Consider the following 144179-nt stretch of genomic DNA (forward strand, 5'->3'; position numbering starts at 1 on the left):
CGCAAGCAAATGATTGAAACAAATTAAAACCATATATAAGTTCCAAAATGACCTCTCTTTCTTAAAAGCAGTGGTATATAAGGTTCATTTTGGAAACATATATGCCCCTACTTGTAGGACCCAGACAAGAGTATAAAATTTATCTAATATTTATTTTTATATTTCAGGCGAATGGCAATGTTGGAGAAGTAAGAGCATCCCGGACAAATCGCTGTATACATTGGGTTAACGATCATCTACATTTTTTACCTGTATTCACCGTTATCTTCTTTATACTATCACTCTTCTTATCGTAAGTTGATTTCAATCATTTACCTGTATTTACCGTTACCTTCTATATACCTGTATTTACCGCTACCTTCTTTATACTGTCACTCTTCTTATCATAAGTTTACCTATATTTACCGTTACCTTCTATATACTATCTCTCTTCTTATCGTTAGTTTACCTGTATTTACCGTTACCTTCTATATACCTGTATTAACCGTTACCTTCGATATACTATCACTCTTCTTATCGTTTTAAGGGGAGCTGCAGTGGCTCAGTGAGACATTTTGCTTAGCAATTTGGGGAGTTCTATGACCGAATGGTTAGCACGTTCGCGTTGTATCATAAGGTCTGTCATTGAGTCAGCTGCCATGGTTTCGATTCCCCTGTTGTATGTGACAAGGAGTAGGATCAATTGTCCAACCTCGTAGGTTTTCCCCGGGCCCTCCGGTTTCCTCCCACTCCTAAAGACCCCTACACACAAGCTAATTATTGAAATAAAATGGAACCACATGTTATTCCCGAAATGACCTAGTTTGTGTCAAGTGGAAGTTAAACCCCATCTCTCTCTCTCTCTCTCTCTCTCTCTCTCCCTCTCTCTCTCTCCTAGCAATTTCAATTACTATTCAGCAAATTCCAACTTTAAAGGAAGACTTTTTATGTGCATGACAACATGTACATAGAACCTTGTTTTTTCATACCATACGAAGTACTAGACATTGTCATTCATCCATGTGTCATTACCAAACTACTATACAGAACCTGCTTAATTCAATGTTCTGCTATTTACTGGTAAAACTGAAACCCCATAATACCAAATAGTATCTGTACTACTTTAGATGTGCCATATGCTTGTGTGTTTTTTTATGTCTATCTAGATTGTATTTGAGGGCGCCACATTGGCTCAGTGAGTAAAATGCTGGTTCGCTAGCCTGGAGGCCTCGGATCGTTTTTTTTTTTTCAGTGATACAGGTCTACATGCCTGACATAGACGGTTGTTTAGTTGTTCGGATGGTACGAAAAATCAATTTCCTGAGTATCCATTGGTGTGCTCACGAAAGATCCCTTGGCAGTTTGAATTTTGATATAAGAGTATGCAATTTCGCCTCCTTAGCACACTGTTTGCTCGTCTTCAATTAATCCAGTTAGAGCACAACATTAGGTCACTCAACCCCTTTTGATTTCATTTTATTTACCCCCCTGGGCCCTGATTCACGAAATTTTAACTTAAGATAAAATCCAAATTTTAGAAGATACCTCAATTTTGATTGGCTAAGCACTAAAATCAATCTAATATTATCCAATCAAATTACTAAAATTTGGATTTTATCTCAGTTAAGTTTTCGTGAATAAGGGCCCCGTATTGTATAAATATTGTGTTGTCATCCTGTAAATATCAACACATGTTATTGTGTGTTGTGTTGTCTACCTGTGTATATTAACACCTGTTTTTCTCTGTTCAGGTATGGTGTAGCTGTAAGTTACAAACATGTGGAACCAAACTTCCCCTACATCAGGTAAATTATTTTATATTAAATTTGATTTCTGTAATTTTCCTTCAAAATTCTGTATGAACCTGCAATTTGAAAGGTCATCCTAATTTAAAAAAGGGCCATTTCCTGATCTCAAATCAAATTTTATAATGTGGTCGTATATTGTTGCTGTCCCCGTCTGTATGGCCGGCGGTAATGGGCCTTCTACAGGCTAAAGTTAATATCCGATTGACATTAAATTTATACATAGTGTTTAAGGTCATGAGGCAAAGAAGCCTATTGGTTTTCAAAAATTTCTGATAATTACTGCCAGAGTTATGGCCCTTGATCACTTTGAAAAATCTTGTGGATACTCTAGAGGCGAAAGTTAATATCCTAGTGACTTTAAATTGATACACAGTGTTTGACATCAAGAGACAAAGAAGCCTATTGATTTTCAAAGATATCTAATAATTACTACCAGAGTTATGGCCCTTGATCACTCTGAAAAATCTTGTGGATGCTCTGGAGGCTCAAGTTAATATCTGATTGACTTTAAATTTATACAAAGTGTTTAAGGTCATGAGACGAAGAAGACTATTGATTTTCAATGATTTCCAATGATTATAGCAATTGATATATAATGTTTTTGTATGCTAAATGTTAGAATAGGGCCGAACTAGAAGCCAAATGGGTTGATACTCTTAATCATATTTTAGTGTGTTGTAAATGGTTCATTTCTGACTAAAGAAAAAATATGCGACAACTCTTGTTGACTCCCCGGACAACTTAGCTGCTGTGGGCGTATGTTTCGTTGCCTGACAACCTATTTTATTAATCTTTGTCTGAGAGAAATAATGATGTTGTCTGATATTTTCATACATCGCATTCAAAACATTCCAGAATTTCTGTTACATGTATTGTAGACAATGGAGACAGCCACGACACGCCGAATCAGTATTTAAACATGGTTACAATCAACGTCGGCCATGTGACGGCCGGTACAGAATATTGCACGCGTATAGAATCCACATTATCTCATGATTGGTGTTATAGAGTTGTATACATAGTCGTCAGCAGAGCATTATATTTTAATTATACAGCTGTGTACGAGACTAATGTTATTGTTAATCTTTGATATTTTAGCTATACAGCTGCATATTTGATTAAAAATGATATTGTTAATAATTGATATTTTAGTTATACAGCCATGTATTTGATTAAAAATGATATTGTTAATAATTGATATTTTAGCTATACAGTCGTGTATTTCACTAATGTTATTGTTAATAATTGATATTTTAGCTATACAGCAATATATCCACCAGAACGTGGACTATTTTCACAGCTTATCAACATGGCTTCAGTTATGAGTAAGTAAAAATTAAATTTAACATTAGCCAGACGAATCTGTCCGCCATTAAACTAGCGGCATTGGAATTACATTAAACTGTAGGCACTGTATCTGTATCTTTAGTTTGCTGCCAATATGCCCGACCTCTCCATACCATTATGAAATGGGGTTTAACGTCCTACTGTTCTGTTCGGACTGGGTTAATGAAGACAGACATACACCATACAGTGTGCTATGAGGGATATTTTACCTGGCCTACTCTTTTATCGAATTCCAACAGTGAAGGGATCTTTTACATACATGTAGGGGTCTTTAGCAGTGGGAGGAAACTGGAGAAAACCCACGAGGTTGGACAGGCGACTCTACTCCTTGCCACGTACAACCGGGGATTCGAAACCATGCCAGTTGACTCAATGACAGACTTTATGGTACAGCGTGCACGTGCTAACCATTCGGTCATCAACCCTCCGAATGTTTTAAGATGTGTGCCTTAGATCATAAGGTCTGTCATTGAGACAAGTGACATGGTTTCAATTCCCGTTTGTACGTGACGAGGAGTATTGTTTTCTCCAGAAAACTGGAGGATCCGGTGGCTAGGTGGGTGAGGCGCTGGCTCGCTAGCCTGGGGGTCGGGTGTTCGATCCCTGCATTGGCCAAGAAAGTTCATCCCGATTTTCCGACGTGGTTTCCCCTTGTCAGTGATGCAGGACGGAGGGCCTGACAAGGACAGCTGTCTAGTCCTTCAGATGAGACCAAAAACCGAGGTCCCGTGTAAACATTGGCGTGCACGTAAAAGATCCCTTGACAGTTTGAATTCAATATAAGAGTAGGCGATAGTGTTGCTGCCTGGGCAAAATTTCCCTCATAGCACACTGTATGGCGTATGCCCGTCTTCATTAGCCCAGGTTAGGAGCAGAACAGTAGGACGTTAAAGCTCATTTTATTTCATTTCCAGCAGCTAAAGACCCTTATGTGCAAGCCTAGGTTGTGATCAGTTGATATTTACACCCCCCCTCTCTCTCTCTCTCTCTCTCTCTCTCTCTCTCTCGCTCTCGCTCTCTCTCTAGGCATTACAATTATTAAATGATTAAAAATTATATTTTCTTTCTAGTGGCGTTGAATGTTTTTATCAAGTTTCTGATAACCCTGGATGTGATACGAAGACGAACAGAAAGTGTGGGAAATCGATCCGGTGTTAATAAACTAAATATAGTGACTCTCATCTGTGGTCTTCTGTCAGCCTTCGGTTTATCTATGGTCGCTAATTTTCAGGTACGTTTATTAAATTGTTATTAAAGTATTTAAGGAGCATTAGAAAAAGAGCTGACAGTTCTCACTATAATAGTTAAAAAATAGATAATGAAAACAAGATATTAAAGATACATTATGGGAGATTTGATAACGAGTTGGCAGTTCTCACTATAATAGTTAAAAACTAGATAATGTAAACACGATATTAAAGATACATTATGGGAGATTTGATAACGAGTTGGTAGTTCTCACTATAATAGTTAAAAACTAGATAATGTAAAGGCAGTTTGCTGAAAATATCCGTCAAATTGATCCACTATGAACCGAGAACTAAGCGCTTGAAATTTCATTACTAAAGTCAGTATGATAAACAGCATAGTCTCGATTATCCATTTAATCATTAAATCATGGAGGAAAGTTATGCAGTAAATCGGATTATAATCCACTAAAGATTGCAGGCTAGCGATGCCATCTAGAGTTGATTATGGTCTGGATAGGTTAATTAATATCTAATTAATAATTTAGATAACATTTCAGGTCTAAAGAAAGACCAGCAATAGACAGATTTAGCTCTTGCATGAGGTATGTTTAATGAAGATATTAACGATTCAATTTTAGGCTAACCTCAATCATCATTGCTAACGTTGGTTCTGTAATAAACAAGGTCTCGATTATCCATTTTTACGTTAAATTATCCATCACAAAATGTATTCAAATCCAGTAAATATTTCAAGCTAGCGATGACATCGAGAGTTAATTATGGCCTGGATCAGTTAATTAATGTCTAATTAATAATTTAGATAACATTTAAGGCCTAAAGAAAGACCTGCAATAGGCAGATTTAGCGCTTGCATAATGTATGTTTAATCTTTTAGAGGTATATATTAACTGGATAGAGTAATAAACTATAATACATTCTTATGGAAAAACAGCTATTTATTACGGACATCTTGCCGGAGTACCCTACCACTGAAAATGTCTGGGAGTGGTCATTTTTGATACATACGCCACAAGCTTTATGCGGTTAGTACTTTGATTTTTCACCCAAATAAATAAGTAGCTGTTTTGCCATTAGAATGTGGTGTGTTTCTCAGCATATTCGGTGTTCTATCTGGGGTTTATATCGAATGACTATTTAAATTTAACTAACAACTCGTCAGTAAAACCATCAAATGTGTAATCCAATTATTATTGAACGGATTATCAAAACTACCGTTAAACGTGCTAATGACCCAGATTCTGACTAAGGTATGGTGACTATCATCGTATCGTATTCGTAGCCACAAGTTATAATAATTAACCTGTTCTACGATTCATTGTTTTATAAGTAGGATTTTTTCAAACATGGACCGACTGAAGCCGGCAATAATGAGCCGATTAAGATCGAATGATTGAAATACATTGCATTGTTGTCAATGACTTTCGGTGTTTAACACGAATCAAATTCTAGTTCACAAGGGGAGGTAATTAAAATCACATGATACAAAAATGGAGGTTCTTTCGATATCAATAAAAAAGACCCGTAAATGAGCGTTTACATCTGAATCAGTTTAATACATTTGAATGGATATTCACGAATGGGGCATGTAGATACATGCGGCATATTTTTTTTATGACTTGCTTATCGATGTTCGGGCGGGCGTTACATATTTTTTATTTTTCATCAAGACTAATAAATAGGCCGCACGCGCAACCAATTTTGCGTGCGAGCGGTGCCCGAGAAACAACTTATTTTATTTATGTTGCCTAGTGTATATGAATTTTAGGTACTATTTTTTTTTGCGGATGAATACAGCTGTTCTGTATTGTATTCTGTTGTAGACTGTGAAAATTTTGGATCCATGTGTCGACGCTTTAAATCACATGGATCCATTAAACCTTCTAACTGTTTAATTCCATTTTTTCATTGAAGATTCTTATATTACAAATCTTTCCTTACACTAGAAACGTAATCACTGGGTTCCATTCTGGTCAAGAAAGTTCCCCCGGAATGATCTCCCCTGGCAAGGAAAGTGTCTAGTCATTTGGATTGGACAAAAAAACAAAGTCGCATGTTCATCTTGGCATGCACATGATAGTTGGAATTTGGTTGCTGTCCAGGGCTCTATAAAAGTTGAAAATGTGCCTGCAGGGTCATACTCAAAAGGGGAGTATTCAATTGCCAGGGATACTTATATAGTATGATTGTGGGGGGGGGGCTTATGAAGGCTTCTTGGGTTGGACTCGGCAGAAGAAGAAATTATAAATAATTTTTAGTACCTTTTTATTATGGTTTCTAAATTGTATTAATGTATTATAGATTACTTTAATAATAAAGATTATGTTTGATGTGCATATTGTTGTTGTTTGGGGTTGATATAAACATAGAATAGATGCCTACCAGATACAAACAAGTTCATTAAATCCCTTTGCGCAGCCAGGTTGTCGTTCGTTAAACTTAACTTCCGGTATAATTCGGATACTAACAAGAGTTGTTTCCCTTGACGATGACAAGATATTGATGCACCGTAACTAAAATAACTGTTGTTCTGATGAGGCCTAAATTATTTTCCAATATTCCACTTACAGTGTATTTAAATTAAAAACAAATATCTAATTTACCATTTATTTTAATGCAAAATCAAAACGACAAACTTAACATTTATTTTAATGCAAAATCAAAATGGACTTGTCTGTTTTTGACCGTAGGTCATTGTAGTCTACGGCGGGTTGATTTCTCTGTATATGCACTTTATAATTTTGAAATAAAATAACATCACCACAAACTCGGCAAGAGAATTTGTTCTTTTTTCCACTTGATACTCGATAGGAAGCCATCGTTATAGAATTATCAGGTGTAAGTGTGATTACTACACGGTACTGGTGTTTAGGGGTCGCCGAAGTCACAGGTGATAGTTCATACGTCGCGTGCTATTCTTTTAATCATCGACTGGCATTCTACTAGAATTGTCACTAAATTAAGCAGAGGTCACAAGTGATAGGTCATAAGTCACAGGTGGAATCGCTAACGTCGCATGCTGATGTTTTTATCACCGACTAGCTTATTCTAGTAATTATTATACGGTAATCAAAGTAAACAAAAACAAACAATAGAACAACAACAATAAAAATAAATAGTATTCTTTATTTTACATGATTTACGTGACAGTAATAATTTTTAAAAATGTGCCTGCAAAAAAAGTTTTTTAAAGCAAATCTGCCTGCGCATGTGTGCGGAAATATCGATGCCTGTTGCTGTCCGGGCAAAATTTTCCTATAGCACCTTGTATGGTGTATGCCTGTTTTCATTAGCCCAGTCGGAGCAGAACAATAGGACATTAAACCCCATTTTATTTCATTTTCATTGCTCTTGGCATCTGTTTTATTGACAGGCAACCTATTTTTTTTTAATGTATTCAGATTTATTTTTTTAATTTATTTTTCAGACAGTTGTGATGAGACCTGGACATTATATAGGTGCTGGTCTGGCGTTCCTGTGTGGAACTATATATTGTTGGTTACAGTCTGTGTTGTCATGGAAACTGAAACAAGTAGAAGAATGTCCATATAATCGTAAAATCAGTTTGATCCAGTTTATCATGAGTTTTATTTTAACGTCGTTCTTTATCACATGTATCCTTTACTAAAACAACGACGTGGTTTCTCCTTGTCAGTGGTGCAGAACGGAGGGCCTGACAGGGACAGCTGTGTAGTCCTTTGGATGATACGAAAAACCGATATACGAGAAGGCGATAGTGCTGCTGCCCCGGCAAAATTTCCCTCATAGCACACTGTATGGCGTATGCCCGTTTTCGTTAGCCCAGTATAGGAGGAGAACAGTAGGACGTTAAACCCCATTTCATTTCATTTCATTTACTAAAACAAATATTCTGATGACAGAGTCCCAATCCGTTTTACAGAGGTATTACATAAGTCTTCTAATAACTCTTAGTTCCCCCTTGTCAGTAATGCCGGAAGGAGGGCCTGACAAGGACAGCTGTCTAGTCCTTCGGATGAGAAGAAAAACTGAGGTCCTGTGTACACATTGGCGTGCACGTAAAAGATCACTTGACAGTTGGAATTTGCTATAAAAGTAGGCCGTAGTGCCGCTGTCCTGGCAAAATTTCCCTCCTAGCACACTGTTCGGCGTATGCCCATATTCATTAGCCCAGTTTAGGTGTAGAACAGTAGGATGTTAAACCCCATTTCATTTCATTTCATTGCATTTCTAGAAATAATTATTCATGACATTAAATAAATTACCGTCTTCATTAGACCAGTTTAGGAGTAGAACAGTAGGACGTTAAACCCCATTTCATATCATTTCATTTCTAATAACTCTGTAAAAGATAACTGCTTTCATGCTGCGTCAATCATTGGCTCAATGATGTGTGCATTGTTTACTTAAGACGTTACTGGTCCAGGCAGAATGGTGACTTTTACATACCCATTAGACTAAATACAATCTGTTTAAAACACAGATCCTATTTTGTTTCGTTCTTTTTTTTGTTTAGTTCAAAATTTTGTTTTACTTGTCTTTACTACACTAGGATCTGGAAGAGTTGTTATATTACCGGCGTTTTGGCTGAAGTGAGGGATTAGCCAATGAAACAGTCTGTTACGGCGTCTTCTTGGTGTGTCATGCACGGGACTGTGGGTAAACCACTAGAAACATCAACGCTGATTGATTAATCAATGTCTGACGTCATAGGGTAAAAAAACCGCTTGTACGACCCTTGACACGACCTTACAGTACAACTTGTCAGATCTTTATGTAGTGTAGGCCATCGAAAGTATAAAAAAACAAAACAAAATATAGATCTGTATTATAATCAGATTGGACTAAATAGGAAATATTGTTTACCTACAAACACTTCAAACGCCTTTATTTATTCTAGAATTTAATTTGTAATAGGAAAAAAGTGAATACAGCGTTTGTAGCGACCAAACGAATTATTCACTGCTAATCAGAGAGAGAGAGGTTGGGTTTAACGTCCACTCGACACAAACTAGGTCATTTCGGGACTAACATATGGTTTTAATTTTATTTCAATAATTTGCTTGCGCGTAGGGGTCTTTAGCAGTGGGAGGAAAACGGAGGACCCAGAGAAAACCCTACTCCTTGTCACGTACAACCAGGGATTTGAAACCACGTCAGTTGACTCAATGACAGGCCTTATGATACAACGCGCATGCTAACCATTCGGCCATCCCCCCCCCCCCCCTGCTAATTAGTGTGACATGGTCCACGTGTACGTCTGCTCTACGTCCTCTCTCAATTCTTGGAGGGTTGGGTGGCTGAATGGCTTAAAATTCTGATACTCAGTCAAGTGGCGTGGTTTCGATTCCGCGCTTGTAGGAGTAGGGTCACCTGTCCAACCTCTGGGTCATCCGGTTTCCTCCCACTGCTAAAGACCCCTACATGTAAGTGAAATATTGAAATAAAAATTGAACCATATGTTAGTCCCAAAATGACCTAGTTTGTGTCGGGTAGACATTAAACCCTCTTTTCTTTCCTTCTTGTTAAAAAGGGTTTGATTACATGTGGTTTTCTCATAGTCTGATTAAAATACAGCAACCTTTCTCTCCGTCGGTATCACCCTCATCCTCGAAATGAGACTAAACTGTAACACCGCTACCCGGGTGAAACGTCCCTCATAGCACACTGTTTGGCATTGCCCGCTTAATGCAGAAAATTAAAACGTTATTACCAAATTGGATTTAATCTGACTTTAAACTGATTATTTGCAGTCTGATTAAAAAACAGATCTATCTTTCGTTTCGATTGTTTATACTTTCGATGGCCTACACTACATGAAGTGCTCACTGGTTGTAGTAAAAGGTAGCGTCAAAGGTGGTACGAGCGGCTTCTGACCCTATGACCTCAGCCATTGATTAAGCAATCAGCATTGGCTTTTCTAGTGGTTTAGCCACAGTTCTGTGCATGGAACGCCAAAAAGTCACCGTAACAGACTGTTTCATTGGCTTATCCCTCACTTAAACCAAAACACTGGTAATATAACAACTCTTCCAGATCCTAGTGTAGTAAAGACAAGTAAAACGAAATTTTGAACTATACAAACGAAACGAAATAGTATCTATGTTTTAATCAGATTGGTTTTGTCATGATCATCTCAGAATGTAACATCACTCATCATAAGATCAGATAGTCTCGGAATTGTGTTGGTTCAGTGATTTTATAAAACTTGAATTTTTCCTCAACTAGAGATCAGTTTCTGTCACTAAAATTGTGTATAAAATCAGTAAGGAACAAAAACTTGGAACAAAATGGGTAAAATTTTATACAATACAAGAATAACTATTATGATCTGGCTTAAGTTGAGAATTTACTCAAAATTGTTCGCCATATTTTAACTAAAATATAGCCATTATAAAACTGTTAATTAGTTTTTTTTATCCGTTTGTATAAAACCCTCTGTAACATGTTTGATTGTATAATTGCTTGTTAACGGTGAGAGTATCCTCATTGAAACGTTGTTGTTAATAAACCCCAGTGAATGTTATACATAAAACTGTTTATTATAAAACTTTTGTTGTTTTCATGTATCAAATACATTAATAAGAAACTATGTGAAAAGTTTTATGTTTCTGAATCAAAGATATTTCTCATAAACAGGGTTTAAAAGTAAAGTAAATTCTTAACTTAAGTCTGAGAATGCTTTGTTAACTCGGGGCCTGGTTATCCCAGGTGTCAGTGACAAGTTTTGTCCGTATTGAACTTTTCAGACTGATTGGATTCAACTTTATTTATACTATTCCTATACCCTGGCTGGGTTACCATGGTCACCAGGGTTCGCCTCTTAGCGAGGTTTGCTAATTTATTACTGGGATCTCTTACCAGGGTTGTACAGAAATGGTAACTGATTGTTAAGATTGATGTGCTAGTATCCATATTTGTGGTAACTAGGATGCGATGTGTTGGATTGTGACACAACAGTAAAATTTTATAGTTATTAGTTTTTATGAACAGCTTCCGCAAATCCACCCGTACAAATTTGACATGTTTACATTCATAAATCATCTAGCTATAAAATGATGAGTAAAGGTCACAAGCGTTTCTTCACTCAAGTCACTATATATCTGCCCTTAAGTCATGGTGGCTCACTGAGTATAAAGTCTCAGGCTCGTTACAGCCTGGCTCACGTTTTGACAAGCACAGGTCGTAGGAATTGGTAGCTGGCCAACCAGCTGCAAAAAACCCAATCTGATTAAAAACAGATCTATATTTCGTTTCATTTTTTATGCTTTCGATGGCGTCTACTATATGAAAAACTGACCAGTTGTAGTGGGAGGTCGCGTCAGAGGTCATACGAGTGACTTTTGACCCTATGGCGTCAAACATTTGATTGATCAATCAGTGTTGATGTTTCTAGTAAGATACCCACAGTTCCGTGAATCGCATGCCAAGAACTCGCCGTAACAGCCTCTTTCATTGACTGATCCCTCACATCAACGAGAACAGGGGTTATATAACAACTCTTCCAGATCCTAGTGTAGTAAAGACAAGTAAAACGAGATTTTGAACTATAAAAAACAAAATGAAATAGGATCTGTGTTTTAATCAGATTGCAAGAAACCAAACCGGGTAAAAATTTAGAATGTGCAGGGCCAAAAGTCTGTACGGCCAGTCTACGATCTTCTGCGGTACCGAATACAAGCAAGTGACGTGTAATTCTCATGTACAGGTTTCCTAAATTGTCCCCCATAGACTGCCTGGTGTTGCTTCGATTCCCCGGTTGTACATCTTCTGCGGTACCGAATACAAGCAAGTGACGTGTAATTCTCATGTACAGGTTTCCTAAAATGTTCCCCATAGACTGCCTGGTGTTGCTTCGATTCCCCGGTTGTACATGACAAGGAGTAGTGTCACCTGTCCATCCTCGTGGGTTTTCTCTGGGTCCTCCGGTTTCCTCCCACTGCTAAGGACCCCTACGCGCAAGCAAATTATTTAAATAAAATTTAACCATATGTTAGTCCCAAAATTACCTAGTTTGTGTGAGTGGATGTTAAACCCCATTTCTCTCTCTCTCTTTCTCTCTCAGAACCAGAATATTTGTTTTGTTTGACCTAATATTTTGTCTATTTTTACAGGATACGTTACGGGTTCCATATTTATTCTCCACGGTAACAGAATGGCTGACAGTCATAACTTTAATCTGTTTCTGTTTGACCTAATATTTTGTCTATTTTTACAGGATACGTTACGGGTTCCATATTTATTCTCCACGGTAACAGAATGGCTGACAGTCATAACTTTAATCTGTTTCTGTCTGACTTTTTATCCTGATTTTAGACGATTCAGTTTCCGTGGTCCAACTGTACTGGTTAAACAAGGCAATAATGTAAGTGTAAATGACAGCACTAACAACCAGGCCCAGAGTTCGTTAAGCATTCTCGGACTTCAGCTCGGGACGTGACCTGATAAATAAAATATGGCCGTATCTGTCCCCTGTTGTATCCTCTGTTCGTCTTCGTCAACAATTGCTTGCAGACGCCCTAGAGGATAAAGTTATCACCTGATAAGTCTTGAAATTTATACACATTGTTTGCAGTCATGAAACAAAGCAGCCTATCATGTTCATTGTAATAAACAACTAAATGAATGTCATATTTATTGTAATATTCAACCATTATTAATTGATTCTCGTGGGGGGTTCGATGGCCGAATGGTTAATTCGTGCACGCTTTATCATAAGGTCTGTAATTGAGTCAACTGGCATGGTTTCGAATCCCCAGGGGGGGTTGGATGGCTGAATGGTTAGCGTGCGCGCGCTGTATCATAAAGTCTGTCATTGAGTTGACTGGCGTGGTTTCGAATCCCCGGTTGTACGTGACAAGGAGTAGGGTCGCCTGTCCAACCTCGTGGGTTTTCTCCGGGTCCTCCGGTATCCTCCCACTGCTAAAGACCCCTATGCGCAAGCGAATTATTGAAATAAAATTAAACCATATGTTAGTCCCGAAATGACCTAGTTTGTGTCGAGTGGACGTTAAACCCCATCTCTCTCTCTCGAATCTGCAGTTGAACCATGTGTTAGTCCCGAATTGACCTAGTTTGTGTCATGTGGACTTGAACCCCATTTCTCTCTCTCTCTTTGAATCTTATATTTATTGTATTTCGTCTGTTTTCTAGGAAAATGGTAATTTGGAATCTCAGGTTTTTATTCCAAATAATGACCAGGTCAGCTCACCACCCACGGAAAATGGTGACATGATGTAAAATGGTATAAAAAAATTATTTTTTATGATAATGGACCAGAACGGTGAAACCAGTACTGAAGTTAATAGTGGAGTCAGACTTAACAACCAAAACAGCAACTGTCAAAGTTATGTATAAACTATATATATATGTTCTTTAGGAGACTCTCTTAAAAAAAAAAAATAACGAAACGACTCGCCCATTCGATTGACTTACTTCAAGTGTTTGATATCACGGCGGTGATGATATCGTCGTCTGTTCTTGGTTCATCCAGCCATATAGTACTTTGATAAAGTATGCAGCTGGTAGGGGACCAACCCCTTCTTATTGACAACTTACACTGGTAAGCTGATATCGTTGACTTGTGAACCTGGGCCTTTTAGTAATGGCAATTTTTTGTCATTAATGTTTAGTATGTACAGAAAGTGGTTAGAAATTATACAGTTGTTATTAATTAGCAGGTGTGTAACTAGCTGTAAAAGATGTCACTACTAGTGTAAAAATGTGACTATTTATAACACCCATGACTATTGAATACACAAACCTGAACAATAGTTGAGTATATCATTCAATAGTCACGGTTTTAACACCTACTTAATGACTACTGCCTGATTACTAACAATTTTAATGATGTATATAAACTGACGTCTTTGATCTGCTAGTGTCTTGTAGATTCATTTATAAAAGTTATTTGTTGCTTAGTCAACGATATCAATTTTACAGTGTTATGACTGCCACCAATCCAAACAGGGACTGCCGATGTCATGTATAAATTATATATTTATTTTTGATTATCTTCCTCTTCATGTTCTCTCGGCGCGCACTTATCATAAAGGCTTAAAGTTGCGTCAATTCAAGTACAATCAAAATGCTTGTCATCCCCAGAATCATGACTCAACATAAATGTTATTGAATAGTTAAGTCTTTCTGTACTCCACTGCTGAAAGTTATAAAATGTTTTATTTTTTACGAATAATATGTTATGATATATATTTTACAAGTTATATAATAATACAATAATCTCAGCACTTGATGTATTGGTGGGGGGGGGGGGGGAGTGCCGCTTCTCTATGCAACTCTTGCTTGGTTATATAACTATATTAAATAATAAAACCAGTTATATATTTATCAAAGTTTCATGCTTTGAGGAACGAGACAGCAATCTCAGCGTAAATCTTGCCCGAATAAAATATATATTTTCATATGTACAAAAAACCTGGTCAAATTAAATTCATTCAATTGCATTTACACATGAAATACTCAAGTCACAGTTCTATGGAATACAATTACTGCTTATTACTGAGCAATGTTTCGACTAGGCTTTTCTAGTCTTTATCTTTAGGTGGTCGAAGAATGGTTAACCTGTGCGCATTGCATCATAAGGTCTGTTATTGAGTCAAGTGGGGTGGTTTTGATTTCCCACGTGTGCTTGACAAGGAGTAGGGTCCAACCTCATGAGTTTTCTCCGGGTTCCTCCCACTTCTAAAGACCCCCTACACACAAGTGAATTAATGAAATAAAATTGAACCATGTTACTCCCGAAATGACCTGGTTTGTGTCCAGTGGACAAACCACATCTCTCTCTCAAACCACATCTCTCTCTCTCTCTCTCCCTCCCTCTCTCTCTCTCTCCCTCCTTCTCTCTCTCTCTCTCTCTCTCCCTCTCATGTATTGATCAAGCTTGATAATGATTTTAAAATCCTAGTCAAAACATTGCTCCATTATAAACAGTCAATAAAACTAGAGAGGCCTAGTCGAAACATCGCTCCGTAATAAACAGTCATTACTTGTTAAAGGCTAATAATTACTTGATTTAGCCTTGTAATAAACAATAATTATTTGTTGTAGCTTTGTAATAAACAGTAGCAATAATTTATTCTATGAATTATGTCCTGTGTATTTCCAATCTGATTAATCATTGTTTAACCTTCTTCAATATCAGGGCTCTAATCATTGTTTACCTACATCAATATCAGGGCTCTAATCATTGTTTACCTACATCAATATCAGGGCTCTAATCATTGTTTACCTACATCAATATCAGGGCTCTAACCATTGTTTACCTACATCAATATCAGGGCTCTAATCATTGTTTACCTACATCAATATCAGGGCTCTAACTACAATCCTATTTGTCAATCATGACTCACTGGATATATAAATGTCTAGTAACAAGCGTACCAGTCAGTCAATTTACATGTTATAAATAATTCAGTTTTATAAGAGAGGTTTAGCGACATAACAGTAACACTTACATTTTTACAAACCACAATAAGTGCAGTTAAACTTACATTTACATTTAGATAAGTTAACTGGAAACTGTACATTATGACATTTCGCTAAATTCACATTTAAAGTTACACTTAGTAGGTGGCGACACAAACTTGGTCCACAATATCGATAGGTCTTCATCACGCTTCACAATATACGTCACAAAAACCGATGACATTTAACTATCTTAGTGTAAATGTAAAGTTGCAAAACCTCTCTATAAACCAAGTGTAAAGCCTCGTAAAAATTTAACATTTGAAAGAAAATCCTGGCTAATCTTAGGCCAACAGAAATGTATAAAAATTTTACTGGATGGCACAGTTTTGAAGTTAGGGCCTTGATGAATACCAATCAAAAAACACAAAAAACACGATACAATTTATATGGTTTATAATCACTGGTTTATACACATATAGCACAATGTTTTGTCAAGTATTCCCTTATTGATTTCAAGTACAAAATACCAATCAAAACATGTTCTGAATATATATTTCCATAGTTTTATGTAAAAATTGTTTTATTTTTATCTTTATTGTGTATTGTTACCTATACTCAGCAGGTGCCTTTATTTAGAAGTTTATATTATATGTGTTCATATTTTTATCTTTGTTGTGTATATTGTTGACGTTGATGTTAAAGATGCATAATGTAAGATATATATAGAGAGCTGGTCGTTCTTGTTATAATAGTTCAAAGATGCTATAATAGTTATATTAAAGATACATTATGTAAGATTTAGATAAAGAGCTGGACGTTCTTGCTATAATAGTTATATTAAAGATACATTATGTAAGATTTAGATAAAGAACTGTCTGTTCTTGCTCCAATAGTTCAAAAATAGATAATGTAAAATGAATATATTGAAAATTTCATTTAAAGTATCTTATCACTGTTTGAAGTTTTGACAAGATGTGGCATAGATTGCTACTTGTTAATCAAGACTTAGCCTTTAATCGCCATTTTTGAATTAAATCATTAAATGTCGATCAAGTTTCAATCCGTTAAAATCTCTGCCATCCGATGACCTAGAGAGTTGATTATAGATTGTCATGTGAATAAATGTCTAAATAATAATCTATGTAACATTTGAATGTCTAATTAATAATCTTGCTAGCCTGGAGGTCGGGTGTTCGATACCTGAATTGGCCGAGAAAGTTCATTCAGATTTTCCGGCGTGGTTTCCCCTTGTCAGTGATACAGGATGGAGGGCCTGACAAGGACAGCTGTCTAGTCGTTCGGATGGGACGAAAAACCGAGGTCCTGTGTACATATTGGCGTGCATGTAAAAGATCCCTTGGTAGTTGGAATTCGAAATAAGAGTAGGCCGTAGCGCCGCTGCCCGGGCAAAATTTCCCTCATAGCACGCTGTATGGCGTATGCCCGTCTTCATTAGCCCAGGTTAGGAGCAGAACAGTAGGACGTTAAACCCCATTTCATTTCATTTCTAATTAATAATTTATATAACATTTGAAACCAGAAATAAGACCTGCAAATGGCTGATTTAGCTCTTACATTAATGCATCTTTAAATTTATTCATGTTTTAGAATTTTAAGAAAATTTTAACAATATTTATGGTATATTTCAGAAGTTTTATAAAAGTCAGAAACAATTTGTATGGTTTAAGAGATTTTGAAATTAGTCATAGACATAATAGCATGTCTTAAAGTTACAATTTCATATTTTCTAAGAAAGTCAAAACATAATTATTTCTATGTCTTTTGCTCAATAGGTTGTCAACTCATTATTATACGATCATAGGTGTCATTCTCACACTTAAAACACAATTACCTCCCAATTACCTTCCTTGTTTTCTATTCTCCACCATGGAGTAGCTATCTTCAAACGTTGGAATTTGAAGATGAAAATGAAATTTTTGCCAATTACGCAACTGGCAATAGTGAATTATAGGATTAATAGGATTATTCTTTAACAAGGTAGGACTGTTTATAGATACCATCTATTTTAAGGCTTTATTTTAATAAATTTTAAAAATATAACTTAAAAATATGAAATTGCAACTTTAAGTTAAATGAGATCAATTTATTTAAATTAGATCAAAACAAAGTATTGAATTATATTGGGGACAGGCAGAATGAGGATGGGAGGAAAATCGGCTGATACAAGAGCCCTCTCGTTTCAGTCAGTGATCTTGACCATAAGCTCAATTAACTATAAAATTAGAATTTCAAAGTATTTATCCTTAAAGATACATTATGGGAGATTAAATAAAGAGCTGGCAGTTCTCACTATAATAGTTAAAAAATAGATAATATAAAGGCAATTTGCTGAAAATTTCAATCAAATTGATCAACTATGAACCAAGATTTTAGCGATTGAATTTTCGGCCTAGCCTCTGTCGTCATTACTAAAGTCAGTAGGATAAAAAACATAGTCTCGATTATCCATTTCGTGATTTAATTATGAATGAAAGTCGAACAGCAAATTGGAACCTAACCCAATAAACATCGCAGGCTAGCGATGCCATCGAGAGTTGATTATGGTCTGGATAAGTTAATTAATGTCTAATTAATAAGTTTGATAAAGAAAGACCTGAAATAGGCAGATTTAGCTCTTACATAATGTATGTTTAAAAGACAATAAATACAATTAAATTTTTGTGTAAAAACCATCAGGATATGAATAATTGGTGTAACGCTAATAATTGTTACATTCTTCAACACTGAGAAATATTTCTAATTCAAATACATTTGTTGTAAATGATAAAATATGAAATTGTTTTTATTAATAATGTGTATTAATAATGTGTATTATATATTATTTTAGTATATTGAGACCTGGGGGGTTGGATGGCCGAATGGTTAGCACCCGCGCGCTGTATCATACGGTCTGTCATTGAGTCAACTGGCAAGGTTTCGATACCCGGGTTGTACATGACAAGGAGTAGGGTTGCCTGTCCAACCTCGTGAGTTTTCTCCGGGTCCTCCGGTTTCCTCCCACTGCTAAAGACCCTTACGTGCATGCGAATTATTGAAATAAAATTGAACCATGTGTTAGTCCCGAAATGACCTAGTTTGTGTCGAGTGGACATTAATATCATGTAGTCAGAATGAAATAGGCATTTATTCTTGATACTTTAACATCGTTTAGTCAGAATGTAAGCATTTTTGCTTGATACCTAAATATCATTTAGTCAAAATATTGTCAGTTTTATACTTAAATATCTTTTAGTCAAAATGTAGTCAGTTTTATACTTAAATATCTTTTAGTCAGAATGTAAGCATTTTTACTTGATATCAAAATATGTTGTAGTCAAAATATGTTAAAGAAAAGCATTTATTATTTTGTATTAATTGATATCCAGTACACAGGGGTTCGTTTCAGTTTAGATTTACATACAGAGGGACCTGTTAAACACAAATTCAAAAAAGTAAAATGTTTAATAATACTTGTGGTTTGTGAAACAGGGTCCAGATTATAATATTGTTTTTGCATTTATAAAGCATTTAATATTTTTACAGTGTAGTGCCCTAGCTGTTTGATCAGGTATATATTTATTATAATTTATGTACAGGTATCTGTTCGACATAGTAAAATGTTAGGAATTTGTAATTTAGTAGGACACAATTAAAACACAGCAAACATTTGTATGACACACAGTCATTAGTTTGTTATAAATGTATCAAAAGTGTACTGTTAGGTCTGTTTTCCATGAACGTGATTCCGCACTCGTTTTCGTAACAGTCTCATTATATTTGCATCAGACCAATTTTTTGGCCGGCGAAAATGCGTGTGGAAACACTTCAAACAAATGGGTACTTGGAATTCCGACCTTAACGTTTTTAACCACAAATTAATGATGTCAATTTTTTTTTGGTTAAAATATATGTATGAGTAATACTAGTAGTCACATAATGTATGTGGAGAACAGCCAGCCATATTTATTCCATTAATTATGGTAGCTGATAGGTTACCATTAAAATGTATAGAAATGATACGAAATATTTAGTCAATAGTCAATATCACTTTATCGGTGCTTTTTACGCTTGTTAGCATTTATTGTATGTTATTTTTAAATGTGTACATTATTAATATCTGAAGACGCCCATAAAAGGCAGACAGCTAGCTTATATGATTTAATGTATGTCAGAATGAAGTAAAGTGAAGAATTTTTTATCTAGACAGATTTTTTATTTATTTATGCATTTATCTACCGTAAACAAAGAAGTACTTGTACTTTATCTACTTTAATATATATGTTATGTCAGCATTGTCAGCTCGGTTAGCATTTGTAAGCATTTATTATATTTCATGTGTCCAGATGCATTACATAAGATTTAGATAAAGAGCTGACCATTCTTGCTGTCATAGTTCAAAAATAGATAATGAAAAATGAATATATTGACAAATTTTGGTCAAATTACTTTATTATGTGTTTTTGAAGTTTTGTAGAGTAGATTGGTTCTTTTTGTAGCTACGGACCTTGACATTCAAGATTAAGTCTCAATTTAAATTGATTTTATCGTTAAAGAATTTAATAGCCGTTGTGTTCTAATCTACTTAAAATCGGAGCTTGTCATGTTAATAAATGTTTAAAAAATAATTTATATCACATATAAAGCAAGAAAGGTCCGCAGTGAATATTCGCTAGGCTGCAACAGTCACTGATAAGGATGACATAGATGCGACTTAATGAGCCACAAATATTATCTTTTTTCCTCCGACAAATTAAATTCTAAAGCATTTTTTTTTATGTATACTATTCAAAAAAAGTAGGGGATATTTGATTTTTAAGTGTTATTAAAGTCACCTAATGAAACTGACGAAGAAACAAATGACAAAATGAAATGAAGTTCACATTCATCGATTTATTCCAAATGATCGTTAGACTAAGTAAGGCACAGACTGACCATTATAAGGGTAAAATGATACCCGGGGTCAAACAGCAAAGTTACCACAGCATCACAACCAAGTCAGTAACGGGTAAATCCTCCTCTGTTTGCCAAACAAGCATTGATCCGACGTGGCATACTCCTAATGAGACGTCTAAGGTCATTTTGGTCCAGATTGTCCCATTCCTGTTGCAACGCAGCAGCAAGTTCTTGGACATTGGCAGGACGTTGTTGACGTTGACGTAACCTCTGTGCAAGCATGTCCCAGACATGCTCGATGGGGGAGAGGTCGGGACTCAGTGCTGGCCAAGGTAATGTGGTGATGTTCTGTTGTTGGAGGTAACCTGTAACGATCCTGGCCCTGTGACATCTTGCGTTGTCATCCTGGAAGATGAAACGACTGCCAAGATGTTGTCCCGATAGTACTGGCCTGTAACACGCCCTGCAACAACATGTAAAGCCGTTCTTCCAGCAACAGTGATGCCTCCCCACACCATAACAGAACCACCCCCAAATCGATCATGTCTGATGACGTTAACGTCTTGGAAGCGCTCGTTTCGACGACGCCACACCCTCCTACGTCTGTCAAAAAAATCAACAGTGAACCTTGACTCATCTGAAAACATCACATTGCTCCAGCGTCGATTATCCCAGTGTTGACGATCCCTACACCAACGACGCCTTGCCTGAATGTGATGATCTCTCAAACAAGGGATCACGCGAGGACGTCGAGCGCGAAGGTGACCCCTATGCAGTCGATTCCGAATCGTCTGGCCACTCACTCTCACACCAGTGTCTGTTTGAAGACGAGCGCTGATCTGATTTGCTGTGATGACACGATTTCTCAAGGCCAAGGTACGGATAAATCGATCCTGGGCTTAAGTTGTCGCCCTTGGTCGACCTGAGCGTGGTCTGTCCTGTACAGATTGTGTATCACGGTATCTGGACCATAGCCTGCTTATGACAGACTGAGAAACATTCATCGTCCGCGCCACAACCGCCTGTGTTGTGCCAATCTGTAGCATGCCAAGGGCACGTAACCTTTCATTTTGGGTAAGCCGACGCATATCAAAATTTGTTTTCTGGTCACTAAAACAATTAAACTGATGTTTCCACCCTGGAATTCAAAATGCCACAATGACTGTAACATTCAAAGTCAGAGTCGTGCAAATCTTGGGTTGGACCCCCATGATGATCCCAAGCATCACCTGCATTCCATGCGGTAGCTATTGGTGCGTTTGGGCGTCACATGTAACTGGAAATGTTTCTTCTGTTAGGTTCTATAGTGACTTTTTTCGTAGTCATTTGCATATTTTAGTATTATGCCCCCAAAATCAAATATCCCCTACTTTTTTTGAATAGTATATTAGAAAAATAAAGACTTTTGAAGTATTTGTAGGTGAAAATTATTTCCTGTTTTAGTGTAAATGCGTATTATAATGAGTAAAAGGCGCCATTCTGCTTGAATCAGTAACATCTTACGTAAACAATGCACGCGCCATTGAGCCAATGATTGACGCCGCGTGATATGACGTCATGTGTTGAAAGCAGTCATCTTTTACAGAGATATTAGAAGACTTTCGTAATACTCTGTGAAACAGATTGATATAAAGCCAGAAAGATCTGCAGTAAGAAGCTTTAACTCTTACATAATGCATCTTGAAATGTAATTTTTTTTTTTATGCGCATCTTGTCAGAATGGGGCACATCTCCAACCTTAGTTAGCATTTATTGTTTAAATATATAATTGTATAAGTCTGGTCTGTACCGGGGGAGGGGGTTGAGGGGAGGGGGGAACATCTTCACTATAAATGTTTTATTTTATGGAATCTGGATTTTTTTTTTTCAATAATCAAAATATAAAATCTGGTTGCTTTTTAAGGAAGCATGGATGATTCGGTCAATGAGGTCCAATTGGTGCTTAATTGGTTAGTGATTTAAAAACATTGGTGGTGCATGATGGAGGTCATGGCATGGAACAATGTCTGAAATGAAATGGGGTTTAACATCCTACTGTTCTGCTCCAATTGAACTAATGAAGATGGACATACACCATACAGTGAGCTATAAGGCAAATTTTGCTCAGGCACTACAGCCTACTCTTATATTGATTTCCAACTTCCCAGGGTTCTTTTTCATGCACGCCTATATGTACACAGGACCTCAGTTTTTCGTCCCATCCTAACGACTATGCCCTGCCCCATGCCAAGCACTCTGTCCTGCATCATCAACAAAGGGTAACCACGCTGGAAAATTAACTCGGCCAAGACCAGGATCGAACACGGGACCTCCAGGTAGCACAGCCTCTAATCATTTGTCAACCTGAGATTTTTTTAGTATGTCAAATTTATTTATATTTCTTTATATGACAAGCTTCCGGATAAGCAACTTTAAAATGTTAATAAACCAGTACTGCTGAAACCAGATCGTATCACGGTACCTTTTATCTTTTCATCGTTTACCGTGGAACAAAGTAGTGCTACTTTACGGTTGTGCTAATATTTTTGACAGATATATATATATATGTATATGTTTCTCATACAGGTGTTGCCACTTGTCTTTGTACCTTAGATGTTTTTGTAAGTGAAATAGAAGGCATGCATATTATAGAATACAGCTAGACCCTTGGTAATGACACATAAAATATTTAATCTAATAAATGAAATGCTTCAGGTTTTATATGTGAATCTCTGCCTCTTCCACAATCACAAGTTGTGCTTTAAGCTGATGTGAATTTACCTCAAATCCAAATGATTTCTATAGAATATATAATATCGTTTGTAGATAAACTCTTCTTGAATTTCCACATTTATAAAATATATTTGATGTTTTTGTTTCGGATATAAAATAAGATATGTTATTGTTTAACCGAGTTGTTTTTATTTGTGCTCACAATTCAAGCCTGTGTCTCTTGTGTGAGACTGGTAAATAAAGTTTGTTTAGTCACGAACCTCACTCGGTTGTGTCGGCCGTTCACTATGAGGGGAGAAGCCCCACTGTCAGTGACACCATAGCGCCCGAGATGAGCTTTGGTGTATTCACGCCAACTGGGAGACTGGTAACTCGCTCGTCTTGCATTAGCCTGGTATCCAGTTTCGCTTTCATTTTAAAAAAATAATTTTTTTGCGATTTTCTCTTGAAATTTGTCTTTCTTTCATTTACATGAAGGCTGCTTCATTTCGATGTAGGCCGGTTCGCCGTTGATATGGCCCAAAGGCAAAGGTGTGGATGGGAGTAGAGAGAACAGAAAAAACATGAAGCTGAAATGCTGAAAAAAGCGGCAAACTAAGCGGTCTTAGTTTTACTACGGCAAACCAGTTCCGCAAAGGGCCCAGCTGGTCAAGCTGCCTAGGGCCCATCAGTCTTGATCCGCCTCTTAGGCCAGCTCAATTTTTGTCAAAGCCGCTGAGATGTACATATATACGGTTAGGGCAGATGATTGCAGGTTAGCAAATGTATCATAAAGCCTGTTATTGAGTCAACTGGCGTTGTTTCGAATCCCCGGTTGTACGTGACAAGGAGTAGGGTCGCCTGTCCAACCTCATGGGTTTTCTCCGGTTTCCTCCCACTGCTAAAGACCCCTATGCGCAAGCGAATTATTGAAATAAAATTAAACCATATGTTAGTCCCGAAATGACCTAGTTTGTGTAGAGTGGACGTTAAACATCATTTCTCTCTCTCTCTCTCTCATGGGTTTTTTTCGGGTCATCCAGTTTCCTCCCACTGCTAAATAACCCTATGCACAAGTGAATTATTGAAATAAAATTGAACCATGTTATTCCCGAAATGACCTAGTTCCTGTTGACTGGACGTTAAACCCCATTTCTCTTTGTACAATTCTACTAGAATTGAACCTATCTGAGATGTTTGGGATATAAACATATATGTGAAATTTCGTCAAAATCGGATAAAAATTGTGATCTGTAGAATTAGAATGGAGGTCGGACAGCAGGAAGACAAAATACCTTCACGTGAAAATGTATGCGTATAAAAATAACCGCATGTTAGTCTCAAGATGTCTCAAGTAAACTGTTGAGTTGATGTTAAAGCGAGAATTTCATATTTTCTAAGAAAGTCAAAACATTATTTATGTCTTTTGCTCAATAGGTTGTCAACTCACTATTATACGATCATAGGTATCATTCTCACACTTAAAAATCATTCACACTCTAAATAACACAATTACCTCCCTTGTTTTTCTATAACCCCCCCCCCCCCATGGAATAGCTATCTTCAAACGTTTGAATTTGAAGTTGAAAATGATATTTTTGCCAATTTCTCAACTGGCAATAGTGAATTATAGGATTAATAGGATTATTCTTTAACAAGGTAGGATTGTTTATAGATACCATCTATTTTAAGGCTTTATTTTAATACATTTTAAAAATATAATTTAAGAATATGAAATTGCAGCTTTAAACCCTGTCCCCTACACTGTCACGTGATTGTGTCGTCACTTGTCCGTCGTTACACAGTTTTTGTCAACATGCTAGGGGATTGAACATACGTCACAAGGCAGAACCTAGTCAAAATTCAAAAGGAGGGGCTAGAAATGTTCGAGAAAAACAGATCCACAACCCGCGCCCTTACGACAGCTTTACAAATGAAAATGTAATTGTGATCTTTTAACCTCGTATCCAACCACTTTTTGACAAACTCACCGAGAACTCCTTCGAGCATTGGGTCTAGGACTATAAAACTTTTAAGTGGAGGTCATCGAAAAGATGACCTGGGGCCTGTTTCAGAAATTTAAACTAAGATAAAATCTAAATTTTAGTAATTTGATTGGATAATATTAGATTGATTTTAGTGCTTAGCCAAACAAAATTGAAGTATCTACTAAAATTTGGATTTTATCTTTAGCTAAGATTTCGAGAAACAGGGCCCAGGTCGTCAATCACAAGGTTATCTCCCTGTTTATGCCCAAAAGAACAAAATGTTAGGAATACGATACAGGTATGGGCGTCACACATCGGGGGGTCCGACCCACCCCCCCAATTGTTTTTCCGGGGGGGGGGGCTGAATATACTTGAATATACCCCTGAATATACTTTGTGAGAAAAGTGTCATAATTGCTTTATCCTTTGTCCTCAGATGTGGGACAGGATGGGCCCTCAAAGAGCGAGATAATGATATAGACATATGTGATATCACATACAAATCTGGAATGATGATGATTAATACCAGAAAAGGAGTTATACAGAAAAATATCGTGCCCAAATTTCATTATGCTTCATTCATCCATCCATCTATCCATTTTATTTTATTCATTCCGTCATCTCTTTTCAGGGGGCGGGGGTGGATGGCTGAATGGTTAGCGTGTGTGCGCTGCGTCATAAAGTCTGTCATTGAGTCAACTGGCGTGGTTTCGAATCCCCGGTTGTGCGTGACAAGGAGTAGGGTCGCCTGTCCAACCTCGTGCGTTTTCTCCGGGCCCTCCGGTTTCCTCCCCCTACTAAAGACCCATGCGCGCAAGCGAATTATTGAAATAAAATTAAACCATATATTAGTCCCCAAATGACCTAGTTTGTGTCGAGTGGACGTTAAACTCCCTCTCTCCCCCTCTCTCTCATCTCTTTTCAAACCTCATGACATTCAATAAGTGGACTGGTCGGTGACTCATCTCTATAATAAGATAGTTATAACCAACAGAGTTACTTCATAATAACACAACTTTTTAGATTTATTACTTATGGGTTTATTACATACAACGATTCAATACTTTTACAGGTATCTCTATCAAGAAGTTTCAACCTTGTGGGTTTTTCCCGGGTCCACCGATGCCCCCCCCCCCCCCACTGTTAAAGAAATGAAATGAAATGGGGTTTAATGTCATACTGTTCTGCTCAGAACTGGGCTAATGAAGACGGGCATACGCCATACAGTGTGCTATGATGAAAATTTTGCCAGGACAGCGGCACTAGGGCCTACTCTTATATCGAATTCCAACTGCCAAGGGATCTTTTACGTACACGCCAATGTGTACACGGGACCGCGTTTTTGTCCCATCCGAACGACTAGATATGAGGTACAAGTGAATTATTGAAAAGAGGTCACTATATGTTAGTCGCTAAATGACTTAGTCTGTGTTGAGTTGATGTTAACCCTCTCCCTCTCTCTCTCTGGGAAAGTGCGTAGACATATTGACAGGATTACCCAATCTCTTCCAGTTAATTAGATCAATACAACATTTTGAGCAACTACCAGGTATAACAGCCCCATTACATTGTTTAACTACAGATTGTCTTTCATCTGTTTTATTTATAACTTTATATGTGACGTCAACTTTACATGACGTAATACTTCTATCTTCTACGTCATCCAGGATTAATCTAACTTGACCTAATGATGATAATGTTTTATACAGGGGCGTGCTGGCAGGGAGTTTAGGAGGACGGTGTCCTCCCAGGCCCCCATCAAACAATAAGTCCACCCGTATAAGCTCTAATTTTCACGCGGAATCCCCTCAAAAAATTGAGAGTGCGCACGCGAAAAATCATACATACACAACGATTAGTAAAATATATTATGCTGACGTGCAAATGTCTGCCACCTTAATGGTCTTTGATTAAAACAATCGGTGGTGCTGATAGCATAATTGCATTTGCTGCATTTTTGTGTTAGGATTATGTCTCATAGAGACTAAAGATTCATACATGTATTCATGCCTCGATATGTATAAGATGCAATTTATTAATTGGATAGAAATAGATTGTATTAGTATTATATTAAGCAGACCTGTCATGAGTGTCCTGTGTAGTACAGTAGTATGTCTTATAGTCAAAATAGCAGCATAAATTTGGAAAATATGATACCTAGATTTCTCCCAGAAGTGCTTGCAAAACGCGTTTCCCGTTTTCAAATTTCAAAAAAATTTCTTGCGGGAGAACCCCCGCCCCCCGCGACCCCTACTAGCGGCAAGGGTCACATTCGGCAATCGACGGACCCAGAACCCGTCACACACACCATTATTCGGATGACAGCATACAATTTTACCAAGTTGATTAGTTAACAAAGTTTTATCTATCTCTGCTACTTGAAATGTTGAACATCTTACATCAGGTATATCCAATGTTCTACAACAACTTTCATCTTTCTCCCGTCTAACATTGGGTAATCTTTGTAAAACTTGAACAATGGATGAATCTTCTAAAACATTCACTGAATATTTAACACTTGCTTTTAAATCTTCAGTTTGTCTTTTAATATCCTCCATTAATTTTCCGAGTTTTCTATCAACATCATCATCTTCACCACAGGATGTTTTCATTTGTTGTTTCATCTGCTCTCCAAGTTTTCTCACCTCTCTACAAATTCTATCGACCTGTTCATCTATCTTGTCATATTCCGTCTTCACCGAATCATTCACTTCACTGTACTTCAGGTTTAAACTTTCACTGAAGTTTTCAAGTTGATCAATGTGGGTTTTTATTTCTTCATTTAATGTTTTTAATTCTCCTTTGATTTCTTCTCTTACACTGTCATCTTTTAAATTTAAGAATTGGTGTCCATTATGATCAATGACATAGCAATAGCAACAGACGGCCATTGAACAATCTTGACAGTAAAATGTTACACTCGATTGTTGATGATTTGAACAGACATCACGTGGACTGGATTCAGATGTCGTCACGTCTTCTGTCAAGGAGTTGTGTACCCTTGATTCGGTGCTGGATGTCAGCAATGCCTCGTATCTAACGACAATATGATCTTTACAGACTTTTAATTTACCATGGGTCGTTTTACAAGAGTCACATAAATATTGTTGACAATCTTTACAACTAAATTTAGATAAACTATTTATACATACGTCACATTGTGGAATGTTATTGTTTACTTTCGGTTTCAGTTCCTTCACTCCACCCTCTGGTAATGAAGATTCGGCACGACACAAAGGGCACGGGAAGTGGTCATTAGTGGCGATTCTGTTTACATAATCTTCTAAACAGATGAAACAGAACGAATGTTTACAATTGAGCATTACCGCTTGGTGAAAACCATTTAAGCAAATACTACACACTCCCTGTTCAGCCATGTTGAATAATATGACAAGTTACCAGCAAATGTTTTAAATGTATCAAAAGCTAACTATTTTAATCGTCCAATATTACGAATATTCTGTTTTGTTCACTTAGTTGAAATCTCTAGAGCCACTCAATATACTAACTGTCCTCGTTGGTAATGGCCACGGTTCTTATCTAACAACCTTTGAACAAATAGATATAGTGTAACAATGATGTCAGCTATATAAACCGCTAGTCGTTTGTACCTGTTTTTTCGGGGGGGGGGGGGGGGCTGAATATACTTGGAGCCCGCAAAAAAAAATTTTTGTGAGAAAAGTGTCATAATTGCTTTATCCTTTGTCCTCAGATGTGGGACAGGATGGGCCCTCAAAGAGCGAGATAATGATATAGACATATGTGATATCACATACAAATCTGAAATGATGATGATTAAGAGCGTGTCCGCGAGAAAACCATGCAGAAGGTGCTAAGGCTTCAATCACAGATTTTGACCAAATTTGGTTTATAAGTTGGGATAGTCCCAAAACACATAAATGTGCAATATTAGATAAATCTTTCAATTCCTGTATGAGAAAATTGAAAAAAAACATTTTTCATATGGTGAAATTGCCAAAATCTGTCTTTTCTTAAATACCAACTTTGGCAAGTCCTTACACCTTTACTATACGTAGCAGAAAGACCAAACTCACACAGTTTATCGATGACTCAGTGCTGTTACCACAATATTAACTTCAGACGATTCTTGCGAACGAGATCTGTATACGGACTGGATATCAAAGCCCGTCTAAATTCCCCATTTTTCGTCACCCAAAGTTTGACGCCCTATAGCTACTTCTGTCATGGGGTGGGTTTAAAATTTATGCTCACGTGAACAAGCAACCTCCCAACATTTGATACAAAAAATAAAAATGACCGGAATCGACTTGACAAAAACTAGGTAAAGGAAACAATAACCCAAGAAATTAACATGTAATTTCCCTATTTTGGAGATAATTAACCGTAGTAGATAAAAAAAACTAACAATTTATTTTCCTTTCCATTCATATGGTGCTTACTACCAGCCCTAAAATACATTAGTATCTGTTTTATAAAAATATCTTGAAAAAAAATACTTTCAAAGGCCTGTAATCTTTCATGGCTCATCTGGCGTCAACGGGAATTGACTTCTGCAGTTGTCCACGACCTTCCATTGGAGTTTCGACGTGCTCAATCGTAACAAACATATCTATTACTCTCAAATAGACATTATTTTAAATAAAATAATCCAACGAAAATGAAAAATTCACCTAAAAGTGAGATTCGAACCACCAACCGCATGACTTCCCCCTACCCAACCTCTCACCGAGTTGCTTGTCCCAGGGCCCCAAGGTCCATGTCGTGGGCCCTGTTCAGGGGGTTTGCCTAGGGTCTCTCTTTTTCTAAATCCGGCCCTGAAGGTGCAGCTGACGGTGCCCGAGAGCTGTAGCTACCATACTACACTGTTCAATGTCACCCACTTCGACGCAATTAGGCTTCGTTGCCGTTAATATTTAAGCTTCCACATTTCTGTATTGTAGAAATTAGTGGATGTGTCCCAAAATGAATAGTGGAAACATGCTCTGAAATTAAACATTATGTAGCCATTTTCGGTAACTTGTTTGAAAATGAAATCTTAAAGAGACAATACAACAAATATGTTAAAGGGACAATACGACAATACCAAATATACAATAAATACAAATACTCACTTATATAGAGTACAACATGGTACAATAGAGTACAATAATGGCTATGGATATGATGAAAACGTATAAAAGTCAAAATTTTTATTTCTCTAATTAAATTCGCAAAAAAATGTATCACAAAAGCTTTTTTTTTTAGCACTTTTCAATAAGCTGTATATTTTAAGTATGTTGCATTCCGGTCATTTTTTTTACACCTATGGATACTATGTGCTTAGCACTTCAAAACCATCCAAAGAAATTCTACTTGCGACCATGAAAGAAAAAGTTACAAAATAAGTATGTACTGATTTTTTTTTTCAAATAAGTGCTGGGATATAAGTTGACCACCCGCTTTATCAGACAGGGTCAAAATTAGAAGGTTGCTATTCCACCATAGAATGCAGTCTGTGCTTAAAAAAGGTGATAAATACACATGTGAAAACCGCAATTTTACCCATAAAATGAATACTTCCTGTACAGTCCTTTAGAGCGACATCAGACTGTAACCACTTCAGCATGTTACCTCTTGCCCCTAGGGGGTGTCATACCATAAGTTTGATCAAAAACTTTCGACCCCCCCATCTTAGCACTTTTTGCGATTTTTGCATGGTCTTCTCGCGGATACACTCTTAATACCAGAAAAGGAGTTATACAGAAAAATATCGTGCCCAAATTTCATTATGCTTCATTCATCCATCCATCTATCCATTTTATTTTATTCATTCCGTCATCTCTTTTCAGGGGTCGTGGGGGGGATGGCTGAATGGTTAGCGTGTGTGCGCTGCGTCATAAAGTCTGTCATTGAGTCAACTGGCGTGGTTTCGAATCCCCGGTTGTACGTGACAAGGAGTAGGGTCGCCTGTCCAACCTCGTGCGTTTTCTCCGGGCCCTCCGGTTTCCTCCCCCTACTAAAGACCCCTGCGCGCAAGCGAATTATTGAAATAAAATTAAACCATATATTAGTCCCCAAATGACCTAGTTTGTGTCGAGTGGACGTTAAACTCCCTCTCTCCCCCTCTCTCTCATCTCTTTTCAAACCTCATGACATTCAATAAGTGGACTGGTCGGTGACTCATCACTATAATAAGATAGTTATAACCAACAGAGTTACTTCATAATAACGCAACTTTATAGATTTATTACTTCTGGGTTTATTACATACAACGATTCAATACTTTTACAGTTATCTCTATCAAGAAGTTTCAACCTTGTGGGTTTTTCCCGGGTCCACCGATGCCCCCCCCCCCCCCCCACTGTTAAAGAAATGAAATGAAATGGGGTTTAATGTCATACTGTTCTGCTCAGAACTGGGCTAATGAAGACGGGCATACGCCATACAGTGTGCTATGATGAAAATTTTGCCAGGACAGCGGCACTAGGGCCTACTCTTATATCGAATTCCAACTGTCAAGGGATCTTTTACATACACGCCAATGTGTACACGGGACCGCGGTTTTTGTCCCATCCGAACGACTAGATATGAGGTACAAGTGAATTATTGAAAAGGGGTCACTATATGTTAGTCGCTAAATGACTTAGTTTGTGTTGAGTTGACCTTAACCCTCTCCCTCTCTCTCTCTCTCTGTGAAAGTGCGTAGACGTATTCGTCAACATGCACAATGAGCCATATGATTAAGGGTCATAACATTGATTATCAGAAATCGTTCTGTCGTATCAACAAGGAATGACGGACAGTTAGTATTACTGAAATATAATCAGTCAATACGATCAATAAAACACATTCCTCAACAACCAGGTTCAACATTCGTTATAAGGTGCAATAAAAATTGAAAACATTCATATCATGGGTATTAAGTAACGTTTAAAAATGTTAAGTTCGGAAGAAAATAGGTTATCTCCCTTGCATCATAATAATTAGATTATTTAAAAATAATTCAGACATCAGTTCAATTATTGGTTTTAATCAAAATTCCAGTAGTCTAATGATTTACTTTTCATGTCTGTTATTTTATTAATTGTTACTTGAATTGTAAAGTTTGTATGATCATCAATAAATCCATTGACAGGATTACCCAATCTCTTCCAGTTAATTAGATCAGTACGACATTCTGACCAACTACCACGTTTAACAGTCCCATTACATTGTTTAACTACAGATTGTCTATCATCTGTTTTATTTATAACTTTATATGTGACGTCAACTTTACATGACTTAATACTTCTATCTTCTACGTCATCCAGGATTAATCTAACTTGACCTAATGATGATAATGTTTTATACACACGTGTCCACCATGTAAAACCTGAAACTACATGTTTTTTACCATCACTCAAACCATTATTCCTCAAAGTATCCAAATTAAAAATATCTTCAATCATATTCGGGTGACAGCTTACAATTTTACCAAGTTGATTAGTTAACAAAGTTTTATCTATCTCTGCTACTTGAAATGTTGAATATCTTACATCAGGTATATCCAATGTTCTACAACAACTTTCATCTTTCTCCCGTCTAACATTAGGTAATCTTTGTAAAACTTGAACAATGGATGAATCTTCTAAAACATTCACTGAATATTTAACACTTGCTTTTAAATCTTCAGTTTGTCTTTTAATATCCTCCATCAATTTTTTGAGTTTTTGATCAACATCATCATCTTCACCACAGGATGTTTTCATTTGTTGTTTCATATGCTCTCCAAGTTTTCTCAACTCTCTACAAATTCTATCGACCTGTTCATCTATCTTGTCATATTCCGTCTTCACCGAATCATTCACTTCACTGTACTTCAGGTTTAAACTTTCACTGAAGTTTTCAAGTTGATCAATGTGGGTTTTTATTTCTTCATTTAATGTTTTTAATTCTCCTTTGATTTCTTCTCTTACACTGTCATCTTTTAAATTTAAGAATTGGTGTCCATTATGATCAATGACATAGCAATAGCAACAGACGGCCATTGAACAATCTTGACAGTAAAATGTTACACTCGATTGTTGATGATTTGAACAGACATCACGTGGACTGGATTCAGATGTCGTCACGTCTTCTGTCAAGGAGTTGTGTACCCTTGATTCGGTGCTGGATGTCAGCAATGCCTCGTATCTAACGACAATATGATCTTTACAGACTTTTAATTTACCATGGGTCGTTTTACAAGAGTCACATAAATATTGTTGACAATCTTTACAACTAAATTTAGATAAACTATTTATACATACGTCACATTGTGGAATGTTATTGTTTACTTTCGGTTTCAGTTCCTTCACTCCACCCTCTGGTAATGAAGATTCGGCACGACACAAAGGGCACGGGAAGTGGTCATTAGTGGCGATTCTGTTTACATAATCTTCTAAACAGATGAAACAGAACGAATGTTTACAATTGAGCATTACCGCTTGGTGAAAACCATTTAAGCAAATACTACACACTCCCTGTTCAGCCATGTTGAATAATATGACAAGTTACCAGCAAATGTTTTAAATGTATCAAAAGCTAACTATTTTAATCGTCCAATATTACGAATATTCTGTTTTGTTCACTTAGTTGAAATCTCTAGAGCCACTCAATATACTAACTGTCCTCGTTGGTAATGGCCACAGTTCTTATCTAACAACCTTTGAACAAATAGATATAGTGTAACAATGATGTCAGCTATATAAACCGCTAGTCGTTTGTACCTGTTTTTTCGGGGGGGGGGGGGGGGGCTGAATATACTTGGAGCCCGCAAAAAAAATTTTTTGTGAGAAAAGTGTCATAATTGCTTTATCCTTTGTCCTCAGATGTGGGACAGGATGGGCCCTCAAAGAGCGAGATAATGATATAGACATATGTGATATCACATACAAATCTGAAATGATGATGATTAAGAGCGTGTCCGCGAGAAAACCATGCAGAAGGTGCTAAGGCTTCAATCACAGATTTTGACCAAATTTGGTTTATAAGTTGGGATAGTCCCAAAACACATAAATGTGCAATATTAGATAAATCTTTCAATTCCTGTATGAGAAAATTGAAAAAAAACATTTTTCATATGGTGAAATTGCCAAAATCTGTCTTTTCTCAAATACCAACTTTGGCAAGTCCTTACACCTTTACTATACGTAGCAGAAAGACCAAACTCACACAGTTTATCGATGACTCAGTGCTGTTACCACAATATTAACTTCAGACGATTCTTGCGAACGAGATCTGTATACGGACTGGATATCAAAGCCCGTCTAAATTCCCCATTTTTCGTCACCCAAAGTTTGACGCCCTATAGCTACTTCTTTCATGGGGTGGGTTTAAAAAATTTATGCTCACGTGAACAAGCAACCTCCCAACATTTGATACAAAAAATAAAAATGACCGGAATCGACTTGACAAAAACTAGGTAAAGGAAACAATAACCCATGAAATTAACATGTAATTTCCCTATTTTGGAGATAATTAACCGTAGTAGATAAAAAAAACTAACAATTTATTTTCCTTTTCATTCATATGGTGCTTACTACCAGCCCTAAAATACATTAGTATCTGTTTTATAAAAATATCTTGAAAAAAAATACTTTCAAAGGCCTGTAATCTTTCATGGCTCATCTGGCGTCAACGGGAATTGACTTCTGCAGTTGTCCACGACCTTCCATTGGAGTTTCGACGTGCTCAATCGTAACAAACATATATATTACTCTCAAATAGACATTATTTTAAATAAAATAATCCAACGAAAATGAAAAATTCACCTAAAAGTGAGATTCGAACCACCAACCGCATGACTTCCCCCTACCCAACCTCTCACCGAGTTGCTTGTCCCAGGGCCCCAAGGTCCATGTCGTGGGCCCTGTTCAGGGGGTTTGCCTAGGGTCTCTCTTTTTCTAAATCCGGCCCTGAAGGTGCAGCTGACGGTGCCCGAGAGCTGTAGCTACCATACTACACTGTTCAATGTCACCCACTTCGACGCAATTAGGCTTCGTTGCCGTTAATATTTAAGCTTCCACATTTCTGTATTGTAGAAATTAGTGGATGTGTCCCAAAATGAATAGTGGAAACATGCTCTGAAATTAAACATTATGTAGCCATTTTCGGTAACTTGTTTGAAAATGAAATCTTAAAGAGACAATACAACAAATATGTTAAAGGGACAATACGACAATACCAAATATACAATAAATACAAATACTCACTTATATAGAGTACAACATGGTACAATAGAGTACAATAATGGCTATGGATATGATGAAAACGTATAAAAGTCAAAATTTTTATTTCTCTAATTAAATTCGCAAAAAAATGTTTCACAAAAGCTTTTTTTTTTAGCACTTTTCAATAAGCTGTATATTTTAAGTATGTTGCATTCCGGTCATTTTTTTTACACCTATGGATACTATGTGCTTAGCACTTCAAAACCATCCAAAGAAATTCTACTTGCGACCATGAAAGAAAAAGTTACAAAATTAGTATGTACTGATTTTTTTTTTCAAATAAGTGCTGGGATATAAGTTGACCACCCGCTTTATCAGACAGGGTCAAAATTAGAAGGTTGCTATTCCACCATAGAATGCAGTCTGTGCTTAAAAAAGGTGATAAATACACATGTGAAAACCGCAATTTTACCCATAAAATGAATACTTCCTGTACAGTCCTTTAGAGCGACATCAGACTGTAACCACTTCAGCATGTTACCTCTTGCCCCTAGGGGGTGTCATACCATAAGTTTGATCAAAAACTTCCGACCCCCCCATCTTAGCACTTTTTGCGATTTTTGCATGGTCTTCTCGCGGATACACTCTTAATACCAGAAAAGGAGTTATACAGAAAAATATCGTGCCCAAATTTCATTATGCTTCATTCATCCATCCATCTATCCATTTTATTTTATTCAATCCGTCATCTCTTTTCAGGGGTCGTGGGGGGGATGGCTGAATGGTTAGCGTGTGTGCGCTGCGTCATAAAGTCTGTCATTGAGTCAACTGGCGTGGTTTCGAATCCCCGGTTGTACGTGACAAGGAGTAGGGTCGCCTGTCCAACCTCGTGCGTTTTCTCCGGGCCCTCCGGTTTCCTCCCCCTGCTAAAGACCCCTGCGCGCAAGCGAATTATTGAAATAAAATTAAACCATATATTAGTCCCCAAATGACCTAGTTTGTGTCGAGTGGACGTTAAACCCCATTTCTCTCTCTCTCTCTCTCTCATCTCTTTTCAAATCTCATGACATTCAATAAGTCGACTGGTCGGTGACTCATCTCTATAATAAGATAGTTATAACCAACAGAGTTACTTCATAATAACACAACTTTTTAGATTTATTACTTATGGGTTTATTACATACAACGATTCAATACTTTTACAGGTATCTCTATCAAGAAGTTTCAACCATGTGGGTTTTCCCCGGGTCCACCGATGCCCCCCCTCCCCACTGTTAAAGAAATGAAATGAAATGGGGTTTAATGTCATACTGTTCTGCTCAGAATTGGGCTAATGAAGACGGGCATACGCCATACAGTGTGCTATGAGGAAAATTTTGCCAGGACAGCGGCACTAGGGCCTACTCTTATATCGAATTCCAACTGCCAAGGGATCTTTTACGTACACGCCAATGTGTACACGGGACCGCGTTTTTGTCCCATCCGAACGACTAGATATGAGGTACAAGTGAATTATTGAAAAGAGGTCACTATATGTTAGTCGCTAAATGACTTAGTCTGTGTTGAGTTGATGTTAACCCTCTCCCTCTCTCTCTCTGTGAAAGTGCGTAGACATATTGACAGGATTACCCAATCTCTTCCAGTTAATTAGATCAATACAACATTTTGAGCAACTACCAGGTATAACAGCCCCATTACATTGTTTAACTACAGATTGTCTTTCATCTGTTTTATTTATAACTTTATATGTGACGTCAACTTTACATGACGTAATACTTCTATCTTCTACGTCATCCAGGATTAATCTAACTTGACCTAATGATGATAATGTTTTATACAGGGGCGTGCTGGCAGGGAGTTTAGGAGGACGGTGTCCTCCCAGGCCCCCATCAAACAATAAGTCCACCCGTATAAGCTCTAATTTTCACGCGGAATCCCCTCAAAAAATTGAGAGTGCGCACGCGAAAAATCATACATACACAACGATTAGTAAAATATATTATGCTGACGTGCAAATGTCTGCCACCTTAATGGTCTTTGATTAAAACAATCGGTGGTGCTGATAGCATAATTGCATTTGCTGCATTTTTGTGTTAGGATTATGTCTCATAGAGACTAAAGATTCATACATGTATTCATGCCTCGATATGTATAAGATGCAATTTATTAATTGGATAGAAATAGATTGTATTAGTATTATATTAAGCAGACCTGTCATGAGTGTCCTGTGTAGTACAGTAGTATGTCTTATAGTCAAAATAGCAGCATAAATTTGGAAAATATGATACCTAGATTTCTCCCAGAAGTGCTTGCAAAACGCGTTTCCCGTTTTCAAATTTCAAAAAAATTTCTTGCGGGAGAACCCCCGCCCCCCGCGACCCCTACTAGCGGCAAGGGTCACATTCGGCAATCGACGGACCCAGAACCCGTCACACACACCATTATTCGGATGACAGCATACAATTTTACCAAGTTGATTAGTTAACAAAGTTTTATCTATCTCTGCTACTTGAAATGTTGAACATCTTACATCAGGTATATCCAATGTTCTACAACAACTTTCATCTTTCTCCCGTCTAACATTGGGTAATCTTTGTAAAACTTGAACAATGGATGAATCTTCTAAAACATTCACTGAATATTTAACACTTGCTTTTAAATCTTCAGTTTGTCTTTTAATATCCTCCATTAATTTTCCGAGTTTTCTATCAACATCATCATCTTCACCACAGGATGTTTTCATTTGTTTTTTCATCTGCTCTCCAAGTTTTCTCACCTCTCTACAAATTCTATCGACCTGTTCATCTATCTTGTCATATTCCGTCTTCACCGAATCATTCACTTCACTGTACTTCAGGTTTAAACTTTCACTGAAGTTTTCAAGTTGATCAATGTGGGTTTTTATTTCTTCATTTAATGTTTTTAATTCTCCTTTGATTTCTTCTCTTACACTGTCATCTTTTAAATTTAAGAATTGGTGTCCATTATGATCAATGACATAGCAATAGCAACAGACGGCCATAGAACAATCTTGACAGTAAAATGTTACACTCGATTGTTGATGATTTGAACAGACATCACGTGGACTGGATTCAGATGTCGTCACGTCTTCTGTCACAGAGTTATTTGCCCCTGATTCAGTTCTAGAAGTCATCGATGCCTCGAATCTAACGACAATATGATCTTTACAGACTTTTAATTTACCATGGGTCGTTTTACAAGAGTCACATAAATATTGTTGACAATCTTTACAACTAAATTTAGATAAACTATTTATACATACGTCACATTGTGGAATGTTATTGTTTACTTTCGGTTTCAGTTCCTTCACTCCACCCTCTGGTAATGAAGATTCGGCACGACACAAAGGGCACGGGAAGTGGTCATTAGTGGCGATTCTGTTTACATAATCTTCTAAACAGATGAAACAGAACGTATGTTTACAATTGAGCATTACCGCTTGGTGAAAATCATTTAAGCAAATATTACACACTCCCTGTTCAGCCATGTTGAATAATATGACAAGTTACCAGTAAATGTTTTAAATGTATCAAAAGCTAACTATTTTAATCGTCCAATATTACGAATATTCTGTTTTGTTCACTTAGTTGAAATCTCTAGAGCCACTCAATATACTAACTGTCCTCGTTGGTAATGGCAACGGTTCTTATCTAACAACCTTTGAACAAATAGATATAGTGCAACAATGATGTCAGCTATATAAACCGCTAGTCGTCTGTACCTTATATGAATATAGGGTATATGTATAGAGTATATAGTATGTTGGTAATAGCGACCGTTCTTATCTAACAATATATAGTCGTATGTACCTGCTAGTCGTCTGTACCTGATATGAATACAGGGTATATGTATTACATGTACATAGTGTATTATACATAGTAATGCACATACGCACATGGTTGAAATTAATTCAGTTATCTTCACTCAAAGTCGTAAAAACGACTTTGCCAATTATCGAAAACACTCTTAATCCCCTCAGACGCCAGTGACGTCACAGTTACCGAATGCATATTCGGATTGTTTATTCCTTAATTACCTATATACAGCCGGCGTGTGTATTCTTTACCGCCTGAAGGATTCCTTAATCCCCCTAATTAAATAAAACAATTGACTACGGAATAATTTGTTTTGTAATTCATTTTAATTTAAGATCCGATTTAGAGTGCCTACAAATTTCAAACTTTGAAGTCTTGAACTCTTAATTAATCTTTTACAATATGGAACTCATTGGACGAATACTTTTAATATGTAAATAATATACGGGTCCAGCTATGTGTTTTTTACTGCGAGCACTTCGCTTTTCCACATAAAGTGTAGTGTCGTTAATATCAATCAATAATTAATCAATCCGACTATAAAAGTTATACAGGCATGGGTTATAAATTAATTTACAGTTAGCAGTGAGTGTTAGTTGGATTAAGAATGTTGATTAGGTAATTATCTTTTTTTACGCCGGCCAGATCAAAGACATCACTCTAAGTGGAACGTGTGCGTAATACCTCACGAACGAACTAATGGTAGAATCATACACACACACATTAATTGTATAAAATAATTACGTTTTACTAATAAGTTGTTTAAAATTACTATATACCCAATAATTATTGCTCACCGGTGTTTTTGTAATCAAGTAGACTCGTATTATTTGTTCATTGACGTTTAAACGACATTTAATTGATGGATGGATGGATTAACGTTTTTGATACGATTAGGTTATAATGTCTAACATCGGTTATCTTCTTTATAATAAACGTATTTTACAATTGCATTGACAGTTTAATCACTCACCAAACGGCACCAGGAACTCCACGAATGATCCCGTGCAATTTTCGCGGCGACGTTTAACCTCATTTACTACACCCGTAGTACATGGAACGGTACATGATAATAAGATACCAAGCGTTGATTGGCAGAGAAATGAGTGCGATCTATTGTGCATGTTATGCAGAGTCATCGGAAAATTCCATATTCACTGTAGTTGTTCTTTATGTATAGAAATGGTTATTATTATTATATATAACTAATAATGAATATACCGACAAATGACTGGCACCATTTGTATTTCTGTACTTAAGTTTGGGATATCAAGTATTACGGGTTTATCCAAATTACCGGTAAATGCGCTAATTTCTTGAGTCATCTTCATTTGACACGTGGCCGATTTAAACAATGGCAGCTTAAATTGATCTACGGTATGATACGGCATTTTAAATTTACTCTAAAATATTCCAATCACAAATGTCTAAACTATACCAATGAAAGACGATAATTCGGTGATTATGATTAGGCCAGTCACGTGGTAATTAGACCGTCAATAGACGCTTGTCCAGTTGCCGTGTGTATTGATAGTGCTATATTGTACAGACAGTGAGATATTGTATAGATAATATTCATTTGACACGTGGCCGATTTAAACAATGGCAGCTTAAATTGATCTACGGTATGATACGGCATTTTAAATTTACTCTAAAATATTCCAATCACAAATGTCTAAACTATACCAATGAAAGACGATAATTCGGTGATTATGATTAGGCCAGTCACGTGGTAATTAGACCGTCAATAGACGCTTGTCCAGTTGCCGTGTGTATTGATAGTGCTATATTGTACAGACAGTGAGATATTGTATAGATAATGTATATATTCATGTGTAGTGCCTGTGACGTCACCAGCCAATCAACCGGATTAAGGTCGGATTAAGGTCGTAATTGAAAAATCGAAAAGCGTTTTGGCGTGTCGGATACTTAAACGTTAACAGCGGACTTAATTTTAATCAGATTGGTGTGAACTTGCCGTAAAGTTGATATAGTAACCATGGGCTATACATACATGCAATTTAGATTTTTGATCTTACGTGGTCTTTATGAGACGTGGCCTATATAAAACGCTAGTCGTCTCTACCTGAGGGGGGTTGGGATGGCCTAGTGGTCTAGAGTGTCACGCTTCGACCTCTAGCTGGCCGGTCACCTCGGGTTACGGCTGTGGTTTCGATAACTGGTGTGAGCGTATGTGGCATGGAGATAGGGGCGCCTTCTCAACCTCGTGGGTTTACTCCGGGTACTCCGGTTTCCTCCCACACGAAAGACCCCTGCGCGTGCGCTAAGATCATGAAAATAAAAAAAAAAAACCAACTTGTCTGCGATATCACCTTCAGTGGAAGCGGACGTTAAACACTAACAACAACATCTACCTGAAGCGGAAGCGGACGTAAAATACAACTAACTAACAACAACAATCTACCTGATAGAGTGTATGTATAGGATATGAAACTACCCGAGGTTGATATGGTAGAGAATGCGCGGGCGAAGCCCAAGCTTTCTCTACCATATCAATCCGAGAGAGGGTAGGTTTATATCCGACATATACAACGACATTTTACCCTTAAAATTAATGGGCTCTTCCATTAAAAGGCAACAACGATTGGATAATTGCTCGATAGTTTCCGCCAAATAGCGAAAATTACCGAAGTAATCACGTGCAATTACGTGCATGTTTTTGTTTATACGTCTCCATTTTGGACTATTGAATTGAAAGCAAAAACAAAATGGATAGTAATACGAAGTCAGACGAATAATCAATCCTTTTTAGCCAACATATTGACGATGGAATATATGTGAATGCAAATATCGACGAATATCTATCCAAAGCCTGCAGAAAATTTGGACCAAAAGGCATTCTTTTCCAAGAATTCTGACAGTGAACCATGATTGAAGGTTTTCGGTATGTTCAGAGAAGAATTTGACCGACTGTTTTAAGTGGACTGTACCCAAAAATAATTTACAAAGGAACTCTTGGGCGATAAATACTTTCAAGTTTTGTAGTGTGTGGAGAAATAATCGCAATGTGGACGAAAAGAAAATTCTGAAAGATATCTTAGACATAACCGATCTAAATACATGTATGTCGATAAGTACGCCGTCTATTTCGGTCCTGAATGTTAGAAACTGTACCATAACAAATTTTAATTGTCAAAAGAATAAAATTTTATTTCGTTTTTTTTTTTGTATTATTTCGATCATCTACGTCATCAGCGGTTGATATGAGCCGAATATATTGACCTAAGATGACGTCATTAGCGGTTGATATTTCATATCAACCTGTCATGACGTCATCAGCGGTTGATATGAACGAATATATCAACCTATGATGATGCCATGACAGGTTGTTATGAGATATAACTGCTATGGACATCAAAGTAAAAACTACCGCCAGTTGTATATTATAATATACAGTGGGGCGAAGTGACCTATATAAGGTATGGAAGCCTATTGCGGCTATTTCATAATCTCGACTGCGAGAAGTCGAGGGCGAGAACACGAGGGAACGAGAAGTCAAAGACGAAAGTGCGAGAACGCGAGGAAACATGGTGAAAATGCAAGGATCTCAGCCCGAGAACATGAGATTATTTTTACCTCGACTTCTCGCTCCCTCGTCTCTCGACTTTTCGCCCTCGACTTCTTACTTCTTGCTTCCTCGCGTTCTCGCCTTTGCAAATCCCAAACTCCTATTTATTTACAACAATTATTAGGATTAGTTAAGATTCTATCTGTATAAAACCTGTACATATCCCAATATGGTTGATACTGCTAAAATAAAACACAGAGATAATCATCCTGGAAACATGTGTGAAGTGAAAAGTACCTGTGTTCCATAAAATTGTGTCTAGTTAGCCTGTCAGTAATATTTTGTTAATTTTTTTCTGCCACTTATCAGAGAGAATTGCATGTAGGTACCCAAAAACATAACCGCCCAAACCAAATATTTATCGCCCGCTCAGCCAGCAACGTAACCATAATGCTTTTGCACGCGGTGTCTTGGTCGACAGCATGGCCACATGGTGTTTGTTTATATTTTTTAGGGGGTTTAAAAAATGGGTTAGGGTTAGGGGTTAGGGTTGCGGACCCCCCCCCCCAATATATATTTCACGGCTACGCCTCTTGATACAGGACAGATTTATCAATTCATTAGAGAAAGAAAAGAAAACGTCTAAAAATAAAACGGAAAGAATGCGCCCTTTCCTAAGAGAAAACGTGAAATGGAGGGACAGCGAGTCCGCGAAGTGGGTCCCAGACTAAGGCAAAAATGTCCCTCACTGCACACTGATGGGATGTGCATAGCGCATGCCCGTCTTCATTAAATGGTTGGTAAATTAAAGTAGCACGTTAAACCCAATTTCATTTCGTCCATTATACTGACAATCTGTATGATTGATATTTCGTTTCGTTTTTTTTTATACTTTCGATGGCCTGCACGCAGTAGTTAAGGGAAATCGCTAGATCGGAGACGGTCCTGAACATGACGTCGTGTGGATTTTGAGTTAAGTGTTATATAAGCTTGGGCTAAGTGAGAAGGACTCGGTGGCGAGCTTTGCGTCATGGTTTTGAGTTTTTGTGCCCCCCTCGCAAATGGCAAAAAATCACGCGGTTTGAATGCGGTTTAACAGTTCTCACTATAATAGTTAAAAACTAGATAATGTAAAGGCAATTTGCTGAAAATTTCATTCAAATTGATCCACTATGAACCGAGAACTAAGCGATTGAAATTTCCGCCTAGCCTCGATCATCATTAGTAAAGTCGGTACGATAAACAGCATAGTCTCGATTATCCACTTAATCGTTAAATCGTGAAAGAACGTTATGCAGTAAATCGGCTCACAATCCACTAAAGATCGCAGACTAGCGATGCTATCTAGAGTTGATTATGGTCTGGATAGGTTAATTAATGTCTACATGTAATTAATAATTCAGATAACATTTCAGGCCTAAAGAAAGACCTGCAATAGACAGATTTAGCTCTTGCATAATGTATGTTTAACCAGTGTCAAACATATACCGTGGGTCAGATATGCTACAGATCGACTCTAGCATACTGGGTAGTCCAATATTACCCAGAGCACACGCATATAAATATTGTTTTTTGGGGGCCCCGGAAGGGATCTTGTTCATCATACAAAATCGTGGGTCACCACGCCCCTGGGTTGCCTTCGGTCGGATATCGGTTGGATTGTTCATTTGGGCAAAAGGAAGAACCCTATCAATCTTCAGAATATTTGGATAGTAAATTTTCAAAACCCCGGCCCTGTTTCTCGAAATCATAACTAAATATACAATCCAAATTTTAGTAGATTACTTCAATTTTGACTGGCTAAGCACTAAAATCAAACTAATATTATCCAATCAAATTACTAAAATTTGGATTTTATCTTAATTAAAATTTCTGAAACAGTCCCCAGGTCTTCTTTCCGATGACCTCCACTTAAAAGTTTTATAGTCCTAGACTCAACGCTCGAAGGAGTTCCGGTGGGTTTGTCAAAAAGTGGTTGGGTACGAGGTTAAAAGATCACAATTATATTTTCATTTGTAAAGCTGTCGTAAGGGTGCGGGAAGTGGATCTGTGTTTTTCTCGAACATTTCTAGCCCCTTCTTTTTAAAAAATGCAGATTAATGTGTCTTTTTTTTTTTAAATGTGAACAAATTATTGAAGCCGTCTATATCTGAAAACTTTATTTAACGATATATAACCAATATATTTACAGGTGTAGGTATAACCAATATTTACAGTAGTGGGTATAACCAATATTTACAGGTGTAGGTATAACCAATATTTACAGGTGTAGGTATAACCAATATTTACATGATACACGCATAACCAATATTTACATGATACAGGTGTGAACAATATTAACAGGTGTAGGTATAACCAATATTTACATGTTACACGTATAACCAATATTTACATGATACAGGTGTAAACAATATTTACAGGTGTAGGTATAACCAATATTTACATGTGTAGGTATAACTAATATTTACATGGTAATATCTGCTTCATAATAAATGTTTATATGTACAATGACACGTGACATTCTCTATCACACGTCACAACATAAAGTAACGTCTGTCGTTCGTTATTTATTGCACCTGGCTCCATTCATATTTCTTCAGTTTCAATATACCGACTTCATCCAGTTTTTAAAACATCCCTTTTCTTATTGTTAATAAAACAAAGGATAGATCATATTGGAGACTTGTCCTTCCCAGTTTTTTCTATACAGTGTCATGTTACACCTTGCCCTGCTCCTGTATACCAAATTATCTGATTCACATATCACAGATCTATCTCGTGGACGGGTAACTGGTTAATTGACTTTGCTAGGAATCTTGAGAAGTTGATAGGCCTATAGCTAGCAAATACTTTATCAGCCCTGTTGTTTAAACCACTGCATTGCTAAATATGTGTTAACGTCATTGTTTTGAGATATAAACGTCATCGTTTTGGATGTATACGTCTCTAGATCCGCCCCAAGGATAGTCGTACACCCGCCTGACGTCATTGAGAAAACGAGTGGGGGTATTGGGTTTACGAATTACAAGGTGAGCTCTACGAACAAAAACACGACAACCACTGGAAACCACAGATTTCACCTGGTGTGACACGTCATCGTCAAATAAAACATTAAACCAATTCTCAGGAACCTCGGAAAAATTTTTCACGCTAAAATACACAACGTGACGTTTGTGACCCGGTTTCGTTTGAACCGCGACTTCGTAAAAGGTTGGTCGCGTTCGTCTGCTCCCTCGGAATAACACTGTACGTCTGAGTTGGTTGTTGACGGTTTTCCATCCGGGAGATGGTTGCTTGGTAACAGGGCGTGGTTGTATTGCCAATTTCCAAGTTGACCAATGTAGATTGTTGTATAGGAAATTGTTCACGGTAACTCTTTCTCGGAGTAATTTTCGTTGAGGTTGATTGTATTCCGGCTTCTTGCATTTAGCTGCTGATGGTTTCTATAATATACAAAATATACAAAATACAAACTATGAGATACAAAACTTCTTATCGAGACCGGGAGTAGGCGTTATGCAAAATAAGCGTGGCACTGAAGGAAGATGGTACCACAAGGTTATTTTCTTCCCAGTGACCCACATGGTTTCATAGCAGGAACTCAGATTTTTAAGTAATATGGGTTCAAAGCACGAACTCCCCTAGTTAAAGTAATATATCAAATGGGTTTATAGCGGGAACTCGTTAGTTAAAGTAATATATCAAATTTTTAAGTAATACGCGTTCATAGATATGGGGTCATAGCGAAAATTCTTAGTTAAAGGCATATCAAATCAATTATTGAAATAGAAAACTAACCATTTTCTTTGGGTATCTTATGTGCTTTGTGATTTTGGGTTTGATAAACGGCATCGACGTAGTTTCGTCTCCTCGAATGTTTGTTGTGGCAACTTTACGAGCTTTTACTTTCTGAAACAAATTTTAAAAATCAAACCAAAATCCAAACAATTTCACCAAAGCAAAGTCCATGAGAATGGGAAACCTGTAAGCCCACTTCTCTGCAAACATAATTTGTTTTGGGGCCTTAGCCTACTTTTTCTGAACGTCTTTTCCTTTGAAGAATACAAAACAAAAAAGTTTCCTTTTACAGAGAAAAAAACGACTACTCAACTTCTTGATGGGTCCAATATAACTTTACGGAATAATCTTTAATTATAAATTTCTCCGGACAAACTTCATTTTGCATTAGTTTAAAATTAAATAATAGGTCGATATTATCTGGTGTTAACATCTAACTGTATCGAGAACCACAAATATCACAAAAATAAACTTACTGTTTTTAACTTGGGGAGCCTGTTCAGTGGATCGTGTGGTATGGATGAAATCTTTCTGATGTTTGTCTCTGACGTAGACGGTTCGGATGACGTCATACTGCTAAGCGGGGACAAGGGTGGTGGCAGTGTTGTATTACTAGCTTTTGAATCGGCTCTTTTTAAAGCTCCAAAAACATCTTCTAAACCATCGTCCATTGGTTTCTTTCCGAATCTGGATCTCACTTCAGCTTCATATCCCTACAAATAACAAAATACTAGAATAATGCTTTGTCCAGACTACAAAAAGGGTAATAAGGATTAAGGGTTAGGTCTGGGGTTAGGGTTAGCGCTTGCCCTGTTTACGTCTTATGACCTTGACGAAATCTGCAGGTGGCCTTAATATTTTGATGTAAAACACTATGTATACTTCGAGAATTTTGAGAAGTGTTTATTCTGCTTCCATCTAATAAAATCGAACAATGTAAAACATGTTAGAAACACGTCACAAAATAGTAGACCTATACTAATTTTTGAATATGGCGGCCATTCAAGACAGAGATCTACACTCAAAGTAGATAGTCCTCTGTGTGCAGAATGAATTTTATGTAGTCTAGATTTTAACAAAGTTAAGATCAACCGTTGTCTTACCTCTAAAAAGTCCGCCCCTCTTTCTCGATAACAAATAGCCATGATGACATCACAGACGTGATTAAAGTCCGCCATCTTGATGTATTCTCCACTGGTTTGTTCGGATATGGTTTTCATAAAACTAGCCGACTGTTCATCTTCAAAAACATGGACGCCGTAAATATGTACTCCCTGAATAATAGAAACAATGACATGACATGACGAAACGATCAAAGACAGCTTACATTAATTACAGAGACTGAAGGTCGGGTGTTCGATCCCTGCATGGCCGAGAAAGTTCATCCAGATTTTCCGGCGTGGTTCCCCCTTGTCAGTGATGCAGGACGGAGGTCCTGACAAGGACAGCTGTCTAGTCCTTCAGATGAGACGAAAAACCGTAAAAGATCCCTTGGCAGTTGGAATTCGATATAAGAGTAGGCGATAGTGCCGCTGCCCGGGCGAAATTTCCCTCATAGCACACTGTATGGCGTATGCCCGTCTTCATTAGCCCAGTTCGGAGCAGAACAGTAGGACGTTAAACCCCATTTCATTTCATTTAATTACAGAGAAGTGGGTTTAATATTAGGCTAATTAGGATATTCAGAATTTTATTTTTTTTTTTGATCATACTAATTCATACTTACAGCATGAGTATAAAAGTGTAATTCTTCTCGCCAGTCGATTTTATCAACGTTTAATGGATAATCAGCTTCGTGTGGATAGGCGTCCCCAACCATAATTAAAATCTGCTGAGAGTAAGGCGTCCATGATAATTTGTCCCTCACCAATCTCAGAACAAGTTCATAACACTCACTGACGTCACCTCCGCCAGTTCCACCGACGTCATTCATAAAGTTACATAATGTGGGTAAATCGTCAGTAAAATCAACGTGCTTCGTCACGTAAAAATGTTCGGCGTCACAATAATCACCATGGGCAACAACAGCGAATCTAATGCCAGGAATATCTGCTTGAAGACGTGTGATCATATCTTGAAGGCGATGTCGAACTTCATCGAGGATCGATGACATGGATCCAGTGGTATCCAGAGAGAAGACGACTTCGATGGGTCCATTTGGTGGCAATGCCATTGTAATAAATGATTCTACTTTTTTTTTCGAATGGGCACGATCACACAATAAATAAATAGACTACAGTTTATTTAATTTCCAGCCTTAAGTGGAAGATCTTAATTTCTCTAAAATTAATACTTTTATTTCTATCATCAGCTCCTTGATTCATACACCCGTTTCTTGCCAAGAAAAATCGTTTGAATGAAGACAAAGTTGCATTGCTTGTTATATATAGTAAACATTATGCTTCGCGGAGTCGATATGTTTCAACACGTGCTGTGACGTCAATCAGTGGCCTTCACATTGCTGATATGATTTGACAACAGATTTGTAAGACTGGATGATCAAGATAAAACCTGTTACTATTTTAAGATATGACTGTGGGGAATACCCTGTGTAGTCTTCTTTTACGGGTCCTTTTACGGTTCGATAAACCAACCATAACACGTCCAGAGAAATAAATCTGATTATGGCCGATATTTTTATATCATTAATTATAGGCCAATAGACGGCATCCCAATACAACTAGCTGTCAGCAATGGATGGCGCCGCTACGCTACGGAGAAAGAGAGGATATCGGTACGGGTTTATTAGCTCGTAATATTAGCTTTTTTTTTCTTCTCCAAGTTCAATCATCAGGTCTGTCTTTGAGTCAACTGGCATGGTTTCGATTCCCCAGTTGTGCGTGACAAGGAGTAGGATTGCCTGTCCAACCTCGTGGGATTTCTCCGGGTTCTCCGGTTTCCTCCCACTGCTAAGATCCCTACGCGCAAGCGAATTATTGAAATAAAATTGAATCATATCGCAATCCCGAAATAACCTAGTTTGTGTCGAGTGGACGTATGAATTCTGACGAATCTTACTGGTCAGATCTTCATGTAGCCTAGTGTAGGCCATCGAAAGTATAAAAAAACCGAAACGATATATAGATTTGTATTTTGATCAGATTGGTCTTTACCAAACGCCATTGTGGCTTTATTTAAAGGGACAATAACACTCTTGCTGACTTGACAGCTCCAGTAAATAAATATTAGCCTTATTCTAAGTATTAGATGTTTAAGTGTCCTACCTGTTGTGTAAATTATCCATTACATCCTATTTTACTTGTCCAGAGGGTTCGAAAATATTTTTAAACTCAAGTCACATTTGAAAAGGTTTACGTTAGGCTTTTCAAATCATTTAGTTGAATTTTTCCAATTTTTTAAATTAGGTGTGATAAGATGAAATTTGTATCATCAATTAATTGGAATATTGAAAAATAGTACAATTTGTTGACCAGAATATATATTGGGAGATATTATTCAGTTACAACAAGAGTGGTATTCAGCCTTTAAGGAAACGAGTTGGAATAGACCTACTAATCAGTCTCACGTCTCCGATCCCAAGTGCCATATACTTTGTCTGACAAGTTTCTTGGCAACACGTGCCTGCCACAGTGGTGGAAGCGGACGTATACCATGCTAACAACTTACAAAAGTACAGAGTTCTAAGAAGTTTTTCACAATATACCCCAGTGAAACAGATTGTGTGAGATAATGACAAGCGATATATTTGTTCTGGGAGAATTAAAAAACAAATATACTGATATTATATTACTGACAGTAAATTTAATAACATTTAAACAGTGATGTATTTTTTTTTATTTGTTCTGGGAGAATTAAAACAATACTGATATTAAAGGCTCAATACCACTCTTGTTGTAACAGAATAATATGCCCCAATCTTTATTCTGGTCAACAAATTGTACTATTTTAAAGTATTCCAATTAATTGATGATACAAATTTCATCTTAACACACCTAATTTGAAAAATTGGAAAAATTCAACTAAATGATTTGAAAAGCCTAACGAAAACCTTTCCAAATGTGACTTGGATTTAAAAATATTTTTGAACCCTCTGGACAAGTAAAATAGGATTTAATGGATAATGTATACAACAGGTAGGACATTTAATCATCTAATACTTAGAATAAGGCTAATATTTATTTACTGGAGCTGTCAAGCCAGCACGAGTGTTATTGTCCCTTTTATATCAGTAAATTCAATAACATTTAAACAATGATGTATTTTATTATTATTATTATTCTGTGAAATTATCAATTGATGAAGAATAATGACTCACCTGGTGAGTAATAGAAGGTTATAGCGCCCACTCGACACAAACTAGGTCATTTCGGGTCTAACATATGATTCAATTTTAGATCAATAATTCGCTTGCGCCTAGAGGTCTTTAGCAGTGGGAGGAAACCGGAGGGCCCTTAGAAAACCCACGAGGTTGGACAGGCGACCCTACTCCTTGTCAAGTACAACTGGGGAATCGAAACCCCACCAGTTGACTCAATGACAGAGCTTATGATACAATGCGCACGCGCTAACCATTCGCCCCCCTCCCCCCATGTACCAACCGAGAACATTAAGACAGTCATTCCCCATCCAAGGACAGTTTGCCACGACAGTGGAGTTTTCAACTACTTTTCATCGAATACCAACAGCCAATGTTTCTTTTACGTGCACGTCACCTTTTATACGAGATCTTGGTTATTAGACCCGTGCGAGTGTTTATTGCTGTAACAGATTCAAACGATGAATATGTTGATTAAAACAATCTATACCAATATCTATGACTATTCTTTGTCCGTTTGTCTGTCTGATCAGGGTTGAGGTAACATCAGGGAAGTCCCGAGGCCAAAATTTGGTGTATATGGGTAGCCCCAATGACGTCATTGGGTAATCCGGGCATGGATAAGTAACATAGGCCAGGTGGCGTTGGACTACCGCTTTCGGCTTCGGAGTTATCGGCACAACCTGTGCAGTGCCGGTCATCCGCTAGTTGTAAAATAAGATCAGCTTGTCAGTCATGGCTGCCACGTCAATCAAACTGCGAATATTAAACTTTTAATTAAAATTAAACAGCCCATCCCGTGCTTTATTTGTTTCTAGAATAGTTTGGGTGGGAAATCAATAGTCAAACATACGACAGATTTATTAAATAGGTCATATATATCATTTTTATAAACCGATTGTGTTTCATTGTAAATGTAGTTTTATAGTGGGTAATATGGATTTATTAAACCATAAACACATTACTTGAAATGAAATGAAATGGGGTTTAACGTCCTACTGTTCTGCTCCGACTGGGCTAATGAAGACGGGCATACGCCATGTAGAGTGCTATTAGGATATTTTGCCCGAATATCAGCACTACGGCATACTCTTATATCGAATTCCAACTGCCAAAGGATCATTTACTAACATGTGGTTCAATTTTATTTAATTAATTCGCTTGAGCGTAGGGGCCGAGGTCGTTAGCAGTGGGAGGAAACCAGAGGACCCGGAGAAAACTCAGGAGGTTGGACAGGCGACCATACTCCTTGTCACGCACAAGCGAGGAATCGATACCACGTCACTTGATTCAATAACTGACCATCTCATCCAACGCATGCGCGTTAACCATTCGGCCACGAAGGTGATAATTATCTTCTCTAACCGGTATGTCCCATGTTCGATCCCGGTGCTGGCCGAGAAAGTTCATCGGGTTTCTCCAACATAGTTTTCCCTTGTTAGTGGCGTTAGTGGGACAAAATACTGAGATCTTATCTACACCTTGTCGTGCACTTAAAAAGAAACCTTGGCAGTTGGAATACGAAATAAGAGTAGGCGTAGTGCCACTGTGCGGACAAAATTTCCCTCATAGCACACTGTATGGCGTATGCCCGTCTTCGTTAACCCAGTTCGAAGCGGAACAGTAGGACGTTAAACCCCATTTCATTTTAATTCTGTTGTTTTTTACAGTGTATGTAGTACTATCGATTGTGGTGTCAGGGGCGGATCCAGAGGGGGGGGGGGTTGTGGGGTCGAACCCCCCCCCCCCCCACCTGCTCAGCTACATAATTTTTTTTGTAAATCAACACTTTTTATGAGAAAAATTTCTCGGCTGTGTGCTTTATCCTTTATCGTCAGATGTGGGACAGGATGGCCACTTAAAGCACGAGATAATGATATAGACATTATGTGATATCACAATTAATGCTTTGCATTCATGAAATTGAATCACAATGTCATTGTATAATTCATAATAAAATTGACGAGGTGTTGAATTTCTCTGTTTAAAAAGCTTAATGTGTATGTATATACGCCAAAATGACGATAGACGCAATGCGGGAGGGGGGGGGGGGGGTTGTCTCAGGAACCTGGCACCCCCCCCCCATGCAAAAATTCCTGGATCCGCCCATGGGTGTTGCTTGTATAATTCGTTTGATGTCACATGATGTATATATAGTATATATAGATCTGTCAGATATTTTCAGTAGTTAGAAGTTACATAGTTTAATTAAAGAGAAAGGTGATATTTGTTATAGAGCGAGGATGACCCAGGCAGCTATTACCCTCGTTCTTCTATCAATTTGTATTATGGGTATACAGAGTGAAGGTAAGGGGACATATTAAACTTTTTGGAGCCACAGTTGCTAAGTGGGTAAGACGCTGGCTCGCTAGTCTGGAGGTCGGGTGTTCAATTCCTGCATTGGCCGAGAAAGTTCATCGGGATGTTCCGACGTGGTTTCCCCTTTGTCAGTGGTGCAGGACGGAGGGCCTGACAAGGACAGCTGTCTAGTCGTTCGGATGGGAAGAAAAACCGAGGTCCCATGTATACATTGGCATGCACGTAAAAGATCCCTTGGCAGTTGGAAATCGATATAAGAGTAGGCCATAGTGCCACTGCCAGGGCAACATTTCCCTCATAGCACACTGTATGGCGCATGCCCGTCTTCATTATATCCCAGTTGGAACAGAACAGTAGGACGTTAAACTCCATTTCATTTCATTTCATACTAAACTTATGCTGTCTGTCTACAGTTAGCTCTGCTTGAGAACAGACACTAAGCTAGTTGACCGACATTATGAGTCCTAAATCGACGATTTTAGTCGAAAACACGAAGTATACTTCAAGAAATTTGTTAAGTATTTATTATGCTACCATTTAATGTAATTGAACAAGTTTATTTAGTCTTTGTGTGTATAACAGATGTGAAACGGAGTAGAAACGCATTACTAAACAGTATACTAATTTTTTGACATGGCGGCCATTTAGGGCAGAGATCTATTCTCGAGGAATGAAGTAGATGGACTCCTATGTGCAGGATATGTAAGAGGCTATTGGGCTGTGGTTTCACACAAAATATATCCTAATTATTTGTATATTGTAATTTATTTCAAACTGAATTTTCGTTTGCAGTATTTCAATTTATTAATTAATTAAAACACTTATAGGGATATACTACTTCTGAATTTATTAACATGCTACGTTTCGATACACATACAGATATCGTTATCAAGCAAATCATGATATTTAACAAAAATGTGGTGCAATATAAAGATAACAATTGGAAACCATATAACAGATTAATCATTAATTAAGAACATGAGAGAAGTAATAATATGGATAAACAATTACAAAGGATTAACAAGATGAAAGACTGTAATGTATTGAAAACAATTAGAAACGAGTTGAATTTAGCAGATTATATAGATAACAATTAAACGCTAATTAGCAGATGAAACCACTAACTACAAGATGAAAAGGGGGTTAACCGCATAGAAAAGAAATCGAAAAGTTAGGGAAGGAAACCATACACTGATAAAAAAACCACATATTAATTAGGGATTAAATTAATCCACCCAAAGATTTAGGAGAAAATGTCCCGAGTCCCTGTTTAATTTTGGCTTATGTTTTTGAATTTCTAGCGCTTCTCGTACAATTCTATTTTTCCATGTTGATAAATTTCTGGCTAGTATTTCTGTATTATCCCATTTGATTTTATGCTTTGGGTTTTGGTAGATGTGTTGTAATGTTCTTGTTTTGTAACTTCCGTGTGATGCTCTTTTGTTCTCACTGAAATCGGTCGGGATGTTTCGCCAATATACGCCCATTACTTTCTCGGCCATCACCGGGGGCGAGTGTGACAAAGTACTCTATAACTTTCATCAAATTGAACGGTCATTTAGGTGCTTAGAACTGTATGACATCAGCTGGTTTTTTTTTGATAATATATATGATATTGACTTTTCAACTCTGTATAAACTTCTGTTAAGGCATGAACTGGCTATGATCTAATAAAACATGTAATTAATCCCATATGTCATTTACAAACTACATATGATCTGTGCACACGCTCCGCATTTCTGCAAAGGAATACGCACAGGTCAGTAAGCATGCCATGACGAGATAAAATCAGACAATTGCTTGTATGACAATGTGTCTTATCTATTGCCCGAGAAGGTATATAACGAGGAGTTTGCTGACAGTTAGACAGACGTCTAGGGAGAGGAGAGACGCACAGACCGACGTATGGACTCTCCCGAGTTCAGCCGCTGCCTTGGCAGAGGGACGGAATGCTGGATTTAATATAGTAATGTAGCGTCTAGTTCCCGATGTAGTTTAGTTCCTTATATTGTTGTTGTATGTATGTAACTGTAGCTGTTTTATATACCTGTTGTAAATAAATCCTATATTTACTAAACTCATCTCTGGTATAACTAAGATAGTGTTACACGAGCCCGAGGCCTTCAGGTTAGCAAGTCGGCCTTTTACTCATCGAGTCACCGTGACTCCCAACAGTAATAATTGTATTACATTCTCTTATTAAAAAACATATAATGTCATATCTGATTTTTTTCGGATGTATACACCCTTTGATGAACAATAGAATATACTGATATCAAACAATCACTGAGTCAGTCTGAATAGTACCAAATAAAATTATATTTAAATAATGGGCGAATGTATTGATTTATTCATAGGTTTGGATGTAAATTAAAATTTAAAACCAATAGAGTTTAAATAAAATTACATTTTAATAATGAGTGAAATGATTGATTTATTCATAGGTTTGGAAGTAAATTACAAATTTTAATTGATATAATTAAAATAAAAATCAACCGCGTGACTAAATTGAATTGGGTTACCTGGTTTATTATTTAAATGTCTTAATCCTCATGTCTATATACATCTATTAGAGATGACGCATATTTGCGTTTAAGTATTCGTTCTAGGGTTTATCTATGGTTATATCCCACCCCTGGGTTTATCTATGGTTATATCATATCCCTGGGTTTATCTATGGTTATATCACATCCCTGGGTTTATGGTCATATCACACTCCTGGGTTTATCTATGGTTATATCACATCCCAGGGTTTATCTATGGTTATATCCCACTCCTGGGTTTATCTATGGCTATATCACACCCCTGGGTTTATCTATAGTTATATCACACCCCTGGGTTTATCTATAGTTATATCACACCCCTGGGTTTATCTATGGTTATATCACATCCCAGGGTTTATCTATGGTTATATCACATCCCTGGGTTTATGGTTATATCACACTCCTGGGTTTATCTATTGTTATATCAAACCCTGGGTTTATCTGTGTAGGATAAAGCACGAGACCGAGGTTATGTTGGGGAAAGAAAGACTGAAGAAAATAACCCGAGAAAAAGAAAAACTGAGGCCGGTAGGCCGAGGTTTTTCTGTCGAGGGTTTTTTCTGAAGTCTTTCTTCCCCAGCATAACCGAAGTCGAGGACTTTATCTTGCTTATAAACCGTCTATCTTTTCATGCACGCTAGATGAGAATATCCCAGAATTCCCGTAACCCCAAATTTCCCTGTATATATCCAAAGCCGCCCCGCCTTTCAGACCACAAGTTATTCCGGGCATAGCATATACCCCAAAGATCAAAGAGATTTACCGTTACAGGTTTATAAATGCTTATATCACATCCCCGAGTTTATCTATGGTTATATCACAGCCCTGGGTTTATTTATTCGGACTCACAAATATGCGTCTTGTAACGTGTTCAATAGAATTTGGGTTTAATTAACTAAATGTTAAATAATCAATATGAGAATATTTTAGCGCAGATATCGCTTGGATAAATTAGATATTGTCAAAACATGCAAATGACAATCAGTATTTTAAAAGAGAGAGAGAGAGAGATCGAGAGACTCAATAACAGACCCTCTGATCTAACACGCACGTTTGCTCCCCTCCCCCAACCCCCCTCCCTCCCCTCACACCGAATAATTGTAAACGCACCCGTTACTGTAGTTAACGTTGCGTTCGTTCCAATATCGGATAGATATAATATTTTAATATTGCTTAAGGTTTTATTTCAAGCCTGACTGGGTCTTTTCAGATATAATTTAATTAATTCAATAAATTGTCACGTCAAAGTATTTTTTTTTTTAATCATTTAATAGTATGTTTACAAATTTCGCATCAGCTGGCGTAAAGCGGTTGAAATTCAATAAAGTTAAAAACATGTTACACACTTCTAATATACGAGGGCTGGCTGGAAAGTTCTAAGCCTATATGTGGAAGACCTGTACAAAGTCGCTCAGCACGAAAATGGGTTATACTCATACATTCGAGGTACATCTCATTGTGTACGAAATTGTCCATATCAGACCATTGTGGCCATGGAACGGCCCAAAGTGATATCCTAAATATCGACCACCGGGCTTAAAAAAATGGTTATATTCATACATTCGAGATACCAGTTGAAACTAATTTCAAATGAAAGTGTACACCCCCTGAATACAAAATGGCGCATAACAGATGATTATGGTCCTGGGATGGTCCAAACTGAAACCCTAAATATTGCCCCCTTAGGTGTGAAACTTGAATGTGAATGTAAGTTCAATGTACGGCCTTTGAAAGACCTGTACAAAGTCGATGGAGACCATGTCGGCATGTATCTGGGTTGATAACTGCTCTTTAGCTAGTTCAGTCTATTTCTGGTGATTTCAATGGGTGGGTTCACAAGATGGTCTGGAAAAATGAAATGAAATGAAATGGGGTTTAACGTCCTACTGTTCTGCTCCTAACCTGGGCTAATGAAGACGGGCATACGCCATACAGTGTGCTATGAGGGAAATTTTGCCCGGACAGCGGCACTACGGCCTACTCTTATATCGAATTCCAACTGCCAAGGGATCTTTTACGTGCACGCCAATGTGTACACGGGACCTCGGTTTTTCGGCCCATCCGAACGACTAGACAGCTTTCCTTGTCAGCCCCTCCGTCCTGCATCACTGACAAGGGAGAACCACGCCGGAAAATCTGGATGAACTTTCTCGGCCAATGCAGGGATCGAACACCCGACCTCCAGGCTAGCGAGCTAGCGTCTTACCCACTTAGCCACGTGATCCCCACAAGATGGTCTGGTACAAAGACAATAATAACTCTACACTTGCGGTTTTAATGTCAACGATTGCACATGTTGGTGGCAAAAGTTTGTTTCAGCCCAATTGATGTATCTGATCAGCTTCAGAACTTTTCAGCCAGTCCTTTTAAGTTAAATACTACTACGTTACTCATTACAGGCAACGTGAAGCTGGCACGTTATTCTCGATTCGAGTAACGAATAACAAACCAGCTCGTAATTCGGGATTCGCGAATGACGAACAACGAGCCAACACTAACTTAGGCCGGTCTACCTTGCATCCGACCATTTCCTCGCTACCCCCGACCGTAGTGGTAAGTGAACGTCGGAGACGACAGTTTGTCAAGTTATATTTATAGCACGGCTTTCATGAGTTAACAGGTTTAACCAGAGGCCGAAGACCGAGGCGTTAAACCTGTTAACGAATGTGTTAACGAATGAAGCGTGCTATAAATGACTTGTAACATTGACAACTGCTCAACATGTTTATTGTTATTGCACAGATAAACCACCATACTGCACGCAGCGACCCATCTACGTCATACTTCCCAGAATGTGACACTGTCCCGATTAACCGCCATTTAAAACGCCCACGTGATCATTTTGGGGCGGGACTTATCGACTAAACACCGATTTGTTTAGACAACAGAGTAAAAATAACCCACGCACGTGTGTTTTATGTAAACACGCCATGTCGCTGACACTCGCGTAAAAGCGATATATAATATGTGCTATGGGTAATATTGCAATAAATTCTTTACCATTGTAAACTGTCTTTAGAGTTTCAATCTGCTTATCTTTCAAAACAAGGTTAGATCCTCCTAAATTTGTTTTCGCAAACAAAACCGCCTCTGTGAAATTATGTTTCATGGGCGCCGCCATATTGAATAATTAGAGGACTATTTTGTGATTCGGCTTTGATTAGTTTGACATCTTTCATACACACAGCGGCTAAATAAACATATTTAATTTCATTCAATATGACAATAGAAGAGAAATAAATACTAAAATCGTCGATGTAGGAATTAAAATGTCGGTTAATTAGCTTAGGGCCTATTCTCAGCCGGAGCTAGCTGTAGATAGGCAGCCTAAGTTTGGGATGATAAACCACCCCACTTCTCTGTATGATTTCTACTAAAACTAGTGTAAACCAGCTAAACTGTGCAATAACATTGAACATGTCTAGTTATTGCACGGTTAAGCTCCACCCAATCTACTAGAGGGAAAACAATCTGCTTATTCACCGAAAAGAACAAAGGAAGATTTCCCATTCATGTTACAAACGACTTTAAAATCCGGGGCTAGAATCCTGGAGTGAGTCGAGCGGTCAGGGAGTTTGACTATCGACTATAATGTCTGGGCAAATCGAGAAGAACCTTTGGTCTTTTTCAAATTCGGCCTTCAATTGCTAGGAAGTGAAGTACAAAACTCCGAGATATATATTGGTGAGAATAGACCAAGTGTAGCCCGAAACATTGCTTCCCCAATTTGATTAAAACACAGATCCTATTTCCTTTCGTTTTTTATAGCTCAAAATTTCGATTTACTTGTCTTTACTACACTAGGATGTGGAATAGTTGTTATATAACTCGAGTTCTAGTTGATGTGTGGGATAAGCCAATGAAACGGTCTGTATCAGTGAGTTCTTGGCGTGGCATGCACGGGACTGTGGGTGTCCTTCTCTAGAAACATCAACGCTAATTGGTTAAAGGGACCATCACCCTTTTAACAGAGTCTCAGAAATAAAAGTTCGTGTACGTATGAAATTTAAGCGCCAAAATATAGAGGAATGGTGTATTTGCCGTGTCTCAAAATTTCAGCTCAAAATATTGAGTCGACCGGATTTCGGGTGACCTGATAATCTTTAGTCATTCTGTACTTGATAACGAAAGATAACGAAAGATAAATTTCACCTACACAGTTATTTTTATAAAATAAAAGTCTAGTTTTGTCTAGACGCCGTATAATATTTGTTTTTTTCTAAACAATATTTATTCATAGAAAGTGAATTGGACAACATACAGAAGCCTATAGCCCCCCCCCCCCCCATAAATAAAATGAAATGGGGTTTAACGTCCTACTGTTCTGCTCCTATACTGGGCTAATGAAGACGGGCATACGCCATACAGTGTGCTATGAGGGAAATTTTGCCCGGGCAGCGGCACTATCGCCTACTCTTATATCGAATTCCAACTGCCAGGGGATCTTTTACGTGCATTCCAATATATACACGGGACCTCGGTTTTTCGTCTCATCCGAAGGACTAGACAGCTGTCCTTGTCAGGCCCCCGTCCTGCACCACTGACAAGGGGATCCCCCCTCCCTCCATAAAAGTACATACATATTGTAAAGACATAAAAGAGAAAAAAAAAGAAAGTAAAGTAGAGGAACGATTAAATTATAAGATGGCTAAAAACACTATATACACGATATGTACAAACCACAATCAGAAGATTTATATTTCACACATTTTCATACAGAATTTCCAAAATCTCTGGGAGATCAGCACACCGGTCTCCATTTTCAGATGAAGACTGGCGGGTTTAAAGCGGAAATTGCAAATTTTTACGTTATATTTTTAAAATTTATTAAAATAAAGCCTGAAAATAGATGGTATCTATAAACAGTCCTACCTTGTTAAAGAATAATCCTATTAATCCTATAATTCACTATTGCCAGCTGAGAAATTGGCAAAAATATCATTTTCCTCTTCATTTTCAAACGTTTGAAAAAAGCTACTCCATAGTGGAGAACAGAAAACAAGGGAGGTAATTATGTTATTATTTCCTGTGTAAATGAGTTTTAAGTGTGAGAATGACACCTATGATCGTATAATTGTGAGTTGACAACCTATTGAGCAAAAGACATAGAAATAATTACGTTTTGACTTTCTTAGAAAATTTGCAATTCCCGCTTTAACTTGTTTGAAAACATATCACGTATACTGAGTTAGTTGCTCGGTTTTAAGGTAGAGGAATTTAGGGGCTTTTAACACAAAATTAAGCAGTTTTATTCTCCAAAATATAGCTGAGATTTGCCCGTTAATCGAATGTTTGACATCATAGAGTCAAAAAGCCGCTCGTATGACGCGACCTTCCTCTACAACTGGTCAGATCTTCATCGAAAGTATAAAAAAACCGAAACGAAATGTAGGCTATTTTAATCAGACTGTCGCTTCCTAGGCAGAATTCTCCGACAATAACTTACTAAAAACACTTATATGGATATACTACTTCTGAATTTATTAACATGCTACGTTTCGATACACATACAGGTATCGTTATCAAGCAAATAATCATATAAGGATTAAATAGAAATAAAAATTACCATAGGTTGACAGACATTTAAAAGATTGTTTTGAAATTTAATATGTTCAGAATAAACAGTTTATTAATTTGTTACAGGTGTCCATTCGGCTCTCCGAGATCCCACTCCTAAATTGATCGGTGAGTACTCTGAATAATCCTTACACAATGCTATATGTATGGTTTAATGGTCGAGAAGAGGGGCGTCAGTCACGAGTTGTTATTTCAATATATTACACAATGTCTCAAAGTAGCTAAGTCTCTATCTAACTCAATATCATGCAAAATCTTCGAAAGTGAAAACCCGAATTATTTGTCAGTTTAAATCAACATTGATATTGTGATCTTACCGGGAAAAGATGACCTTCTGATATCCAATATTTAAAGACAAAATAAACATTTTACAATTGGTACACGAATCGTCTACTCTAATGCGTTTTAGCGCCATTTGTAATAAGGGACTCGAAAAATGAGGCTAGGCATATTCCACAAGTCCTGTGACGCCATGTTCTTTTCTGGAGAGCATGCGCAATAAATACTATCGATGTAGACTGGAATAACCAGACGCTAGAGATTGCCATTCGATTGAGACTTCTGGCGTATTTTGCCGAACATAACTGATAAGAAATTAGAGTAAAAACAGAAACGATTGAATTTAAATCAGTTGATATACATTCACATTACATAGAGGATATTTGTCGTTTTAGAGTGAATACCATATTTTATTTCATCGAGAAGCAAGAAAACTTATATTTTCACGAATGCATAGCATGAGTGAAAATATAAACGTTTTCTTGCTTAGAGATGAAATAAAATATGTTATTCACGACAAAACGACAAATGTTCTATTTATTTTATGATTTTACAATCATTTTAGGTAAAAACAACTAGCCAGTGAAATAACACTTTTATTTCACTGATAAAATGCGGTATTCCACTACTGATCATAAAATGAATTATTATATGCGTTGCGACGCATTAGTATCAATTTTTAGGTCCTAAATATTACCGATTTAGCTCCTTTAAGCTCGAGACCATTAAACAACTTAAAATACAGACACTCGCACGTGCTTTGAAATGAAATACGTCATCCGGGTCAAAAATTGTAACTAGTATAAATAATCTACCCTTGGCATATACAGTAATAGCATTTCAAAGCCCTGTGCCCTATGTATTTTAACTGACATTTAAACAATTTTACAATTACAGGGGGTTGTAAATATCGAAGAGCACACATGTGTTATCTGAACGCAGGAGGGAAGTGCGCGCAGTGGTGTGCAAAGCTTGCCGATGAATTGAAAACAAACTATGGTTATATACACGGTAAGTCGCCAAGAACGGAAATGAAATGAAATGGGGCATAACGTCCTAGCTCACGAAAACGTGCATACGCCATACAGTGTACTATAAGGGGACATATTGTCTGGGTAGTGGCACTTTGGTCTACGCTTCTAGTCCGATTTATAACCAATCCCTAACTGCGTACTAATATCATTCGGCTCCAAATTGAACCAAATATGAATCACGAAATTTATAACGCACAATTAACCAGTGCATGGCAGAATATTGCAGAAAAACTAATTGCATGACAAACGAGGCTATCAAATGGCTACACCGTAAACAATACTTTTTGGAGACAAACAATACTTTCACCGTTTTTAATACCTTAAATCACTGTCCAAAGTTTTAGGGAAGACCTCAGATTAAACGAAGGGCTGTCATGTTGCTGTACTTGGGATAGATTTGTTTGAACAGGAAGAATAGACACACTCCCTCAAAAGCTCAAGTATAAGTCAATCCAGCAATGGGCAGAGAGGGATTTCCTCAATAGCACACGTGTTCTTTACATCAGACGTATTAACACAAACTGATCCGGTCAGAATTGACGCCTTTTACTCATTTTACGCCTTCGCGTACTATTTTATTTAGCCATTTACACTAAATAGGAAATATTTTTTTATCCAAATGTACTTCCAACACATTTCTGTTTTTCTCAATAAATTTTAAAAGTTGTTTTAGAATTTAATTTGCAGAAGAAAAAAAGTTAATATTGGGAGCTAATGAACTCGCCCCGAGTAATAATACAGTGATAATAACGAAGAAGCAAATATTTCCTGCTAATCAGTTTTCTGACTGCCCAGGGCCAAGTCTATAGCGGTATATTAGATTCAAAATTCTAATTTGCTATCGTCTAATTTCTATTCATGTAATTTCTAAATTAAGACAATATTCTATTGTGCTATCGTCTAAGTTTTAGCTTCTATTCATGTAATTTCTAAATTTAGACAATGTATAATCCAATTTCTTAATTTGTTCAGCGTAACGATAGCACGTTAGAATTTTGAATCTGATGTATACAGCCATACCAGTCCTCTGTTGCCTAAACGTCACACATGCATGCAAATTACATGTAAACCTACTAGTTTATTTTTAATTCTGTTATTTCTTTTATTTTAACAGGTTGTCGCTATGGTAACTATCAGAACGTCCATAGATATTGTCGTCAAGGCCGAGACAAAATGAATTGTGGACACTGTAACCAGAATCAAGCTGCGTGCTGCGGTACATGTAAACAGGATTGTAACATTGATTTAAATTATGTGGATAAATAAAATGATGAAGCCAGGGGAAGAACGATCTAAGTCACATTTTTGTCTTTTCGCATAAAAGACAAAACAGACTTTTGGACGAGAATGCTTGACGCGAAAACAGAAAAAGAGTGGGTTTAATTACAACTTCAAAATGATGTTTAATACGAATCATAATTACCAGTACAACAACTGACTTCCACTTTTCAGCCAAATTATGGTCAAATAAAGAGTACGATGGACGTATTTGTCCGGGAGGCCATTTCAGAAGGTCCTTGGTTCGATGCGACTCCGGTCGTTCTTACCTGAAATTGATTGTTCCACAGAAAGCTTATACAATTTGCTACCAGATGGCGCCATTAATTGGGGTTCATTGAAAAAGTAACTTAGATCGTTCTTCCCCGGGGCTCTTCAAATTATTACTTGATACTAACATTGTTTCCTTTTTGACGGAGAATATCACAACATGCAGGCAGTGTACCAAGGAAAATGAAACGAAATGAAATGGAGTTTAACGTCCTACTGTTCTGCTCTGAACTCGGCTAATGAAGAGCTGTTCACCATCCAATGTACTATGAGGGAAATTTTGCCTGAACAGCAGCACTTTGTCTACTCTTATATCGAATTCCAACTGTCAAGGGATCTTTTACGTGCATGCCAATGTGTACACAGTACCACGGTTTTTCATACCATCCAAATGACTAGACAGCTGTCCTTGTCAGGACCTCTGTCTTGCATCACAGACAAGGGGAAACCACACCAGAAAATCTGGATGCACTTTCTTGGCCAATGCAGGGATTGAATACCCGACCTGAACTTTCTCCGGTCTACCAGGAAACAATTGGGGTGGCAATGTAAAAAGCTCCCAGTAACCACAGTAACATAACTGCGAATATTTGTCTGCCCGGAAAGCCACCATTGCCGCTGAGAGAATTTGTATGTGCCACAGCAAGAAAATTTTTGTCCCATCCCCTGCAACCCTTCCAAACCTGTGAAACCCATATTAAGACCACGAAATACACTAAAAAGAAATTAAAAGAAATGGGGGTGTACGAAAAAAGACGGGCATACGCCATACAGTGTGCTATGAGGGACATTTTACCCAGACAGCGGCGCTGTAGCCTACTCTTATATCGAATTCCAAGGGATCTTTTGCATGCACACCAATTTGTACAAAGGACCTCCGACAAGGAGAAACCATGCCAGAAAATCCTGATGAACTTTCTCGGCCAACATTGAGAGTGAACCCGCGACCTCCAGGCTAGCGAGCCGGCGTCTTACTCACTTAGCCATCGTGGCTCCCAACACATTATGTAGGGTGAAAATTTAAAATGAGGGGACATATAGGTTGCCCGATCCATACTTTGAGCTACGTCTGGTAAAAAGACAGTCCATAGGGAGCTGGGTTAATACACCGTTGTCCCAATTGAGAGAGAGAGAGAGAAACAGGGTTTAACACCCACTGACACAAACTAGGTCATTAGCTTTGAGGGGAGGGGAAAACCCTACTCCTTGTCAAATACAACAAGCAAGGAATTGAAACCTTGCCACCCATTGACAGACCTCATAAAGTAACGAACACCTCTTAATCATTTGGCCCCCTTCCCATTGTACATCACTCTATGGACAGATGAACAACCTATTTTAATAGTACGAAATGCTGGGGACAATTTAAAAAAAATACCAGAGATTACGATACGTTTTAATATGATGAAATGAATTCCGTTTATTTTACAAATAAAATCAATAAAATATGAAATGAATCATGATGGCTTACATTAACCTTCGGGTGACTTCACTTTGATTCATCAGTGACACCCAAATATGGTAAGATCTAAATATTACGTCCAAGTGCAGATTTTGTCCAGGTCACGAGATATAAACAGGGTTAGGGCACGTGATTGTTGCCGAAGATTGTGGGTAAGGGTTAGCGCTAGCCCCGTTTACATCTTGTAGCCTTAATATTTAGATCTGACCACCCAACTATTTACCAGAGCTGACGCTTTAAAAGAGAATGACTGACATCATGTTGATGTGAATTCATACCAGAGAGCAGACATATTTTAAAATTATAGCTGACACAAAACCCTAAAGGGCGACGTTTGTCGACGGGAATTCATCAGTGACACTCAACTATCTAGCTGAGCAGACCCATTTTAAAACCTTTAATGGAGTCATGGCAGCCGATGTATGTTTCAAGGCCAGTATCCCACCAGATGCAACAACAAATAAATGTCTGTTTTGTCCACCCCTATCGTGACAGGTCTACATAAAATCTGCAAATATTCATCGTACTGCATTTAGAAGGATTCGAATTTCAGGAATACAAGAAATGAAATGGGGTTTAACGTCTTGCTATGGTGGCTGTTAGTGGCCATTCAAATGCGCATGCTCTAGTCGACAAAATACAATTATTTCGACTTGTCGCCTCGGAAGTCAAACTCGAGCTTGCGCATTTGCTGATTGGATAACTTGCATGCGCACAGAAGTCGAAATAATTGTATTTTGTCGGGTTGTGAATAAGTTCACGCGACAAATCGACAGAATTGACCCGACAAGTCGATGAAATGAAGGCGACGATCGTCGGGTTATTTTGTATTGTCAGCGGGTTGATTTCGTCGACTTGTCGCCTTCTTCATAAGGCGACGATTTAGATGACATTTGAATGGCCGCTAACAGCCACCATATCTTGCTGTTCTGTTTCGATTGGGCTAATGAAGACGGGCATATGCCATGCAGTGTCCTAGTAGGGAAATTTTGCCTGGACAGCGGTGCTACGGACTACTCTTATATCAAATTTTCTGGCAATGTAGAGAGAGAGAGAGAGAGAGAGAGAGAGAGAAAAATGGGGTTTAACGTCCACTCGACACAAACTAGGTCATTTCGGGACTAACATGGTTCAATTTTATTTCAATAATTCACTTGCGCGTAGGGGTCTTTAGTAGTGGGAGGATAACTGGAGGATCCGGAGAAAACCCTCATTGTCACGTACAACCGGGGATTCGAAACCACGCCAGTTGACTCAATGACAGGCTTTATGATACAGCGCGCACGTGCTAACCATTCAGCCATCCAATCCCCCACGAGTGGTTGTAGGTTGTCATGTCCAGTGGATACTGACCTGAAGATTCAGACAGTGTGACGATCTATTTACATTCTATTTTTAGTATCAAATACTAGAGATTACGTTGTTTCTAGAACAAATGATGAATCTGTTACAATCTAAACATTAAACAAAACAACAATCTTTCTTAAAGCAAAATAATCTGAAGATTTGTTTCTGCGCACGTTTGTTGTGGTGGTGTGACTTAATTATCCAGTCCTTTTCAGTGAAACAAAAACACATGAAAATATGTAGTCTTGCTCAATCCAGACACACCATACACTACTCAGTGAGTCGATAAATATACAAGTCTTTTTGTTAATTTTTCCTTGGCATCTTGTTAGGAGGAGGTCCACCTGATCCCCCCATGGGTGGTCTCATACCACCATGTACCATCATTGGGGGCATTGGTCCCATTGGTCCCATGGGCGGTCGCATACCTGAAAAATAAAAATATATAAATTACATGTATGATTAGATACTAAACTTTACAGCACTTCAGTAAAAATAGTGCAAATTTTTTGGGTGTAATTGTATACACCATCCTAAGATTACCCATTAACAGCTGGGTAGACTGGAATACACTATATTACCCATTTACAGCTGGGTAGACTGAAATACAATATCTTACCAGTACCCATTTACAGCTGGGTAGACTGGAATAAACTATATTACCAGTACCAATTTACAGGAATACACTATCTTGCCAGTACCCAGTTATAACTGGGTAGAAGCTGGAATAAACTATCTTACCAGTACCCATTTACAGCTGGGTACACTGAAATACACTATATTACCAGTACCCATTTACAGCTGGGTAGAATGGAATACACTATATTACCCATTTACAGCTGGGTAGACTGGAATAAACTATATTACCAGTACCCATTGACAGGAATACACTATCTTGCCAGTACCCAGTTGTAGCTGGGTAGAAGCTCGAATACAGGGATGAAGTGTCTTGTTAAAGTACTCAAGGCACAATTCAAATCTCGAACTAGTAACCGTTTGATAACAAATCCTACTCTCTAACCTCTGTGCCCAATCTGTCCCAGTAGCTCCATAATCTAGATTAATCATGTTTTACATTTTTTACAATTTGTTTCAATTTAACTTTATTACTTACCCATCATAGGTGGACCCATTGGGCCCCCAGGTCCCATCATAGGCATACCTGGACCCATTGGACCTCCAGGCATCGGACCACCAGGCATCGGACCTCCCGGCATGTTAGGCCCAGGACCACCTGGACCACCTGGCTTACCGCCTAATAAAAAAACATATAAAAATAATTTAAAAATCAGAGAAGAAGAAAAATTAATATAATCGTTTTATTTACTTATATTTTGAAATGTCTGATTTCTGGACAAGGTACAGAATGATATTCAAGGCCTTAGGCTTTTAAGTCCAATTACAGCAATTAGAAATTGTTTCAAGGGGAAATGAAATGAAATGAAATGGGGTTTAACGTCAAACTGTTCTGCTTCTAAACTGGGCTAATGAAGACATGCATACGCCATACAGTGTGCAATGAAGGAAATTTTGCCCGGGCAGCGGCGCTACGGCCTACTCTTATATCGAATTCCAACTGCCAAGGGATCTTTTACGTGCACGCCAATATGTACACGGGACCTCGGTTTTTCGCCCCATCTGTTTAAAGGGGAATTACCGGTAGGTAAGATTAGATAAAGAGCTGACAGTTCTCGCAATAATAGTTGAAAAATATATAATAAAGACAGAAAATGCTAAAAATTTCTGTCAAATTGCTTCACTCTGAACCAAGATATTAACAATTCAATTTTAGGCTAGCCTCGATCATCATTACTAACGTTGGTATGATAATAAACAATGTCTTGATTATCCAGTTTTATGTTAAATTATCCATCACAAAATGTATTCAAATCCACAAAAGATCGCAGGTAAACAATGGCATCAAGAGTTGATTATGGTTGGATAAGTTAATTAATAATTTAGATAACATTTTAGGCCTAAAGACCTGCAATAGACAGTTTTGGCTTTTGCATAATGTATGTTTAAGCAGCATTTAGTAACTGGATGAGAATAACACACGACACAAATATATGTAATACGAGTTACTTAGAGGGTTTTTTCTGGTGACTTTTTGACGAGGGTTCTCGCCTTTATCTTTGCTTGATAGATGAGATAACCCTCTCATCGAAACATTGCCAAAAATAAACTTCTAAGCAACTTTTATTCCATATAATTGTTTTGTGTGTAAACCAGCAATTATACGTTTTTTTCAGTTACGGACACATCTTTTAAGATCATTTTTTCAGTTATGGCCGCAACTTTTAAGATCACACAAACACATTTAGAATCAATGTATTATATTTGTGCTTCATTATAATGCTACACAATCTGTTCAATATACTCTTTTGTTTGGAAAATGGTTGCTATGAAACAACTGACAAAATTAACAATATTCTGAGTCTTTGGCTAGTGTAATTACGAGTACAACTCACCGAGTGCTGCAGGTGGTGGTATCATGGCTCCATTTGGTCCAGGTTGACCAGACTGGAACGGGTTATTGGCAATTTTACCTGCTTTAAATGCAGCAGCTAAAAAAAACAAAAAAACAACAACATTTATTTACAAAAATACATGTTGTAAGTAAGATACACATAATCATTACGAACTGAGCACTTTTATTGCTGGATTTTTGACGCTATAGAAATGAACATTTATTATTATCATCATTGGAAATAACAAAAGTCCATTCCAAAAACTACTGTCTCCTGTCATTCTAGATGAAACAGGGGGTTTAATGGCTGGTACATAGAATCCTTCGTTCTTTTTGAGACAAAATATGGTGATTTTATAATTTCTATACATGTAGTGCAATGCAAGATGAGAGAATTTATTTCAATATTTTACTCATGCACAGGGGCCTTAATGAATTTCTTAAATGAATGTCAGTCCAAAAATAGTTAAATTGCATTGAGTATTTAAATTTTTCTCAAAACTCCTCAACCTTTACAGACAATATACATGTGACATGGTCAAATTAAGACAGCTTCACCTTTTATCTTTCGAAGGGTCATTTTTATAATCTGATTGAATCAAAGCATGGAGATAATCTATTGTTAATATTTTTAGGTTAGTTAATTAAATGTTAAATAATCAATTTGACTAAATTTTAGCGTAGATATTGCTGTGACTACATTTTAGCATAGATATCGCTGTGACAAATTAGATCTGTTCTAAAGATGCATTCCCAAGAAAATATTTATATACATGTACATGTAGCATAGTTATTTCCAATAATTGTATGGCATATTTTATATGGAAAGTAGAGATATGTCATCTTAGTAGAAAAGTACTAGATTGGCATTAAAATGAACTTACTTGTGTCATCTACGAGTTTCTGTACTTGTTCTTCGAGCCATTTTTGATAAAATAATCTGACATTTTCTTTATGTTTTCTACCATTACAGTGGGTTTTTCTTACAGATGGCTGAAAATATATTAAAATAATCTTGTAATCTTCATCTGGATATTACACAAATGTTAATAGATGTAATTGAAATGAAATAAAATGGGGTTTAACGTTGTATTGTTCTGCTCCAACTAGGGCTGGCAATCGATCCTGTTTCAAGTATCGATTATCGCGGACTATCCGCCGATCGATAATCGATAATATCGGCAAATTATTTTGACTTACAATTGTTGAATTGGTTTGAAAACAATCATAATTTGTACACGAATTATATGCGAGTTTATGCTGTGATATCATTCTGTATACATGTAGAATTTTTTTTTTCATTTATTTGACATTTGACAATAAAATAATACTAGCATTCCGTAGCGAAACCAAGGTGTAGAAAGAAACTCGATCAATCCACTTCGTTTGGAAGACAGAACCCGCCACCGCTCGGGCTCGCCATATCTTTGTCGCTGATGACCTAAATAATACCGAGTAAAATGTAGTTATTTCCCTTTGATCACATCAAACGAATTCTTCAGTTCGCCGTAACAGTTTATTTCTCGCAGTGATTTCTTCGCACTGGGGAAATTAAAAATCTCCCTTCAGACATTTCTTCGCAAATTTCTTAATAAAATAATAAATTTTATTAAGGGAAAGTACGTATTTGACTTAGAAACAGAGAAAACGAAAGAACTGAAGAGTTAAAATAAGGGGCACAACTGGATGTTACGTGAATCCATTAGCTCTCATCATGAAATAAGCGGCCAACATTTCTCACCGGTTGCGTCTCGTGTGAAAACCCCCCCAACAAACGTGTGTGTTTGAAATGAAAATCGCTTGTCCCATATTTCCTCACGTGCTGACCAATTATCATAAAGGTTGTTATTCAATTAAAGCGTGTTTGTATAAAATGCTATTTAATTAAATAAACTAGTTTTATGGCCGGTAATTCTTAACTTCAGCCTGAGAATGACTTGTGAACTCCGGCCCAGTTCTTTCATAAAATCATGTGTTGCCGGATGTAAATCTAAAAATAGATGTATACTTACAGAATCATGAGTGAGGTAGGTATCACAATAGTCACAGTAATACCTGAAAGAGAGAGAGAGAAATGGGGTTTAACATCAACTCAACACAAACAAGGTCATTCCGGGACTAAAACACGGTTCAATTTTATTTCAATAATTCGCGCCCGCATAGGGGTCTTTAGCAGTGGGAGCAAACAGGAGGACTTGGAGAAAACCCACAAGGTTGGACAGGCAACCCTACTCCTTGACTCAATGACAGACCTTATGATACAATGCACATGCATTAACCATGTGGCCACCCAACCCACCTAGTAATACCTGAAATTGATCATAACAACACATAACATTTAAACTGGTTATCTTAGGTTTCAGACCCCATTTTAGGTGATTACGAGCATGAAATTCTGCTTTACCACTAAAGTGTGATGCATTACGATAGTATTGTCCCTATCTAGTCCACGATCTAGTACGTGCCAATACTCTCGGATACATTTTGATACGATAGTCACGATTGCTACAACTGACCTCAATATATGATAAGACCTGAAAGGATCACGATTACTTCACGATTAAAACCACGATTTCAATTGTAGCACGAATCGTCATAGTGGGAACCTAGTTTTATAAAGTACTTAAAGTAGCTAAGTCTCTAACTCAATATCATCCAAAATCTTCAACATTGAAAACACGATTTATTTGTCAAATTAAATCAACATTCATGCTGTGATCTTACCAGAAAAAGATGGGCTTTTGATATCCAAAATATTTTAGACAAAATAAACATTTTACCATTGGTACACGAATCGTGTACCATAATGCGCTTCAGCCCCAGTTGTATCAAGAGACTTGAGGGACGAAGCTAGACACATTGCATCAAATCAAACGGCGTATGTAGACTGGAATAACCAGACGCTAGAAATTTGCACTCGCTTGAGACTGCTGGCTTATTTCGCCGAACATAACTGATTTGAAATTAGAGTAAAAACGGAAACCATTGAATGTAATCAGTTTATATACATTCATACTACAGTATTATATGTGTTGCGGCCTACTTTTGTCAATTTCTAGGTCCCAAATGTTAGCGATTTAGCTCATTTAACATCACCAAGTTCTGATAATGTTTTTGTGAGGATTTGCAGTATAAATAAATATGTATCATACTTTAAGGTGTGTTTAATACATGTAAGTCTGTATCCAGATCTGATACGATTTGATTAAAATACAGACCTATATTTCGTTTCGTTTTTTTACACTTTCGATGGCCTACAGTACACTACATGAAGATCTGACTGGTTGTAGCGATAGGTCGCTCGAATGACGTCAAAGGTTGCATGCAAAGATTGTCTGATTTCTCAGCGTCAGTGAGCACTAGATGTATAAGTTGATAAACTAGATGAAAGGGGGTTGAAACAGCCCAGGATGAAACAGACCAATAAAAAAATAGGTTGGGATGAAACAGCCTGTGGTGAAACAGTCGTGGGATGAACTGACCCACACCCTATTTATTATTTTCATAGCAGGGGTATTCCCTTGTTAATACAATGTTTTGAGAAGGATTTGAACAAAAATTTTAATGGATTAATTAGTTTGAAACTGTTTTTAGTCCAAATACATCGACAAATGATTCAGTTTGTACGCGGGAATGTATCTTTAAAGTTACAATTTCATATTTTCTAAGAAAGTCAAAACATAATTATTTCTATGTCTTTTGCTCAATAGGTTGTCAACTCACTATTATACGATCATAGGTGTCATTTACACCGGAAATAATAACACAATTACCTCCCTTGTTTTCTATTCTCCACCATGGAGTAGTTATCTTCAAACGTTTGAATTTGAAGATAAAAATGATATTTTTGCCAATTTCTCAACTGGCAACAGTGAATTATAGGATTAATCTTTAACAAGGTAGGACTGTTTATAGATAACATCTATTTCAAGACTTTATTTTAATAAATTTAAAAATATAACTTAAAAATATGAAATGGCAACTTAAAGTAGTTTGTTCACAATCGAAAAAATCTGTTTAAAATTTACGACGGTTTTGATGATACCGATTGATATAGAGCAAAGCTCAAAAGTATCGCTGTTACCCACAGGCTGTTGATTAAAAAAAACCAATCAGACCGGAACCGGATACACTGGGCAAAACTGGTAATGCACATGCCAACTTACCAAATCTCGCCAAAGCAAGATTACGCATCTTATAGAAATATTTCTATGATGCATGTAATCAATGATGTCACATATTTTTGACGTCAATGAAACAATTCTCACACTTTTTTTTGTTAAAACAAAATTAATCATACAATTTAGATCTAAATTAAAATCAATTTGGAAAAATGAATTATTTAACATTATTTTTATCACTTGAGAAACTTAATTATAAATGTTTATATTTAAAAACAATCACATCCGCTTCGCTCTACTCGCTCAGGCAATGCCTGTTGTCACATTAGATCTCATCCTAAACTTAGGGTGTCTGTGAACAGGCCCTAACCTAATTAACGACATTTTAATTCCTACATCGACGATTTTAGTCAAAAACACTGAGTATGCTTTTAGAAATTTTTAGAAGTATTTATTTCTCTTCTATTGTCATATTGAATGAAATTAAATATGTTTATTTAGCCATTGTGTGTATGAAAGATGTCAAACTGATCAGAGCCGAATCACAATAATAGTCCTCTAATTATTCAATATGGCAGTGCGGTTTTGTTTGCGAAGACAAATTTAGGAGTATCTAACCTTGTTTTGAAAGATAAACAGATTGAAACTCTAAAGATAGTTTACAATGGTAAAGGCTGTATTGCCCACTAGCACATAATATATATCGCTTTTACCGGAGTAGCAGAAGTTGACATTTTGCCAACCTGACATGTGTTTACATAAAACACGTGCTTCGAGGGTTATTTTTACTGTGCTGCGTATACAAAGCCGTAGTCCAGTCGATAAGTCCTGTCTCAAAATGATCATGATCATGTGATCGTTTTAAATGGACCCCATTTAGGGCAGGGATCATATTCTCGAAGTATGACGTAGATGGATCGCTGCGTGCAATATGATTAGATCTATTTAAATGGGTTCCATTTTGACCGAAGTGTGATAAAGCCCGTAAAACGAATGTATAGTTGTGTTTGTGCGGCATGCGTGTTCAAAAGTAAATAATCCCATCCGAGTCGCTAATCAAATAATTAGAACAAAATATTTCAAAAAGTAAAGCTATAAAATTTGCAGAGATTTTACTAGAATGTAAAAGACGGTAACTAAATACAGGAATGCGGGTAGTTATGTGTGCGAACGCTCAAACTCAATGCCAATTGTCGTAGGTATCCAGACCACTCGGACCAAAGACTACTCGGACTAAGACCAGTCGGACCAAAACAAGACCAGTCGGACCAATTAAATTATATTATAAGGCTAGACAATATGCTATTTATTTATTATTAAATCACAATACAAAGAAGCAAATAATTCTTATACGGAATTCTTATATTTAGAGTTGTTTAGTTCAATTTTGTGTACGGAAAATAAATCAACGATTAGTTTTAAAATTAATTAATAATGGTGCCAAAAAAAAATATCAATCTAATTTTTCTTTACTCTTGCAATGAGACTCGGTATGTCCAGACTTTTGACAGTTTCTACATATACGGGTATACTGTTCTTGTCTTAAACGTGACTACAAGTGTGGTTCTCGATATTTTGCGATTTGGAATACAATTATCAATTTATTCAAACAACACGTTATTATTAGTTCGAGTAGTCATATTAAAACACACACAATTAGCAATTTATTCAAATAACACTTTATTATTGGTTCGAGTAGTCATATTAAAATAAAAACAATTATCAATTTATTAAAATAACACTTTATTATTGGTTCGAGTAGTCATATTAAAACACACACAATTAGCAATTTATTCAAATAACACTTTATTATTGGTTCGAGTAGTCATATTAAAATAAAAACAATTATCAATTTATTAAAATAACACTTTATTATTGGTTCGAGTAATCATATTAAAACAAACGCAATTATCAATTTATTAAAACAACACTTTATTATTGGTCCGAGTCGTCTTTCTGTTGGGTCCGAATAGTCTTTTTGTATGGTCCGAGTAGTCTATTTGTTTGAGCTGAGTGGTCTATCAGTTGGTCTGACTGGTCTTGAACCGAGTGGTCTTTGGTCCGAGTGGTCATGGATTCTTGTCGTAATTGTACTTGAATTTCCTATGCTGTCACCCCTAATACGAAATGATATCTTCCGCAGAGTGACGTAACCATCTTCCATATTGGTATTTTTCTCTGGGAAAAGTTTGTGATATTTCAATTTTTCAAGAGAGAACTTGTTTTCATCGTTGTGATAATTAGTTGTGCAATGGATTTTATCGAACGGGAGTTCATTACAAACACACAGGTAAGTTTATAATAACCAAAGTTAAGTAGTTTGTTCATAATCGAAGAAATCCGTTTAAAATTTACGATGCCGATGGTTCACACACTGACACAGTAGATGAATTTCATTCGTTCGATGTAAATTACTTCCATAAATTCTTATTTTAGCTGAGCAGCTAGTGACCTATTAACGGGCTGCATTGTTCAATACTTACTTCGGCATATTTACGTCAAAATAAACACGATGTGTCACACATAAACCACGAGAAAATAAATATCAATTCTTTCTCAGTAAAATAACAAACGAATCTCCTCCGACAGGAAGCGGAAATACGAAGCCACGCTGGGTTTTACAAAATTTGTGTATTTGAAAATATATGAACAAAATATTGAAAATTTACATTTATTTATTGTATCTATCATAAATGTCAAATGTTATATTAACAAACCTACTTTTGAGGTTACAACCTGCATCTAGGATCAAACTAAGGGAATTTGGTTAGATATGATTTCTTAGTTCTTTCGTTTTATCTTTTGAGATTAAATTTGGTATTGCCTAACTGAATAACTCTCCAACAAATTTGCTTTAAAAATACATCCTCGTAAAACCCGAAATGAGACAAAAAGTGACTTGTTTACATTGAATTTTACACCATTATTGTGTAATTGACCTTTGATATCTATTAAATGCAACATAATTGATGACAAACAGGTGTTCTTCGATACGGCATTTTGATTAGAGAGTATAAAGAAAGCCGAAAATGGCGGAAAGATTGAGTGGTTTGTTCAGTGAAGTTTGTCTCTCCACTTGTTCACCAACAAGATGGAAAGAAATTGTTGTTAATACCGGTTGGTTTATTTCACAATAAATATGTCATTCTTTAGAAACACTATAATAATCGGGCATACTAAAACTAAAAGGTATAACCCGTAGACCCAAAACAGATAACCCTGTGACTGAATACAACTTGAACTTTCACTTTCAGAAAACATGTTAAAGTAGGGGTGATGATTTTCCGTTTCAGAAAATAGCAAATTCCGTTTTAAGTATTTTTAATTCCGTTATTTTCCGTTTCAGAGCTGACCATATTCCGTTTTTTCGAGATAAAATGTTATTTTATGAATAAATGAATAAAACATCTTAAAATGCCTTTTATTACAAAACGGATCATTTTAAACCAATGATAACAAATGTTGAATTGTGAATGACTTGTAATGTTCAATGACTAGTTATTCTTTAAACCTGTTTCCCGAATTAAATAACAAAATTACATCTTGTGAGCTCGTTTCATCTTTTTAGCAGACGAAGCCATTTTTCTCAGCTGCTAGGTGTAGTCGCGATTTATCCAGACATCTTCGTAGTTACTACCGTTTCTTCGAGAATAAGGGCTGGATTCACAAGGCTACGGTATATTTCTGATGTCACGTGGTTAATGCGGATAAACACGAGTCACGAGCCCGGCAGTAAAATAAGAAGTAAATGAAACGATTTTTACTTTTATGAAGTGACAGAAGATTTTTTAAAGACATATATATACATTACAATGTTTAATTCAAGTTAAACTACAGAGTAATTTTATAATGGGATACATGAAAGACGGGTTTTTGTTTCGTTTAAAATTATGATTCCTAAATGATGAAATGAAAGTAGCGAAATACTAAAATAGACAGTAACAAAACCACGCGATATCATTCAATATTTCCGATTTTTATGAATACAAAGATGAAATACTTGGATAACTGCAAAATTATTTTGAGTTTGTGTTTAGTATCAGCAAATATCGGCTTTTCCGTCTTTTTCCGTGTGAGATTTCAAATTCCGTTTTGAGTGGACAATTCCGCGATTTCCGCGTTTTTTCCGCGATCACGGAAAATCATCACCCCTATTAAAGTAGCTAAGTCTCTAACTCAATATCATCCAAAACCTTCGACAATGAAAACACGAATTATTTGTCAATTTTAATAAACATTGGTGTTGTGATCTTAAAGGGAAAAGATGGGCTTCTGATATTCAATATTTATGACAAAATAAACATTTTACGATTGGTACACGAATCGTGTACCATGGTGCGTTTCAGCGCAATTTGCAACAAGCGACTCGGAAGAACGAGGTTAGACATATTCCACAAGTCATGTCAAACGGTGACCCCATATTCTTATCTGGAGAGCATGTGCAATAAATACTATCAGTGTAGACTGGAATAAACGGGCGCTAGAGATTGCCATTTGATTGAGACTTCTGGCGTATTTCGCCGAACATAACTGCTTTGAAATTAGAGTAAATATGGAAACGACTGAATGTAAATAAGTTTATATACATTCATATTACATTATTATAATTATACGTTGCGGCCCATTTGTGTCAATTTGTAGGTCCCAAATATTAGCGATTTAGCTCCTTTAATTTGAACTCATCACAAACAATTGCAAATCCGAGTCGTGGATCGATTCTATAACCTAAACAATTTGATGCTCCTTTTGGGAATAAAATCCAGGATTCCAGGAAATTCCCCATGCTTAAGTCAGTTTGAGAGAATTATCTGCATTGATTATCACTTCGGATGGAAGTGAACATGATTAAACTTTGCATGCAAACAAGACAGTCTAGCTAGTTGCTCGTAGAAAACAGTCACTCAACACTCCACACATTTACATCCCAGCTACACCTACTCCAGGGTGCCCTAAACCAAAACGGATAAAATTTACTTTGCTGAAAACAGACATAATTTAGTCAAAAAAAAAGAGATATAATTTGGTCAAAAAGCACAAAATAAGATTAATACCGTATACCAGTATTGCATAATATTGCATAAACAATATATTTTACAAGACATTAATTTGTCTTTAAAAAAGATACCTAGATGTACTGATTATTTATTATGTAACAGACATTGCCTGAGTAGAGCGAAGCTGATGTGATTGTTGTCAAATATAAAACCTTTATAATTAAGTTTTTAAAATGATAAAATAATGTTAAATAATTTTGTTTTTCTGAATTGATTTTAAAGTAGCTATGTCTCTAACTCAATATCATCCAAAATCTTCAACATTGAAAACATGATTTATTTGTCAAATTAAATCAACATTCATGTTGTGATCTTACAGGAAAAAGATGGGCTTTTGATATCCAATATTTAAGACAAAATAAACATTTTACCATTGGTACACGAATCGTGTACCATAATGCACTTCAGCCCCAGTTGTATCAAGAGACTTGAGGGACGAAGCTAGACACATTGCACCAAATCAAACGGCGTATGTATACTGGAATAACCAGATGCTAGAAATTTGCCTGAGACTGCTGGCTTATTTCGCCGAACATAACTGATTTGAAATGGGAGTAAAAACGGAAACCATTGAATGTAAATCAGTTTATATACATTCATATTACAGTATTATATGCGTTGCGACCCACTTTTGTCAATTTCTAGATCCCAAATGTTAGCAATTTAGCTCCTTTAATTTAGATCTAAATTGTATGATTAATTTTGTTTTAACTGAAAAGATCAAAAGAGTGTGAAAATTATTTTCATTAACGTCAAAAATATGTGACGTCATCTATTAGATGTAGGCCTATCATAGAAATAATTCTATGAGATGCATATTCTCGCTTGGGCGAGATTTGGTAAGTTGGCATGCAGATTGCCTGTTTTTCCCAGTTTATCTGGTTCCGGTCTGAATTTTTTTTTAATCAACAGTATGTGGGTAACAGTTTAGTTACGCTCCTGTGTTACCAGAAGAGCCTTGCTCAGACACTGTGCGGCTTTAGAGCTTCGCTCTACATTATTGTTTAGTAAAGATATATATTCAGGCCTATATATTCTGACTTATCTTTCAGGTGCATCAACAAGTACACTACAGGATATAAAAGTTGGGGAAAGCTGTGGTGGTTATACCTACGAAGCTAGCGGTTCTACAGACACATCCGTTAGAAATAGATTTATTTATTGGTAAGGTATTTCAGTCTACACCGTCTTGTCATTTTATTTTTGGATTAGCCTGTATAATAATGAATGTATAGAATACCTGAACTCAAGCAATGATGTAGTTTGGTAAATTTTATAGGTCATAGACATGTAAGGCAATAATGTGCTGCTTCTACTTTAATTGCAACGTTAAAGATCCTTTGTCAGTTAGAATTGTTGAAGAATAGGCCAGGCAAAATTTCCATTAAAAGCACTCTGCAGTGCGTATAGATATCTTCATTAGTTGGGGGTGTCAACTGCGAGTCTGACAGTAGTCTGCTTAGTCATTCGGACTGGACATGCAATATACCTTAATTAATCTACTGAGAAAATCAACAATCATTTTGTAATTGCTACATGTATCAGATAGTTCAGTTATAACTAACTGGGTCAGCTGGGTGCGAAGAGGGGCTACAAGCAATCTTCTAAATATGGTCTGTCTGTTTTGTTTACAGGAGATCACATGATGATATATTGGAACTGGTGGAAGAATCTCTCGATGTTAATTTATCAGGAAACTATGTTCGTTATCGGTTCCATTCTACACCCATCCTAGATGGCATCACCGTTCATGAGATTGACAACCATGTTGTTATTCTGGTTGCTACGGTGGCCAGTGTACACAGACTTGTATTTCCTCATCCAGATAAGATCAACAAACAGGTTAGTTTTTACACATTGTAAAGTTGATGTCCATTGTTTTTAAGCCCACATGGAAATGCGTTCTTATAGCCCGTTGAGACGCTTATTTTGAAACCAGTTCATAATCGCCGGGGCTTTTAAGCCAACATCGTGTTGTGTTCACACATACTATAAGCCAAACCAGTTTAACTATTCTGACCTCTTCGGTCGGAGTTAAATAAGCACGGGTAGCTTTATATTCTTTATAGTCGGTTCTCGCACGCTTTAGATAAAATTGGCACTGCCTGACCCCGATATATTCACGTGAATGCAACTTACTGCCTACTGCACATGCTCAATGCAAGCTGGAGCCGGGGTTTTTAAGCCAACCCGTTAAGACGGCCAAGATGAACCAGTTTAAAATAAAAAGCCTTCTCGAAGACATGTCGCGAGCTGGGGTTTTTAAACTGGTTTATTTTCCCCACATTTGCGTTCAGACGCTTAAGTTAAACTGGTTTATTGATCCCTGGGGTTTTTAAACCAGTTCAACTTAAGCGTCTGAACGGGCTATTATATATTGCTATCGATTCCGTTCGTCATCCACGGTTTCCTCTGAACACTCTACAGACTTCATTGAGTCAACTGGTGTGAATTTGATTCCCCGGTTGTACGTGACAAGGAGTAGGGTCACCTGTCCTACCTCGTGGGTTTTCTCCAGGTCCTCCTATTTCCTCCAACTGCTAAAGAGCCCTTATTGAAATAAAATTGAACCATATGTTAGTCCCGAAATGACCAAGTTTGTGTTCAGTGGACGTTTAACCCCATTTCTCTCTCTCTCTCACTCTATCTACAGACTACATTTATCATCCAGTCGTTGTTAACATTTGTGAGACAACGAAGCCTATTGAATTTCATCATGTTTCGTTAATTACTTCTTGAGTTGTGACCCTTGTTTCATTTTGTAGACCCTTGTGAATGCTCTAACGAGTTGATTATCATTTGGATAAGTTAATTAATGTCTAATTAATAATTTAGATAACATTTACGGCTTAAAGAAAGACCTGCAATAGGCAGATTTAGCTCTTGCATAATGTATGTTTAATATTTTCAGGATTCTTGTTTTTTGACCAATGCGCCATCTCCATCAATATTTTACGATGTTTCATTCGTCAACACCACAGACTCCAGAAACATGTTTCTACTCAATCCAAGCAGTACCATAACAACACATCTCACCACAGCAGCTACATACGTAGACAGTAACGGAGAGGCATTATTTTGTTTGAGTGCTGAAACAGGGGGAACAATCCTTGTCAAGATGCCACCACTAGGTGTTCAAGGTCAGTTAAGTAGTGCTGGGTATTTTTATTGCAGTCTCGATATGTTACGTATTGCGATTCAGGTGCTATGATACAATTGGTATCACGATTCGTAATCAGGTCAATAGGCCAATTTACCAAGAAAACAACAGGATAAATGAATATTTGATAGTCCTAACATTGTCGAAGAAATAAAACTGTTTTATATCATGATATTGATGTACAGATGTACCCATGGATACTGTATGACATGGATACTGTATGACATGGATACTGTATGACATGGATAATTAAGAGTGATGGGTTACTTACTGAAGCCAGAAAAAAAAGACCATACATTGATTCAGTGTCTCGTGATTCAATACCAGGTTAATCGTGATACAACTTCTTTACCTCACACATATGCGTTGAAGTTCCGATAGGGTTAAAAAAAAATTCCCCACTCGATTTCTTTTTTATCGGAGACTTGGCAATTTATCTAATACCAAAATAGAAAAAATAAAAATTTTCATTGAGCCCTTTCTATAAAAACAGTAAATATTCATTTTTTCAATGTCTGGAAACACAGAAGGAGTTGTATGATCAGAACCAGAGTCGATTACCAGCTACGGAGAGGCAATCCTTCAATCGCGGGCTCGGATTTTGGAGTGAGCAGGCATCAGAGTCTGTTCACTCTGATTTCAGCAAATCGTGGGAAAGTGGGGGGTATAAGCGCGACATGAGACATCCGGAATACGCTAAAAAAACTGTTAAAATGTGTTGTAACATATTGTTCAAGGCATACATAAACTGCGAACTGACAGGACTTGCTCTACGGATTGTTATATCTGAAATACTGGATTGATTCGATAAGTCACATTGAAAAAATGAATATTTACTGTTTTTATAGAAAGGGCTCAATGAAAATTTTTATTTTTTCTATTTTGGTATTAGATAAATTGCCAAGTCTCCGATAAAAAAGAAATCGAGTGGGGAACTTTTTTTTAACCCTATCGGAACTTCAACGCATATGTGCTCAGTTGGTTCAGTCAATAAGACACTGGCTCACTAGGCTCCGGTGTTAGTAGAGATATTTCCTCAGATTTTCCATCCTTGTTTACTCTTGTCAGTGGTGGAGGACCTGACAAGGACAGCTGTCTAGTTGTTCGTATGGTATGAAAAAATGAGGTTCCGTGTACACATTGGCGTGCACGTAAAATATCCCTTGACAGAATTCGATATAAGAGAAGGACCTAGGATGTTAAACCACAGTTCATCCAGTTTCAGTGCAGCAACATGTAGAGTCAAAAGGGGAGCCATGGAATTGAGTAAGGCGCTTGCTCAAATACCAATAGGTCTTAATTAGGGTAGTTTCTGCTTGTCAGTGGTGCAGGACAGAAGGTCTGGTAAGGGACATTGTAGAGTCGTTCGGATGGGACGAAAAACTCGGGTCCCGTATGTTAATCCTTGTCAACTGTTTTGTTTACATGTATAACTGTTTGTGTGTATGTCGTCTGCACAGGAGGGAAAAGATTTGGTATAATAAAAGTTTTTAAAGACGATATAGCTATTGGAGTGTACGCCAAGTACACATTGGCATACACATACAAAAAAGGCTGACAGTGGAATTCGATATAAGAGTAGGCCGCAGTGCTGCTGTTCGGCAGATTTCCCTCAGAGCAGACAGCATGGCGTATGTCCGTCTTCATTAGCTCAGTTGTAGCAGAACATTAGGACGTTATTAAACCCCATTTCATGTTATTTCTGTTTAGGTGTGGTTTTACAGAATGACATGTGTCAGTCATCCATGATGAAAAAATTATGGTCTGGATGGGTTCCAACTATTATCAGGTAAATTATGGTTTGAATGGATTCCCACTTTTATTAGGTAAATTATGGTCTGGATGGGTTCCAACTATTATTAGGTAAAACAAAATAAGTTATGGTCTGGATGTGTTCTTTCTATAATGTGATGATCTTCCATAATATATAGATGTGATGTTCTTCCATAAAATATGGATGTGATGGTCTTCCATAAAATATGAAACTCATTGTGGGACTAACATGTTAACTCACATCTTGCATAGATGACAACATTATGATTTTTATAGCATGCACTTTTGACCATTTGACCACTCTAAAAAAATAAGGCCCTTTTCCAAAAAATGATTTAAAGGTCACCGAAAAACCTTCATAAATGTTTTAAATAATGCAAGTAATTATGTCAACATATCCTTTCCATAAGTATAACACGAACCCGAATATCAATATTACCTGCAACAGACAAATTTCAACGTTAGTAATTTTCGCCGTTCTCCGTGAGTAGAGCAGAAGGACTAAAATGACATCACAGAAAGTTACGACTACTCAAGGAGAACGGCGGAAATTACTAACGTTGAAATTTACCTGAAGCAGGTAACATTGATATTCGGGTTAGTGTTATACTTATGGAAAGGATATGTTGACATTGAGGCTTATCTGGTGACCATTAACATTTACGGGATTGGTATTAAGGAAATCAATATTATTTTATAAAGGGTGCAAAGCAATCAAATAATTATTCAAGGCCTGAAGGCCCTTTGGGAAATTATTTAACATTTAAAGCATTGGACGTATCTTGAATGGCAACCGCTTATGAAATATTTGTTTGTTTTTGTAGAGGTAAACAGATTAGTCCAGTAACCCCGTACAATATGGTTATACATACACTCCGTGGTGAATCACAGATTTATACTGTTTGTCATGATCATCATCTTAGAATGTGGTCAACTAAGGTAAAGTATCAATCTGATTAAAACACTGGTGGGCCCTTATTCACGAAAACTTAAGCTAAGATACAATCGAAATTTTAAGAAATACTGCAATTCGATTGGCTGATCAATATGCAAATTGGATATATGCAAATTGATTTTACTGGTCAGCCAATCGAATTGCAGTATTTCTTAAAATTTCGATTGTATCTTAGTTTAAGTTTTCGTGAATAAGGGCCCAGATCCTATTTCGTTTCGTTTTTTATACTTCAAAATTTCGTTTTTACTTGTCTTTACTACACTTGGATCTGGAAGACTTGTTATTTAACTCGTGTTCTGCTTGAAATGAGGGGTCAGCCAATCAAATGGTCTGTCGAATCAAGCGTTTGACCTTTTTTGCACGGAACTGTGGGTAGACATTACCAGCGATAGAAATCAAAACAAAGCAAAAGTAAATTTTAAAAAGCATAGCGGTTGCTAATTGGTTAATCAAATGACTGATGTTATCGGGTCAAATGTCGCTTGCTTGGTACCTGACGTCACAGAACGTGAACTCCCACTATAACTTGTTAGATCTACATGTAGTGTAGGCCATCGAAAGTATAAAAAACGAAACAAAATATAGATCTATATTTTAATTAGATTGGTATAATATGTAGTTATGTTGTAATAGGACAGGAGTAGTCAACAAGCTTGAGACAGGCAGACAGACAGACATGGGGTTTAACGACCACTCAACACAAACTAGGTCATTTCGGGACTAATATGGTTCAATTTTATTTCAGTAATTTGCTTGCACATAGGAGTCTTTAACAGTGGGAGGAAACTGGAGGACCCGGAGAAAACCCATGAGGTTGGACAGGTGGCTCTACTCCTTGTCACACGTACAACCGGGGAATTGAAACCATGCCATAAGCGCGCATATGCTAACCATTTGGCAATACCCCCCTACTCACCCACCCCCAAGAGGATAGAGTTCAAAATTACACTGACTGGGCTAATAAAGACGTTAATACATGTATTGGGGAAATTTGCCCTGTTAGTGGCACTACAACTTACAGTCTAAAGGTTTGAGTTTTCGTCCCATCCAAACGACATACATTATCCCTTGCCAGTCCGTCCTTCCTGCGCCACTGACAAGGGGGAACCATACCGAATGATCCCGATGAACTTTTCGTGACCAACACTGTTGATCAAACACTGGACCTCCAGGTTAGCGAGCCAACATCTAACTCGCAGAGCCCCTGTGGCTCCTTAAAAGAAAATATTTTTAAGTTGATGTAAAGGCTTCCTTTTAGCTATGATTTCTTTATGTTATTTAATTTATTACAGACTAGAGAATGTGTTTTAACAAGAAATTTACTAGATTGGATTCCTAATTCTTCCAGTTCCACAGCCACCATTGGTAGTAAGTATCAGATCTCTCAGGTTCTCGGGTCAAACCTGGTGTAGGCCAAAAAAATTCCACAGTATTTTACAATGTGGTTTCCCCATATCCCCTATTGCCGTGCATGTAAAAGAACCCTTAACAGTTGGAATATGATATAAGAGTAGGTGGTAGTGCTGCTGCCCAGATAAAAATTCCCTCATAGCACACACTCATTCATTCAATCCTGGTGTGGACCAGGACAGTTCTACAGGATTTTACCAGTGTCGTTTCCCCATGATAGTGGTGCAGAACCGAATGCCTGGCAACAAACAGTGATCACCCGTGTACAAGTTGGCATGTACGTAAATGAACTGGTAAGAAGAATAGCCACAGACATCGCTCTATGGGTAAAATACCTCTCATAGCACCAGGAAATACATTACACTCAATTGTATTAGAGAAATCACCATTTGACTTTTTGATTGATTCACATTGAAAATGTAAATGGTGTTGTTTTTGTTTTCTTTATATTTTCATGAAAGTATTTTGGTGATTTTACAGGTTCAGGACACAAGATAAAAAGATTTTATTCAGCCAATGTGACGGCCATGAGGCTTTGTATTCATCTTAATTTTACAGATAAAAACTGCGTAAGTTCAGAAAAAAAGTTGAAAAATTAAAATCATTTCTCATTAAAACACAGATCCTATTTCGTTATGTTTTTTATAGTTCAAAATTTCGTTTTACTTGTCTTTACTATACTAGGATGTGGAATAGTTGTTATATAACCCGAGTTTGGATGATGTGAGGGATTAGCCAATGAAGCTGTCTGTTACGGCGAGTTTTTGGCTTGAAGTGCATGGAAATTTGTGTAAACCACTAGCGGCTTCATTGTTTGACGTCATAAGGTCAAAAGCCGCTCGTATGACAACTGAGGTGATTTTCCAGTACAGCCGGTCAGATCTTCATGTAGTGTAGGCCATCGAAAGTATAAAAAAAATGAAACGAAATATAGATCTGTGTTGTAATCAGATTGTGCATTCTAAAAGCAGATATCACCAGGGATATATTTGCGAGTCTTAACTGATTTGAAATGGAATTGAACCGCTAGAAAATTGATCAATTTACATGCTATAAGATTAGATATTGAAATAATTTAATCTTAAAGCACTAGTTAAACAGCCAACCTCGTGGGTTTTCTCCTGGTCTTCCGGTTTCCTCCCACTGCTAAAGACCCCTACGCGCAAGCGAATTATTGAAATAAAATTGAACCATATGTTAGACCCGAAATGACCTAGTTTGTGTCGAGTGGACGTTAAACCCCATCTCTCTCTCTCTCTCTACAAACAGTTATATTATAGTCGGCTTAGTGAGTAAGACATTGGCTCGCTAGCCTGGAGGTCTTGTGTTTGATCCCTGCATTGCCCAGAAATTTCATCGGGATTTACAGACGTTGTTTCCCCATGTCAGTGGTGCAGGACGAAACACAGAGGTGCTGTGTATAGATTGATGTTCACGTAAATGATCCCTTGGCAGTTGAAATTCGATATAAGAGTAAGCCATAGTGCCGTTGCCCGGGCAAAATTTCCCTCATAGAACACAGTATGGCGTATGCCCGTCTTCATTAGCCCAATTCGGAGCAGAACCGTAGGATGTTAAACCCCATTTCATTTATAGTTTTCATCTTTAAGATCTGGATAACGCTAAAATGATCATGTTCTTTGAAAAACTCTATATATATATTCACTAATATTAGAAAAAAATACAGTGGTTGATTTATTCTTTGAACAACATTTAGTAATTGGACATAATCAAATTACGTATATAACAACAATATTAGATTGTTTTGTTACAGTTTATGCTTCTTGAACCAACATATATTTGATTGTTGCCTTTACCATTTGTGCTTCTTGAACCAAATGATATTTGATTATTTTCTTACAGTTTGTGCTAGTTGAACCAACTTATGAAAATGGTAAATTTCACTTTCATCATATAACTACAGTATTTGCACCTCATGTAAGTAGAAATGTATTGTTATATTTGGATCTTGTGGTTGAAAGGGAAAACAGTCATTCTTTATGTTAGACTGCCAATTTCTATCTTTATTACTCAAAAAGGCAGAAGAACTACAACATAAAGGAGATAACACTGTAACCCGGGTATCATTTAAAGTTGCAATTTCATATTTTTAAGTTATATTTTTAAATTTATTAGAATAAAGCCTTAAAGTAGATGGTATCTATAAACATTCCTACCTTGTTAAAGAATAATCCTATTAATCCTATAATTCACTATTGCCAGTTGAGAAATTGGCAAAAATATCATTTTCATCTTCAAATTCAAACGTTTGAAGATAACTACTCCATGGTGGAGAATAGAAAACAAGGGAGGTAATTGTGTTATTATTTCCGGGGTAAATGAGTTTTAAGTGTGAGAATGACACCTATGATCGTATAATAGTGAGTTGACAACCTATTGAGCAAAAGACATAGAAATAATTATGTTTTGACTTTCTTAGAAAATATGAAATTGTAACTTTAATCTTGTGTATCTAGCATTAGTTTCTTTCACATTCATTTAATAAAAAATCTTTGTTTAAAGTAGCTAAGTCTCTGACTCAATATCATCCAAAGTCTTACCGGGAAAAGGTAGGCTTCTGATATCCAATATTTAAGACAAAATAAACATTTTACGATTGGTACACGAACCATGTACCATAGTGCGCTTCAGCGTCATTTGTAACAAGTGACCAGAAAGAACGAGGCTAGACATATTCCACAACTGCTGTCAAATATTGACGCCATGTCGTATCTGGAGAGAATGTGCAATAGACTGGAATAACCAGACGCTAGAAATTGTCATTCGGTTGAGACTCATGCCGTATTTCGCTGGACATAACTGATTTAGAATTAGAGTCAAAACAAAAACAATTGAATGTAAATCAGTTTATATACAATCAGATTACATTATTATATGCGTTGCGACCCATTAGGGTCAATTTCTAGGTCCCAAATTTTAGCGATTTAGCTCCTTTAAAAATTCGTAAAAATCGTTTAAAATCATCCAATTTATACTTGTGTCCAGTTTAATATTTAGCTATTAGATATTAATCAAAGCTTATAATTATATGCTGTATATATTAAATGTTATATTATATGCTGTATATATTATATGTTATATAATATGCTGTATATATTACAGGAAGATCTGGTAGATTATACTATATCATGTGATACATTGTTTACGTTATGGACGAGTACAACAGGTGAATCAACAGCTAGAGTTTATTTACTCACTGGGTAAGTTGCTGGTTTACTTTATTTACTAACCAGGTGAGTTAGATAAAATCAAAGATGTTTGAGTGTGTTCGCACATCACGCTTCGTCACCGCCTTATACCCTTATACCCAGATTAATCAGCATGACCATGTGAATGCTTTAAGCCCCGGATGAATGTGGGCCCCGTTGAACTGAAAGCCCAGGCGAATTGGGACCCCATGTGAATTTGGGGCCTGGGCAAAGCCGGATATCATACTAGTGTAATTTATTATTAAAACTGCCAGGAGATATATAAACAGAATGACGTCGATAATGGAGATGTTTGATGATAAATAATATGACCATTTATCTAGCGTGGTTCCCTGTTGTCAGTGGTGCAGGACAGGGGGTTGGAGGTGGGCGTGTTGGCAGGGGACATCATGTAGTCGTTTGAAATTTTAATGGGACAAAAATAGTCCTGTGTACACAAGATCCCTTGGCATTTGGATTTCGATATAAGTGAGTAGGTCGTAGCACCACTGTCTGGGAAATATTTCCCACATGGCACACTGTATGGTATATGCCCGTCTTCGTTAGCCAAGTGGAAGCAGAACAGTAGAACGTTAAACCCTTTTCTATTTTATTTTAAAGTCTACCCGAGCTCTGACTGGTAGGGGGGTTGGATGGCCAATGGTTAACGCATGCGCAATGCATCATGAGGCCTGTCAATTGAGTCAATGACGTGGTTTCGAATTCCCTGTTGTACGTGACAAGGAGTAGGGTCCAACCTCGTGGGTTTTCTCTGGGTCCTCCGGTTTCCTCTCACTGCTAAAGACCCCTACACGCAAGCGAATTATTGAAATAAAATTAAACCATATGTTAGTCCCAAAATGACCCAGTCTGTGTTGAGTGGACGTTAAACTCTCTCTCTGTCTCTCTCTCTGTCTCTCTCTCTTTGACAGGTAACCAATCAAGTAATGTTATTTCTTTCTCTTTCAGTGATACTGAACAATGGATAGACGTGATTCTCCAGCCACCAGAAACAACTGATGTTTGTTTGCCTAGTTATATTGATCCCCGCGATTTCTTTCTAGGGAAAATATTTTATCCTGGTTATTTCGCTCTTAAAGATATTTTAAAGGCTTTAAATGTAAGTTTTAGTTTTCATGTCGTTTGATCAGAACCAGTGACCTTATTCACAAAAAGGGAGCCAAGGTGGCTAAGTGAGTAAGAAACGGGCTCGCTAGCCTGGAGGTCGTGGGTTTGATGTAGCTGTTGGCTGAGAAAGTGGAGCAGGACGGAGGGCCTGACAAGGACAACTGTCTAGCTGTTTGGATGGGACAAAAAAACGAGGTCCTGGGTACAGATTGGCATGCACTTAAAAGATCTTTTGGCAGTAGAATTCAATATAAGAGTAGGCCTGGCAAAATTTCCGTCATTAGCCCAGTCGGAGTAGAACAGTAGAATGTTAAACCACATTATATTTCATTTCATTTATTCACAAAAATTTAAACTAAAATATTTTAAGAATGTAGGCTTTTTAATGGCTAAAGACATAAATTTTTTTACTGGGATTTGAAATCTCAACCAATGAAATGCCTGCATTCTTGAAATATTTTAGTTTTAAGTTTTCATGAATTCGATCCCAGGAATATTACAATTTGTTGTAAGTGGCTGTCTTGGCTTTCTTTATTCTTGTATAAAATGCTTAAGGTCTGTCATTGAGTCAAGTGGTGTGGTTTCGATTCCCCGCTTGTACATGACAAAGATAAGGGTTGCCTGTCCACCAACCTCATGGTTTTCTCTGGTTCTTCTGGTTTCCTCCCACAGCTAGAGATCCCTATCTGAAAGCGAATTCTTGAAGTAAAATTGAACTATATGTTAGTCCAGAAATAACCTAGTTTGTGTCAAGTAGACGTTAAACATAGAACTCTATTCACAAGCGAATTATTGAAATAAAATTGAAATGTGTGTTAGTCCAGAAATGACCCAGTTTGTGTCGAGTAGACATTAAACCTCGATCTCTCCCTCTCTTGACGTAAAACCACGAAATCAAAACAAACATTTGAGCCGTGTTTTATTTGTATCCTCTATTTTCAGGTATATCGTAGATCTGTAGACTCGAGTATCCAGATTGATAGCGTTAATATTAACATAGTAGATTTAAAAGAAGAAGTTACCAACGCTGTCGAGACAGAGGTCTGTGATCAGGAATCTTTTTGTGTGTGTTTTCTTTTTTTTTACTGGATAAATTCATTCATTCTGCTGCGTTGATTTTCAGAGACGTTGTGCCATGAGGAATGAACCGCTGACTCGCTAACTGGAAGAACTTGGTTTCACTCCAGGTGTGACGCTGGATTTTCTGGCACAGTTTCCCCTTGTCAGTGGCACAGGATGTATGGCCCGCAAAGGAAGAGTATTGGGTCGTTGAACCGTGGTCTCTTGTACACATTGGCGTGCACTAAAAGACCACTGAGCACTTTGAATTAGATAAAAATTTTGAAATGAGAGTAGGCTGTAGTGCCGCTGTTCGGACAAAATTCCATCATGGCACACTACATGGTTGAGGTCTTTTGTACACTTTGGCATGCACGTAAAAGAAAAATTGGCGTTCGAAATAAGAGTAGGCTGTAGTGCCGCTATGTGGACAAAATTTCCCTCATATCGCACTGCATGGTTTATGCCCTTCTTCATAAGCATAATTCCAACCTCATGGGTTTTTCTCCGGGTCCTCCCGTTTTCTCCCACTGCTAAAGACCCCTACGCGCAAGCGAATTATTGAAATAAAATTGAATCATATGTTTGTCCCAAAATGACCTAGTTTGTGTCGAGTGGACATTAAACCCCATTTCTCTCTCTCATAAGCATAAATGGAGCATCATTTCATTTCATTGATTTTCACAACAGTAAATGCTTCAATAACTCGCCAATGTTTTTGTAGCCTAAATCTTTACTCTATGTACATTTAGTCAGGAGTTTGTGAGTCTGAGCACAAAAATGAATTAATGTTGTAAATGTTATATGATTGTAGATATTTATTTGTAATGATAATAATTTTATAATTTAATTAATGTGTTAATTCTATAATTGTCATAATTATATTATTGTAGATAATTTTATTATTGTAGATAATTATTATTGTAATAAGTTTATTAGTAGATAGTTTTATTATTGTAGATAATTTTATTATTGTAATAAGTTTATTATTGTAATAAGTTTATTATTGTAATAAGTTTATTATTGTAATAAGTTTATTATTGTAATAAGTTTATCATTGTAATAATTTTATTATTGTAATAATTTATTATAGTAGATAGATGTATTATTGTAGTTAATTATATTATTGTAGATAATTTTATTATTGTATGTGATTATATTATTGTAGATAATATTATATAATTATAGATACGTAATTGTGCTATGGATTATGAGATACAAGAGGATGAATATTGTCAGTTACAACTCGATCAGTGGTCAAAATTCTACTCCTGTTGTTTACAATATAAAGAGGTAAAACGATAATTATGAAATGTCTCTAGCCTAGAAATGCAAAGTCACTCTTTCCTGCCTAGTTCCCCCTTGTCAGTGGTGCAGGACGTAGGGCATGACAAGGACAGCTGTCTGATCGTTTGGATGGGACCAAAAATGAGGTCCTGTGTACACATTGATGTGCACGTAAAAGATCCTGTGGCAGTTGGAATTTGATATAAGAGTAGGCCATACTGCAGCTTTCCAAGCAAAATTTCACTCATAGCACACTGTATATGGCGTAAACCTGTGTTCATTAGCCCAGTCGGAGTAGAACAGTAGGACGTTAAACCTCATTTCATTTCATTTATATTTATAGTTTTCATCTTTAAAATCTGTATATCGCTAAAAATGATCATGTTCTTTGAATATATTTCAATTTTTAAAATGTAATGTTTTATGTCTACATAATAAGTGTGATTTTTAAATGTTTTTTTTATATTAAACATAATATGTTGTTTATTTATATTAAACATAACATGTTGTTTATTTATATTAAACATAATATGTTGTTTATTTATATTAAACATAATTTGTTTATTTATATTAAACATAATTTGTTTATTTATAGGTTGGGAGTAAAATAAAGGGTATTTTCTCAGATAACGTCACCGGTCTGGTTTCTCTTGTTAAAAAGGTATGTTGTAAGTTTCGGTTTGATTGATTGTAAACTATAAACATTTGGGCAGTCGTTAATGTAGGAGTTATTTATGTCCGAGTGGATGAAGTTGTGTGGTAAGGAAACTGAGCCAAGACAAAGCTCTGTGGTTTTGCAAACATTGTTCTCTTTTTGTCAGGATTTGCGTAGCATGTGTCTATTGTTTTAAGATTGGAGGAAAAAGTTGAGGTCATGTGTAAGAGTTGGTAGAAATGCGGGAATATATATATAAAGAAAACAAAAATCAAATTAAAAACTCCCTGATAAAGTGTCAAGGTGATGTCAAACCCCATTCCATTATGTAGATGTCATGTGGTGTGACTGGTATGCTGTACATCCAATTAGTGGTCACATCCAATTAGTGCTCATATCCAATTAGTGCTCATATCCATTTAGTGCTCATATCCATTTAGTGCTCACACCCAAATAGTGTTCATATCTAATTAGTGGCCAAATTGATTTAATTAGTGATCACATCCAATTACTGGTCACATTCCAATACATATTTTACTATTCAAATATTTTCCGTCATTATTTGAATGAGCACTGAAAGTTGTGAGCTGAGTATATTTGTGAGATTTGGAACCCATAACTCATCATTTAATTTCTGTTGAATTCATGTCTTAATTATTTTCTACTACAGGAGTCATTAAGTTTTCTTCGAGTCTGTGATCGTCTGGAGGAAGTAAACCATCTCTCGGACCAACAATTACCATATTTAGATATTGATGTACAAGACGAGGATGAAGGTGAATTTAATTTCTTGTATTTTCAACTGTCAGTAAACAATGGACTCTGTCAATTCCGACATTGTATTTGATCGATACAATATGCTGGATTACACAGCACGTCGGAATACTCAATACCGGAAGTATTATTGTACATTCGAATATTGGAATTATTATTATATTGCACCCTCGAATACCTGGAACTTAAAATATGATGACATGAGAACTCAAATCAAATACCAAGGCTCTCTTACAAGAGATTATAAAATTATCAAGGTAATCAACTAAGACCGACACAAGTTTTATGCTCACAGATAATTGATTGGTGATTACTTGTCGGTTAACACCCACTGATTGAAGGTCGGATTATCCAATGTTAATTTAACGCAAATTGTGTGACGGGACTGCTGATTGTCACGCTAAAGTGCCAAATTATAGTTTTTTGTCATGAAGTGGCTCAGTGAGTAGCACGTTGGCTCGCATCTTCAATAGAAGGCTTGATCTCGCTTTAACTACGTACATCTTATCAAGGCCTTCACAAAATACCCTGCATATTTCAGCACTAATTTCGATTGCGTACAAGCTCAACTTGTGAGCTTATCTGATTCCTCGATTGTCGTGAATACCAAGTCTCGCGCTTTCAAGCTAAATTGACAAGGAAAGCTGTCTAGTCGTTCGGATAGGACGGAAAACCGAGGTCCCGTGTACACATTGGCGTGCACGTAAAAGATCCCTTGGCAGTTGGAATTCGATATAAGAGTAGGCCGTAGTGCCACTGTCCGGGCAAAATTTCCCTCATAGCACACTGTATGGTGTATGCCCGTCTTCATTAGCCCAGGTTAGGAGCAGAACAGTAGGACGTTAAACTTCATTTCATTTCATTTCTGAACGAAAGTATGAGTGTTTGAAGATGAATCATAGATGGTCTACTAGTGTAGCAGCGGTACTTTAAACTCTATTTCATTTCATTTCATTTCAAGCTAAATTGTCCACCTGTGATAACCGAGTTGCAAAGTTAAAGGTTCATTCAATGTCAAGGTTTCCGTGGAGGTCCCGATGTCACAACCCCTGATTGGACGCTACTGGTCACGTGTCTGTAGATAACATAGCTATAAGTTGGGGAATTGTGAAGTAAACAAGGAACGGCCAGATGTTGTGAAACTCGCAGTCGTTGCTTCAGGAACATGGTTGACTCGCTAACCTGGAGGTCCTCTGTTGACTGAGAAAGTTCATCTGGATTTTCCGGGGTGGTTCCTTCTTGTCAGTGGTGCTGCACCAAGGGCCTGGCAATGGACAGTGTATAGTCATTAATCAAACGCAAAAACCAAGGGCCCCTGAACACATTGGTGTGCCCGTAAACGATACCTTGGCAGTTGGATTTCGATATAAGAGTAGGCCATAGCGCCGCTGTCTGGTCAAAATTTCCCTCATAGCACACTGTATGGCGTATGCCCGTCTTCATTAGCCCAGCCAGGGCAGAACAGTAGGAGGTTAAACCCCATTTCGTTTCATTTTTTTTTTTCCATGAGCTTCCGGGGCCCCCGAGTTCACAAAGTATTCTCAGACCTAAGGAAAGTATTCTCAGATTTAAGTTAAGAATTTGCTCAACTTTCAATCAGTGTTTAAGAGAAATATCTTTGATCCAGAAACATAAACTTTGGACATAGTTTCTTATTTATGTATTTGATACATTAAAACAACAAAAGTTTTATAAATGGCTATTTTATTTTAGTTAAAATAAGAGGAACAAGTTTGAGTAAATTCTTAACTTAAGTCTGGGAATGCTTTGTGAACTTGGGGCTAGGTGTCATCATGATAATTGTTATTTCAGCATGGTCGTTACATCAAGATGTAAAAAGATTATGTGATTGTATCGGTCGAGTTGATAATGAGATCTCCAGTGAGCATGCTCAACAATTCCAGTCCCGTTTATTGTTACTGGATAATCCACAGGAACTGGCTGACCATCTGGTTGATCTAGTCTACTTCACGGAAGAGTGAGTTTTATGCTGTAAAGATTTTTTGAAAAGAAATATCTAATATTTGGGGGAAACGTGATATTATAACTAGCATACAGTGTTCTATAAATAGTAAGTGGGTTGGGGGGGAGGGAGGGGCGAATGTTTTAACTTATGCACATTAGATCATAAGGTCTGTCATGGAGTCAAGTGTTGTCTTTTTAATACGTGACAAGATGTAGGGTTGTGTGTTTTCTCTGGATCCCCCGGTTTCCTCTCACAGCTAAAGACCCTAAGCGCAAGCGATTTATTGAAATAAAATTGACCATGTCAAGTGAACATTAACATATCTCTCTCTCTCTCTCTCTCACACACAGCTGGGTTCTTTTCAAATTTGGTGTAAAGCATTGTGGTCATGAGAGAATGGACCCTATCAATATTCAGCATTCTGCGACCTTTCGTACCAAAGTTATGTCTTCTTGTCGAATGTTAATAGAGGCTTTATATATTTTTTTCAAATTTGATGGGAAGCATTGGGTTTATGAGAGGACGAACCCTATCAATATTCAGCATAGATTCAACAGTTTCTGGTTCCTATTGGATAAACTGCTATCAAGGCATAGCTGCTGTGTGAGCGTATTTCCAAGCTTTGCTTGAATTATCTTGTGGGCGTATGTTTCGTTGCCTGGCAACCTCTCCGTCTGCATGTTGATGATATTTTATATGATATTTCAGTGGTCGTCTTTCTACGACTAACTGTCAGTTACTCGGCCTACATATACAAGAGATTAATAACATAACAGTTGCCATGGAGATACTGATACGTCTGCTCGATTTAAACCAGGCAGAAACAGACGGACATATTTTAATGGAAGAATCTGGTAAGAAATATAATTGAATTGATTAATTCTCGTCTCGTGTTCATTCGTATTTAAATTAGGCTCATCAGGTTTCAGGGGGGGTGGATGGCCGAATGGTTAGCATTATGCGCGCTGTATCATAAGGTCTGTCATTTAGTCAACTGGTGTGCTTTCGAATCCCCGGTTGTACGTGACAAGGAGTAGAGTCGCCTGTCCAACCTTGTGAATTTTCTCCATGACCCCCCACTGCTAAAGACCCTTACACGCTAGCGAATTATGGAAATAAGATTAAACCATATGTTAGTCCCAAGTGGACTTTAAACCCCATTTCTCTCTCCCTCTCCAGGTCCTCCGGTTTCCTCCCATTGCTATTATTGAAATAATATTGCTATTATTGAAATAATATTGCTATTATTGAAATAAAATTAAACCATATGTTAGACCCAATACGACCTAGTTTGTGTCGAGTTGACGTTGACGTCAAACCCCATTTCTCTCTCTCTCAGTCCAGTATATCAAGGGTTCTTTTACGTGCACATCAATGTGTACACAGGACCTTGGTTTTTTGTCTCATCGGAATGATTATATGTTGTCCTTTGCCAAGCCCTCTTTGCCAAGCCCTCTTTGTAAAATGTTTTACTTTATTTCTGTATTTCAGGTATAGATGCAGAGAAACAGTCAATCTGTAGTCGTTTATTTCACAGTCAGACAGGAGTAGCCATCTTGTTAAAATGTCTACAACAGTATTCATCAAATCGACTGACCTTCACTAGAAATTTTATTCTACTTTCTGATCTTCTCATGAAATTTAGTCAACAGGTACATTGTTATTTTGTCCGGGAAATCCATACAAATGGACATATCTTTGTAAATACTGAACGGAATTAAACCATTTTTAGACTCATATTTCTATTAGAGATTCAACTTTCACAATATTGTAGTTTACAAGCGGTTAACAATTCCTGAAGAATTTAGTTATATGATGAATCTAAGTGAAATGAAATGAAATGAAATGAAATGAAATGGGGTTTAAGGTTCTACTGTTCTGCTCTGATTGGGCTAATGAAGATGTGCATACGCCATACAGTGTGCTATGAGGGAAATTTTGCCTGGACAGCGGCACTATGGCCTACTCATATCGAATTCCAACTGTCAAGTGATCTTTTATGTGCACGCCGAAGTATACACGGGATCTTGTCATTTTTTTTTTCATCCGAACGACTAGAAAGCTGTCCTTGTCAGGCCCCTCCATCCTGCGCCACTGACAAGGGGAAACCATGCCGGAAAACTTTCTCGGCCAGTGCAGCGATCTAACTTGCGACCTCCAGACTAGCAAGCCAGCATCTTACCCACTTGGCTCCCATGAATCCGAGTACATTTATGTGTGGATTATATGACTTTAATACCACACCATAACAAGGTTCATTCTGCAGTTTACAATTTCAGATTATAAACTACATGATTAACTTAGAGTTTCTCCATTGTTGGACATTTTAATCTCCTTGTTGTCAGTCGACTACATGTAGAAACTAGTCATATATGTCACATATCCTATTATATCCGTTATTATAAATCGAACAATAATAATAATAATAATTTTGTCACACACACACACATACACACACACACGTGGTTATAATATAATAACTGAAAACTAAAGTAAAAATCTATAATGTGTATATTTTATTAATTTTGCAGCATCAATATGGAGTAGATTTTGATACAGCCATGCACATCCGAACATCCCTCATACCAGAATTAGCTATGTTGATAAAAAATTACATGGTTCTAGATCAGTTCTCACATGTAGTAGCTACTCCAACTCAAAACAACGCACTGTAAGTACTGACTTTATAATAGATAATGCTCTGTAAGTACTGACTTTATAATAGATATTGCTCTGCAAGTACTGACTTTATAATAGATATTGCTCTGCAAGTACTGACTTTATAATAGATATTGCTCTGTAAGTACTGACTTTATAATAGATAATGCTCTGTAAGTACTGACTTTATGATAGATAATGCTCTTCAAGTACTGACTTTATGATAAATAATGCTCTGTAAGTACTGACTTTATAATAGATAATGTTCTGTCAGATTATCAGGCTTGTTACCTATGCAAATTGTGGTCTTAATCCAAGGTTTGTATGTGACAAGAAGTAGAGTTGTCAGCCTAAACTCGTGGATTTTCTCTGGTTTTTTTAAGCCAGGAGGTGGCCATTGGTCAAACACTGTATATTATAAGGAGTAGGCGGGCTAGATCTATTTGTTAAGACCAACTCAATTTTTGTCAAGGTTGCTGAGATGTAAATAAGGTAAGGGCACGTGATTGTTGGCAAGATTCAAGGTTAAGGTTAGGGTAAGCGTTAGAGCCATATCCAGGGTGAGGGTTAGAGTGGGGATTAGTGCTAGCCCAGTTTACATCTTGTGACCTTTAACCAAACTTGAAGTTGGCCTTATCAAATAGATCTAACCAGGAGTAGGGTCATCTGCCATAATTCATAGGCTTTATCTGGTTATCTTCCACTTATTGTGGGGGGTGAGATGGCCGAATGGTTAGCACATGCCCGCTGTATCATGAGGCCTGTCATTGAGTCAACTGGTGTGATTTTGAATCCCCGGTTGTATGTGACAAGGAGTAGGGTTGCCTGCCCAACCTTGAAATAAAATTAAAACCATAATGTTAGTCCCAAAATGACCTAGTATGTGTCGAGTGGACATTAAACCCAATTTCTCTCTCTCTCTCTCCCACTTATTAAATATATACTATTGTGATATTTTCTAGAGAATTTAATCTGCGCCAGTTGTCCATCCTTGAGATTGCTGATAGTTCTGGACTATCACCCAATAAAGGTAAGAAATGATCTGGCCCCAAGATCAAAAAGCATTCTCAGACTTAAGTTAAAGATTTACTCAAAATTGTTCGCCTTATTTTAACTAAAATATAGCCCTTTATAAAACTGTTGTTTTAATGTATCAAATACATCAATAAGAAACTATGTGCCAAGTTTTGTGTTTCTGGATCAAAGATATTTCTCATAAACAAGTTTTCTAAGTTTTTGAAACTTGTGCTCAATCCTTTTGATATTTGTCAATAAAATATGTTTAAACTAAATTGAAAGACTTTAGTTTAGTAAATTTATAACTTAAGTCTGAGAATGCTTTGTGAACTCGAGCCAGAAGTTCATAGATATTTTATTGGTGGGAGACTGATTAACACATTCCTACTGATATCAATTGATGTGTCACTTGTAAATAAAAACGAGATTACTATAACATAGTTTGGGTTAACAGAAATAAAAGATGATCTGGATTCGACATTTTATTCTAACATGTACAATAGTATCAAAGTACTAAATATAAAAGAAACCCTTCTCACGATAATCACATAGCAGGTTACAGAACAATGGTGTGTGATAATTGAACACATTGTAGTTATTATCTAACTTGACCATGATTATACATATACCAGCCGCTGGGCCTTTGTTAAATTAAACAATAGTATGGTCACTTAAAGTTACAATTTCATATTTTCTAAGAAAGTCAAAACATAATTATTTCTATGTCTTTTGCTCAATAGGTTGTCAACTCACTATTATACGATCATAGGTGTCATTCTCACACTTAAAAACTCATTTACACTGGAAATAATAACACCAGTACCTCCCAATTACCTCCCTTATTTTCTATTCTCCACCATGGAGTAGCTTTTTTCAAACGTTTGAATTTGAAGAGGAAAATGATATTTTTGCCAATTTCTCAACTAGCAATAGTGAATTATAGGATTAATAGGATTATTCTTTAACAAGGTAGGACTGTTTATAGATACCATCTATTTTAAGGCTTTATTTTAATAAATTTTAAAAATATAACGTAAAAATATGAAATTGCAACTTTAAAGGACATCGGAGATTGTATCACACAATGATGATTCTAATCTTTTACCTATCACTGTCGCTCACATTATGTAACATTACAAACACAATAACCTGATAAGAATATCCACAACAAACAAATGCTCATATTCTGGATAATTTGGTTTTCATGCTTTGTAATATCCAAATTGAACACATCATGCAGGTAATATGCAATTTTCATACACTAATATTTAAAACAACATCACCGAACTTGGGTGATAACATGAAGAATATAGTGCAAGAGTAAAAAAGATATTTGTAGAGATAATCTTGTGTACACCAGATTGAACTTCTTTTTAGTTCAGAGTTGCGGGGAGCTGCTGGCTTGATAGCCTGGACGTCTCAGGTTTTTCCGTGGTGCAGGACGTACATGTAGGGTCTGACATGGACAGCTGTCTAGTTGTTCGGATGGAACGGAAAATCGAGGTCCTGTAAACACATTGAAGTGCACGTAAAAGAACCCTTGTCAGTTGGAATTCGATATAAGAGTAGACCGTAGCTCTGTTGTCCAGGCACAATTTCCTTCATAGCACACTCTTTGAGAAAAAACAAATTGTTTTTTTCATTTTTCAACCATTGCTTTGATGATGTTAATATTTTCAACCATTTGCTTTGATGTAAACATTTTCAACCATTGCTTTGATGTAAACATTTTCAACCATTGCTTTGATGTAAATATTTTCAACCATTGCTTTGATGATGTTAATATTTTCAACCATTGCTTTGATGTTAATATTTTCAACCATTGCTTTGATGATGTTAATATTTTTTTATTACAGGTTCTGGAAACTCGACATTGTTTGAAATATTTTTAGATGGAGTCGGAGGAAGTTATTCTAGGTCATTACTAGGTCAAAGTTCACTGGTTAATGTGGAAACACCTTCTATATGGATTGACCTTTTGCTTCCATTGTCTGTTCTACAAGCTAGACTCCTGTATCCTTCATAGTATTTTAAATGAAATGAAATGGGATTCAACATCCTACTGCCAACGGCCGAATGGATAGCGCATGCACATTATATCATAACGTCTGTCATTGAGTCAAATGGCGTAGGTTCGATTCCCTGGTTGTATGTGACAAGGAGTAGGCTTGCCTGTCCAACCTCATGGGTTTTGTCCAGGTCCTCCGGTTTCCTCCCACTGCGAAAGCCACCTACGCGTCAAATGAATTATTGAAATAAAATTGAACCATGTTAGTCTCAAAATGACTTAGTTTGTGTTGAGTGGACGTTAAACCCCCTCTTTCAGAAATTTATAATCACGATGGAAGTTTAATGAGAAAGTTTGTTTTTTTTGTAAGTTTTTATACAATAGCCACTGTTACCTTGACAATCATACAGCTGGCCAATGAGTGAAGAGTTTGTGTTTGCTGAGTTTTTGGTTGGTTCTTGTCAGTATCTATGGTTACAGGAATATATACGACAAACAGATTCCTGGTGTAATAAAAATGTTTCAGCTCGACAATTTCTCCTTGGTTTAGCCTATCTCCATTTTGAGTAAGTTTTGTTTTTCATAATAAAGAAAAATTAACCAGGCTCGAAGTTGACAAAGCATTCTCAGTTAATCAATTTTCAATCACTGTTTATGAGAAATATCTTTGATCCAGAAACACAAAACTTTGCCCATAGTTTCTTATGGATGTATAAGATAAGTTAAAAGAACATGAGTTTTATTAAGGGCTATATTTTAGTTAAAATAGGGCGAACAATTTTGAGTAAATTCTTAACTTAAGTCTGAGAATGCTTTATGAACTCGAGTTAAGGGTATCACTGTAACCTGGATATCATTTAATCTTGTGTATCTAGCACTAATTTCTTTCACATTCATTCAATATCAAATCTTTGTTTAAAAATTCGTAAAAATCATTTATAATCATCCAATATCATCTAATTTGTACTGCTGTCCAGTTTAAAGCTGACTAATTAATTTTGATAATGAGTGTTGAGTTTACAAGAATTTAATTTCCTGACCACTGTTCAAATATTAATCATTATACATCATTAATCAATTGGGTTGTTTATTTTTTAACAGTGATTGAGAAATTAAACACTTGTAAATTTAACCTGTCTCATATTTCACAATAGGTTTCTGTAGTATAACTCCATTTCATTCATGAATATTCATGTTAGCGTTTTGTTTCAGTGAGCCATCCAAGGCTGTAGACTGTTTTGTCAGGGCTGGTAGTGGAGTCACATCAGATGAGTTTTTATCACAGAAATTATTACAAGTTGATGAAGAAAGTACGGAATCATCTCTAGAAATACTCTTTTATTTAAAGGTAAGTCTGAATGTTTCTATACTTGTATATAGTTTAAATGGGATGGGGGGGGTGTATGGCCGAATGGTTAGCACGTGCACGCTGTATCATCAGGCCTGTCATTGATTCAACTGGCATGGTTTCGATTCCTCCGTTGTAAGTGACAACGATGGGATGAGGCATATATTAACGGTTAGTCTAATCGTCAGCAGAATAGTATATCAGCACTTGTATTTATCTATACTAATATTTGTGATGCATCCTTTTAGAACACCATACATCACTACCAAGTTCACAGCGTACCCCATTCAAAATATACCAGCGTACATTGTGTTTGCTGGTTTTCATGGGTTTTAATCTATACTATAATATTTGTGACTGTCGTTTGTCTGTCTGTCTATTCAAGGTTGGCGGCTACACTAGGGCTGTCCTGAGGCTGAAATTTGGTGTATAGTTGGCCGGGTCATCCACTAGTGTATCTCCAAGCTACTGTATTTTAATTGAATGAAATATTTGAATAGCATATGAATAATGAATTAATATATTGATATATTTGAATAATGAATTCATATATCTCAATAGTAAAATCAATATTCGGTGTTACCAATAAATTATTTCTGTATATTTTACAATCTACTATTGTCTATTAATCGCATTTTAAATTAAAAGTATTCCGGCTGATTGCTTGTAAAAATGGATAGATTTGTATACAATCTGGTTAAAATACATATCTATATTTCGTTTCGTTTTTTCATACTTTCGATGGCCTACACTACAGTTGTAATATAACAACTCTTCCAGATCCAAGTATAGTAAAGACAAGTAAAACAAAATTTTGAACTATAAAAAGTGAAACGAAATAAGATCTGTGTTTTAATCAGATAGATTTGTATAATACCTGAATACAGGTGTTTCAATCTGTACTGGTGTTTCAATCTGTACAGGTGTTTTAACTGATGATTATTTTTTGGTAAATATCTCGGTGTGGTTTCCCCTTGTCAGTGGTGCAGGACAGAGATACTGGCAAGGAACAATGTTCAGATGGTACGAAAAACTGAGGTTCCATGTACACATTAGCGTACACGTTAAAGATCCCTTGGCAGATGGAATTCAAAATTTCCCTCATAGCACACTGCACGACGTATGCCCATCTTCATTAGGCCAGTCGGAGTAGGACATTAAACTCCATTTCATTTCATTATAACAGATGATTATTTATTTGTACAGGTTATTCGGCAGTTTGAGGAGTTCGGTTTTCCTGACGTAGTAATACGATTGGCTGATATAGCTATAACTATAGCCGATGATAAAGATCCAAATCTGGTAAGTTTTAATAATAATAAAGGACCAGTATCAGTTTTCTCAAGGAGACTTGTTTATAAAAGAGTGTTTTAGAATTTCCAATTGAAATACTAAATTGCTAAGAAATATACCAAACAGTTTGAGTTACAAGGCTTTAAACCCTCTATTAGCTGGCTTACCCCTTAAACTTATTAACAAACTCCAACGAATTCGAAATACTGCTGCTAGATTAATAACCTTGACGAATAAATATACAAGTATAACCCCTGTTCTCTTTCAGCTGCACTGGTTGCCCATTAAATATAGAATAGATTTTAAGATTTTACTTTTAACTTTTAAATGCCTTCATAATTTAGCACCAAAGTATTTTTCTGAACTTTTAGAATTATACACCCCAGACAGAACCCTACGTTCATCTGATAAATTACTTTTAAAGCAAAAAATTGTAAATCTTTCTAGTTACGGGGCACGTTCTTTTAGTTATCAAGCGCCTATTTTATGGAATCAAATATTCGAATTGCATCATCACTTGTCAATTTTTAAAAACAGATTAAAACTTTCTTATTTTTAAAGGCTTATAAAAATTTTAACACCCATTATTTTGTCTATTGTAGTTATTGTATGTATTTTTAGAAATAATTGCTTTTTTTTTTTTTTTTTTTTTTTTTAAAATGTATTTTTAACATTTTTGATGTTATTTACTTTTTGAATGTATGTTTTTGTTACACTGTAAAGTGCCCTTGAACACAGCTGTGAAAGGGGCGCTATATAAATTTTGTAATAATAATAATAATAATAATAATAATAAATCCTGATGCATCATTTAGTGCAAACTATAATATTGTAAAAGATGAATGGTTAATATCGGGCTGAAGATGGTTCAGTATTTACAAAGATATGATGAATTAAAATTTCATCGATCTAAGCTCTTCTTTATCTAATAAGCTTGCCACCATTTTTTTTTAAATCCGATTAAATCAAACCAAGAGGTTATCTAAAGTTGGTATTTTGATTTCTTAATTAAATGTTAAATAATCAATCTGAGTACATATAGGGGGGGTTGGATGGCCGAATGGTTAGCACATGCGCGCTGTATCATAAGGTCTGTCATTGAGTCAGCTGGCGGGGTTTCGAATCCCCGGTTGTACGTGACAAGGAATAGGGTCGCCTGTCCAACCTCGTGGGTTTTCTCCGGGTCATCTGGTTTCCTCCCACTGCTAAAGACCCCTACGCTCTAGCGAACTATTGAAATAAAATTAAACCAGATGTTAGTCCCAAAATGACCTGGTTTGTGTAGAGTGGACGTTAACCCCATTTCTCTCTCTCTCTCTATCTCTTGAGTACATATAAGCGAAGATTAAGCCCTGAGAAATTTGATAGTGCAGCAAAAAATGACAATGGCTTATCATTATTTTTATGTGCTAAACGATTAATTCTTGTCATATTTTCTATTCGTATAAAGATTGATTTAGTCCTGTTTGCAATTTTCTAGTTATATAAATGAAATCTACCAACTGTATATTTTTAGCCGACATTATGGTCGAAGAAATTTAAATATCATTTAGAGTTAAACCACAATGAAGAGGCGTATAGTGCCATGATTGGTAACCCAGAACCCAGCAGGTAAATCATGCAGTACTATTTTTATATTGTTCATAAAAAAGCCATTTTATTTATACTTGACAACCTGGTATCTTTTAACCTTGTGTATTTCGCACTAATTTCTTTAAAAGTCATTCAATATCATTTACGCCATGCATATGTGAAATTTTGTCAGGTATACAAAGGACCTTGGCTTTTCATCCCAACCGAATGACCACGACCAGGGAGAAACTGGCTGGAAAGCCTTGAGGAGCTTTGTCAGAGGAGGATCACGGTGGCTAAGTGGATAAGACGCTGGCTCACTAGCCTGGAGGTCGGGTGTTCTATCCCTGCATTGGCCTAGAAAGTTCATCCAGATTTTCCGACGAGGTTCCCCCTTGTCAGTGATGCAGGATGCAGGGCCTGACAAGGACAGCTGTCTAGTTGTTTGGATGGGACGGAAAACTGAGGTTCGGTGTATACATTGACGTGCACGTAAAAGATCTCTTGACAGTTTTAATTCGATATAAGAGTAGGCCATTTAGCCGCTGCCCGAGCAAAATTTCCCTCATAGCACACTGTATGGCGTATGCCTGTCTTCATTAGTGCAGTTTGGAGCAGAACAGTAGGACGTTAAACCCATTTCATTTCGCTTTGTCAGACAGTTAATCTAAAGGAATAGTAATTAGTTGATAATATTTTATTTATTACTGAAGGAAAGCTTGTTTATGTCAGTTGTTAATTGTGAATGTCTTTTGTTTATTACAGAAGAAAAGATTGTTTACGTCAGTTGTTAATTGTGTTATGTGAAAGAGGAGATTTACAAACGCTCGTTGATTTCCCATTTGTAGATTTAAATGAAGAGGTGAGTTATTATCGATCAATCTCATTGCGATAGGTTAGACAATAACTCTCTTGTGTAGTGACTCAGTGAGTAAGACAATGGCTTGCTAACCTAGAGCTCGCGTATTCGATCCCTGTATTGGCATGGCTCCTTTTGTGATGATGCAGCAATGAGGACCTGGCATAGAACAGCATCTAGTCGTTTGGATGGGACCAGGGAATCACGTGGCTAAGTGGGTAAGACGCTGGCTCGCTAGCCTGGAGGTTGGGTGTTCAATTCCTGCATTGGCCGAGAAAGTTCATCCAGATTTTCCAACGTGGTTTCCCCTTGTCAGTGATGCAGGACGGAGGGCCTGACAAGGACAGCTGTCTAGTTGTTCTGATGGGACGAAAAACCGAGGTCCCGTGTACATATTGGCGTGCACGTAAAAGATCCCTTGGCAGTTGGAATTCGATATAAGAGTAGGCCGTAGCTCCGCTGCCCGGGCAAAATTTCCTTCATAGCACACTGCATGGTGTATGCATGTCTTCATTAGCCTACTTGGTACAGAGAAGTTGGAAGTTTTGTGTAATTGCTACCCAGGGATGAAGTGTCTTATTCAAGGGCACAAGAACACGACGCTCAATTTCAGTCTCAAACATGCAACCGTTTGATCACAAATCCTACTCTCTTTCAATGTTTGGGGGGTTGGGTGGCCAAATGGTTAACATATGAGCGTTGAATCAGAAGGTCTGTCATTGAGTCAAGTGGGGTGGTTTCTATTCCCTGCTTGTACGTGAGAAGGAGTAGGGTCGTCTGTTCAACCGTATGTGTTTTCACCAGGTCCTCCAGTTTCCTGCTACTGCTAAAAACCCTGTTGCTCTAAAGGGGATTATTGAAATAAACTTGAGCCATTTGTTAGTCCTGAAATGATCAAGTTTGTGTGGATTGGATGTTAAACCCCATCTCTCTCTCTGATGTTATTGATTTAATTTATAATTTACAGGTAGTGAATATATTAGAGAGCCGAGCAAGATCTGTTGATTTAACTACTCATAATTATTACAACCTTCTGTATTCTTATCATGTAGATAGAAATAACTATAGAAAAGGTAGGGTATATCTATTATATCTTATTATGTAGATAGAAATAACTATAGTAAAGGTAAATAAAATAAAGTTAACAAATTCCAACATATTTATCAAATCCTTAGTCATTTGGATGGAGAGAAGAACCGAGGTCCTGTGTACACCCTGGCTTGTACGTAAAAGAACCCTTGACAGTTGGAATTCGATATAAGAGTAGATTATAGCGCCGCTATCTGAGCAAAATTCCCCCCATAGCACACTGTATGACATATGCCTGTCTTCATTAGCCCAGTTGTAGTGGAACAGTAGCACGTTAAACCCCATTTATCAAATCCTTTTTATGAAATAATACATTATCATATATTGCCATAGCACGTAAGCATCATTTATCTGTTATAGATACATGTTCTCATTTTCAGATTATCAATTGTGAACATGCTTTGCAAGGTGCTCTTTCCATTCTCATTTGTAAAGTGAATTATTCTATTGAATTTCAACAATTTCAATGAATTAATGTTATACTAAATAGGTTTGTCATCTGGTATGCTAGTGGGGTTGGATGGCCGAATGGTTAGCGCTTACGCATTGTATCATTAGGTCTGTCATTGTGTCAACTGGTGGGGTTTCGATTCCTCAGTTGTATGTGAAAAGGAGTAGGGTCGCCTGTTCAACCATGTGGGTTTTCTCCGGGTCCTCCGCTTTCCTCCCACTGCTAAGGCCGTGTTGAATTGATTCCTTGTTTCTCCTGCCACCACTATGGCAATCATGTGCGGTAGTGCGGTAAACACAACACAAAGTGGGTTTCAAAACACAAAGTTGTCTAGCATAATATCTATAGTCCGGGGGTTGTGTACCCTTTTTTAATATTATAAATAATCTACTTATATTATTGGTTAGAAAGAAAACACAGATAATATTTAATTGAATAGATTTAATAACAAACTAAAATTTAGTAACAAGTAGCTTCTTGTTTAACTTTTTAAAATATGAAATAACCATATTTTGATATAAATTTTCCGTATTCTTGTGTTACAATACAATAGAAACATTTCAATTAGACGAAATTTGATTCGCTTATTGAGTTATAGAAGGTTTCGACAATATCATCGAACATGAAAGTGCTGGGATACCCACCAGAGTCCAGTCGAGATAGGTAAATTTGCGTACCGGTCGACTTAATTTATTGATCTTCAGGGAAATAATAGTGGTCCCATTCGTTCGTTCGTTCGTTATTATTTCCTGGAAGATCAATAAATTAGCGGTACGCGAATTTACCTATGTCCCGGCACAGCTCGCCATTTTGTAAGGTGTGCGTAATTTAGTACACAAGATATGATTGGAAAATACATGAATAATAATGACGTGTTATAATTTTAGGCAATGAAAAAATTGGTTATTCAGGTTCGCGGTTAAATATTTGCGACTGTCTTACAGTTTATAATATGCTTTCCCATTAGCCGAAATGACTGCTACACACGCCATTTTGCGGAATTCATCCAATCAAATACAGTGTAACTTATTCCATGGTATGTGGGCCCCTACATGTGTATTATCAACATCTTTAGTTCTTAACGAGGAATAAACAACGAGAATTGACTTCTGATGTTTGGTAGAATTTTATTTAGATGTTATTAATGTAATTATTTGAATATTTTTTTATGTGTTAAAAATGTAAGCGCACGATTTTCTGGGTCCTTGAGCTAAACGCGCGGGCAAGGAGAAACAAGGAATCAATTCAACACGGCCTAAAGACCCATTGTCCCGAATAGACCTAGTTTGTGTCGAGTGGACGTTAAACCCTATTTCTCACTCTCTCTATCTGGTCTGCTTGAAATTGATCTCAATTGTTTTAATCCAACTCCGAGCAATGATTCCAGGAACACTGTCCATGAATTTCTAATAATCTGTTTTATATTTGTAGCTGGGTGTATAATGTATGAGCATGGAATGAGGTTGGGCCGTGAAGTACCAGGATTAAAAGGAATTCAACGTCAAGCTCAGTGTTACCTAGCAACATTAAATGCTCTACGTCTTGGTAAACCAGAATATGCCTGGATAGTCAAACCTGTTACTAACACGAGACTGGATGTAAGTGACTTTATCTTTTCATATAACATAATTGATTGAAATGACCATCTATTACCTCTGTATATTGTTATTTTATATATTATCATTGCTTGATAAAGGCTAGTATAGCCACGTCGGCCACGTGGACCAGTATATTCCAGTTCAATTACTAAATGCTATTGAAACAATTGAATATTAGCTACAAATTGTTAGGCCAGGAACTCGGTCCCAACCTCTACTCTTCTTGTTGATGTAATATTATTTCTGTTCACTGTTTTCTTTGATCCTCATTAGTAATATACACTTTGTTAAAGTCTTATGTTTGTAGATTGGCTTGTTCCTGGGATAATTTCACATTGATTGATGGACCGGTTGATGAAACGATGAGAGATGGTATATAATTTCTGTTCACTGTTTTCGATGATCCTCATTAGTAATATACATTTTGTTAAAATATTATGTTTTGTAGATTGGAGAAAGTTTATCAACCACAAAACATGATCTTGAAGGAGAAGAGAAAAATCATACAGGTCAGTTTGATATTGGGAGCCCCGGTGGCTAAGTGGGTAAGATGCTGGCTCATTAGCCTGGAGGTCTCGTGGTCGATCCCTACATTGGCCAAGAAAGTTCATCGGGATTTTCCGACATGGTTTCCCCATGTCAGTGGTGCAGGATGGAGGACCTGACAAGGACAGCTGTCTAGTCTTTCGGATGGCACAAAAAACTGAGGTCCTGTGTATACATTGCCATGCATGTAAAAGATCCCTTGGCAGTTGGAATTCGATATAAGGGCAGGCCATAGCACACTGTATGGTGCATATGCCTCTCTTCATTAGCCCAGTTTAGGAGCAGAACAGTAGGATGTTAAACCCCATTTCATTTCATTTATGTGACTCTAGCATTAATATTGCACTATAACTTATAGTTTTTCCATAATTTTCTGAGTGGGTCACTTTACAACTTTCTGAGAATTTAGTCCACTTGACATGGAATAACCCTGTTGTTGAGATAATGTAGAATTATGATTTATATGTGGTAGAGATATTAAAGATACATTCCCGGGTACAAAGTGGGTGATTTGATAATATACTTGGACTAAAAACATATTCAAACTAATTAATCTGTTAAAATTTTGCTTCCATGGTTTTTATCTCAGAAACTGTTGTACACTTCAGCTCACCATCAAGTTTATCAACATATACATCAAGTGCTCACTTACGCTGAGATCTTGTCGTGCAAGCAGACATCCCTGATTGTCAGGTTGCCGATTAGGGAAACCCTTACATTTTTGTTCTGTATGTGCTCCATGGGTGTTGTTCAGGCAATCCAGCATTTTTCCAGATGTTTCTACTTTCCATGTTACCAAAATGGCATACTTTTATTGGAAATAACCACCCGATAAATATTTTTCTGGGAAAGTATCTTTAATGTAGAATTATGCTTCATTTGTTGTAGAGAAGAAAGTGGAGATATTAGAAGTTTCTGATATAGAGAAAGAATATATGTTAGTTGATGCCAGGCTTCGTCTGATACGTAAAACAGAAGATCCAACGTTAATGTCAGGTAATGCTAGTAATATATAGTTTACATGTTAATGTGGGGTAATAATTTACTAGTATGTTACTATCAAGATGTTTAAATTCATTCTGTGGTCTCCACACATTTTAATTAGCTTGTTGTTTTACAGAATTTAGTGCCAAATAGACACTAGCATTGCTTCAGTGGCATTTAATAATTAAACTGAACTGAAAATACATTGCTTCAGTGGTATTTAATAATTAAACTGAACTGAAAATAAACAGGCGGACAAGTAGTGTTTATTAACGAGTAATGTTTGGACTAAGAATCTATAGTCGTTATCATGTAAATGATACACTTATCAAATATGATTATGAACATCTACAAATGTTACCATATATGAAAATGTACAAGTATCATGTTAACCTATATCACTTAGACACACCCGTAGCTAGTGCTCCATATCACTAGAGTCACATGAATGGCTTTGGTCCCCCCCAAGAATCAGAATATACAGTCCCTCATGCAGAGTTATTCAAAGAGGGCAGGAGGGTGGTTTGATACATTCTGAGGAACATTAGTTTCAGCCTAGTCTTTGTTCTGTTGGCACGAAAAATCAAGGTTCCGTATACACATTGGCGGCCACCTAAAAGATCCCTGGGAAGTTGGAATTCGATGTAAGAGTAGGCCTTAGCGCTGCTTTCTGGGCGGTCGAATGGTTTAACGTGTGGGCTTTAGATGATAAGGTCTGTCAATGAGTCAAGTGGCATAGTTTCGATCTATTCTTGTCTGTGACAAGGAGTGTGGTCGCTTGTCCAATCTGGTTGGTTTTCTTCGGGTCCTTCTCTCTCTAGGATATGTGTAATAAAAAAATCACATCTTGTATATCTTCATAATTAATTTCAGGTCCTACACCTCGAGCGGAAGAAATGGTCGGCCATCTTGTAAATGCTGGGTTCTTTGATCGTGCCATTATAGTGTGTCGTAGATTTGATATTCCACTTAATTCAGTTTTTGAGAACCTGGCTTTAAGGTAAGATGTTTTCGGAAACCCATTTTCTTTCATTAACTTTTGCTTCCACATGTTAGTGGTGTATTGACTTCTGTCTAGTCATTCAGATAGGAAATGAAATGAAATGAAATGGGGTTTAACGTCCTACTGTTCTGCTCCTAACCTGGGCTAATGAAGACGGGTATACGCCATACAGTGTGCTATGAGGGAAATTTTGCCCGGGTAGCGGCGCTACGGCCTACTCTTATATCGAATTCCAACTGCCAAGGGATCTTTTACATGCATGCCAATATGTACACGGGACCTCTGTTTTTCGTCCCACCGAACGACTAGACAGCTGTCCTTGTCAGGCCCTCCGTCCTGCATCACTGACAAGGGGAAACCACGCTGGAAAATCGGGATGAAATTTCTCGGCCAATGCAGGGATCGAACACCCAACCTCCAGGCTAGCGAGCCAGCGTCTTACACACTTAGCCACGTGATCCCCCATTCAGATAGGATGAAAAAACTAAGATCTTGTGCACACATTAGCGTGTACGTAAAAGAACCCTTGGTCCTTGAAATTCGATATAAGAAGGCTGTAGCTCTGCTGTTTGTGCAAAATTTCCCTCATAGCGCACTGTATGGCGTATTCCCGTCTTCATTAGCCCAGTCGAAGTAAAACAGTAGGACATTAAAACTTATTTCAGTACAATTGATGAGATAATCCTTATTTTATTGAATTTCTGTACTAATGGAATCATTGACTTTGAATTGGAGTTTAGTAATGAATAAATAGTTTCATCAGTTGTATCATTTTGAGGCGAAATTACGCAAATTAAATTTATTTAGGTTAGAAGTTACGCGTTACCATGGTTACTATTTCATATTTCAACTATTATTTTAGTACATTTTAGTCCTATATTGTATTTCATGATGTTAAAGTAATAAAAGTTTTCTGGAACTTTGAAGTTTTTTCTTTATTTGAATGGCTACTATTTTCTATTTTCTGTATTTTCTCAAAACTTCAAAGTTGGGGTTAAATCACATTTGAAGAGTCCAGGGGAAGAACGATCTAAATCAAATTTGTGTCTTTTCGCATAAAAGGCTTGACTCGTTAATTACAACTTCAAAATGATGTTTAATACAAATTATAATTACCAGTACAACAATTGACTTCCACTTTTTAGCCAAATTAAGGTCAAATAAATACGATGGATTTGTATTTGTCCAGGAGGCCATTTCAGAGGGGCCTTAGTTCCATGTGACTCTGATCGTTTTTACCTGAAATTGATTGTTCCACAAAAAGCTTATACAATTTGCTACCAGATGCCACCATTAACTGTGGTTTGTTGAAAAAGTGACTTCAATCAATCTTCCGGCTCTTCATTTGCATAACACCATCCAATTATTAATTATTTCTTTATGTTCTAGGTGTGTTAATTTGGCCCAAACATGCGATAATTTTAGTCTAGAAAAGGATCCGTCATCAGAAGCCTGGGATTGGTTAAAAGAAAATTACTCTGCAACAGGTGCTCCATGTAGGGAAGCAAGGTAAATACAATGGCGTACTAGCCAAAAACTCACATTTATCGACAAACCAAAAGATGGTCACTTTAGATTTCCTTGCGTTTATAGACAAGATAACTCAAAACTGTTATCGTACGCAGCGTATCGTTCTGTCATGTGACTAACCAAAAATGGTGGAACATGGCGAGTGTGATTAGTCTGAGCAGCCGTGATTAAAGGTAACCGCATTGCCAAAAGCAATATATTCTCTGATATCTCGTATTGATTAGTCAAATGACGTAAGAATTAGCCAAATAAGATATGTTAACAAACTGACCTTGACTCTAAATGTGTCACAAGTATGTTTAAATAGAATCCTGTTACTTTTATAGTTAGAAGTTTGATCATAAAGTTTGTCATCGAGTCAAGTGGTGTGGTTTCAATTTCCTGCTTGCACATGACAAGCAGTAGGGTCGATTGTACAACCTCGTGGGTTTCCTCCCACTGATCAGGATCCTACGCACATGCGAAGTATTGAAATAAAATTGGACCATATGGTAGTTCTGAAATGACCTATTTTGTTTTGAGTGGAATTTTAACCCTGTTTCTCTTTCTCTCAAATTGTAATTTCTGTTTTTACAGTGCTACAGATCAGGCTTGGTGGCTGTTACAGTATTATTTAGAATGTTACGAGACCGGTAACGGGAAGTATCATCGTTGTGTGGCAGAACGGCTACTAGCTCATGGCTTCCCTTTACCAACATGGTTCCTCAACTCATATAGGGTGAGGTTTTTAATATACAGTGTATATATATTTCATTAAAGTACAAATTTAGCTAAAGTTGATTAGAGTTGATTATTGGCTTGTCATGTGAATAAATTTCTAAACTATGATTTATTTAACATTTGAATCTAGAAAAAAGCCTGCAATAGCCAGAATTAGCATCTTTAAAGATATCCTTACGAAACTTTTAACACAACAAAATTTGTTGGATTTAATGATTTTCTGTTTCCATGGAAACAAATCTGACTTGTTTTTTTTTTATTTCAGATATTAAATACGTCTGAGTTGCTGCGTCTGTATATTAATTATGATTTATTGGAAGATGCCGGGTGTCTTGTACTGGAATATGTGGAAGCCATGATGGAATCAATGAGTGGTACAGATAGTCTACGCTATAATCTGAAGGTGAGATATATATACTAGATGCTGTCAGATTTATGTTGCTGACAGATATTCTCCCTTTAAGCAGACAGCATGCCCTTAGTCATCTTCGGACAAAAATAACTTATAAATAAGGGATGAAAAGGGGTTCTTTATATAGTTTGGATCAAAAACAGAGTTCCTGTGTCGACAGATGGCAGTAAGTTAACAAACCCAGAACAGTTGAATATTGAAATCAGAGGCTATGACGTCGATGTCAAGGCAAAATTTTCCTCTGCATGGCATATGGTCATTGGGTCCAAATTATTTCTCTGACTTGCTGCACTTGACACACAGTAAATGTGCCCTGAATCCTAGTGCTATATCATAGCCATCAATACAGCTTATTGTCCTAATGATTAGGGAGCTGTGGTGACTCGGGTTTGCTCCCAGTGTGGGCTGTGAAAATTTCTTGTGATTTTCCAGTGTGGTTTCTCCTTGTCAGTGGTGCAGGAGGGCCTGACTAGGATAATTGTCTAGTCGTTTGGATGAGACATAAACCCGAGGTCCCATGTAAACTTTGGCATTCCCGTAAAAGATCCAATGACATTTGGAATTCAAAATAAGAGTAGGCCGTAGCGCCACTGTTTGGGCAAAATTTCCCTCATAGTACACTGTTGTAAGCCGGTCTTCAGTCGGTGCAGAAAAGTTGGATGTTGAACCGAACCTCCTTTTATTTGGTCCTTATGGTTAGAAAATATATATTTGTTTTAAATATTTCAGGGTTGTGTTCATCATAAAACAGGAATGACATGGTTACCTTATACATCTATAGATCAACTCTTACATGCTTTACAAACTCAACAAGATTGGACATATAGAAAGGTAGGCAGATATATCTTATTTCATGTTGTATATGAGACAGGGTATGTGTTCTCGTTATAACACCTGATACTCTTTTGAAGAGTTAGGGGAGTTGGATGGCTGAATGGTAAGCGTGTGCACGTTGTGTGATAAGGCCTGTCATTGAGTCAACTGGTGTGGTTTTGATTCGTATATGCCCATCTTCATTAGCCCAGTAGGACATAAAACCCCATTTCATTTCTATCGAAGGGGGGTTGGATGGCCGAATGGTTAGCACGTGCACGCTGAGCTGTATCATACGGTCTGTCATTGAGTCAACTGGCGGGGTTTCGAATCCCCGGTTGTACATGACAAGGAGTAGGGTCGCCTGTCCAACCTCGTGGGTTTTCTCCGGGTCCTCCCACTGCTAAAGACCCCTATGCGCAAGCGAATTATTGAAATAAAATTGAACCATGTGTTAGTCCCGAAATGACCTAGTTTGTGTCGAGTGGACGTTAAACCCTATTTCTCTCTCTCTCTCTCATTTCTATCGCATTCATTAGATTGATAATAATTCTTTAAACATTTCAGCTTTATGAAGATTTAAGAGAAAAAATGTCAACCTATATGGACAAAGTTGATTGGCTGTCACAAGAAATACAAGTCACATGATGAGAGACATTTGAGATAAATTGTGTATATCCATTTAACTGACTCGACACTGTGTATGGTGTGAACTATTAGGCCAGTAATGAGTTACTAGTCCCGATTATTCAGTCCTGTAGTCTTGGACATCATCTCTAAAAATCACTAATCAGGCCAAGTTATCTGCCCTTTAATAAGTTTTCAAGTTGTACACTTTAACATAGGTTGCTATGGTTTCAAAACTAGCTATAATGATTGATAATCTCCAGCTTGAGGTTACTACTGTGGTTGATTTTCGGTAGATTTTTCAAATCCTAGCATATTTCCTTATCTCAAGTACTGCAATTGATTCAAATGTTTTTGTCCAACTGTCCAAGAGTCAGGCCTGGAAATAACGGTTTTACATGTACCTGACAAAATGTCAGGCACTAATGAAATAGTACCGGACATTTTCAACTTAGTGCCAGACATGTATTAATAATATCAGTGCTGGACAAAATGACAGGCACCAGAGGTTTAGTGCCTGACAAAGTCTGCATCTGTGCCACACATGTCAGTGACAGGTGCCTTATTTCCAGGCTTGCTGTCAGACTTAAAATTTACCTCCATGATATTGGAGACACCAAAGGGAGATAACTCATTTAATGCCTAGTGTAATGCGTGTGATATCTGTAAAAGTGCAAGAAGAACAGCATCAAATTGTGTGTTTAACAGAATTGATTGTTCAGTTGGAACCCTAATTATGTATATTTTTGTATATCATTGTTTTCATGAAATCAAAATCATGTGAGAAACATTTTTGGTTTTGTTTTTGTAAGATTGTTTAACATCAATAACTTTTTCGTATGTATGACACTTCCAAATCCAGGCACCGTTTTTGGGCAGGGTCCTGATGCCCCCTCCCTCCCAATTTTGACTTACACATTTAAATATCCATACTGTTATTCATTATAATCTGTTCTTTTGTTCAAAAGTTAGAGGGGGGTTGGATGGTCAAATGGTTAGCACATGGGTGTTGAATCATTGTACCAAAAGGTCTTTCATTGAGTCAACTGGCGTGGTTTCGATTTCCAGGTTGTACATGACAAGGAGTAGGGTTGCCTGCCCAACCTCGTGGGTTTTCTCTGAGTCCTCCGGTTTCCTCCCACTGCTAAAGACCCTACGTGCAGGTGAATTATTGAAATTAAATTGAACAATGTGTTAGTCCCGACATGACCTAGTTTGTATCAAGTGGATGTTAAACCCCATTTCTCTCTCTCTCTCTCTTTTAACTACCTACATTTCTGCACCAATCCGACTTTTGAAGACCTGCATATGCATTGTGCTTCGAGGGAATTTAGCTCTGACAGCGGGGACGGTTCCACCTTCTCATCATCTTCCAACTGTGCATGGGTCCTCGTTTTTTTTGTACCATAGGAACGATTAGACTCTTTGACAGGCTCTCATTCCTGCACCTGACCAAGGGAAACTATAGTCAGGAACAGTCTCAGTCAACCATGGGATCCAACCCAGTACCTCCCTGTTAGTAAGGCCCGCAACATCCCCCCCCCAAAAAAAAACAACGCTTAGACTAAGGTATCTTGTAACCTACTGCTCTACAGCAAAATCAACTTTGAATTGAGGTAGTAGATCAAAACTTGCTCCTCCCAAAAAGGACCTCATTGCTGTGGAAAAATCACAGCACTGTACACAAATTATTCAACCGGGCATAGTGTCTACATTTTGTCGGCTATAATATGTGCCTGCTTTTCGTCCTCATAAAAGAAATTGATCGATGCATACGATCATCTGTTGTATGCTCGAGACTTAAATAAACATCACCTAAAATTGAGGTGGGGGATTCTAGAAAATGATGATGGGGGATTCTAGAAAATGATGATGGGGGATTCTAGAACAGGACCAAATATAATAAGGAAGGCTGTAACATATTTACCCAAATTTATCAAATGAATATTGACCGAATCTCTGTTGTAAAGTACCGCTGCTACACTAGACCATCAATGATTCATCTTCAAACACTCATAACTTCGTTTAGAATAAAGTGAAATGCTCCTAAACTGGGCTAATGAAGACGGGCATGTGCTATGAGGGAAATTTTGCCCGGGCAGCAGCACTATCGCCTACTCTTATATCGAATTGCAACTGCCAAGGGATCTTTTACGTGCATTCCAATGTATACACGGGACCTCGGTTTTCCGTCTCATCCGAAGGACTAGACAGCTGTCCTTGTCAGGCCCTCCATCCTGGATTACTGACAAGGGGGAATCGCGCTGTAAAATCTGGATGAAGATTCTCGGCCAATGCAGGGATCGAACACCCGACCTCCAGTCTAGCGAGCCAGCGTCTTACCCACTTAGCCAGTGATCCCCACTTCGTTCAGAATAAAGTAATTTGAATGAAATTTTCAATACTCATTTTGCATTGTCTATTGTTTAAATGACATAATATTATCATCATGCTTGCAGATATACAAAATTGAAAAAAAAAATTAAATACAAATTTAAAAAGGCTCAGCCAATGAAATAGTTCTCTTAGTCTTAAAATCTTAACATCAATTAAGAATATAATTATACTTGGCAAATGTTAAATTGAGAATCAACTCGGATAGCCTGCAAAGGTTTATATACATACAGACTGCATTATTAAAATCGGTAATTTTCATAATCTTTTAGTTTGAGTGTTTTTGGTATTTGGGATAATTGAAAATAATGCTACAAACAACCAAGGGCGTTTGGTCTAGCCAATTTGTTCCACTTATAGACTCAAGGATGTGATGGACATCGACTTGAAACTTGACTTCCGACTCTTGATAATTTCATATGGTCCGTGTATCAGTAAGGGCTGTATTTAATAAGAAAATCCTAGAAATATAAAAAGTTAAAATGATTACCTATTGGTGGTCAGTTGCTTTACAGGTTGTTATTAGAGGGGACAAGGTCAATTCGGGACTAACATATTATTACCTATTGGTAGTCAGTTGCTTTACAGGTTGTTATTAGAGGGGGGGGGGGGGAGTAACGCCCACTCGACACAAACTAGGTCATTTCGGGATTAACAGGGTTCAATTTTATTTCAATAATTTGTTTGTGCGTAGGAGTCTTTAGCAGTGGGAGGAAACCTGAGGACCCTGAGAACACCCACGAGGTTGAACAGGCGCCCCTACTACTTGTCACGTACAACCGGGGAATCGAAACCACACCAGTTGACTCAAAAATAGACCTTATGATACAGCGCGCACGCGTTAACGATTCGGCCATCCAACCCCCAGGTTGTTATTGGAAGTAAATCCCGCTGCTTACCTTGTGCACGTGTAGTTGAAAGCCTGTGGTTATTGGTGTTTAATATTACTTTTTAATATCCACACTTATAAACCCGTAACGGTTAATCTCTTTGATCTTTCCAGGGGTTTCTATGCCCGGAACAACTTACAAAATTCGTTATTTTCCTTGTCTGAAACGGTTTAGATAAAGCACTCGTCTTCGGTCAAGCTACTTGTCACGTACATGCTGGGAATTGAAACCACGCCACGTGACCCAATGACAGAAATGAAATGAAATGGGGTTTAACGTCCTACTGTTCTGCTTCTATACTGGGCTAATGAAGACGGGATACGCCATACAGTGTGCTATGAGGGAAATTTTGCCCAGGCAGCAGCACTATCGCCTACTCTTATATCGAATTCCAACTGCCAAGGGATCTTTTACGTGCATTCCAATGTATACACAGGACCTCGGTTTTTCTTATCATCCGAATGAACTTTCTCGGACTCAATGACAGACCTTATGATGTAAAGTGCACGCGTTAAGCATTCAGCCACCCCGACACCGCATGGGACAATATAATAGACTAAATACCTTATCATACTGGGGGATCACGTGGCTAAGTGGGTAAGACGCTAGCTCGCTAGCCTGGAGGTCGGATGTTCGATCCCTGCATTGGCCGAGAAAGTTCATCCAGATTTTCCGGCGTGGTTCTCCCTTGTCAGTGATGCAGGACGGAGGGGCTGACAAGGAAAGCTGTCTAGTCGTTCGGATGGGACGAAAAACCGAGGTCCCGTGTACACATTGGCGTGCACGTAAAAGATCCCTTGGCAGTTGGAATTCGATATAAGAGTAGGCCGTAGTGCCGCTGTCCGGGCAAAATTTCCCTCATAGCACACTGTATGGCGTATGCCCGTCTTCATTAGCCCAGGTTAGGAGCAGAACAGTAGGACGTTAAACTCCATTTCATTTCATTTCATTTTATCATACTGACATCTTGTTCGGCTACCCCACCCCCACCCCCTACCAAATATAATGGAGAGAGAGGGGTAGAGAATACATACCTTACTGACATCTTGTTCGGTTACCCCCCCCCCCATCAAATTTTATGGAAAGAGAGAGAGAGAGTACATACCTTATACTGACATCTTGTTCGGCTACCCACCACCCCATCAAATATAATGGAGGGAGAGAGTACATACCTTATCATACTGACTTCCTGTGTATGTTTTTAGAAAGTGGATATATCTAGCAGCGAACTCAAACACAGTAGCTTTATCGGTTTTCTCAGACATTCCAGGTATCAAATTCCTCATTAAGTCACACGCTTCCTTTATACGGGCTCTATAAAAATATAAAAAATACATCCATGTACTTGTCATGGGTGCTTGTACTTATCTGATTGTGCTGCGGAGATATCAGAACTGGTATCGATATTACCCTTGTTTGTCATCACAAATTAATAATGGTAAGTGTACTGATGATGATATCCATGAAAAGGACTGGTGTTGCGGGTCACGGTGGGTAAGACGCTGGCTCGGCAGCCTAGAGAACGGGTGTTCGATCCCTACATTGGCCGAAAAAGTTCATCCAGATTTTCCGGCGTGGTTCCCCCTTATCAGTGATGCAGGACATAGGGTCTGACATGGACAGCTGTCTAGTCGTTCGGATGGGATGAAAAACCGAGGTGCCGTGTACACATTGGCGTGCACATAAAAGATCCCTTGACAGTTGAAATTCGATATAAGAGTAAGTCGTAGTGCCGCTGTCCGTGCAAAATTTCCCTCATAGCACACTGTATGGCGTATGTCCGTATTCATTGGCGCAGTTCGGAGCAGAACAGTAGGACGTTAAACCCCATTTAACAATGGTACTGGTGATATTACCCATGGAAAGGGCTGGCTCTGCAGCGATAATATCGGATATCACTACTTAACAATGGTACTGGTGATACTACTACCCTCTCTCTCGTGCGATACCATAACTTGACAAAGAAAACCGACAATACCCCTGCTTGATATGAGTTTGTGCAATCACCCATGGCACGGATAAGTGAAGCGACGATACCACAATTGATTCGGTATTACCACTGCAATACAGTACAGTTGCTATTGAAACCAATCGAAAAATGTCTATATATTAGAATACTACTTTCTAAAATTATCTTGCCTTTACCAAATGTCGCCCAGTAAATTTTTTAATAGACAGCCAATCTAAAGAGATTTGAACGTGTTAGAAATATTACTTGGTCCCCACAGTGTCAGTGGTGCAAGACGGAGGGCCTAGCAAGGGACAATGTGTAATCGTTCGAGTGGGACGAAAAACTGAGGTCCCATGTACACAATATCCCTTGACATTTGGAATTCGATATAAAAGTAGGCCGCAGTACCGCCATTCTGAGGCAAAATTTTAGTCGGTGCAGAACAGTAGGACGTTTAACTTCGTTTCATTTCGAAATATTACCTTCTTCGTCTTTCCTTTAAATTATGTGTCTCTCTCGGTTCCTCTTCATGAACTTCTGGAGACTGGAGTAATTCATAATTAGGTTTCTTACAAACAAAATTATCAGCATTTAACGTGAGTGTATCGTTGACGTGATCATTAGGTATCTGGACGGGCTCCTCGCCGCTACTGTTTAAACATAACGTGGTAGGCTGTAACTATAGAAACAAGTTAATATAACTAATTGATATGATCATTAGGTATCTGGACGGCCTCCTCGCCGCTACTGTTTAAACATAACGTGCTAGACTGTAACTATAGAAACAATTTAATAATTTATGTTAGCAGAATGCACAACGTTTCGGTAATTCAGATTTTAGCCCTAACCAAACAGTTTAATAATTTATTTATATTTAGCATATAATTAGGGATGTACGACGTTTCGGCGATATAAATGTTTAACCCTAATGCTAGCTTCCTACGATTGAAATCGTTGTTTTAATCGAGGAGTAATCGTGGTCAGTTATATAGATTGAGGTCAATCGTAGCAATCGTGTTGATTGTATCGAAACGTATCTGCACGTACCAGATCATGGACTCAATAGGAACAATCCTATCGTAACGCAGTGACCAGTGCAGTGGCGGGACCTTCATATATGGGGGCGTCGCAACCAGCATCGTTCCATGGCAAATCACAATAATTTTGGTATATTCATAACATAATACAAAATTAATTCACAAATTATCACACAACATTTTAAGCGATGTGGCTAAAGTCGCACGAAATGTCTCTAAGCTTCATGGGGTGTTGGGTCATTGGGTGGCCGAATGGTTCGCGCATGTGCGTTGTATCATAAGGCCTGTCATTGAGTCAACTGGCGTGGTTTCGATTCCCCCGCTGTACTTGACAAGGGGTAGGGTCGGCTGTCCAACCTCGTGACTTTTCGCTGGGTCCCCCGCTTTCCTCGCACTGTATGGCGTATGCCCGTCTTCATTAGCCCAGTTCGGAGCAGAACAGTAGGGCGTTAAACCTCATTTCATTTCATTTCCTTTCAATAATTCGCTTGCCACTTGACCCAATGACGGGGGGTTGGATGGCTGAATGGTTAGCACGTGCGCGCTGTATCATAAAGCCTGTCATTGAGTCAACTGGCGTGGTTTCGAATCCCCGGTTGTACGTGCGTAGGGTCGCCTGTCCAACCTCGTGGGTTTTCTCCGGGTCATCCGGTTTCCTCCCACTGCTAAAGACACCTACGCGCAAGCGAATTATGGAAATAAAATTAAACCATATGACCTAGTTTGTGTCGAGTGGACGTAAAACCCCATTTCTCTCTCTCTCTGACCCAATGACAGAGTTTATGATCTATCTAATCTAAAGAGCACGCGTTAAACTATTCGCCCCCCTGTATAAATGGCCATCGGATAAAATCTGAAAGTGATTACATACCTGTGCAAACGGTGATGAAGGTGTTGGTCGTTCTACAGCAGTAGATTTAGTGACGGTGTCGGGTGTTTGAAACGGTGGAGGACAGAGTGAAAGTTGTGGTGAACCATCAACCCCAGCAGATAAATAAAATAACTGACCAGTTTTAGGATGAGGAGTATACACATAGCTTCCTTGACCAGATAAACAGATGGACTGACCACTAGATGTTCCTTGACCAGATAAACAGATAGATTGACCACTAGATGTTCCTTGACCAGATAAACAGATAGATTGACCACTAGATGTTTCTTGTTCCGATAGATGTAGACCCCCAGATGTTGTAGGTGTTGTCTGGGATTCAGTGCATGGTGTTGATAAGCTCAGACCGTTTAATATTTTATTCTGGACGGAGGTGTAGACGTGATACCTAAAAATAGATTTATTATCGGATTCGTCACCAAATTAATATAGAAGAGAGAGAGAGAGAGAGAGGGAGAGAGAGAGAGAGAGAGAGAGAGGGAGGATAATGTCCACTGGACACAAACTAGGTCATTTCGGGATTAACATATGGTTCAATTGTATTTCAATGATTCGCTTGTGCGTAGGGTGTAAGTTGCGTGAGGAGATCAGAGGACCCGGAGAAAAACCCACGTGGTTTGACAGGCGACCCTATACTGTGTCACGGGCAAGCGAAATCGTGCGTCGATGACAGACCTTACGATCCAACGCGCACGTGTTTAACCATTCGACCCCACCCCCTCTATTATAAAGAAAATTACCAGTTATTTTTCTCATCAGGAGAGTAAGGAGTAATGGTCGGTAAAACTGTATAAGTTGTTGTTGGTGTCGTCTTTAAACAATCGGATGGTGACGTCACAATTCTTACATGTTTCTTACTTCTCTTGGGAGAAACTTCGGGTGTACTATAAAAACAAAAAAAGAAAAACATTACATCCAAATTTTTATATACCGCTTTGTTACGAACAACGAAATCTTGAAAGCACCACAGAGGCTTTAATTAAGTTCACCCCATAGTACACTATATGGCGTATGCCCATGGGCCTTATAATATGTATTATAAGGTCCATGGTATGCCCAAGGCCGGATTTGAATCCAAAGACCAATAGAGGCCCTAGGCACCTAACAGAGTTTTGGTACCGGATTTTGACAAAGCCGGAAAAAAAACAGCGAAAGCTCATTAAAAGTCCTTAAATTCGTAACCTAAGTTAAAGGAATACTTGCTTGTTATCGTTGTTGAGTTCATCATCATCATGAGTTTCATCTGTAATTAAGTCATCGCTTAATCTTGAATCTTTTGAATCTTCTTCCTGATTCTCATCCTGACCCTCCCAACTTTCTAAAGTTGAACAATGACCAGCATCGTTTTCTTTGTCTTCATTCGATTGGAAGGACGTTTGAAAGTGCAGTCTGTCTATTTTTGGTGATTTGTAAGGTGGCAAGTTTTCATAATGGGTTATTTCTTCCAAGACTCTTTTTCTAGAATTGTTTACGTTTAAATAGTTATGTTTACGATTGAAGTGGATTTTGTCTTCCTCTGAGCCCGGGTCGTCGTCATCGTAATCTGTTTGGGTTATTCCATCGCAACTTGTTGGCGTTATTTCTTCGTCCTCATCATCATATTCAACTTGGTTCATCTAAGAAAATGAATGAACAGTAAAATATAACGAACAAACACGAAACGGTATAATAAAATAATGCCGAAAAGGCAGACAGAGAGAGAGAGAGAGAGAGAGAGAGAGAGAGAGAGATGCCCTTTAACATCGAGTCGACACAAACTAGGTCATTTCAGGACTACCTATTGGTTCAATTTTATTGCCGGTCTTTAGCAGTGGGGGGAAACCGGAGGACCCGGAGAAAACCCACGAGGTTGGACAGGCGACCCTACTCCTTGTTACGTACAACCGGGGAATCAAAACCCTGCCAGTTGACTCAATGACAGACATGATACAGCGCACAAGTGCTAACCATTCGCCCATCCAACCCCCCGGAAAGGCCTAGAGCTGGGGTTGCCAACCTTTTAAATTATATGGGTGTGGCCTCCCCTTGTCAATGGTGCAGGACGGGAGGGTCTGGCAAGGAACAACGTATGTATAGTCGTTTGCCGTGGATGGAAACCGAGATCCCGTGAACACATCAATTTTAGCGGGCAGGTAAGAGAACCCCTCAGTTGGAAGTCGTTATACGTATATAGGCCGTAGCGCCGCTGTCCGAGCAGAAATTTTCCCTCATAGCACACTGTATGGCGTATGACGATCTTCATTAGCCCAGTCGCGACAGAACAGTAGGACGTTAAACTTTCATTTCATTTACATTATACACATGTGTATATTATCCGCCTGTTGAGAGATATATTCTGTGATTATGATACAACGTCAACAACTTCAAAAGATTAACTTTCTAAAATTCTAAATCATTATCTTTATGGGGTGCAGTCCTTAACTTTAAAAATGGTCGAAAACGTGTAATTACTATTAGATAAAACGTTTGGAGGGCTTCTTAAGATAATAAGAGAAAAGGAATTTTATTGAAGTTTTTAATTTGAAGAAGTCTTTTGCCCTGGTGCAGGGCGGAAGTCCCGTGTATGCCCATATATAGCCATTCACCGCAAGTAAATGAACTTGTCTGCTATATTACTTCGGTGGAAGCGGACGTTAAATAAAGCTATTTCACACACAGTAAATGAACCCATGAACTATAGTATTAGTAGTATGAAGACAAGACTGGGACGCTGCTACCCGGGCAGATCTTACCGCATAGCACACATTGCTGTCTTCATTAGCACGGTTGGAGCAAAAAGTAAGACGTTAAACCCCATTTCATTTCATTGCATTGCATTTAACGGATAGGTATTGGTACCAATAAAAATAAAGTTATACAACAAGATAAAAGTTAAACCCCACATTCAGACATTGGCAATGGAAGAAAGCTACGATTACAGTGAACATAATAATTAATATGCTAGAACTGCCAATCACTATCAGTGTCGGACCTTACTAACCACATCATCGAGACTGAGAGTCTGAAAAGTGAAAGTACTGAAAGGCAGCAGGCCTAGGCCTAGGCAGTAGGCTAGCCATCTTAGTTTTTTTGCCAAGTTGGTGTAGGGCCTAGTCTACACTTGATTTGCTAGTGTACTTATTCAAGTTATTGCAATGTCTGTGTGTGATGTGTCTCCTGTCCACTTGTTTGTCTTCTTGATTTGTGTTATATAGGCCTTGTGCAAGTGGTGGTGTTTTACAGTGTTTCAAGTTTTTGTGGTGATCTGTCAAAATATGGCTAGATTCAACCCTGTGACTGACAGACGGCATACGGTCTAAAGGAGGAGTGGGACATCCGTCTTATTAGTTCCTGGCCAATTACCTTAGTCAGTCTTATTTATTATATTGTGCCTTGGCCTAGACTACTTTTTTCAAACTTTAAAATAAAATAGGTCTAACTAGCGCTAGACTTAGGCCTATAATAATAGTATTAAAACTATCCACATTTGAGTATTTTGATCATATCTGTCAAAACATTGCCAGACGTGAAGGAGGGAACAATCTCACACCTCCAAGGTTGTGTAAGATTTAATTCCTAGACAGTCAACTTTATACTTTACCTTGATTACTGACTCTAAGCCTCCTAGTAGTAGTAGTAGTATAGTAATTATAATAATATCAACGTATGTGTCGTGCTAGGTACTCTAAGATCAGCTCGTTCTCCTCACGCTAACTGAACGAGCTGGGCGTCTGCTTCACGTTCACCACGTCACAAAACATCGCTGACGTCAAACTGATCACGTGATAAGTCATAAACAAACCAGACTAGGTATTATTACTAGGTTACATGGCCCAGTCGGACAGCATACAAAAGCAGAAAATAAAGGTTTAATGCCCACTCGACACAATCTAGATCATTTCGGGGCTAACACATTGTTCAATTTTATTTCAATAATCCGCTTGCGCGAAGAGGTCTTTAGTTTAGTGCTCAGTGAAGACTCCGGAGAAAACCCACGACAGGCGGGCCTGTACTGCTGTAGACTCTTTGAATTGATTTGTCACGTACACAAGCTGCGATCCGAAATCGCGCACGCGTTAAGAAGAAACAAACTATATAAATGCAATAATTCTTCCATAGCAGCAAAACTACCTAGCCGGTTGAAAGAAAAGAATAAACTGCGTCGATGAAAAATAAAGTTCACCTTACAGTACAGGACCACCAGGCCTATCTATTTTTACACCGTGCATACGTGGTCTAGTCAAGACCTGAAATAGGAAGATTTAGCTCGCGCATAATGTATATTTAAGAAATAAATAAGTGGATTGATTGAAATGGGGTTTAACTTACTGCTGTTCTGCTCCGACTGGGTTTAGAAACGATTTTACATGGTAGACAACTCTTCAAAGTAACTAAGCATTTTGACATTATTTAATAGAGTTACCGCCCTTGGACCATATCAAAACAATTTCTTACCGTGGGTTCGTTTTCCCAAATCTCGAAAATGCGTCTTTTTTTTTTAAATCGAAATCCCAACTACAAACAAACATTAGACATTAAACTATATAACCCCCCCCCCCAAATCGATCATTCCTAATGAACACTTTTTAGCCCTTATTTTCAGATGAAAGAGTAATTAAATTACAAATTTTCCACAAATAAACGCGTTGTTATTCAAATAACCGTACATTAAACTCATTTTTGGGTAATATTGACCCATTATTTTACAGAAATTTATTGATTTCGGATATGGGTTACAATGTGACTATTTTTAGACCGCGCTCAGATGATAAATTGGTGAAGAACGGGGGCTGACTTCTGTGGTGGGTGAAACGGCAAAGCCCTGAATAAAATCAGCGAAAACAAATGTAAACAAAAGGCATGCAGAATGGTGATCTTTAAATTTAAAGTCCAGTCAATTTAGCACAGATACTGAGTAACCTTAAACAAAATGCAATAAAGGTAATCCCAACTGATTTTGACAGATATAGGTACACAGTTTAATATATCAACATAAAGATCCAATTATCACTACATTCGAAAGGAACCGACATCCCATCCATGGCAACAATCCAACAAAGTTTTAAAAATATTCATTGTAAACTTTTTTCTGTAGCGTGTTTACAAGCTCATTTAATCAGTAACACTAAAAAAGGGGCGTGGCTCGAAATAAAATTCATCTTTTAACCAATTATTTTTTTCAATCATTATTTCTTCTTCTTCTTCCGATATTTGGACACTCCAATTAGAACTGCAGCCATATTTTGTTGATTTTCCATTTACGTCCTTGCTAGTGCTAGTGGCTGACAAACTTTTTTTTGGTTTCCTGTTGAGGTTATGAAGTCTCTCTGTTATTTGCGATGCTACACTGGCATATCCTGAACCCATCTGTTTTTTTATTAATTATGTCCGCTAGACTGGTTTTGAATTGATCCACTCAACTTCCAGCAATGAGTTGAATATCTCTGGCAGTAGGTTTCATACATGTCTCTTGGATCGAAGTACACAATATTCTAATAACCTGACGCCTTAGACTGTCAGTGGGACGCCGTTTGTTGTTTAAGTCATCCATAAATGATTTGGGAAACAAGTGCCAAGGTATTGCAAAGAACCTGGCCCAATTTGAATCTGGTTGTGTTAAGCTCTCATCTTGCGATTCTTCATACGATGTTGTAAGATCTGTCTCAATGGATGTGTTATTTGAGGTAGCGCTCGACATCGGTGAATTTTCCAACCAGTTGGTGTTTGTTCTTTCCTTATTGTTCTCAGATGATGATCGGGAATCATTACCTGAAGCTGAAACAAACAGTTTAATTAAAGAGGTTTTTTTTAGCTTAAAATGACTAGTAACTATTGTTTTAAGATAACCCTGCTAAGCAAGGTGACCACTACCAGCTTGGTAGTGAGTACAAGCCACCTGGCCATTTACATTTGGCTTGTGCTCACTCTACAGAAAATAATTTCAGTATTAAGGAAAGGATAGAAGAGACACAAAATAAAAGTGAATGTGTTTGCGCTGGATAAAAGATTGCGGCAGACCACACCCCAGGACACATTGCATAACGTTTTACAAACAAACATGATCATGAGATATGCAAGCCACGATATTTGAGGCGACCGAAACGATCGGTTACCTGCGGTTACGCAAGTTTCAAAACACGCAACCGATGATTCGGATACGCAACCAAGAGGTATTGAACGAAATTTCTGACCTCGGTATTTCAAATGAAATCAACTACACTGGTATGTTTATGTTTTGTATTCTCGTATTTTCTCGCGCACCCGAGAATTGAGTCTTTGGGAACCGCTCGGCTATTTTCGTAAATCTCCGTCCACTCAATCAATCGGCAACTTTCGGCTGTTTCCACAAACTATCAACTGGGTGCAGAGCGGTAGGCGGAACTTTCACGATGGGCCGTTTGCCACTCAATAACACACAATACCATTTGTTAACCGCTCGGCTACTTCCGTAAATCTTAGTATGTGGGCCGTGTGACAGCATATTATTATTATACGATCAAACACACATGTGGTCGTATTTTCTACATTTTTTTAACTTACGGAGATTTACGTAAGTGGCCATACAGTTCATCAACATTAATATCTATATTTACGAACAATACTACAACTGATAGTTGACTGTTGTAGTCTTATGGCAAACGATATTGCATCATTAACTATATCTTAAAATGGCTTTACTGATTTTACTATAGACACTGTAGTCAATCAAAATCCCGATGGAACAGATGCGATATTTGTTCAAATAATTTAATGGTCATTTGATTATGGTAACCGATTTTCGGTCTCCCTAAATCAACACTGCGCGACCCCCAGGTGTAACGTAGCATGCCTGTGTTAATATACAGAAATATTGCTTGCCAAAATAAAATTTTGTTTGTCGCCACTTACTTTCAAATTTCCTTTTGATCGCAGCTATCAATTTTCTTGCCGGTACTGTTTTGATAATATCTGTTAAATCTTCTGTGTTAAGATACATCAAATTTTCAATACTTTCTATTCCCAATTCCTCCAATTTTGCCTCTATTAAGGATAGCTGTGTCTTGGATATTTCTGGAAGTATGTTTTCAATACAACCCATTACTTCATCCATTACTTAACATACAAAATTTAATTAATTTAACAACATTTATCGGTTATTTTACATAAAACTTTTACAGTGTAATGACGGCTGAGTTCGTATTTCGTGAAAATGGCCGCTCCTCTACGCAAATAGTGTAAAAGTATGGTATATCAAGTTTGTGGACACTCTAGAGGTCTTAATTTTCATCCGATTTTTATCAACTTGAAATATATGTTTATAACCCATAGATCTTGGTTCCTTTCGATATTCGCGCATATCGGACCGTAACATCCTGGATCATGGCCCTTGATTGTACGAACAATCGCGTTTTTAGCTTGTGGTCCCTCTAGAGGTCACAATTTTATCGGATTTAAAAATCCGTTAGAACACATCACACACCATAATGACGGTTGCGTTCGAATGTAGTGAAAATCGGACTGAAACTACCGGACACAATGGCCGCCCCTCGTACGCAAATAGCGTAAACGTATGATATATCAAGGTTGTGGAGGTCACAATTTTTAGCCTATGAACTTTGATGAAACTTTATATTGATGTTTATGTCACAAAGATCTCGGTTCCTTATCATAATCGCACAGTTCGGAACTTAACTTTCTAGATTATGGCCCCTGATTGTTCGAAAAATCACGTTTTTAGCTTGTGAACACTTCAGAATTTACAATTTGTATTGAATTTTAAAACCGTTTAAACATATCACCGTTACACCAAGGTGAAGGTTGAGTTCGAATTTCATGAAAATCAGACCGAAACTGTAGGACAAAGATCTCTAAAAGTGTGTAAGGCCGAGTTTGTGGACCCTCTAGAAGTCACAATTTTTATCTGATTTTGACGAGGTAACTTCCTGGATTATGACCCCTGATTGTACGCAAACTCGTGTTTTTTACCTTGTGGTCCCTCTACAGGTCACAATGTTTTATCCGATTAAAAAAAACATTTAAATATATCACTGTTACACCCTAATGATGGTGAAGTTCGAATTTGGTGAAAATCGGACCGAAACTGCCCTATAAAACCAAGGTTCTGGACCCTTTAGATGTCACATCTTTTATCCGATCTTGATGAAATTTAAAATGTATGCTTATGTCCAAATGATCTTAGTTCCTTTCGATATTTGCGGGTCACTGTGCTTACCCACCGTTAGTAGGTAAGACACTGGTTCGCTAGCCTGGAGGTCGGGTGTTTATCCCTGCATTGACCGAGATTTCCCCTTGTCAGTGATACAGGACACGATAAGGGCAACTGTCTAGTCGTTCGGATGGGACGAAAACCGAGGGACCGTGTACACATTGGCGTACACGTAAAAGTTTCCTTGACAGTTTGAATTGGATATAAGAGTAGGCCGTAGTGCCGCTGTCCTGTCAAAGTTTCCCCACATAGGATACTGTATGGTGTATGCCCATATTCATTAGCTCAGTTCGGAGCAGAACAGTAGGACGTTAAACCCTCATTCCATTTCTCCTTTCGATATTCGTGCATTTCGGACCGTAACTTCCTGGATTATGGCCTCTGATTGTACCAAAAGCCGCATTTGTTTAAGCCTGTTCTCTGTCCATCTGGGGGTTAAGTGGGTAAGACGCTGGCTCGCTAACCTGGAGGTCGAATGTTCGATCCCTGCATTGGCCGAGAAAGTTCATTCAGATTTTCCAGCGTGGTTTCCTCTTGTCCGTGATGCAGGATGGAGGGCCTCACAAGGACAGCTGTCTAGTCGTTCGGATGGGACGAAAAGCCGAGGTCCCGTGTACACATTGGCGTGCACGTAAAAGACCCCTTGACAGTTGGAATTCGATATAAGAGTAGGCCGTAGCGCCGCTGCCCGGGCAAAATTTCCCCCATAGCACACTGTATGGCGTATGCCCGTCTTCATTAGCCCAGGTTAGGAGCAGGACAGTAGGACGTTAAACCCCATTTCATTTCCTTTCATTTCTCTGTCAATCTCTTGCAAAATGTGGGCGTATCTTTATATTTTCCCCGGAGCTATTTTATATTAAATTTATAATAAAAGAGAGGAATATGTATTACCCTCAGAGGAAGGGTTAGCTCAAGTTACTTTGTGTTGTCGTTTGCTTTGTATAGGAATATAGATCAATTGAAAATTTGATGCGTTATAAAATATTCATAATCGTTTATCTCGAGTAAAAGCAATGACAAGAAACTTGTTGTTTGTATATCTCTATATTACTGTTAAGTGTTTATAAATATTGCATCCTGTCAACCCAAAAAAAGAAGAAATGATGATTAATTCACAGTCATTTCCTATGTCGGTTTTACAAAAAAGACTATCAGATATGATGCATCGGTGTGAAAAGAATTATAATGTGTGTAATCAATGTTTTAAAGGAGTCAAGCCTTTAACTCAATATCACCCATAGTCGTGGACATTGCAAACACGACTTCGACCCAATTAAAATAACATTTATTTAAACGCCTCTATAAATCAGTCAGTGTCGTATTTAAAGCGAGACTTTCATATTTTCTAAGAAAGTCAAAACATAATTATTTCTTTGTCTTTTGCTCATTAGGTTATCAACTCACTATATTACGATCATAGGCATTATTTCCCACAATTAAAGGGGGGGGTGGATGGCCGAATGGTTAGCACGCGCGCGCTGTATCACACGGTCTGTCATTGAGTCAACTGGCGGGGTTTCGATTCTCCGGGTGTACGTGACAAGGAGTAGGGTCGCCTGTCCTATAGCAGTATATTAGACTCAAAATTCTAACGTCTAATTTTTATCTTCTATTCATGTAATTTCTAAATTCTATTCATGTAATTTCTAAATTAAGACAATGTATAATCAAACTTCTTTTTTTGTTGAGTGTAAATTTTAATTCTGTTTCATCTTATTTCTATTATTAAGACGAAAATTGTCTACTTTCTTGTCGCTTTACATGTTAAGCATAAAAGTCAAACAAATTTAGAATTTTGATACTTCTACTTAGCAACCATCATTATGACGTCGTTTGGTGTCGCCACCGTGTGATCGGGACCATTATGTTGATACCAACGACTCGCTCTTCGTCAATTTGAATGGTTTGGCGAGTGTTGAAATTGAAAACAACATCGAACGTGACATGGTTTGCAAATTGAAATACTATTTCAAATATACTGAGCGCCATGGACAACGCATCACTTACTTTTTCGTATAACAAAATGATCCTGTAAACATATCTTATTTATTTTGCTTCTTATTGTAAACAATATTCAAATGGGAAAACATCAATAACAACACATTTGTACACTTATGGATGTTTAATCTGTAATCAACGGTACAAAGTCAGAGGGGTCAAAACCAAAAGTACGACACAGATGTCGGTAGCTCGTGTGTCCTCCACGGGCTCTTACGCACGCTGTGCAGCGACGTCGCATGGAATTTACCAATGTTTGAAAGAAGGCCTGGGGCAAATTGTTCCATTCTTGGACAAGAGCAGCTTCTCATCCCAGACATGTTCTATCGGTGCCATGTCCGGAGACATGGCGGGCCAGTCCAAGACATTGATGTTAGTAGCCAGGTAGTCCATACTAAAACGGGCGGTATGCAGACGCGCATTATCCTGTTGGAAGTGCTGAAGTTGTGGGTGCGCTCGAAACATCGGAACAACAATTGGTTGCAAGAGATCATCACGGTAGGCTACAGCATTAACGCGACCCCTGCAAATGTGTAGGGCGGTCCGGTGATGAAATGTGAAGCCTCCCCACACCATTACACTTGCCCCACCCCATCGATTCGTTTCGAAGACGCAGCAGTCTGCAAGACGTTCCCCCAAGACGTCTCCACACACGTTGACAGCCATCAGTGTGATAAAGATGAAAGCGACTCTCATCACTGAAGAGCATACTTTGCCAGTCTACTCTTCTCCATGTCTGGTGTCCTTGAGCCCATATCAAACGCCGCTGACGGTGATGATCCCTGAGGATAGCTCCAACATAAGGTCGTCGTGCACGGAGTCCTACTTCTCTTAGACGACGTCTTACGATGTTGGCACTTACTGGTCCTTGTCTTCCGACGACTGCTGCACCTGTTCGAGTCGCTGGGCGGAATCTGTCACGCAGATGAGTGACCCGGATGTAGCGGTCTTGAGCCTGGGTTGTAACGCGTTGTGGACCAGGACGTTGACGGTCACTTGTTGATCCAGTAACTCGAACACGTTCCAACAACCTTACAGCAGTGGACTGATGACAATTGAAGTGTCTGGCAATAGCACGTGTAGACATGCCAGCCCTGGACATTCCCATGGCTTCATTCCGTTAATGTTCAGTAAGTCTCGGCATCTCTAGCTCGATTCCTTCACACGTCTAACAACAAATTACGACTGATTGATGTTTCACGGTGAATATTGGGTTTTTCATGTGAATCTCGTGCAATTTTTTTGTGTGCACACGGGTCGATATTTTTTGCGTTTGGGAGCATTGTGTGAAACAATAGTTCATAGTATTGCATAATATTATACATACAAAACCACCTAGTAATAAAATATTTGGGAAAAAAGTGATGCGTTTTCCATGACGCTCAGTATATAAGCTAAACGACAAATGTTGTTTAGCTTGTATTTGAAATAGTATTTGTCAACCATATCACGTTCGATGTTGTTTTCAATTTCAGCATCGATTCCCCGGTTCGGCGGATGTACGTGACCAGGAGTAGTGTGGCCGGTCCAACCTCGTTGGGGTTTTTCCGGGTCCTCCCGTTTGCTCCCACTGCTAGATCCCTCCTCGCAAGCGAATTATTAAAATAAAATTGAACCATACGTTAGTAACGAAATGGCCTAGTTTGTGTCGAGATTAGAAATTACATGAATAGGCCATAGAAGTTAGAAATTACATGAATAGAAGTTAGAAATTAGACGATAGCATGTTAGAATTTTTAGTCTAATATACTGCCATATTGTCCAACCTCGTGGGTTTTCTCCGGGTCCTCCCACTGTTAAAGACCCCTACGCGCAAACGAATTATTGAAATAAAATTGAACCATGTGTTAGTCCCGAAATGACCTAGTTGGTGTCGAGTGGACGTTAAACCCCATTTCTCTCTCTCTCCCACTCTTCAAAATCATTGACACAGGAAATAATAACACAACTACCTCCCTTCCTATTCCCCCATGGAATAGCTATCTTTAAACGTTTGAATTTAAAGTTGAAAATGATATTTTTGCCAATTTCTCAACTGGCAATAGTGAATTTTAGGATTAATAGGATCATTCTTTAACAAGGTAGGACTGTTTATAGATACATCTATTTTAAGGCTTTATTTTAATAAATTTTAGAAATATAACTTAAAAATATGAAATTGTAACTTTAAGGGGAGTCATGTTTTTAAAAGAATGTAAATTATAATTTGTTTTTGAACAGACATTTTGGGTTGTAAAATTAGTAGTAATGACGTATTAAGTGGTTTATAGTGAAAAGTAAAATATTTTGTTGTTTGCCTGGGATTGAGTTAAGAATATCCTAATTTGGAAGTGCTTGAATAGACGCCACATCGCCCTGAAGACAATAATTCATAAAGTCCCAAAGTATTAACGTGTTTATCTCCTACTTTGTTTGTGTATATACCCCGATAATACGTCTTGCATACATTAAAGTGTAATGTGTGCTACCCTCATTGTACTATGTTTTTTTTTTATCAGAATGAGGGTAATTTGTGGCCAATCAGGGATCCGAATGCTCCAATTTTCTCAAAAGAGTAGCTGCTGTTCGAGGGTAGACCGAAAAGAACACCCCTTTCTTCCCGTCTAGTGCTGAGCACACCCACCAATTTTCCTTGCATTAAGAGTAGTCGGTAGTGTGGCCGAATCGGACACTACATCATTATCGAAAATCTCCACGAGTTTCTGTTTTAAAATCGAATTTATTTTCCAGCTTGTGTTACAAATATCTACATTGAAAACATTTGGTTCATTGAGGACAATTTGACAATAACATGTATTCACGTCTCTTAATTTTAGTTATTTTATTAATTGTTACTTGAATTGTAATGTTTCCGCGATCATCAATAAATCCACTAAAAGGATTGATGAGTCTCTTCCATGCAACATGGTCACACCAGTCTAACCAATCGCCAGGTATAACAGTCCCATTATAATGTTTAACCACTGATTGTCTATCATCTTTTTTATTTTTAATTTTACATGTGACCGCAACTTTAAATGGCTTATTACTTTTATCTTCTACCTCATCCAAGATTAATGCAACACGTAACGATGACGAGTTTTTATACAAATGTGTACTCCATGTAAAACCTGTCATGACATGTTGTTTTCCATCATACCAACCATCTTCCACATTCTTCACATTAAAAACATCTTCAAACATATTCTGATGCCAACTTACAATTTTACCAAGTTGATTAGTTAACAAAGTTTTATCCATCTCCGCTTCTTGAAATGTTGGATATCTTACATCAGGTATATCACATTTTCTACAAAAAAATTCATCTTTCTCCTGTCTGACTTTAGGTAATCTTTGTAAAACTTGAACAATGGACGAATCTTCTAAAACATTCACTGAATATTTAACACTGGCTATTAAATCTTCTGTTAGTCTTATAATGTCCCCCATTAATTTCACAAATTTGGATTCTTCTTGATCACTACTTTTTTGCATTTCAATTTTAATATTTTCTCCAATTTTACGAAATTCTGAGCATATTTTATCCACCCGTGCATCTACTTTGTCACATTCTGTTTTCGTACAGTTTTTGACTTCAATTAATTTACTATTTAAATTATCATAAAGTTTCTGAAAATTGTTAATTTGTTTTTCTAAATCCCCATTTAGTGTTTTTAAGTCTTGTCTGATAATAGTTCTGACTTCATCCTTCTGTAGATCTAACAGATTATGTCCGTTATGATCGGTCACGAGACAATGCAAGCAAACGGCTAGTAAACAATCTTTACAGTAAATTTTTACTGTGTCGTCTTCATGGTTTGGACAGAAATCTTTCGGATGTTTTACGGAAGTGGCTGGTGGCTTTTCCTTCATTGGTGTCTTTGATTGTTGACTGACTTGCTTTTCATCATATCTACAAACAACATGGTATTTGCAAGATTTTAACTTATCATGCATAGTTTTACATGATTTACATAAATACTGATCACAGTCTTGACAAAAATACTGAGATGTATCTTCAATACATACATCACATTGTGGAATATTAATTACAGAATTGTCATCAATGTTTAGTTTGGGTTTAAAACGCTGCACACCTCCGGCTACAAGACAACGGCACAGTGGACACTGAAACTGATCTTCAGTAGAAGTTTTGTTCACATAATCTTCTAAACAGATAGAACAGAACGAATGTTGACAGTCGATTATTACAGGTTGTTGAAGGTCTTTGAAACACAAACAACACACATCCTCATCTGCCTGTTTAGCCATGTTGAATAACTGCCCGATACGCTGGTTGTATAAAATACGAGTTGGACTGGATACAACTACAGAATCAATCAGACAAATATAACATACGATATATATAAAAATCAAAACAATTAAAAAATTATAGTATACATGGTCTTAAGGTAAATAGTCTACTAGATCACAAAGACAACAACACAACTCATTCTCGTCTTTGCACCATATCGAGAGATTTATCTTGCCTTGACCCCGAAGCAGATCACGTGATTTTAAACTACAACTGCTAATTAATATGTGAAATGAAATGGGGTTAAACGACCTGCTGTTTTGCTCCGACTGGGCTAATGAAGACGGACATACGCCATACAGTGTGCTATGGGGGAAATTAGTGTTGATCAACATCCGCTTCCAAAGATGGTGATATTGCCTTATTTAATTATGCTTAGAGCACGCCCAGATGCCATTCCGGTGAAAGGAAATCGGGGTACCCAGAGTAAACCCATGAGGTTAAGTAGACGACGGTATTTCTACCCCCCCCACACACACACACAGTCATACGCTCACATGAGGGATCGAAACCACGACCGGCCAGCTAGCAGAGCTTGAAGAGCGACACCTGGACACTAGACCAATACCCCACCCCCTATCAATCGATGTCGCGCTATTCAGCCAACACAGAGAGGAATGGGGTTTAACGTCCATGAGTCGACTGGCGTGGTTTCGAATCCCCGGTTGTACGTGACAAGGAGCAGGGTCGCCTGTCCAACCTCGTGGGTTTTCTCCCGGTCCTCCGGTTTCCTCCCACTGCTAAAGACCCCTACGCGCAAGCGAATTATGTAAATAAAATTAAACCGTATGTTAGTCCCGAAAAGACCTAGTTTGTGTCGAGTGGACGTTAAACCCCATCTCTCTCTCTCTCTCGTTTAACATCCACTCGACACAAACCAGATTATTTCGGGACTAGCATATAGTTCAATTCTATTTCAGTAATTCACTTGCGCGTAGGGCTCTTGGAGGAAACCGGAGGATCCAGAGGTTGAACAGGCGACCCTACTCATTGTCACGTACAATCGGGGAATCGAAACCACGCCAGTTGACTCAATGACAGATCTTATGATATAACGCGCACACGCTAACCATTCGAAACTCCCCCAACCTCTCGTTTTGAATATATTAAGTCACTAAATATATGTTATATAAACTGATGACGAAAGTAGATCCAACTTTTATTGAGTTTATCGCGTTATCGAGTACTGTAGGCAATAATTTTCTTAAGATTTCGTGGTTGGAGTGTGAGTCAGTACATTAAGGGTTTAAAATGAAAAATAGAGCTCGGATGTATTTTTTGAATCATGTCGGTATATTGTTGATAAGTTTTATTTCATGTTCTATTGTCTGTTTGTGAGAGTTTGACGTCTACTCGTGGGGGGGGGGGGGGGGCAATGGAAGGGGTCTTTGGCAGTGGAAAAAAACGTAGGATCGAGTGACAACCCACGAGGTTGAACAGGCGACCCTACTCCTTATGTCGTACAAGCGGGGATTCAAAACCAGGCCAACCAGGCCACTTGACTCAATCGCAGATCTTGCGATTTAACGTAAACGCTTTAAACAATTCGGCCACCCAACCCCACTGAGTAGCATACAATTACATAAATTATATTAATACAGTACAACAAATATATATGTAACAAACCAACGTATACATCAAAGTAGAAGACGATGTGTAATACGATTGACTAGCAAGAGGGATATTAGGCCCACGTGTACTTCCTTTAGATAAGATAAGATTTGATTGTCCCGAAACAGCCATTAAGGACAGAATGTAATATAAATGTTTCCACAAATAACGATAAAGGACAATATGCCAAATATTATGTATATATATATATTTATAAACAAAACAATTGACAATTTGAACCTAGCTTACATTTAATAACAGAAATGAAATGGGGTTTAAAATTCCATCCTAACTTAAGATAGACGAGTTTCACAAAACGATTTTAAGCATTTTCGATAAAATTCACTAAAATAATATTGTAAGGAACAATTTTAACTAAAATCAATTTTAACTTAGGACAGCCGTCACCCTCTCCTAACTTAAAATCACGACATTAACAAACATTGATTAGAGCTACGTTGTGAGATCTATTGCGACATATAGATATATTTGGAATAATGATAATATTGCCAATGGCCCGGGTTATATAATTTGAACATACTATCATTCACAAAAATAATTTTTATTCAATTTCTTTTCATTGCATGGGAAATATACCTGCGGCCCACCCGTTTATTTTATTGTAAGGCAATATAAGCAATTAGATGACGCTTCAAATTAAAACCCCAAGAACAAAAAACCCCAGTAAACAAAACTCTTTGTTACTATTTTATATATTACCATGATTCAAGTATAAATTATACTATTTTCAAATAATTCAGACAAAAAAAAAGTCCTAAAAAAATATAAACCCACTTTATAAAATGAGAGTTCCACTTGATACAAACTAGGTCATTTTGGGAATAACACATGGTTCAATTTTATTTCTATAATTCGCTTGCACGTAGGGATCTTTATTGTGGGAGGAAACCGGAGGACCCGAAGAAAACCCGCGAGGTTGGACAGGCGACCCTACTTCCTGTCACGTACAACCTGGGAATTGAACCCCCGTCAGCCCTATAATACTAGATACGCCATATGCAAAATATTTATGGTTTTGGGGTTATGATGATTTATATAGGAGCCAAGGGTATTTTATATTGGGAAAAAACATTTTATTATAGTAAAATACATATAGATAGGCATTATCCAATAAGGAGTGTGGCACTTTGGCATTTTCAAATTATTATTGAAAGGGTTCATGGGACTGACATTTCAAATCTAGGCATCGGAACATTGGTTATTTCGAGTATTAGTTTAAAAGATATTAAATCGACAATACTTTAATCAAGATTAATCGTTTGAGTCAGAAATATCACATGTTTGTGACAATTTCTCAATAGTTTCTGTTATCCAAAATACCATAAAACTACGAAATTCAAGCGATTTAGTATATCGATACGCATTATTTCTATTGAAGCCTGCAGGTAAATCATATGCCAAGGTCACGAAAGTGACATGCAAGTTCAAGGCCAACCGACTAATTCATTTCAAAACGGATAACACGCAATTAACTTATTTATTTCATCTCTCTACAACTGGCTGACCATGTGCAAACATTGTTACAATGTATGAAACCCTCCTCATTGGTATTGTAACAGTTAGTTCAACCTGGTAACAGTTTTCAGTTCCGAAGCGTGTATGCTTACACCCTAAGTGCCCTCGCCGGAATTGTGCACTGCGCGAGCGCAAGCGATTTTAACTAAAATCTATTAAAATTGCATTTTAAGTTACAATCGATCTTCGTGAAACGCATAAAATTTAAAATTTCAGTTTGATTTTAGTGATTTCTTGTTTAAGTTTTTGTGAAACAGGCCCAAGTATTCTCACTGCTAATGCACATATTTAGTTCTCAAAGGGCAAAACCTTAAAATTCGGAATTCGATCTTAAAGGTGCATTATATAAAAGCTAAATCTGCATACTGCAGGTCATTACCGACAAACCCATGTTACAGGAGTTCTGCTTCATGATGACAACATTGATTTAACTTAAAGCTGCAATTTCATATTTTTAAGTTATATTTTTAAAATTTATTAAAATAAAGCCTTAAAATAGATGGTATCTATAAACAGTCCTACCTTGTTAAAGAATAATCCTATTAATCCTATAATTCACTATTGCCAGTTGAGAAATTGGCAAAAATATAATTTTCAACTTGAAGATAGCTATTCCATGGGGGGGGGGGGGGGAATAGAAAAACAAGGGAGGTAATTGTGTTATTATTTCCGGGGTCAAAGGATTTTTAAGAGGGAGAATAGATGGTATCTATAAACAGTGGGAGAATAATACCTATAATCGTGTAATAGTGAGTTGACAACCTATTGAGCAAAAGGCATAGAAATAATTATGTTTTGACTTTCTTAGAAAATATGAAATTATCAATTATCGCTTTAATATGATACTCTTATCGTCCCCGCCTTTCGAAGAGATAGGCAATCTGATTGGTTGATGCTTTTGGGCACGATAACTTTGGTTATAATGAAGTGAGAGCGATTCATTATATCATTACCTTGACTAAGTTCGAAGGGGCGAATTTTCTGCTTAGCCTAAGGAGCGATAAGCAATTGATTGGTCAAGTCTTTGGAACATAACAACTCTGCTTTTAATTGAAGTAGAATGTTTAAACTCTTTTAATTGAAGTAGAATGTTTAAACTTGATGTAGATGTTCATTAGGTGAATGCCTTGACTGAGTTCAATGATTAACATTTCGAGCTAAAGCTAAGCAGAGCTAATCAATTTCATTGGTCGATGCTTTGGGACAAGATAATCTTGATTCTATCTGACAGAGAGTGATGAAATTTATTGTATAGTTTGATTGCTCGATACTTTTGAAAAAAAAATAAAGGTGCTATTAATAAATGTGTCATCTAGTTTTTTGGGGATTTCGGCGGAGGACATCAGCCTCACTGTCGGCTTGTTGTTCTTCAAACATATCAAGTACAAAACTTCTTATAGTTAAAGACCCCGTAATTAGCTTGTGTTGGGGGTAGGGGGCATGATCCTAGCTTGGCTTGGCACCCTAGGGTGCCAACTCCCAACTAACTGAATTATCTCCATTGGATTTCTGCTTATAACCCCACTTCTAGACAAATGATCTCACAAGATTACCCATCTGGCTATTGCATCATAGCAGAGTAAGCGTTCAGTACAGATTGCTTTACAAGACATAGGACATTACATAAAACAAGCCAGCCGTAAGTTTATATTATGGTAATGACTAATGAGTGTCACCTGGACAACCATGGATAAAAATAGTCGACATAAGGATATTTTAATCAATTCCGCTTTCATGTGTCAAGATGACACGATAACTTATCAATAACATCTGCCATTGTGTAGCTCCGATTTTAAGTAGATTAGAATACCACGACCATGTAGGAGTTTATCGATGAAATAGATAAACAATCTATCGAAATCGAAATAGCAATTGTATTGTAAAACCTATTTTATGTCATATGTGCTGTGCTGGCTTTCAGATACACTTTGACATTTTCCTTGTTAACAATTTCGGGGTAGTTTAAATGTGTTAGCCCACCCCCACCATCCCTTTTCATTCCCTCTTTTTTAAGTGCCGTCCCTTTAATGAGTATAAAAATGTATATTGACCTTCCCTTTATTATATGCAACAACGTGAAGCCATTTTAAAGGAATGTTTGCCTATTAAACAATATGCAAGAGCGAAATCTGTCAATTGCAGGTCTTTCTTTAGGCCTGAAATGTTATCTAAATTATTAATTAGACATTAATTAACTTATCCAGACCATAATCAACTCTCGATGGCATCGCTAGCCTGCGATATTTACTGGATTAGAACCCGGTCTGCTGCTTCTGATTAAATCTAAAAATGGATAATCGAGACTATGTTTTCTTTTATCGTACAGACTTTAGTAAAGATGACCGAGGCTAGGCCCAAATTTCAATAGCTAAATACTGGGTTCAGGGTGGATCAATTTGACTGAAATCTTCAGCAAATTCTCTTTACATTATCTAGTTTTTAACTATTATAGTGGGAACTACCAGCTCTTTATCTAATCTCCCATAATGTATCTTTATTGATCGGGGTATTCATTAATAATGAAGCTAAATAAAATTCATGTAAGAGATTAAATATTTTATTGAATATATCTACGTATATCTACCAACTATGGATTATATGACAAAGGGGGCTAATCGTATATATTGACATTATTTTTTTAAACCAGATTGTCGTGCGTCATATATAGGTACAGAAATTAAAACTATAAATTTATAAACACATGATGGTATTGATCAACCCTGCAGATCGTCTGAAATCCAATACGATGTACTTCAGATGGGCACTATTACATTTGATTAAAATATGAAATGGGGTTTAACGTCCTACTCTTCTGCACCAACT

General features: G+C 37.5%; 4 protein-coding genes, 2 long non-coding RNA genes and 1 other non-coding gene across 7 annotated transcripts in view; 3 read left to right on the plus strand and 4 right to left on the minus strand.

Moving 5' to 3' along the window:
- LOC126824093 (uncharacterized) overlaps positions 1–4341 on the plus strand; it is a 14910-nt gene extending 10569 nt beyond the window's left edge. The window contains exons 2-5 of the transcript XR_008788663.1: positions 168–292; positions 1731–1784; positions 3045–3112; positions 4205–4341. This is a non-coding gene — a transcript (uncharacterized LOC126824093). The remainder of the gene's footprint in view (positions 1–167; positions 293–1730; positions 1785–3044; positions 3113–4204) is intronic.
- Positions 4342–45108: 40767 nt separating this feature from the next.
- Positions 45109–48963, minus strand: LOC126824045 (uncharacterized). Its single transcript, XM_050553200.2, has 5 exons — positions 48361–48963; positions 47738–47908; positions 47111–47347; positions 46635–46745; positions 45109–46279 (listed from the first exon to the last, which is right to left on the minus strand). Exons 1-5 carry the CDS (start codon positions 48805–48807, stop codon positions 45737–45739), a joined length of 1509 nt encoding a protein of 502 aa, XP_050409157.2. The 5' UTR covers positions 48808–48963; the 3' UTR covers positions 45109–45736.
- A 4119-nt stretch (positions 48964–53082) lies between these two features.
- Positions 53083–64331, plus strand: LOC126824116 (uncharacterized). The gene is made up of 4 exons (XR_007681456.2): positions 53083–53217; positions 61416–61457; positions 62526–62639; positions 63777–64331. It is a non-coding gene; the product is annotated as an uncharacterized LOC126824116 (long non-coding RNA).
- A 1259-nt stretch (positions 64332–65590) lies between these two features.
- On the minus strand, positions 65591–76217 carry LOC126824112 (U1 small nuclear ribonucleoprotein C). Its single transcript, XM_050553310.2, has 6 exons — positions 76094–76217; positions 71502–71544; positions 70374–70482; positions 69491–69586; positions 68134–68274; positions 65591–67447 (listed from the first exon to the last, which is right to left on the minus strand). Exons 1-6 carry the CDS (start codon positions 76099–76101, stop codon positions 67326–67328), a joined length of 519 nt encoding a protein of 172 aa, XP_050409267.1. The 5' UTR covers positions 76102–76217; the 3' UTR covers positions 65591–67325.
- Positions 76218–76633: 416 nt separating this feature from the next.
- On the plus strand, positions 76634–117048 carry LOC126824498 (nuclear pore complex protein Nup160). Its single transcript, XM_056101908.1, has 36 exons — positions 76634–76727; positions 79717–79828; positions 80299–80506; positions 81576–81804; positions 83535–83613; positions 84422–84536; positions 85845–85920; positions 86443–86531; positions 87826–87900; positions 89086–89183; positions 90141–90291; positions 91242–91340; positions 92547–92651; positions 93241–93306; positions 93971–94076; positions 95887–96052; positions 96749–96894; positions 97532–97692; positions 98572–98711; positions 99661–99728; positions 101572–101728; positions 102134–102289; positions 102936–103071; positions 104278–104373; positions 105881–105975; positions 106702–106798; positions 107763–107868; positions 109767–109933; positions 110382–110442; positions 111368–111475; positions 112337–112463; positions 113856–113975; positions 114573–114714; positions 114982–115119; positions 115858–115959; positions 116509–117048. Exons 1-36 carry the CDS (start codon positions 76640–76642, stop codon positions 116587–116589), a joined length of 4266 nt encoding a protein of 1421 aa, XP_055957883.1. The 5' UTR covers positions 76634–76639; the 3' UTR covers positions 116590–117048.
- A 2122-nt stretch (positions 117049–119170) lies between these two features.
- On the minus strand, positions 119171–124606 carry LOC126824135 (uncharacterized). The gene is made up of 5 exons (XR_007681492.2): positions 124470–124606; positions 123712–124117; positions 122286–122482; positions 121025–121166; positions 119171–119423 (listed from the first exon to the last, which is right to left on the minus strand). It is a non-coding gene; the product is annotated as an uncharacterized LOC126824135 (long non-coding RNA).
- A 12075-nt stretch (positions 124607–136681) lies between these two features.
- Positions 136682–137911, minus strand: LOC126824499 (tripartite motif-containing protein 45-like). The gene has a single exon (XM_050553733.1). The coding sequence runs from the start codon at positions 137849–137851 to the stop codon at positions 136682–136684; it is 1170 nt and encodes a 389-aa protein (XP_050409690.1). The 5' UTR covers positions 137852–137911.
- Between the last annotated feature and the right edge of the window lie 6268 nt (positions 137912–144179).

Source organism: Patella vulgata, chromosome 6 (genome assembly GCF_932274485.2).
Source record: "Patella vulgata chromosome 6, xgPatVulg1.2, whole genome shotgun sequence".
NCBI classification, from domain to species: domain Eukaryota; kingdom Metazoa; phylum Mollusca; class Gastropoda; family Patellidae; genus Patella; species Patella vulgata.

Coding starts and splice junctions, on each gene's coding strand:
- LOC126824499 (XM_050553733.1), bottom strand. CDS start 137,851: ATGCATGATAAGTTAAAATCTTGCAAATACCATGTTGTTTGTAGATAT.
- LOC126824498 (XM_056101908.1), top strand. CDS start 76,640: ATGGCGGAAAGATTGAGTGGTTTGTTCAGTGAAGTTTGTCTCTCCACT. Junction 90,292..91,241: donor ATATTTTAAAGGCTTTAAAT/GTAAGTTTTAGT, acceptor CTCTATTTTCAG/GTATATCGTAGATCTGTAGA. Junction 94,077..95,886: donor TGTACAAGACGAGGATGAAG/GTGAATTTAATT, acceptor TTGTTATTTCAG/CATGGTCGTTACATCAAGAT.
- LOC126824045 (XM_050553200.2), bottom strand. CDS start 48,807: ATGGCATTGCCACCAAATGGACCCATCGAAGTCGTCTTCTCTCTGGAT. Junction 47,348..47,737: donor GAGGGGCGGACTTTTTAGAG/GTAAGACAACGG, acceptor TGTTATTTGTAG/GGATATGAAGCTGAAGTGAG. Junction 46,746..47,110: donor GGCTCCCCAAGTTAAAAACA/GTAAGTTTATTT, acceptor AATTTGTTTCAG/AAAGTAAAAGCTCGTAAAGT.
- LOC126824112 (XM_050553310.2), bottom strand. Junction 69,587..70,373: donor GAAACTCGTAGATGACACAA/GTAAGTTCATTT, acceptor TGTTTTTTTTAG/CTGCTGCATTTAAAGCAGGT. Junction 68,275..69,490: donor ACCACCACCTGCAGCACTCG/GTGAGTTGTACT, acceptor TTTTTTTATTAG/GCGGTAAGCCAGGTGGTCCA.